A 144,179-nucleotide genomic window follows, 5' to 3' on the forward strand; every position below is an offset into this window, starting at 1 on the left:
AATGCTAAGTGAAACAAAAAAAGTCTTCATCACAGGTGGAAGATGGTAGCAGAGGGGGAAAGGTGAGACTCTCTAGAGAGAGTTCTGGAGTTTTGGTGCCATAACCAAGACGGCCGTCTCCCAGGCTGCCACTTGAATAATCTCAGAAGACAGGGCACCCACAGTAGGACACTAGAAGATAACTGGCCAGGTTCATCAGAGATGGAATGTTGAAAGTAAAGTGACAATCAAAATGGAAAGAGAGAATGGAGAAGGATTCTACCTGTTCGTGCCCCTGACAGCATCTTGGAAGACTTTATACCCCGCCTTTCAGCTTTTATCAGAAAGGGTAGATTTCGTTTAACCTGCTTCTGCACAAATCCTCATATCTGAGTGCTGATCAGTAAGGCAGTGAAAAAAGATCAACCACAAACCAGGCAGGGGTCTCCACTTACTTGGAGAACTCCCCAACTATGCATAAACAGTGACTTTTAACAACATAATTAGGAAAGAAAGAAAGAGCCTGATGTGAACTGAACCTGCTCTCTGGGAAGCCTGGACATTTGGGGGCAATTGTGTGTCATTTAAAAGAAAACAAAGGAGTTATGGAAATGGCCCTGCTCAGATTCAAAGAACTATACAGTACCCTGATGAGAGATATTGGAGACCACAAAACATTTCATTTGCATTGCACAGTTATTTTAATATTAGTTTTATTCTGTTAAAGCAGCAGTACCCCTGGTGAGCCACATTTGCAATTACCATCAATTGAAAGAACCATATGACTACAGCATGCCCTGCATACTACTCAATAAAATACATGCATTAAATTATATAACAATTTCATATTAGATTTATAATTTTCCAGAGGCTGTGCGAAAAAGTAGGTGATGTCTTTAGTGGATTGGCCTATTACTTCTATCCCTGCATGAGGCCCAAAGGGAAAAAAAAGGGCAGCACTTTACATTCTTCAGTCCCTCCAGTGGTAGCTTTTTCAATGTGGGAACAATTTGCCAAACACAAGCCCTATCAGACAATCTCTTGGAACATAGGTCAGGAGCCACATGGGGAAATGGTGCTTTAAAGAGCCATAGGTGGCACATTAAATAACTGCATAAGGCTCCCGAGCCACCATGTAGCAAAGTGTTGAAGCAGAAGTTGAAAAGCCTTAAAATACCTACTGTGACAATTCCCAGGACTTCAGACTGGGGCCTAGCCCAGTGGTGGGATTCAGCAGGTTCGAACCACTTTGACAGAACCAGTTGTTAAAATGGTGCTTGTAAACAACCAGTTGTTAAATTATTTGAATGCCACCCCTGGCCAAGCCCCACTCCTAGGCTGGGCCCCACTAGTTTCACTGGTGCCTGTTTCTATGCTCCTGAGAGTTCCTCAGTGCACATCCACACTGGCCCCTTCTAATATTCCAGACTTGACCCCTGGGTTTGTTGGGTCTACCCTGGCCAGTCCTTGCTTATTTCTTCTGATGCAATCTGTAGCTCTGGCATGGCTGCCTGCTGGGATCTCTTGCCATTGCTTCTCTTGGATTCCAAAATCACTGAGGGCTCAGTGAGCCCAGCTTGTTAGCCATCACTGCATGTGTCTTCTGTTCTGTGTTGAAACACCTTGTCCCACATCACCAGTCTCCCCTTCAAGACCCAGCACACCTTTTCTCTTAAATTGCGTGCAGCTAAGTTCCACACTGCTGCCTCGCACACCTGCTTCACTGCTGGGTTTTAATACCTTAGCAGCCAGGTCTGACTCTTCCCCACCAATCCTCATCACAAGTGTCCCACCTCACCCAGCTGTGTTTACATCTGACTGAGCTGTTAGAGGTATTCTGCTATCAGGCTTCGTGGAACTGCTCAGCTGCCCAAACCAACTATTTTCCATTTTAAGGCAAAGTGTCAGTTATTTTATTTTATTATTAGAATTGTTCAATCATTTACTTTACCTGTGATTCTTTACAGGATGTAACTTGTATCAACTGTAGTCAACTCAGATGTTTTAGGGAAAGAGCTACGTCTCAGTGGTAAAGAACCTGATTTATATGGAGAAGATCCCAGGTCAGAGGCATATTGGGGGGGCGGGGGGGATGGCAGCTGCGGCCTGTCCCTCGATGTTCAATATCATCAATGGCTGTGTCACATCTGTGCTTCATTTGGAATATGAAAAGCAATTTTTAAAAAATATTGGTCATTCCATCTCCTTACATTTCAGTGTTAAACTGATCACATAGTACTTGTTGGGTACTTGTTTTCATGAATGTTTTCATGCAGTATTTATTCCCTAGCTCTACCTTCTGCAACCTACCTTCCAGGGCACCTCCCAATTTCAGCCTAAAAAGGCAGTTCAAAAGAATACCATGATCAATGGTATTGAAAGCTGCTGAGGTCCTGGAGAATCTATACAGTTGATTACCCTCTGTCCGTTTCTGGGTGCAGGTCATCCACCAGGGCTACCAAAGTTGTTTGAATTTCATAACCAGATCTGAAAGCAGACTGGAAAGGAACCAAACAATCTATTTCGTTCAGGAAGACTTTAAGTCATACAGCAATCAGTCATTCAATCACTTCATTCAGTAACTGAGCATTTGAGATAGTATATGTGCTAAGTGTCATCAAGTCAATTCCAACTCATGGTGACTCTATCAATTAACCTGAAAAATGTCCTGTCATTAACAGCCTTGCTCAGGTCTTGCAAACTGAGGGCTGTGGCTTCAATCCATCTCCCGTTGGGTCTTCCTTTTTCCTACTGCCTTCATTTTTTCCTGAGCATTATTGTCTTTTCCAGTGACTTGTCTTCTTGAAATGTGACCAAAGTATAACTTCATTTTATCTACTACGGACAGCTCAGGCTTGATTTGATCTACAACCGACTTATTTGTCTTTTTAGCAGTCCACAATATTCTCCTTCAACACCACATGTCAAAGAAATCTTATTTCTTCCGGCCAATTTTCTTCATTGTCCAACTTTTGCACACAGTAATAAGAAACACTATGGCACAAATTAACTTGATTTTGGCTGCCAGCGACACATCCTTACCTTTAAGAATCTTTTCTAGCTCTTTCATAGCTGCCCTTCCCAATCTCAACCTCCTTCTAATTTCTTGGTTGCAACCTCCCTTTTGGTTTATGATGGAACCAAGGATTAAAAAGTCTTGAACAATGTCAGTTTCCTCATTGTCAACTTTAAGGTTGATAAATTCCCCAGAAGGCGTTACTTTTATCTTCTTGATGCTGGAATTTAAACTAATTAAATTTTAAAATCAATCCATTTCCATTTGTTTCAATGGCAAACACATTTCCTGGTATAACTTGATCATCCACCCAAGTGGGATGACATATTTAAAGAATACATCACTCACCCTGCAATCCTTCTACCCGGATTTCAGGCAGGTATGTCCATCATCTGTGGTGGGAAGACTAGCTGTCAGTCATATCACAGAGAAATCCTGCTGGTTGCAGCCTTCTTCTGCTCAGGAAATAAGAAACCTGCCAGAGATGTACTGGAATAATTGTCAGATTACAAGGTTTCCAATTCATTCTAAATGTTGGAAATAATTAATTTTGGATCTGAAACATTTACTTTAGTAAACTAGTGAAGGTCTTAGGACTGCATAAGTAGAATGTTGATATCCTGACCAATTTAGTATATAAGGATAAGACCCATTTCTCCCCTAACAGTATACTGGGCTTTATATTATCATGTTCTCTAATAAATCTGACATGGATTTTGGGAGCATTAGATCTGATTTGGCAATATATTTTCTATTTGGATATACCTTGGTACCACTTATATTTTAGAGATATATAGAAAGCAATTCCATTGACATATTTATTCACAGCATTCATAAACTATCTTTCTGATACTTGAAAGAAGACAATGTTTCAAATGCTATCGGTTACAGCTAGCCAATTTTAAAAAATGAAGCAGAAGAAAAATTAAATCCAGAAACTCAGTTCTGAAAACACTGACCTCAAAGGTGAGACGGAATAAAATGGGGTAATAGCTTGTCTCTGCAAAAGGGGCAAGTGGAGAGTGGACAACTGGCCAGTGGAGAGAGCATTCTGCAGCCAAGCTGCAGCAGACACGCACATACACACATGAACACACTGATCCAATTAAAGGCTAATGGGAAAAATCTCCATTTAGGGGAGGTTCAGCCCTGAATAGTCTAGCTTAGCCTGAGTTTGGCAGAGTTTAGAAGCAAAGCAGGGTTGGATATAGTTCGTACTTTAATGGGATACCACTAAGGAAGACTGGCGTTGCCACACAGAGGTAGGAAGTGGCAAATTATCTCTGCTCGTCTCTTGCCTGGAGTGCCCCATGGATGGAGGCAATTGTGATTAAGAACATAAGAACATAAGAACAAGCCAGCTGGATCAGACCAGAGTCCATCTAGTCCAGCGCTCTGCTACTTGCAGTGGCCCACCTGGTGCCTTTGGGAACTCACATGCAGGATGTGAAAGCAATGGCCTTCTATGGCTGTTGCCTCGGGCACCTGGACTGTTAAGGCATTTGCAATCTCAGATCAAAGAGGGATCAAGATTGGTAGCCATGAAATCGACCCCTCCTCCATGCATCTTCGTCCAAGCCCTTTTTTAAAGCTATCCAGGTTAGTGGTACCATGCCACCTCCTGTGGCAGCGCCTTCCAAACACCAAATCCTGCGTTAAGTGAAGAAGTGTGTTTCCCACTTTTATTGATCCCTAAGTGTTCCCCCCCCAGCATTTTTCAATGAATGCCCCCCTGGTTCTAGTACATTGTGAGAAAGAGAGAAAAATTCTCTCTGTCAACATTTTCTACCCCATGCATAATTTTATAGACTTCAATCATATCCCCCCCCCCCCTCAGACGTCTCCTCTCCAAACTAAAAAAAGATTCCCAAGCGCTGCAGCCTCTCCTCATAAGGAAGTTGCTCCAATCCCTCAATCATCCTCGCGTTGCCCTTCTGCACTTTTTTCTCTATCTCAATATCCTTTTGAGATGTGGCTGCACCAGAACTAGACCACAGTACTCCAAGTCACGATTCAGCACCACTGCTGCTATATAAAGGGCATGACAATCTTGCAGTTTTATTATCAATTCCCTTTTCCTAATGATCCCCAGCATAGAGTTTTGCCCTTTTCTGGCTACCATGCATTGGATTGGCATTCCCAGCGGAACTATCAACTAAAGGCGCTAAATCCCTTTCCTGGTCTGTGACTGATAGCACTGACCCTTGTAAGCGTCATGTGAAGTTTGGATTTTTTTTGGTTCCCTATGTGCATCACCTCTTACATTTTGCTACACATTGAACTGCATTTTGCCATTTCTGAGGCCACTCACCCCTATCAATTTATCCCAAGATCCGCTGTGGAGCTCTGCGCAATCCTTTACTTGGTTCTCACCTCGCCCTACATAATTTTTTTTTTAATAGCTTTATTGGTTTCCAAAGTAAATTCCAAATTACATTAATATTACAACATCTATTATGTATAAAACTTACCCTTGGCCTGAGAAATTTTTTACACGTAATATTATATTCATCCCGTAACGGTTTAATAATCTACTTAAATACTAACTTAAAATTTTTTTTCGAAACTATAGAAAGGAATTACAAGAAAGAAGAGAAGAAAAACTATAATAAGAGATTAAAAAGGAGAAAGATATGAAGAAAGAGAAAGAAAAGAAAGTTGAAATCAGATTTTGTGAACTTCCACTTTTAGCATCTATTTTATTTGACTTTTTTTTTCTTGAATTTTTTGATTTCAGCTATTATCCATAATCTTTATTCTTATCTGTTATACTTCTTATATTCTTATTTAATTATTATTAACATTGTTACCAAATATATCAATAGAATTCTTATATCTCTTTCTTTTATGCTGTAGAAATAATATTAAAAGGTTTCCATATTTCCTAAAAAAGTTTTCAAGTTTGTCTTTATTTTTAGAATTATATTTGATAATTTGTCATTTATGCTTGCATATTCACGTAAGTTAGCAGTAACCAGTCCCTCTAAAGTTGGTATCGCATGCCTTCTTTTCCAGTTTTTGGCAAATTGTATCCTTGCCGCCACTGTCATATACAATAATAAAGTTTCAGATTTTTTATCCAAATTAATTTCAAAAATATTCAGAAGAAACATTTCTGGGTGTAAATGTCAAATTCTATTTCCATAATTTTTTTTTAATCATCTTATAAATATCCAATTCAAAATTTTTTGAAACTTCTCACATGTAACCACCAGAGATGAATAACAATGTACCTTTTTTTGTATAGCGTTTCCAACATTTGTCTGAACAGTTTTTACATAGAATTTTGGCTTCAGCTTACTAGGGTATAAATACCATCGATGAAGCATCTTGTGATAGTTTTCCTGTAATCCTAACTGCTTTTGTAGAAATTTTATTCTCTTTTCCCATGTTTTTTTCCCCATATTTGATTTATTTCTCTCTTCTTAAGTCCTTAAGCCCATTTTACCATGCGGTGCTTTACCTGTTCAGTCAATTAGCTCCTAGTGGAAGTTGATATGCTTATACAATTTTTTAATTATCCCTTCTGGGATTCTTTTTTAAGATTTTTTGATAAGACCCGATTGTTTTTTGTCTCAAATCCTTCTTTACTCTTATCCAATTTAAATTTCTCCTTAAGTTGGTTGAAATTGGAACCATTGACATTCTTGTCCATCTATTTTTAATTTCTTGTCTTTTTCTTTTTTAGAGTGTATTCCCTTCTCTTGCTTTTTATCAATTCGGTGCTTATCTTAGTATATTATATTTGTTTTTCTATTCTCATTTTGGTAGCTTCAAGTGGTGCTAGCCAGCCTGGTGTTGACTTAATATTTTTTCTTTTATAATCCTCCCATATCTTAAATGTGATCTTCTTATTTGGTGTTCCATAAAATATTTTATATTCTTTTCCTTGTCGTGCAATTTCTCAATATAAAATGCCACTTCAAAAAAATAGGTCCAGTTCCTTCCAGACTGAGTAGTTCTTTATCTTCTAGCAGCATCCTCCTTAGACAGTAACAACCCTTGCTGCTTTTATAATATAATTTCTAAATTTGGTAATCCTAAGCTCCACTTTTTGACATCGCGTCAATAACATAATCTTAAAGCTAATTTCTAGGTCTTCCTTTCTCCCAGATAAAAGTTAGTTGGAGTCTTTTTTTGCATTCTTTGAAGAATTTTTGAAGTGTATTTCGGGATTGGTATTGTTTTGAAATAGAAAGTTGACTTTGCTAGGACAAACCATTTTTTATTAGCATCTTTTTCCCCATCCAGTGATAGGTTTAGTTTAGTCCACTTTTCTAATCTTATCTTTTATTTTTCTTCCCATTCTAATTTCTATAATTATTTTTTGAATGAGTAAAACTTATTATATTTTTGTCAAATTTATCCCACTAAGTATTTTATTTTATTTTAAACCACTCATTGTATATTTTAATTCTTTTTTTCTATCTTTTTATTTTATTTGGTTTTATATTAAAAGGACATCCATCTTTTTGTTTTGGTCTCTCTGCAGTTTACTTTCAATCCTGATCTATCACTAAATTGCTTTATCTGGATTCTTTCAGATTTCTTCTAATGATTTTTTTTTTTGTAGGGTTTAAAAAAAAATAAAGATTAAATCGTCGATCCATAAGCAGTTAAGCTCTAATTTTATATTCAAAACTTTTCTCTTTTATTCAGCTTCAATTTCCTTATTCTTTTTTATCATTTAATAGAAAGGGGTTCTAAAGAAAGGATAAATAATAGTAGGGGATAGGGACAACCTGTGTCTAGTCCCTTTTTTACGGATGTCGAAAGATTTTAGATACAATTCCTCCAATTTTATTTTTATTTTAGCTCTTTGTTTTTTTGATATATTGCGTTAATCCAATCTTGAAATTTTTTCTCGCTGCTTTTTATTTCCTATTAGTGTTTCTTTCATGAATTTCCAACTAAGATTGTCAAACGCCTTTTCTAGGTCTATAAACACCAGCAATGCTTGTTGGTTAATTTTTTTATGTAATAATTCAATCATGTCTATGGCTATTCTTATATTATTTCTTAATTGTCTATTTGGTAGAAACTCCGTTTTGTTAGCTTTTTACTAATTTATCTTATTTAAGTATTAATTTAGAGTCTTTCTCCACGCTTCAAGATCGCTGCGAAGATTTTATAGTCACAATTGAGCAAAGAGATAGGGCGATAATTTTTGACATTAGTAAGGTCATAATCTTCTTTAGGTATCACCGTAATATTCGCTTCCTGCCATGATTCTGGGATTTTTTTTGTATTTTTTATTTCGTTTATAGTTAACATTAAGTTCGGGGCTATTTGTTCTATCAGGGTTTTATATAATTCATTAGTTATTCCATCTGGCCCTGGAGATTTTGCCATCTTAGAGTTTTGTATACTCTTCTGGATTTCTTCAATAGTTATCTCTTGGTTTAGTAAATCTTTCTGTTCCTCATTTAATCTTGGTAAATAGTTGTTATAGTCCCATTGTGTTATTTTTTCCTCTTTTTGTGAATATAGGTCTTCGTAATATTTTGTAAATTGCAATAATATATCTTTCTGATTAGTATATTGTTTTCCTTCGTTTATTATTAAGTTAATTTTCCTATTCTGTATTTGATGTCTGATTTTCCAAGCCATCCATTTACTACACTTATTGGCTTGTTCAAAATTACTTAATTTGGCAATTTTTAGGTTCCGTTCCATATCTGCTGTGTATATCATTGTCAGTTGATTGTTTAATCTGTTCAATTCTTTCATTAGTGTCTTATCATTTGGTGTTGATATTAAATACTTTTCAGTTTCCAAAATTTTTTCTCTTATTTCTTTTTCCATTTTATTTTTGTTTTTTTTCCAATTACTGTTCTCTTTAATTAATATACCTCTTATATATGCTTTATAAGTGTCCCATATAATGTTTGAATCAATTTCTGGGGAGTTATTTATTTCAAAGAATTCTTTTGTTTCTTTTTTTAGTCTTTTTACGATCTCTTCTTTCTTTAATAAATAATTATTCATTTTCCATATTCTTTGTTTATATGGCATCTTTAAGGTCCACGTTATGGGTTTATGATCTGAGTATATCTTTGCTTCTATGTTGATATTTTTTGTTTTTTAAACATAAATCATTTGTAGCCCATATCATATCTATCCTAGAGAAGGAATTATATTTTTTTGAATAGTAGGTGTATTCCTTACTATTACCATTCATCAGCCTCCATACTTCCTTTAATTCTAGAAATTCTGTCAAAGCAAAAAAAGATTTTGGAAGCTTGCCACCTATATATGTTTGCTCCTTTGATGTTTGTTTATCAAATAAAGTCGAAACTACCCCATTCAAATCTCCCATTAAACAAATACTGTTATAATTAAATTCTTTGAGTTTTTCTAAGAGTTTTTTGTAGAAATTTCCTTTATTTTCATTAGGGCCATATACTCCTACTACTAATATTTTTTCATCTTCCCGATTTATTTCCAATCCTAGAAATCTCCCTTCATTGTCTTGGAACAGTAGTTTTGGTTGCAATTTTTCATTAACATAGAATACAATTCCTCTCTTTTTTTTCTTTTTCATTGCTGAAACAAAACATAATCCTAATTTTTTATTCTGAATCAGTTCAATATCCTCCTTCCTGATATGCGTCTCTTGCATACATATCAGATCATAATTATTTTTCTTTAAGTAGTGAAATGTCTTCCTTCTTTTTTCTGGTGAATTTAATCCATTAATATTCCATGAAATAAATTTAGAGTTCATATTTGTTCTGTCTAATTAATAAAATAAATATATAATTTAACAAATAAATTAATTATCACTTACTTAATATTTTCACTGACTAAGTTCGAAGTCTTTCTTAGTTTTCTCAAAAAACGATTGTGCTTGAGGCAATGATTGTAGTCTGATGGGTTTTCCTTTGTACTTTAGTCTCAGTCCTTCCACTTCTTCCCATCTAAATGAGATGTTTTTTTCCTTCAGAAAGTTTGTCAAGAAATTATAATTTTTTCTTCTATTCAGAATCCAAATTGGTACTTCTTTTAGTATTATAATGTCTTTCAGGTCTATGTTCATCTTCTTTTTTGAATTTTTCTTTAATATTTCCTCCCTTGTTTGCATTCTGGAGAAGAAAATTAAAACATCTCCAATCCTCTTATACTCCTCATTTCCTCTTGTATTTATCCGTATAATTCTTTCTATATCTTCTTCTATAATGTCTTCTTCTATCTCCAAAAATTTTGCAAGGTGTATAATCATTTTCTTTTCAATATCTTCATCTTTTTCTTCTGGCACACCTTTAAATCGTAAAATATTTCTTTTTTGACGTAATTCTAGAAGGGCACATTGCTTGGCCATCTTCTCAGATTCTTCTTCCAGCAGATTAATTTTCCCCTCCCATCTTCCGTTTAGGTTTTCTTGTTGATCAACTTTTTGCTCTAATGTTTTCACTGCTGTCTCTAATGTCTTTAATTGTGATAAATCTTTTTTCATTGAGTCCAAATCTTCTTCTATATTTTTCAATTTTGTCTCAAATTTGTGTTCAAGGTTTTTTATTTTATTATCTAAACCGTCAAGTTTGTTAGCAGTTTCTTTCTTCATTTCTGCCATCATTTCTAACAACTGGTCCATTTTGTTTTCCATCTCTGATTTATCTATTTTATCTGGAATGCTGTTCTTTCTTGTATTTGCTTTAGACATTTTTTGTTATTATTTCCTTTCTTTTTCCAGTCTCTTTTGTTTAAAGTTTCTTTTCTCTTCTATTAATTCATAAAATCTTCCTGGTTGTTTTCTTCGCTTTGTTACTACTCCAATCCTCCAATCCTCTATTGCACTTGTTTAGCCAGAATTGTTTATAAATTCTTCTTCTATCTCTCCACCTTTCTTCACTCTCCTCAATAGTTTGACAGATTTTCAATTGCGCATGTGCGCCATTTCTCCGTTGCGTTAACTCGTTCTTTTGTTTGTATTTCACTGCCTACTCCTCGTTTGCGCATGCGCGTCTCCGCAAGTCTCGCGCCTGCTCGCTCCGGCTCCGGCTTTCACCAAGTATCAAGCACCCGGCGCTCGAGTAGATCTCTACGTCTCACGAAACACCCGGTCCCGCTTCACAAGGTACCTGGCTCTCGAGTAAGCCTCCGCATCTCCCTCGTCTCGCCGCACTCGTTCGCCCCAGCCCCTTCCAACTCCTTTATTTGAATACCGGTGCCTGATCTCCAGTCGTGTGTGCGCGTCTCCGCAAGTCTCCCACTCGCTATGTTGCATCCGCTCGCTCCGATTTTAATAAGGCACCCAGCTCTCAAGTAAGTCTCTGCGTCTCTGCGTCTTTAAATTTAACTTAACCGCAAATTATTTTGCAAGTTTCTGTTTTGCCTCTCCTTATTTTCTGTGCCCACTTCAGTCTAAGTTCAAGAACCATACAAATTAGTTTTGCTAAGCTCTTTGATGTTTTAAGAGTGTTCGCGGGCTTTTGGGATTGTGGTTTGCCGCTGTGTGGCTATCTCGTCTCTTTACCTGGAAACTGTAGGTTCTCCCGGCCGTGGGCTCTAGACGGGTACCTTCCCCTCTTTCCAGTGGACGATAGTGAAGTAGTTTCCTTCTTCTTAGGTCCTCCTTTTTTCCAGGAGGAATACCCTTCTCCAAACTCCGTTGGTTGTGGAGTTTGGAAGCTGGTATATTAACTTTTCCACAAAAGTTAGCGGCAGCCTCCGGACGACCCGGCTTCTCCCTTCCCGCTCGCAACCGGAAGTCCACCCTACATAATTTGGTATCATCTGCAAACTTGGCCACCACGCTACCTACCCCTACTTCCAGGTCATTTATGAATAGGTTAAAGAGCACTGGTCCCAAAACGGATCCTTGGGGGACACCACTCCTTGCATCTCTCCATTGTGAGAATTTCCCATTCACACCCACTCTTTGCTTTCTGTTTCTCAACCAGTTTTTAATCCATAGGAGGACTTCCCCTCTTATTTCTTCATTGCTGAGTTTTCTCAATAGTCTCTAGTGAGGAACTTTGTCTATGGCACTTTCTATGGCACTTTCTTTTCTCCCAATTCTAGGCCCCAGTCCTGAACACTAATGATCCTAAAATCAAACTATCAGGGAACCAACCAGTGATGGATCTCGACTCTGACACTAATGGTAACTGGATGATGGTGCAAGTCCTCAATTCCATCATGTAACTAACCACACAGATTTTTTTTTTGACAGCATAAAAAGGGGGGGACACATACTCTGCCCTCAACTCCTTGGAGAAAGGGCAGGATATATATTTATTAGATAGACTTAGCTAAGCAAAACTGGAAAATCTGCAAAAATGTATTTCAGACTTTTACTACAAATCTGAGCTTCCAGCCAGATTATCTACATGGTTCTCTCCCACTGGCTGTGCTTCAATACATTTCTGGCCTGCTTTAAGCGAAAATGGGCTAAGACTCCAATTACAATTCACAAATGTATTAGGTTGGATCCAACTCATGATTTTGAGCAGAACTTAAGTTTGTGTACAACAATTAATTGGAAACTCTTGGACCGGTATTTACATTTATATTTACCACCATGGAGAAAATTTAAATTTTAAACATGTTTCTCCTTAATTTTGTTATGTTGCATCATATAATTTCCTTATTCAGCTGTACAGCACACTGATTTTATCCCATTTGCTTCAGTTTAACACCATCTGTGCAGATTATGAAACATGAACTTTAAAAAGCTGCCATATACCCAGGTTCTAAAAATGCATCATTTATCCAGTTAGGTTTTCTGTCCTTGAACATGTGGCACCACTACATCCAATTCCAAATGGTGCAGCCATAAACATGCACATGTAGGGGATTCACTTTTCATGTCACACTGTCCCAATAACCATTCTAGCACCATTCACTGCCACACATCCCTGCATATTTTATTAAGAAAATTCACATTTTGCACAAAAGCTGAAATTCTTTACTGCATTTCAGGTTTGTTTCAAGAGAATTAAAAAGTTTACCCCATTTTCCCCACCGTAGCTGAAACTGAAAATCAAACCATATACATTGATTCAATGCAGTTTTTTTAAAACCTTCACTGTCTTAGCCTTTATTTAGCCACAGTACTATGTCTGTGGCAATTAATTGGATTTGGTTGGTAATGTATGATTCTCACAGAAAATCAAATTAAACAGTGGTGTGGGCAAATGATGGAAATGAACAGAGAGAGCAAAGAAGGCAAATAATGCTGAAATGTAGCAGCTAAAGGAGTGCCAGTCAGGACTGAAACAGTGTGAATATGTGGCAGTGTGATTTTATTTTGATCATATGCTTATCTGTATTGACAGTGATACGTTCAAAGGCAAGCTGAAGGTAGAAGAATTCATGGCAGTCCTATAACGTTTGTACAACACCCACCAATTCACTGTAATTACTCTATGTTCTTCCTAGATGATGGACACAATTCACAACAGTCAATTTTGAATCATGAGTGCAAATCTATTTTAAGCACCGTTACGTCTGATGATGCCTGGACAACACTGGTATAGGTAGTAGCTGTTATCGTATGTATCCCCAGCAAAGAAACATTCGAATTATACCCTTTAAAAAAAGAGAGAGCATAGCAACAGTCATACAGTTCATAGTGAGACCAAGGATGGTCTTACCACATGGCATCCAGGACACCTTTTCTGGGCTTCAAACTGCCCCTCCAACTATCCACAGCCTTGCCTCCCATGGAGGAGGAAATAATAGGAAGAGCTGGAAGCCAGCCTGTCTGCAACTCCAGGACTCAGGCAGCAGCTGGCCAGCTTGCCAGTCACCACATTTGCCCACCCTCCAGGGCTCAGTTGCTACCATGTCCACCCACATAGTGGGGGGTGAGGACCACTCCTTGCTTGAGCCTGGAGTGGCCTAGGCACGGAGTGGTAGAAGTGATCCAGGGCCTGGGCCTGGATTTTTGCTCAGTGCCCTGGAATCACTAAGATGACCTGAATGGTTATCAAACACAATGTGGCATAACAATAATACCCTTGTGTTAGTTAAACATGGGAAAAGTCACTGTTACCCATCAATGCTCAAGTTGCATCTGCACCTTTTACTATCCTTGGTTGGCCTCCAGTTGGCCCATTCATACATGAAAATTATCCTTCCTCACAAAATTATATATACAAGTGTGTGAGCTTTTCAACCAGGGACTCATCAGAAATTATGCTAGAAAGTAAACTAGTAAACAAATATACGAACAATGCACTTGGAAAATCCTATTCTACTACCTCAGAATTCTCTCACCTCATTCTGCTACATGCACAGGGAATGCTTCAATCTCATGCACTTGAGAGCATTTATCCAATACAGCAAAAGAAACAAACTTTATATGGAAATTAGCAAGATTCTTGTTGCAATGTGTTGTATTAATGTAGAGATTCTCATGTGCGCATCAATTAAACACTTAATGTGGGAATCTTCATGTAATCATAAGTACAATCACATCAAGATTTTTTTTGTAATGTTTTACTTACGCAAATGTTGAGCAGAGGAAGAAAGAGATACAATTGTGCTCAAAACAGTACTCATTCTCTGACAATTTGGGAATTAATTTCAGATTCCTGGTTATACCAAAATTAAACACGAGCAAAGCAAGAACAGGAACAAAGCAGGACAATCTGTTCATCACAAGTCCACACCATATAACATAACCGAGCCAGAGGTGCTCTGTACTCTACCAACTGGAGTATCCAGGAAATCTTTCACAGAGCATGCCTTCGAAAAAAAGGGGTACGTCTTTTAGTCACAGCTTTTAGTCTAATTGTCAGTCTGATGTTCGGGATGCTGAATGATGCCAAGTAGATGTCAGCTGAAGTCCACTGGAAAGGTTTCCAACACACTCCATTGGAGCACAGTTGTGCCAACTCCCATTTAGCAAGAGACACTCCTTATTTGCTTTTGACCTAGTTGTTTTCAGAGTGAGTTGAACTTGATTGCAAACAGAGTAGCCTTAACGTACATTTGCTTGTGCATGGGCTCCAATTACTGAGCCAGATCTTCAGGGACCTTAGATAAAATCAGAGGCAGTTCAATGTTTGCCAAACTAATGTTCGAAAACTGCAATTATCTTGTTTGCAAAATTTGTTCGCTACTGAACTGAGCACTGTGAGTGCCCAGTTATTCACTTGTGATCAGAATGGCTGTTTCCATGCAAGTCACCTAAAACATTTTGAAAATGTTTTACAATTCCTAACTGCCATTTTCTGTTTTCCCCCTGTTTTTCTCCTGTGCTTGTACAAGTCAATGATCCAATGCTTCACAGCCTCATGCTGCAATTCCCTGAGTCTTCTGTAGTCAATGGTGTAAAGATTAAGCCTACCTAAATCTCTAAAACACTTTGAAATGCTCCAAAAACAGGGCAAGGGGCTTCTGCAGGCAAAGAGCAAGCTCACAAAATGGCACCCATAAGTCAGTGCAGGAAAGGCAGAGAGGCTTAGAAACATCTTAGAGGGACAGCGTAGGCAAATGAAGCCTTTTGAAAAATGTTTTAGCCAAAAGAATTGCAAGAAAAGAAGATACATTTAAAATGTTTTGAGGCTGCAAATAAAACATTTTTGGGGAAAAAACAATGCAGAACTCCTCGGAGGAAACATTATATTTCCTGTCCCAAAACAGTTTAAAGTGCTTGTGGAGAAAGGGCCAATGTGCAGTGTTTTGAGAAGTTCCATGTTTATGCAGTTGCAGTATGTGGCCTAATCAACAATTGGAACCCAGGGTGTGTCTCTACAGTTGAATGTAGTTTCAAAAAATAGTAGGTGTTGCTCTGCAGTTGAACAGGTAGATTTGAGTCTAGTAGCACCTTAGAGACCAGCAATATTTCCAGGATATAAATTTTAGAGAGTCTGATGAGGGCAACTTTAACTCTCACAAGCTTATACCCCCAAAATCTTGTTGATTTCTAAGGTGCCGATAGACTGATATCTAGTTGTTCTATAAATGCACAGGTCAGGTAAAAGTTAATCAAATGAGTTGGGCTTGGCTCTCAAAATTGACAACTGACTTTTACAGATCAAAATAAGTGGACTGCAACTTCAATTGTGTCAGAGGGGGCAGCTGGGATTCTTTCCAGAGGTCCTTGAATTAGGTGAAGCTCCTTCTCTTCAATCTGTCATAATTGCTAACCTAGTAGATAGAACCCTTACACCACTGATATTCCATCAGTGCCTGAAGAACCACCTACAGCTCTCTGACAAGAACTTGTGAGTCTGCTGAGCATCATTGTCCAATGTTGCACTTACCCTGTATTTCAGGAAAGCAAGCAACAATCCATTCTCCCCAGCCTCTGTGTTTTCATCCCAGTACCCAGGCAGCTGTCAAGAGAAGAGTGAGCTGGTGCAAAGAAGAGAGAAGAAACCATCTTCACAACATAAGAACATAAGAACATAAGAGCAAGCCAGCTGGATCAGACCATCTAGTCCAGCTCTCTGCTACTCGCAGTGGCCCACCAGGTGCTTTTGGGAGCTCACATGCAGGAGGTGAAAGCAATGGCCTTCTGCAGCTGTTGCTCCCAAGCACCTGGACTGTTAAGAAACATTTAGATCTCAAATCAAAGAGGATCAAGATTGGTAGCCATAAATCGACTTCTCCTCCATAAATCTGTCCAAGCCCCTTTTAAAGCTATCCAGGTTGGTGGCCATCACCACCTCCTGTGGAAGCATATTCCAAACACCAATCACACGTTGCGTGAAGAAGTGTTTCCTTTTATTAGTCCTAATTCTTCCCCCCAGCATTTTCAATGAATGCCCCCTGGTTCTAGCATTGTGAGAAAGAGAGAAAAATTCTCTCTGTCAACATTTTCTACCCCATGGATAATTTTTATAGACTTCAATCATATCCCCCCTCAGACGTCTCCTCTCCAAACTAAAGAGTCCCAAACACTGCAGCCTCTCCTTATAGGGAAGGTGCTCCAGTCCCTCAATCATCCTTGTTGCCCTTCTCTGCCCACTTTTTTCTATCTCCTCAATATCCTTTTTTTGAGATCGTGACCAGAACTAGACACAAGGTACTCAAGTGTGGGTCCCGCACCACTTGCTTTTATATAAAGGGCATGACAATCTGTGCAGTTTTATTCTCCACTCCCTTTTCAATGATCCCCAGCATAGAGTTTGCCCTTTTCACAGCTGCCATGCATTGAGTTAACATTCCCATGGAATTATCAACTAAGACGCCCAAATCCCTTTCCTGGTCTGTGACTGATAGCACTGACCCTTGAAGCTTGCATGTAAAGTTTGGATTTTTTGCCCCTATGTGCATCACTTTGCATTTTGCTACATTGAACTGCATTTGCCATTTCTTAGCCCACTCACCTAATTTATCAAGGTCCGCTTGGAGCTCTTCGCAATCCTTTGCGGTTCTCACCACCCTACATAATTTGGTATCATCTGCAAACTTGGCCACCACGCTACCCACCCCTACTTCCAGGTCATTTATGAATAGGTTAAAGAGCACTGGTCCCAAAACGGATCTCTGGGGACACCACTCCCTACATCTCTCCATTGTGAGAACTTCCCATTTACACCCACTCTTTGCTTCCTGTTTCTTAACCAGCTTTTAATCCATAGGAGGACTTCCCCTCTTATTCCTTGATTGCTGAGTTTTCTCAATAGTCTCTGGTGAGGAACTTTGTCAAAAGCCTTTTGGAAATCCAAGTAGACAATGTCCACTGGTTCCCCCTTATCCACATGCCTGTTTACACCCTCAAAGAACTCTAGTAAGTTTGTAAGACAGGATTTTCCTCTGCAAAAGCCATGCTGACTCTTTCTCAGCAGGTCTTGCTTTTCTACATGTTTAATAATTTTATCTTTAATGATAGATGGCAGCCAGGGTTGCCTACTGGTTAGAGTATTGGACAAGTATCTGGGACACCAAGGTTTTAATTCCTGGTCTGCCATGGGTGATCCTGGGCTATTCACAAACTTGTAGTCTGACCTACCTCATAGGGCTGTTGTAAAAATTAAATGGAGGAGAGGAGAACAGTAGAAGCTGTTTTGGGTCCTCACTTGGAAGAAAGGCAGGCTATACCTTAAGTATACACTTTTTTAAAAATCCAGCCAGGAAAAAAACAGGCTGCCCACAGCAAAGGGGGGGGGGTAGTTTTACTTTCTGTCTTGGAGCCTCCTTTCAGAATACTCATGACCCAACTTCCTTCAGTGGGAAGCCTGAGCACCATTTACTTCAATCAGTAATTCTCTCCCTTGCACGAGACACAGCAATTTCCTACAGCCTCCCACCAGATCTGAGTGCAGAGATAACTTAGGCACTTTGCCCATCCTTTCTCCTGCAGAACACTCAGATGATAGCTGTGTGAACCATTTGGCTGATAGTAAATGCCAGTGTGGCTCTCTGCAAGACATGGAGTGAATACTGCTGCCTTACACATGTAATAGTAACATAAGATAACAACCATGTCAGGTGTGCATCTGTAAGATGCATGCATGTCTTCACAATCTCATTATATTCCAGCAAGTGTTAAAGAAGAAGAATTGGACAGGATAACATTGTTCCTCAAATATAAATGTATTCTTCTACCCATCATCTGGAAGTAATAGACCTATACAGACCTCAATAATATATTTTATAATGATGAGCATAATATAAGTGACTGTTTCTAACCTATATTTTCATGAACATTGCAAGAGCCATAGGCTAGAACTTTAAATGCACTACTGCAAGACCCAAACAGCTTTGGCAGACAAGTTTTTCTTTATATAACTTTTTATTGCTTGTAGCTGGGTTTTAAACTTGTTACAGTTGAATAGAGGGCCTCATTAAATTTTCCTCCAGCCACTACAGAGCATCTTAGGCAAACTTATATTGTTCTCCCCACACACATACACCCCTTACTGCCGACAGCTGTTTTGGGTTTAGGACATTTGCATGTTGTGGGGTGGGGAAAGAAAGCTCCTACAGTACAAAGATGTTCTGCTCTCCAGGTTCATCTCAACATAGGAAAGTCAAGATAAAGAGATGCCAGCTCCCCAGCTTCAAAAGAGAGCAAGAACATGTAACCATAAACTCCGCAGTGCAAAAATAAATGGTCCTGTTTTATAGGCTTGCGTCTATAGTTCTGTTGAGGCAAGACTTGAGCCAGTGCATCTGGGCAATGCTTCAGAGCGCAAAGCTTGCTTTCATTAGCACTGCACAGCCATCTTAATGGGTGGAAGATACAACGGCCCATGCTGAAGCCAGAATTAGATCATATGCTCCAATTGCCCCTTTTTGCCAGGGAAAATCCCTCTTTTCTGGCCCCTGACCAGGTAAATTACACCATGTTCTTTCTTCTTTGAAGAACATCTCATTCAGTCTTTTGTTAGTGTGAATTTCTAGAGGGATCACCATTTCACTATCATTTCAGAGTTCATTAAAATATAGAAAAACACATTTTAATTATCTAATTAGATTTTACCTGTCTTCTAACCTTTAAACATTTATTTGGCATCTGTATTTATTAACTAAGTTCCTCTACTTAGCTGAGGATGTCTTTTGGACTCTGAGAGATGCTGTTTTTAGAGTCCTGTCCTGTTTCAGTAAGTAAGTAAGTAAGATTTATTTACAGTCTTTGACCAAAGCATTTACAATGTCCTGTTTCAGGATGTTATAACTTACTTTTTTTTTATTTGTTCAGTTTTGTTTACTGCAGCAAGTTGAAAACTACACACAAGATGGCTTACAATGAAGCAAAAAAAACCCAATAACAATTAAAACAAAGATTGAAACAGCATACAATAGCTAAAACACATCAAAGATGGCTCATACAAAAAACAGATAAAACAGCAGGTAATAAAAGCTATAATAACAAGCCTTTATTGGCATAAAATAAACATACAAAATAAGCATACAAAATGCGCCCATTATTGCTCACAGTTATAGACACTGGTACTAAAATATATACATGGCCCTTCTGTAACTATAGGACATTCCTTCAGCTAAGTTGACTCACTTAAACGTCATCGGATACTGACAGAAGCTAGAAAAATTACTGCTGGCTATATGTGGTCATAATACATAGACATTGATTGGTATTCATCTAGACTTATCTTTAGCAGAAATTTTGCTACATTCTCGCACACTGTGGGATCCATGTTGTTCAAAAGCATAGGTATCTTAAGAGCATCGGTTAGATTGTTATACAGAATTGGGATAAGTGCAGATTGCGACATTCTGATTTTTGCAAACCTTACACAATGAAAGAGGGTATGATCGAGTGTCTCCACCTGACCCATATTGCATGGACATAGCCTCCTCTGTATATCAATTTGTTGATATCTGCCATAGAGCAGCATAGAAGGCGATTGAATCTGGCCAGTGTTAAGGCTCTTCTTAATTTTGGAAAGCCTTCTGCCTGTCAGTCCCTTCTATACTCATGTCTGTCGCATGGTGCAGCAAATTAAAATCAAAACCGTAACAAGACAATACAAGGGGTAAGGAGGAGACATAAGCTACCATGTGCTTCTGGTACTTCTGCCTTGAGGGTACTATCCAAGACTTTCTCCCTGCTTCCCTAATTTGGAAGTTCATTCTTCCCAAATTTGCATGACAACATCAAATCCATCTGTGGTTGGAGCTGCGCATACTCCATAGTTGAAGTGGTAGTCAGCCAGCCCAGAAACCTGTGTTTAGCACTGAATTAGCATCAAGAGATTTTCTGAGCATTTCCACAAAAGGTTCTTAAAAACCCTCAAGCCTTTGAGAGAAAACAATGCCATGAGCTAATTTTAGGGCCTGTAATGCTCATCATGAGCCTACGAAACATAGGCTTACAATAGTTTTTAAAATAGCAATGTTTATGTTGTGATGTTGAAGAAACAGACAAAAGGAAATACTGATTTTTAAAGATGATTTTTAATGAATGGATTGTTTATAGATAGCCTTTCACTGGGTTCAGGCAATATGTATTCATTTACAATCCACAACTCATTGAAATATAGGTTGTATAAATGTATGTTTCTCAAGTATTGTATTATGTTATGCAAAAACAAACACACAATAAAATAGCAATGTTTCTCTAATGTTTGGAAGTCCAATCTTCCAAGCCCTTGCTTTGCTATGTTTTTAGCATACATGCCAATAAAGGGCTCCTGAAAAGCAATATGATGAATGAAACAGAAGTAGGGAAAAAGGTAAAATGAAGATCCACAGGGATCCTTGAGGATGCCCATGATTTCTGCACCAAGTCACCCCCAAACCACCATCACATCACACCTCAAGCCCTCACACACATGTCTGACCACAGCAATCACGCGGCACATGCTCCATGGCGCACCAGTGGTGCAAAAACTTGTTTGAAAAACAGGGATCCTCGAGGACAACCATGATTTCTGCACCAAGTCACCCCCAAACCATCATCACATCAAACCCCAAGCCCTCACACGCATGTCTGGCCAAAACAATCACGCATCACATGGCCAAAACAATCACGCATCACATGCTCCATGGCGCACCAGTGGCGCAAAAACATGTTTAAAACAGGGATATTTGAGGATGACCATGATTTCTGCACCCAGCCACCCCCAAACCACCATCATATCACAGCTCAAGACCTTAGCCACAGCTCTGATCACAGCAATCATGTATCACAAGCTCCCTGGGGCACCAGTGGCGCAAAAACATGTTAAAAACAGGGATATTCAAGGAGTCACATGATTTCTGCACCAAGCCACCCCAAACCACAATCACAGCACACCTCAAGCCCTTAGCCACAGCTCTGACCACAGAAATCACGCGGCACATGCTCCCCTGTGCATCAGAGGCGCAAAACCCTGTTTGAAAAACAGGGATCCTTGAGGATAACCATGATTTCTGCACCAAACCACCCCAAACCACCATCACATCACACCTCAAGCCCTCACACACATATGTGACCAAAACAATCACGCATCAGATGCTCCCTGGCTTACCGAAGTGGTGCAAAACACCAATGTTTAAAACAGGAATCCTCAAAGGGATGACCATGATTTCCTGCAACCCATGTCACCCCCCCCAAACCACCATCACATCACAGCTCAAGTTTCATCACATAGCTACTATGTCTTCGACCACGGCAATCATTTGCATCACATGCTCCACACTGGGCGCACTTTCAGTAGCAAAAGCATAGTTTAAAACACGGATCCAAGAGGATGACCATCATTTCTGCACCAAGCCACCCCCAAATCACCATCACATCCCACCTCAAGCCCTCACACACATGTCTGACCACAGCAATCACACATCACATGCTCCCTGGCGCACCAGTGGTGCAAAAACATGTTTAAAAGAGGGATCCTCGAGGATGACCATGATTTCTGCACCATGTCACCCCCAACCACCATCACATCACAGCTCAAGCCCTCAGCCACAGCTCTGACCACAGCAATCACGCAGCACATGCTCCCCTGCGCACCAGAGGCACAAAACGTTGTTTGAAAAACATAGATATTCAAGGAGTCCCGTGATTTCTGCACCAAGCCACCTCAAACCACGATCACAGCACACCTCAAGCCCTTAGCCACAGCTCTGACCACAGAAATCACACGGCACATGCTCCCCTGCTCACCAGAGGCGCAAAACCCTGTTTGAAAAACAGGGATATTCAAGGAGTCCCTTGTTTTCTGCACCAAGCAGGGTTCATTTGGGGGTATTTTTAGTGGTTTTCCGTTTTTGACCTGCAGGGGACGCAGTTTTTAGGCTATCAGCACCAAAATTTCAGAGTATTTTCGTGAGACCCTTCTGATGATACCAACCATGGTTGGTGAGGTTTGGTTCAGGGAGTCCAAAGTTATGGACTCCCAAAGGGGGTGCCCCATCCCCATTGTTTCCAATGGGAGCTAATTGGAGATGGGGCTACACCTTTGAGGGTCCATAACTTTGGCCCCTCTGAACCAAACTGCCTCAAACCTGGGGCGTATCATTAGGGCAGTCTCCTGATGAGACCCTGACAGTTTTGAGACTGTGCCTTCATAAATGTGCCCCCCCCAGCCTGCAACCCCCAGTGACAGGAATGCAGAAAACTCAATGCAGAACAAAGATTCTTGGCCAAATTTCTGGGATGTTCCTGCAGGGGGCGCATTTCTGGAAGTATCAAAACCAAAATTTCAGGGTATCATCTGGATACTGTCCTGATGGCACCCCCAAGCTTGGCGCAATTTGGTTCAGGGAGGCCAAAGTTATGGAACCTCAAAAGTGTAGCCCCATCTCCTTAGCAAAGACTGGGGATGGGGCACCCCTTTGAGGGTCCATAACTTTTGTCCCCCTGAACCCCCTGAACCAAACTGCACCAAACGTGGGGGGCATCAGGACCCCCATGCGTGTCCGGACAGGCCCTTTGCGTTTCCGGACACCCCCCTGCGTGTCCGGATGGCCCCCCTGCATGTCCGGACGGCCCCCGTGTGTGTCCGGACACCCTCCTGCGTGTCCGGACAGCCCCCCTGCGTGTCCGGACGGCCCCCTTGTTTGTCCGGATGCCCCCCACGCAAGTCCGGACATCCCCCTGTGTGTCCGGATGCCCCCTATGCATGACCGGACAATTCTCTTCGTGTCCGGACACTTCACGCGATAATGTCTGGACGGCCCCCTTTCCGTGTCCAGACGGCGTCTGCGATGTCCGGATTCCCCCTGCGTGTCCGGACACCCCCCCATGCATGTCCAGTCACCCCCGCTGTGTGCCCGGACATCATGCGTGTCTGGACACCCCCTCTGTGTCCGGACGCCCCCTGCGTGTCCGGACGCCCCCTGCGTGTTTGGACGTCCCCCATGCATGTCCAGACACCCCCTTGTTTCTTCGGACACCTTCCTGCGTGTCCAAACAGGCCATTTGCATGTCCGGACGCCCACTGCATGTCCGGACGCCCCCATGCGTGTCCGGACGCCCCCATGCATGTCCTGACGCCCCCATGCTTGTCTGGACGCCCCCCTGCATGTATGGACACCCCTTGCATGTCCTGACACCTACCATGCATGTCCAGACACCCCCTGCGTGTCTGGACGGCCCCCCTGCATGTCCGGACGCCCCCCTGCGTGCCGGACGCCCCCATGTGTGTCCGGACAGGCCATTTCCATGTCTGGATGGCCCCCTTGTTTTTACGGACGCCCCCTGCGTATCTGGACGGCCCCCTGTGTGTCCAGATGCCCCCCCTGCGTGTCCGGACGGCCCCTTTTTTGTTCGGTGGATAATCTCTTCTGTGTCTTTAAAGTGTCCGGACGCGCAACCGATTGCCCTGCATGTCCACAGACGCCTTTGCGCGTATCCTGACAGTCGATACCAGTGAAAGGCAAGTAAAGGATACAATCTGGAACACAAGGAAAAAGGGAGCCAATCCCCCCCCCAAAAAAAATTACTTGCCAAATTGGCAAGGAAGCACGCAACGTGATCCTAAATTTCTGTTATATTAGTATTTCGTTTAGTAATACAATAATGCATTCATAAACAACCATTAATTCTGCCCGCCATAAAAAATGTGTACTTTGCATCAGATTCATTCATAAGTAATGAACCTTTCTTATGAATGTGATTTTGCCAAACGCCACAAACGGCTAAGCGAAATACAGTTCGCCGGGGACAAGATATAAATGGCAGCTTAAAAGTCCTCCGGTGTGTTGAGCACTTCTTAAGTGGACCGACACATCACATCCAGGAAATACCGCTAAATTGTTCATATTAGATGCTACTTGGTGTCGTAGTCCCAACGCGAACACCTAGTAATGGCATGTCACGCCCACAGGAAATTTTCACAGCAATTCGTCGGGCGCTTGAGCATATAGTTCCAGCTGTTACATTCGCTGCAAACTTTCTATGCAAAGTAATGCATACTTAACAGTAATATGCACTATGTTTTACAAGAGCTCATTTAACGCTCTTGTTTTTGGTGTCTGACCACTTCTTCTAAAACACGCAGTCTTCAGCAAATTACAGCAATCTTCAATGATATGCAAAACCGCACTCTTCAAAGATATGCAAAACGCTATGCGCTATGAGCGTTTTCGGTTCTTCGTCAGTGCTAAAGTGCTCACATGCAATAATTTAACTCAAGTGCATTTTTTGATCACTGTCTATAACAGGAAACCTTCATTAGATGTAACCCTTTTTCGGAGTTGTGCAATATATGTGTGTCCGAACAGGCCATTTGCGTGTCCGGACGGCCCCCCTCCTGCATTTCTGGACTCCCCCCATGCGCAAATGGACACCCCCATGTGCTTCCGGACACCCCCCATGCGTATCCGGACACCCCCCTGCGTGGTCTTTGATGGCCTTCATGCGCGGTCTTTGACGTTTTGCGTCCTCGATTAATTCTATGCATGACCTTAATAACAGGCCCTTTGCGCGGTCCGCCATGGACGGCCCCCCTGCGTGTCCGGATGCCCCCCCCTTCGTGTCCAGATGCCCCCTGCATGTCCAGACAGCCACCTGCGTGTCCGGACACCCTCCTGCATTTCTGGACTCCCCTTACGCGCCAGTCCGGACATCTTCCAACGCGCGTCCAGATAATTCCCTGTGTGTCCGGATACCTTTGGCGCGCGGTTCTGGACACCCCCTCTGTGTCTGGCCCCTGCGTGTCCGGATGGCCCCCAGACTTGTCCGGACGCCCCCTGCATGTTTGGACGTCCCCCCTGCGTGTCTGGACACCCCCTTGTTTCTTCGGACACCGTCCTGCGTGTCCAAACAGGCCATTTGCATGTCCGGACGCCCACTGCATGTCCGGACGCCCCCATGCGTGTCCGGACGCCCCCATGCGTGTCCGGACGGCCCCCTGCATGTATGGATGCCCCTTGCGTGTCCCGACACCTACCATGCATGTCCAGACACCCCCTGCGTGTCTGGACGGCCCCCCTGCGTGTCCGGACACCCCCATGCGTGTCTGGACACCCCCTCTGTGTCCGGCCCCTGTGTGTCCGGACGGCCCCCATACGTGTCTGGACGCCCCCCTGTGTGTTTGGACATCGCCCCTGCGTGTCCGGACACCCCCTTGTTTCTTCGGACACCCTCCTGCGTGTCCGAACAGGCCATTTGCGTGTCCGGATGCCCACTGCATGTCCGGACGCCCCCATGCATGTCCTGACGCCCCATGCATGTCCGGATGGCCCCCCTGCATGTATGGACGCCCCTTGCGTGTCCCAACATCTACCATGCATGTCCAGACCCCCCCTGCGTGCCGTTGATCGCTTCTCGGCGTGTCCGGATACCCCTTTACGCGTCCGGACGCCCCCATTTATAAAACCGGACACGCCATTTCCATGTCCGGACGGCCCCCTTGTTTTTCCGGATGCCCCCCTGCGTGTCTGGATGGCCCCCTGCATGTCCAGACGCTCCCCCTGCATGTCCAGACGGCCCCTTTTTGGTTCGGACACCCTCTTGTGTGTCCGGACACCCCCCTGTGTGTCCGGACGGCCCCCTTGTTTCTTCGGACCTCCTCCTGCGTGTCCGGACAGTCCCCATGTGTGTCCGTACAGGCCATTTGCGTGTCCGGACGGCCCCCTGCATGTCCGGACACCATCCTGCATTTCCGGACTCCCCCATGCGCCTTCGGACACCCCCCATGCGTGTCTGGACAGGCCCTTTGTGCATGTCCGAATTTCATGGGTGTTCCGTGACAATCTACGCGGTTCCGGATAGGCCTTTTTTGCGTGTCCGTGGGATTAACCCCTTACGCATGTCCAGATGCCCCCCATGCATGTCTGGATGCCCCCATGCGAGTCCGGACGGCCCCCCATACGTGTCCGGACACCCCATGCGTGTCCGGATGCCACCTGCGTGTCCAGACGCCCCCTGCGTGTCCAGACACACTCCTGCGTGGCCGGACACCCTCCTGCATGTCCGGACACCCTCCTGCGTTTCGGTACTCCCCCTGCACGTCCGGACACCCCCCTGCGCGTCCGGACACCCCCCTGCGTGTCCGGACACCCCCTGCGTGTCTGGACACCCCCCTGCGTGTCCGGACACCCCCCTTGTTTGTCCAGACACCCCCTGCGTCTCCGGACGGCCCCCTGCATGTCCAGACGCACCCCCTGCGTGTCCGGACGGCCCCACTGTTTGTCCGGACAGCCCCCCTGGGTGTCTGGACGCAACCTGAGCGTCCGGACACCCCCCTGCGTGTCCGGACACCCTCCTGCATGTCCGGATGCCCCCCTGCGTGTCTGGACTCCCCCCATGCGTGTCTGGACACCCCATGCGTGTCTGGACGCCCCCCTGCGTGTCCAGACGCCCCCTTGTTTGTCCAGACGGCCCCCTGGGTGTCCGGATGACCCCATGTGTGTCCGGATGGCCCCTCATACGTGTCTGGACACCCCCATGCGTGTCTGGACGGCCCCCTTGTTTGTCCGAATGCCCCCCTGCATGTCCCAACACCCACCATGCGTGTCCGGACACCCCCCATGCATGTCCAGACAGGCCATTGGCATGTCCGGACGGCCCCCCTGCGTGTCCAGACGCCCCCATGCGTGTCCGGACGGCCCCCTTGTTTCTTCGGACACCCTCCTGCGTATCCGGACAGTCCCCATGCATGTCCGAACAGGCCATTTGCGTGTCCGGACGGCCCCCCTGCATGTCCGGACACCCTCCTGTGTTTCTGGAATCCCCCCATGCGCCTTCGGACACCCCCATGGGCCTTCGGACACCCCCATGCGCCTTTGGACACCCCCCCGCGTGTCCAGACACCCCCCATGCGTGTCCGGACACCCCCCATGCGTGTCCAGACAGGCCATTGGCGTGTCCAGACGGCCCCCCTGCGTGTCCAGACGGCCCCCTTTCCTCTGGACACCCTCCTGCATTTCCGGAAGGCCCCCCTGCGTGTCCAGATAGCCCCCATGCGTGTCCGACCAGGCCATTTGCATGTCCGGACGGCCCCCCTGCGTGCCCAGACACCCTCCTGTGTTTCCGGACTCCCCCCATGTGCGTTCGGACACCCTCCATGAGTGTCCAGACACCCCCTGCGTGTCCCGACACCCCCCATGCATGTCTGGACAGGCCCTTTGTGTGTCCGGACACCCCCCATGCATGTCCAGACGCCCCCTGCATGTCTGGACGCCCCCATGCGAATCTGTACGGCCCCCCCTGCGTGTCCGGACGCCCCCTGCGTGTCTGGACGCCCTCCTGCGTGTCCAGAGGAAAGGGGGACCCCCTGCGTGTCCGGACGCCCTCCTGCGTTTCCGTACTCCCCCCTGCGTGTCCGGACACCCTCCTGCATGTCCGGATAACCCCCCTGCATGTCTGGACTCCCCCCATGTGTGTTCGGACACCCCCCCTCTGTGTCCAGACACCCCTCATTCGTGTCAGGACACCCCCCTCTGTGTCCGGACACCCCCATGCATGTCCGAACAGGTCCTTTGCGTGTCCGGACGGACCCCCTGCGTGTCCGGACACACCCCTTGCGTGTCCAGATGCCCCCTGCATGTCCAGACACCCACCTACGTGTCCGGACACCCTCCTGCGTGTCCAGACACCCTCCAGCATTTCCAGATTCCCCCATGCATGTCCGGGACCCCCCCAATGTGTCTCCAGACGGCCCCCTTGTTTGTCCGGACGCCCCCTGCGTGTCCGGACGCCCCCATGCGTGTCTGGACAGCCAACCTGCATGTCCGGATGCCCCCCTGCGTGTCCCGACACCCACCATGCGTATCCGGACCACCCCCCTGCGTGTCTGGACGGCCCCCCTGCATGTCCGGATGGCCCCCTTGTTTGTCTGGACGGCCCCCCTGGGTGTCCGGATGACTTCTACGCGCAGCCCCGACGGCCTCTTTGCTTGTCCGGTCGCCCCTTGAGTGTTCAGGACAGCCCCCCTGGCGCGCGTCTTGGTGACAGGCGCCATTGGCGTGTCCGGACGGCCCCCTGCGTGTCCAGACGGCCCCCTTTCCTCTGGACACCCTCCTGCATGTCCGAACGCCCCCCTGCATGTCCAGACGCCCCTATGCGTGTCCAGACGGCCCCCTTTCCTCTGGACACCCTCCTGCGTGTCCGGACGGCCCCCCTACGTGTCTAGACAGCCCCCATTCATGTCCGAACAGGCCATTTGCATGTCCGGATGACCCCCCTGCGTGTCCGGTAATTCTCCTGCATGTCCGATAACCCTGCATGTCTGACTCCCTCTATGTGTTCGACACCCTCTGTGTCCAGACAATACCCCTCATTCGCGGTCAGACACTTCTTCTGTGTCCGGACACCCCCATGCATGTCCGAACAGGTCCTTTATGCGTCCGACGGACTTCTGCGGTCCGATAATACCCCTTTATGCAGGTCCAGATGCCCCTGCATGTCCATAGACATCACCTACGGTCCGGATACCCTCTGCGCATATTCAGACAATCTCCAGCATTTCCGGATTCCCCCGTGCACGTCCGGGACTTCAATGTGTCTGTGACGTCTTTGTTTCTTGTCCTCGGATTTCTGGCGCGGTCCGGACGTTCCCGCGCGGTTCCTGGACAGCTAACCTGCATAACCGATGCCCCCCGCGTGTCCCACACCCACCATGCATCCGACCACCCCTGCGCGGTCTGACGCTCCCCTGCATGTCCTATACCCTTGTTTGTCTGACGGCCCTGGTGTCCGGATGACTTTACGCGTAGTCCGGACGCCCCTTTCGTTTGTCCGGAATGCCCCTGAGTGTCTCGTGACAGCTCTACGCACCAGACAGGCCATTGGCGGTCCGACGCCCCGCGTGTCCAGACGGCCCCCTTTCCTCTGGACACCCTCCTGCATGTCAACGTTTCTGCATGTCCAGGTGACGGCCTCTTCTGGAATACCCGCGTCCGACCCCCCTACGTGTCTAGACAGCCCCCATTCATGTCCGAACAGGCCATTTGCATGTCCGGATGACCCCCCTGCGTGTCCGGACACCCTCCTGCGTTTCCGGACTCCCCCATGTGCGTTCGGACACTCCACATGCGCGTCCGGACACCCCCCATGAGTGTCCGGACACCCCCCATGAGTATCCAGACACCCCCTGCGTGTCCAGACACCCCCCATGCATGTGTGGACAGGCCCTTTGTGTGTCCGGACGCCCCCATGCATGTCTGGACGCCCCCATGCGAGTCCGGACGGGCCCCCATACGTGTCCAGACGGCCCCCTTTCCTCTGGACACCCTTTTGCGTGTCCGAACGGCCCCCCTGCATGTCCAGACGCCCCCATGCGTGTCCAGACGCCCCCCTTTCCTCTGGACACCCTCCTGCGTGTCCGGACGGCCCCCCTGCGTGTCCAGATAGCCCCCTTATCTGTGTCCGGAACAGGTGCCATTTGCAGTGCGTCCGGACGGCTCTCATGCAACCGTGACACCCTCCTTGCGCCTTCCGGACTTCCATGTGCGCTCTCGACACTTTACATGAGTATCTGGACACCCCCTGCGTGTCCAGACGCCCCCCATGCATGTCTGGACGCCCCCCATGTGAGTCCGGACGGGCCCCCATACGTGTCCGGACGCCCCCATGCGTGTCCAAACAGGCCATTTGTGTTTCCGGATGCCCCCCCCATGCGTGTCTGAACAGGCTATTTGCGTGTCCGGACGCCCCCCCATGCGTGTCTGAACAGGCCATTTGCGTGTCCAGATGGCCCCCTTGTTTGTCCGGACAACCTCCTGCATTTCTGGACTCCCCCTGCGTGTCTGGACGCCCCCCATGCGTGTCCAGACAGCTCCCTGCATGTCCGGACACCCCCCATGCGTGTCCGGACACCCCCCTGCGTGTCTAGACAGGCTCTTTGCGTGTCCCCCTGCGTGTCCCCCTCCGTCTTTGCGTGTTTCTGTGGTCAGAGCTGTGGCTGAGGACTTGAGGTGTGCTGTGATGGTGGTTTGGGGGTGACTTGGTGCAGAAATTATGATAATCCTCGAGGATCCCTGTTTTTCAAATATGTTTTTGCGCCACTGATGCGCCAGGAAGCATGTGATGCGTGATTGTTTTGGTGCTGCCTGTAAAGTAGGACATGCTTTATAGCTTCATGGTTATTTCATTTCATTTCAATTAAAAATCATATGAAATCAGGAGAATCCCTGTGGATCCTCATTTTTCCCAGGCCCCAAAAGTAGGTAGAACTTGTACCTGCTATTCCAGGGCGGGTCTGATGGATTCTGTTCTTTCCCAGTCAAAACACACAAAGACAGAAATAGCCTTCTTCCATAAACATTTCTTTATCATTAAAATACAAAAAGTCCCCTGTTTTTCTGAATGCAGTCTCCTCCCTTTCCTGTTCTGCCACAAACAACATCCCAGTTCCATTCCCACTTCCTCTTCCTTGTGATTTAAAATTCGACAAGGGATCATTTGTTTCTTTGTATCCACTCATTCCAAAAAGAATATCTATAGAACAGTTACCTAAAAAGTCAACCATTATTGCATTCAGTGACCCAATGTCCAGTTTCACACACAAAGCACTTTTGTATTTTGATTCTCCAATATTAAAAAACCAAAACAAAGCTATTAATTTGACACTGAGATCAAAAAGACCCAAGCTCCATAGTTGTATTAAAAAGCAATGAGATACATTAGACTTTCATTTCAGTTTAATGGAAGAAATGTGATATTATGGATTGTAATTTATGGCACAGGGGTGCAACATTTATGGATTAAGTATTTGAGCGTCCAAAAATAATCCCAGTAAGTATCCAGCACCTACTCAGGACCTACTTTACTTTGTAACTTAAAGCCTCCAGGAAGTATAAATATAAAGTAGATGGAAGGTAATACTTTGGTCCAAAGCAAAATCCAAAAACAAAAGCATTGTAAAGTCTTTCATTTAGATCTACTATTATCCCACCACTCAAACCTTAACTTTGGCAGCAACATGAAATTTAACTCTGCTAAATGAACATTTTAATTATTGAGGTCTTCTAGACATGCCTGCCATCTTGTGTGCTAAATATTTCTATAGATAAACTTCAGCTATGGTCAGGCAGCCCAATCCTGATGGGGGTGGCAAGCAACTTTAGGCACTTACACCAGCAGAGAGAGCAAACTGGAAGGCAGGTGGATACTGTGGAGGTCCATGCCACCAGGCCTGGAAGAGAGTCCAGCCCTCAGAGCTACATCACCGTCCCCCTGAAATCTGGCACAGCTGAGGGTATTCTGGGGATGTTCCTAGGGGTGGAGCCGATGTTAGTCAACTTCCACCTAATTTCATGCCAGGAATGCCTTCGGTGCAGCTGTCTGATTTACCCCGCAAAAATAAGACTGTTTCTGTGATGAGGCTTTTAGGATCTTGAATTTCCCTTCTGCCTGCACTACCCGCTGCACCGCTATTGCCATGCTATCCTCGGGTGCTGCAGCACCACCACCACCCGAATCTGGATTTCTCTGTAAGTGACCCCTTTTAATAACACCTTCAAATAATATGTGTGGATTCAGACAGCCCAGGGTAACTGGGTTTATTTATTCCAGAGGAATACAAATTGTCCTGAAGATTCAGGAATTAGGAAATATGAATAAGGATTTGGGAATTGGGAATGAACTGGGAATGGGGAATGAACTTCACCCTAATCACTTCAACTGTTTTTTCTATTTTCTTTAGAAAAACGCAAGAGGGTAACTAATATTTAACAGAGGTACAGTTTGGGTTAAAACATATACTTGGAAAACTTTTCTCTTAAACAAACTTTGAAGAACTTTTTCAATACAAGCTTTTATCTCTGACTTTGTTCCAAAGATAAAACTGATTCCAGGAAAAAAGTTTGGATAGCCAGTCTATTTTTAAATCCACTGTTTTTAACTGACTCAGAACTGATTCTTAACTGATTCATAAAATGTCTGCCTCACTGGCACACAGGACTCTTTGGAGCTGCAGTTCTGATCCTAGATTTGGATTGCCTGGTAACTGGTGGAGGGTTGGGGCAGGGATATGTTGGGGAGCACAATATCAGCAAAGTTTTTTTTTCAGAAATGATGTAGTGATGGAGCCAACATAGCATTTACGAAAACACAGGGCTTTCCTATACAATTCATTTAAAAATGTTTGAGGCAGGAAATAAAATGTTTCCTCCATGGAGTTTGACGTTGTTTTTACCCGTAAGCATTTTATTTCTAGTGTCAAAATGTTTTAACTGAATCCCCCTTTAAAAGGATTATTTGGCAGAAATGTTTTGAAAACATCTTTGGTTGTTGTGCAATCTATTCACTTCATTTCCCGCACTTTTCTGCTTCTCTGAACTTCCTCCTTGGCGCCATTTTCAGAGCTCAGTCAGTTCCCCCTGGCCTCTTTATTTGCAGCATTTCTTTCTTTTGGAGGGGGCCATCTTGGAAGCATTGAATATATGAGTATAGAATGCAGCATGAGGTTGTGAAACACTGATTCAACACAGAACTAAAAAAAAGGCAGGAGGGATCACATAATGGTAGCCAGGAATCATTTCAAGGGAGTGAATGCAAACAAAAGGAGGAGGACTGAAAATGTTTTACAAATGTTTTAGGGGATTTGTGCAGAAAGGGTTATTTGCAAAAATAAATTTAGGAGGGGAAAGCAGGAGACATTCATCCCACCACTGGGCCCAGAGCCTGCTCTAGTGAAAGACCTGCCTCACCAAGTCTGAGGGCAACATTCTATCTGTGTCCTTTTCCCTCTGAACCTGCCCAAAGTCTTCACTCTTTCTCCATTTCACAGTTTTGTCTTCTATCCTCTCTGCATCGGTAGCACATACTTATTTAAATATTTATTCCCCACTTAATCTTCCTGAAAGCAACTTACACTGATAGAAAAATACAACTTAAACTAAACATTAAAAAAACCAAGCTTTATTTTTGCCAGTCCCCTCTTGTACTGGTTCCATCTCCATCTCTCAGCACCCTGAACATCTATAGCCTGCCTAAGCCTGACAAAAGTGGGGATGGAGAAATCCCTGCATTACTTCTGCCTTGATTCAGAGGTACATGTCAGACTTGACCTCAGGTTTTCCCACTTAAAATCAGCCATTTAGCTACAGTATACAGTTTACCGGTCTCTATGGCAGAATCCCCACTGAAAATTAAATATAGATACAACCAGGTTTCAAAATAAAGTGCACGTTTTTATTGAGGTTTCAACCTCCCCAGTTCCTATTTCGGTTCCAAAGAATGTGACAATCCCCACTTACACACAATCGGCTTGGAGGGTCTATCCTGATTGGCTGTCATGCTGTGTAGGGGCAGGAACTTTTTTGTCACTACAGTACGTGGAGCACATAAAGGTGTACATTCGATATGAAGTTTTTTTTCTGATTGACCCCTCGTGCCCACGTTTGAGCAGTTCCCGTTCTCTCATGCCCACGTTAGAGCGGTTCTCGTTCCCTCGTGAACATGTTTCAACAATAGTCTCAGCTGAGTGAAACAAAAAAAGCCGAGTGAAACAAAAAAAAGGCTGTACGCGCATCGTGCACAGCCCGCCGCGCTCTAATTGGCTGGAAGGCATTTGCGTCACTTTCTATGGTGGGAAATTTGAAACCACATTAGACCCCCCAAACCTCCCCACTGATCTGGATTGGAGACATGTTTTTTCAAAAGGTTCACATTCATGCAGGTTCGGGAAAAACACGGGATAAGGGCGGGAGCACCAGAACCGCAATGAATCTGTTTTCGGTGGTTCAGCTGTGGGGAGTTCTTCATGAAACCTGGATATTTCAGGTGAGTATCCCAGTATTAGTGGGCAGTGGGGATATCACCTATGACTCCACCGGTGTGTGATCAGCTATGAAAACCTTGTATGCCATTGTGATGGATAGCCTCTAGTTCTCTCCAGGCATTGTAAGCAAATTCCTGTCTACAAGGAGAGTAAGCAGCATCAGCCAATGAGAGACCATGGAACCTTTTGGGGGAGACGAGGAGAGCCAAAGAAAAGTCTGCCATTGCCTCCTATAGAGTTTGGGGAAGCAACAGAGATACAGAGAAAGCTACCAGGACATTGGTTAGAAAGTTAGGCTCTGCCCAGTGGGGGGAAAAAAGAACTCATGTACTTTATAAGAGGATACTTGACTTGCAATGTCCAATTTTGTAAATGTCCCAGTACCCCATGGCAGCCATTTTATAATCGTACCCACTACCATCCTCAAAGTTTCAAAAATAACTACAGGGTCATCAAAGAAGGCAACATTGAAGTCCATACTGATGAATATTAGAGAACCATTACAGTTTTCTTGGGCTGATTTTATAAGCTTTCTACATTGAACTGCCTTTAAATGGGGGCAGAGAAAGAGACCGGTTTTGTCTCTTGGTCATTAGTTACTCCTACAGCAGCTGTCAGTGGGAAAATTCCATCATTCCTAGAAGAGGTATTCCAAGTTCACAAAGGGATTCTAGATACAAACAAGGCACTGAGTGACACACACACACACACACACACACACACACACACACACACACACACACAGAGGCTGGTTCTGCATGGGCCAAAAACAACAGTGTGAAAATGGTTTAAAAGGGTTTAAAACGGTGTAAAAGGGTTTATACTCGTTTCGCCACCCATTTTCAATAATCTTCACTGTTTCTGGGCCCGCAAGTAAGAATCAGCCAGAGAGAGAGAGAGAGAGAGAGAGAGAGAGAGAGAGAGAGAGAGAGAGAGAGAGCACAAAATGTAAAGTTTAACAAGCAAGTGTTGGCAGAGAAAAGAGAAAAGTAATGCTTGGGCAATGAAACTGGGATGGGATATCCTTTTCTTTCAGAGAATGGCTGTTGTTGAGATTTCAAACTGCCTGAAACAAAACTGATCAAAGGTCAGACATAAATTTTCTAATGCAGACCACCTGGCTCTCTTATTATGCTAAGTGCACATGGAAAGAAACGTGACAATTAGTTGGGTGAAGGCAGGTTTATACCACACTGAAAACAAGGGACACTGCTAAAAGTATTAACACACTCCTGTGTTTTACTGAAGACAGATACATTTGTTCAGTAGCCCCCTATCATCGAAACAAATTTGACAGTTAAAACTTAAATGATCCATCTTTCCAAGTGATTTAAAAATACACTTTTAGCATTAAGCCATTTTACAAGCATAGTGTATGCAGAGCATTACTAAGTTCAGGCATATTCTGAGTCCTCTGAAACAATTTTTGAAACTTCAAACGTTATTGGGGTTATTATGCAGCAGATGATCAAAAGAGGGGAAAGGAAAACACAAAGACTTTCTCATTTTATATCCACATTGTCTTCTTTTGTATTCACCATTTTCTTCTTAATAATTTGCCTTCCAATTTCATGTGTTTTTAGCACAATGTGGCTGTTTTTAAGCTAAGTGCTCTCAACCAAATGAATAATACAATGATGGACCTTTCCCCACTTACCTTAAGCCCTGCGCTACTCCCCTCAAGTAGCGCGGGGTCCCCCAGCACTCCCCATGACAGAGGCGGCGACAGCGCAGCCGCCCCAACGCTGCCGCTGTCACGCCCCCTCAGCGCGCGGCTTCCCTGGCGCTCTTTTAAACGGCACCTTGTGATGATCCCGCTGAGAGCAGCGCGCGGCATAGGGGGGATTAAGGTAAGTGGGGAAAGGCCCGATGTCTGGGTAACTTCTAAAAGCTAATTTGTCTCCACGGAATCTGGAAAATCCAAGTTATCAGAAGTCCAACAATAACTACATGCATTTTTTTTGTGGGGGGAGGGAATGATTTTTATTTCTGTGCCTAAAATAAAGGAGTCCAGATTTGGAAGTTAGATTGTCTTTCAGTCAATTGTGATAAGTTAACAGCAAAAGCAGGTTGGGGGAAAGTTGCACTTTGCCCTCTTTTGGAAAGTACAGGGCTTTTCTGATCTGTGGTGACATGAATTTGGGAGAGGGGAAAACACATCTTCAACCAGAATTCTGAATTTTTCCAGAAACTGACTAGTGTACCATGTAGTGTACCATGTCTTTAAACACCAGTCTCATATTGTCCCAATAATCTCTCTGCTTCAGTACTAGTGTTAGAAGTCTGGAGTGACATAGAAGGAATCCGCTGTTATACTACTGCCTTCTGTTGGGAATTGGAGAAAGGTCACTGTAGAAAGGAGCAAGAGTAAGACTAACTCTAGTGTAATATTACTAAGAATCACAGGATGGAATCACATTTAATAAGCATAAGCGTTTATTGTCATTGTGCACGCATAACGAAATTTACAATCCTAGTACAATGTAGTGCAATGGCTTCTGTATTGCCAAAGATGACAAATGAAAAGATTTTGAACAGATCTACATGTTAAGCATGTTTTTAATTTGGTGTTTTTTAGTGTTTTATGGGGGAGGGTGGAGGATGTCTGTATATATTTCATAAATTAAAAGTTTAGAATGGGATGGAATCAATCAACAGATTTCATTTGGTGGTGGAAAGGGCCATCCAGTTGCAGCTGACTTATCTCAACTGCGTAGGATATTCAAGGCAGGAGACATGAGATGGTCTGCCATTGCCATTGCCTGTAGCAACCCTGGAATAGTTTGGGGGTCTCCCATTCACATATGTAACCAGAGGTAATTCCACATGTCTTCCAAGATCTCATGAGATCAAGCTTGCCTGGGCTATCAAGGTCAGGATCAATAAAAGTGTGCTGTTGAGCTCCATCCGATTCTTGGTGATCTCCAGACATGAGATTTTTTACTGTTTAAGGATGGGTTGTTTTGTTTGGAATACAAGTAATCTCATCCTTTGGCAGTTTTCCTCACTAAAATGGGCCAATGCAGGATAGCCTCAGTGCAGACAGTCAACACAGTTTCTGTTGTCTTCTGAATAGGCAGTTCCACTCTCCAAAATTAAGGGAGGGCCTCAATTAATGGCTCACCAACTTAGATTCTGCCAAACACCCTTGATACAACTGCTACATGTGCTCAGCAGAACTTAAATTTATCCCTGAGACATTTGTATCATTTCCATTCAACTCAAACATTTCAAATAATGATATCATACAAAATTTTGATAAAATATTTTATTAATAATAATAAAGATACAAAAATACCAACTTTAATGGGTAGTGATGCCCTTAGTTACAGTATTATTGGTAAGTCAAAACTGTTGCATTAAAAGGAGGCATCTGTTTATATAGAAGCATATTGCAGAAAAAGTCAGAGTTGCATTTACAGCAACCTTCAACCAGACTGGCACTGTCAAGAAGAAATTGAGGCTATAAAGACCTTCCAAACAGTAGCAATGTACTAATGAACATGTAAAAGGAAGGATATTTTTAGTATGGCAAGATATGTCCTATAATCAACAGACTCTCCTGCCAGTAACCTTTTCATTTTTTCCCAAGAGGACCACCTGACCTATAATAATTTTTTTTGTAAAAGGTAATATAGTTCTGTACTGACATTTCTCTTGGTTCACATGGTAAAAAACCTAAAACACAAAAAATAAAATGTTAATAACTTAAAATTATTAGAAGTCTACTTTAATAATTTTTTCTAAGTAATAAATGTTTTATTTTTTGTGTTTTATGTTTTTACCATGTGAACTGCTTAGAATATTTAGAATAGAACCACTTCTTACATATTTTGAGTCAAATTCTACACTCAGAGTAGTTCAATGGGTTCCAAGCAATGGGAATTTAATTAAAATTTCACCTTCCACAAAAAAACTTGGTGCTTTCTTTCTCTAATATCTGTTTATCTTAATACAGTTCCATGTTCATTACAAGTGCACAAAAATACTTTGTGCTAAGACAGAACAGGGCTGCCACTAAAAGCAGCAGCTACATGTTGACTTCTCCATCCCATATTAACATATGTACCATTTATTTATGCTGTAGATTTGCCTGCCCAATACATCTCATTGCTAATGCTTGCAGGAACAGCAAATGCAAGATAATGACAATAGCATTTAAGTTACATTGGGAACTCAATATGAGAATGTCATTTTGAGTGGGAACCTCATGTATTTTTTAATGGTGAGAATCAGTGCATATTTGTGCAGAAACGATGGCTTTTTAAAAAAATTATGCTTAATTTATGAAGTCAGGATCTGGCTAGATCCAGAAGTCATTCATAACCAGATTTTATTGCAGGAAATATGCTGGCTTTGTTGAATTCTGGTCTGGCCAGGCATCTTCGTAGTTTGGAAGTGTGTGAGGTCATTGTTGGGGACCAGATTACATTTGAACCAGGATGTCCATGTTCATATTTTATGGAAACCTTCAGTTAAGATAATAATTTAACTTCAAACCATAGTTTCAAGATGCTGGTTTGATGGAGCCCAGGTAACCACACTGGGTTGGATTCCGCTAAAGTAAATGCTAGGAGACCATTTGACCACCCAACAAGGCTCAGTTGGGGATTGTGGAAGCTGAAACATGGAGTGGAGGTAGTAATAAAGGGAGGAACTTGAAACATTTGAGTAAAAAAACTTGCTAGATCCACCCCAATTAGGGGGTGACCCCATGTTCAACTGCATTAATCCTGGCTAGTTAAACCAGTTCCTTATTAAGTGTGAACTAAGCTTTAGTTTTGCCTTTTGCTGTGTATCTCATCCTAAGAAGTCCCACTAGAGAAAAGTTTTAGCACAGCCATAAAATAACATGGACACAATCCAAAAACACACACCATTTTTTTACATATAACGGGATCTCATGTGTATCTGGAATCTGCTCTGTATTTTAAACTACTAAAGCAGCCAGAGCCATAGAAGAAGTGTTTCTTCCATTGATGCACTTTTTAAGGATTACCAGAAAAGCTACCTCAAGTAATGATATCTTGCTTGATAGTGTCCACCTGTGAGAGTGCTGCAATTGTAACCCTTGCAGGTAAAGTACCATTGGTACCAACAAGAAATATTCACAGGAATAAATGAAGCACAAATTCTTTGCCAAATACAATTCATTCTCCCTTTATGTGCTGTTCAAATTCCTTCACTACACAAAGGAGATCAAGGCCAACTCACATATTCATTTTTCTGTCCCCAGCAATCAAAATTTTTTAATTCACATTTACATCCAAAGACATAGGCTAGTTCTGCAATCACAGAGGGACTTTAAAAAACAGCTCACCTTTGAACTCACAGAGCTACATAAAATGTACCGGTAGTTCCACCAATGCCTGACAGGAAACTGTTTTCAAAACACAAGTTCCTGCCATGATCCTAAGTATCCTTTTAGATTCTGGTTCCTAATGTGCAAAAATGCCCCTCCCCCCATTTTTCTTGATGATACTCCTGGGAGTAAACCTAGTCTTCCATTCAAGTAAATAGATGTATTTCATTCTTCTGTGTGAATCAGAACCAGTAGATGATTGGGACAGAAAAGTATTATGTGAAGAAGGCCAGAGACGGCCTAATAGGCAAGCAATTACAGAAGTGTTAATTATAAAGTTCATACAACTCATTCCATTCTGCTCAGAACAAATACTTTAAAAATCCTTACACATTGTCTAACAACCTCCCCTATATATATTTATATATAAACATATATTGTCTTCTGCACAGCAGAAGTTTATAATATTTTACCATCATTTTATTACACTGAACAAAACATCTGCACATATAATACAAAATGCCTGCATATAGTATAGAGAGGGTACATAAATCTTGAGAAAAAAATGCAAACTTTTCTATTCCAGCCTCATTTTAGTCTTCAGTGGTGAACTTCACTGGTACTTTTATGAATCTAGGTAAATAAGTATGTGTGTGTTTAAAGGGAAAGGATAACATTTTCAAAATATCTCACAACTTGAGCCATAACCTTGTTAAATTGAATTCAATTCATGTAGATCCACCCGCATTGGTTATAGTCTCATCAAACTGGTTTAAAACCAAGAGCTTTTTAAACTGAGTGACTGGTTTGGTAGGAATCCACATCTTGCTTATGCACACAATACCATCATGGTGTAAGAGATGGAAAATTTAGTTTCACAAACCCAGAGCTGTAGAGAACTACTATGGATCTCTAGACAAAGATCTGCCCTAATTCAAAACAATGGCCAGAATCCAATGTGGCCACCTAGTAGGATTTCTGACTTGTTTCCTCTGAGCAACAGGCATTCCATGCTGTACCACAATCTCAGTTTCCACAGAGTTTGCCCATGTGCTATTCAAAACAAGCAAAAAAAAAAAGTCTCCTTGAACCTGTACAATGAATGCTTTGGGCCTAGACCCATGTATATGCCAGGAGTAGTCCATCCCATGCTAGTTGAGCCATCCATGAAGTCCTGCAAACTTGCATGCATCAAAAGTGTATTGAATTAAACAAACATGATATTAATAATGACTTCTAAACTGCAATAAGTTTATGTTGGAGATTAAAATGTAATTAATTTAACTTTTAAGTGGGAGATGATAGATTTCCAGTTGAAAAATTCATGCATCAATTAAGAGGCTTAACTTAGGTAAGAGGAACATTTTAAATTAAAATGGCATTTATGTCTCAAGGACAGGGTGAATTAACCAGCAGCATATATAAGAAATCAAACATTCTAAATCCACAGAACACATCATAATCCAGTAATTGTATGTCAGCAATTTTGCTTTTCCATTCAAGTATCTTCAGGAAATAAGTCCCCCTACTTGCTTATAACCACAGCTCAAATCAACATATATATAAAAACACCAAAAGACAAAACGAGGAACATCCATAAATATCAACAAAACTTGACTATCAAGTAGTAGTACTTCTCTTTTTTAAAACTGAGGACTTGTTATTACACATCGATTTCATACTTCCCAAAACGTTCCCACAATTGGAATTCATTTTCTTGGATGAAGCATTCAGCTATGATCTGTATGTCATTAAGATTTTATGTATCCATCTGAAGTAGAAGGCCACCCGGACAAAAACTGAAGGTCGCTTGGCACATCCACGCCCAGGAACAATGACTCCCACAACTATTTTAATCCTGTTTTGTTCACAGACCAATGGACCACCATAATCCCGCTGGAAAAAGAAAATAAAAACAAATAGCACACATAACACAATTCTATGGAGCAACCCCCCCCCCCGTCTTATAAGATGCATCCTGAGGGATGCCATTAGGCAAAACATCCATCAAACCTATTATAATTTCACAGGAACCAGAGGGAGTGTCTGATTGCAACTGAGCCTTACACCATTGAAATCAGATGTGTTTCTCCACCACCACCACTGATTTCAGCATTTTATCTTGCTGGCTGACCTTGAGTCACTTACCAGAACTCAGCCTAGCCTACCTCAATATGTACATAAGAGCTGTCAAGTCTCAACTGACTTATGGTGACTCCAGAAAGTGACTTTCAAACCAAGTGAGAAGTGAGGTTGTTTGCTATTGACTTCTTCTACAGAGACTTCCTTGGCAGTCCCCCATCCAAGTATCAACCCTGCTTAGCTTCTAAGATACAATGAAATTGGACTATACTTTCCGTCCCAGCTTACCTCAATGGTGAGGATAAAAAATCTTGGGAAAATCAATATATGCTGGGGTCTATGAAGAAAGAGTAAGATATAAATCTAGGTTTGAATTCAAATTACTATTAGCAGTAGGCAGAGAACCTTTAGTGGTAATCCACCAATAGCTGTAAGTGGAAGCTGAACACTATATCTTTAGTGAGATGCCTCACCACAACCATTATGGGTGGGGTAGAAATGGGTTGAGAAAAAGCCACTTGCTCATATTGTCAAGTCTCACCTACTTTCCTTCACCTCAGCTAGTGCCTGCTGACCACTCCCAGCAGGGTGGAGAGAATTAGTCAGTCACACTGGACCTGGGAGATGGGGAAGCAATAGTGAAAACTGAAAGCACTAAAGGATGAGCTGATACGTTTGATTATGTGGCCATATTGTCTGATGGCCTGCAGAGCCTGGTAAGTAGGGACACCATGGACGTGCCATCCAGGCAGAGCTCCTGTGAGGGGAATTACACTTGGGATCCCGAGGGAAGGCTTCATTTCATTTGAGACGCATGTGCTTCAGACAGAGGCAGCTGTTTTTTTAATCTCCAGAAGAATGTCAGGTACCAACGCCTTGCAGTAGTGGAAGAACTATGATACATTTGATGCATTTTAAGTACTGCATGCATCTACTAATGAAAGTTTACTTTTCCACAAGTGAAAAAGAAATGCACTTTTGGATCCAATCTCTAAAAAATGTTAAAAACCCAGGCCATCTATGGGATCCTCATTAAGTTGTGTTGAAAATTCAAACTACGATTAGTGTTTTAAACCCACCATTCTTTATCTACTACAGGCCAAAAGTTCCTCCAAGCAGAGCCAACCATAATTTCTTTCAGGCTGGTACAAATTTAAAACATGCCTCTCTCCCAATCTTATACTCTGTATACAATTTAATGACACTCGCAGTTCCATTTGATTTCCAAAATACGACAAACTCGTATCATGGAGCTTACATCTTGGAATAGGCACCCTAAGCCCCAATAAGGCTTATCCATTTTGTTCCCCACCCATGCATTTTTAGACCCTTGGATCTGAAACAGAAAGCCCCCCCATCTTCTTAACCAAGTCATATGTAAATGAACCATGAACAACCCCAATATAAGCTTTCTGCTTATATTGTAAGTTAAGGTTTCTTGTTGGTAATGCTCACTGAAACTGAAATTTTAGATAAAAATAAGTGTTTGTGGAGTTCCATCATCTTTACTTACTTCACAAGTTCCACTGCCAGCACGCTCAGCTCTAGCACACATTTCTGACTCTTTCATGACCACCCTTCCTTTAAAACCCTGATTACATTGTTCGTTTCCCACAATGATCATATTTGCTTCTCGAAGAACCCCATCAAAGAAGGTGTCTAAAAGTGAAAAAAGAAACACATGTCTCACATGCTTAATCAATTCTCTGTCTGTCTGTCATACATTTATATTTATTATTGTATTTTTATTGTATTATATTTATTATTGTATTTTTATTGTATTTTTATTGTATTGTATTTATAAGATTTAGCTTTTACTGTTTTATCGCAGCTTTTAAAGATTTTGCCATTTTATTATGTTTATTGTTGTACACCGCCCGGAGCCCCTCGGGGATAGGGCGGTATAAAAATCTAATTAATAAATAAAAATAAATAAATAAATACACACAATACATTCAACTATTCATCCCTGGAAACAAAGAACATATTGTTCTGGCAACATCCCCCCTCCCCCTATTTCTGAATCTGTATTAATTCACATTAAGTTAAAAAGATGCTTTGATTAAACATCATTATAAACACAAGTAAGTGTAGAATTTAAGAAAAGACAGAGATCGACCAAACTGGCACTTCATCATTAGTACATCTTAATAATTAATTCTCAAAATTGGCAATGCTTTTCCTAACAAGGCTAATAGCAGCCCGGGAAGAGGAGAAAATAGTTTGGAATAACAAAAGTGACAAGTGTTCAGTTCAAATTCAGTTCAGCCCCACTTCCTTCCATTGGCTACTGATAGACTTTTAAAAGGATGGGGAGAGCTGATCACAGATTTCTAGTGTCTTATTTAAGTTGGCTCAAAGTTCTCAGCTTTCAGTGAATATGATTCCTAAAAAAACTTGTGCTGAACATCATGGCACTAATGAACCATCCACAACACCATGGGAGAAAGAATTTTTTTTGCAGGCACTGCAACTCAGGGTGAGTGCATGTAAATTTCATTCTCAACTGCAAACATGTTGATAACATACAAAATACACATTCAAGGCTAGATTTTGTCACCATTAAGTCTTCTTGGTCGGTGAAAGGTAACAGTAGACTGTGGGCATATCCTCATTTGCTGCAAATCCACTGCTGCATCTTGCATACACAATAATTTTGCCTGCCTTGCAATCCTATACTGAGTTGTTCCGGTTTAAGCCTGTTGAAATCACCAAGCTTAGACTGGAATGACTGCATAGGATTGTACCTCTGTTGAATTTTTTCATGAAATTCTGTAGATGTTCTCCCTGAGCAGAAAACACCAAATAGCCACTTCATTTACTTTAGATGATAAAAGTTGATTTAAAAAGCAATTTCTTCACCAGCTCCAAAATTCCAAGACGCCCAAAATCTGCATTAAAGTTTCTGTGAACTCCAGACAGGGAACAGAACCCACACATGTGCATGTGAACACCATCTCCCCCTATTCCACATTTTAATAGTCTTTTGGGAACACTATTTATGATTTCCCTTGGGTTTGTCCAGTTTATCACTATGTGGCAACTTTATCCAAAGCAGTAAATGGCAAGCCTCCCTATGAATCACTCCCACACATAAAATGCATATAAACTGGAAACTCAGAGAATTGCCCACAGACATCTCTGTTTTCCATTTTAAAACCAAACTCTCTTACCTCCCGTGTGTCCCCATCCATACACACTACAAGTGGTCCCTTCTGGAATGGTACATCCAGAAACAGACAATCTGATGATCCCCACTGCCTCACTGCTGACTGCTGGTCTACAAGGGGAAAATATGCATACCAAATAAAGCAGAGACAGGCATATTCTTAAAAATAATTCCCTTTATAAAAATTGAATTCATACCACAAAGGAAGTGACAATTCCCACAATCATATTTCCTGTTTCCTGAAAATTCCTAAATTTGGAAGACTGCATACAGAATCTTATACCACAATACCCATTTATACCATTTACAGATCCATCCTTTTCAATAAAACCTGTGTCTTAAGCCCTTAATCTTCACTCCTAACCCAAATAGATCTTAAAAGTTGTGTTCTTGCATATTCTTGCTATCGTCTTGTTATTTCTTTTTGAGAATAACATTAAGGCCCCTTTGAGTAATCCTTAAAATTCAACCACAAACCTGGAAAGTTTCAGCAATACTAAGTCTGAACCTTCAGGGCCATATACCAGCTGGGATATGTTCAGGACTTGTCTGTGTTTTTCTTCAAGTGCTCTTTCCACATTATGTATTCCAAGCCAGGCTTGATAGTCTTTCAAATTGAACCTAAGGAAAGCAGAACATGTTGGTGCTTTGAATAAGGTAGTCTCAGTTCACATCCTCCTCCTTGGCACTCTTTCCACTGGCTACTCAGTAAGGCTATTATAAGCTAGATGGCTACAGCTCATTGTAAATGAAATATGTAAAAGTCCTGTCAGTGTGAAGAGTGACAGGGGCTGTCACCTTTCCCTCCTGACGGCCCTGGACACCCTCACCAATCCTTACTTTTATTTCCCTCAAAATTAATTGGCATTTCTCTTTGATGGAAACAGCCTCTGTCCTGTACACTTCTCTCAGTGCAATTGACTGATCTGCTCTGATGTCACAGCATTTACACAGGTGCCAACCTCCAGGAGGGGCCTGGAGATCTCCCAGATTTACAACAGACTTCCAAACAAAAGAGACCATTTCCCTTCAGAAAATGGCCTCTTTGGAAGGTGGATCTCTGTCTGTCTGTCTGTCTGTCTGTCTGTCTGTCTGTCTGTCTGTCTGTCTGTCTGTCTGTCTGTCTGTCTGTCTGTCTGTCTGTCTGTCTGTCTGTCTGTCTGTCTGTCTGGATTTGATTTATAGCTTTGCTATATCCTCTAATCTCCAGGAATTTCTTAACCTGGAATTAGCAACCCTACAGGAAGGTCAGTTGCTTGCACTAGGCATTCATGGCCCTCAGAGAGCTGATACAAGCAGTATGTGACACTTCCCTCTCTGCTTCCAGAGGCTCTGATGTCACTCAGATAGAGGCAGAATGGGATGTGAAAACTGCCATGGAATAAGGTAAGGAAGAAGAATAAGAGTTTGAATTTATACTCCCTCCTTTTCTCCTGTAAGGAGTCTCAAAGGGGCTTACAAATTCCTTTCCCTTCCTCTCCCCACAACAGAAACCTTGTGAGGTAGAGGGGCTGAGAGAGTTCTCAGAGAACTGTGACTAGCCCAAGAAGGAATGTAGGAGTATGGAAACAAATCCAGTTCACCAGGTAGGACTCCACCACTCATGTGGAGAAGCAGGGAATCAAACCCAGTTCTCCAGATTAGAGTTGACTTGCTCTTAACCACTACACCACGCTCGCAGAACTAAATGGCCCTTATGGCAGGAGCTATGGCTGAGCTTGATCTTGGGCTTTAATAGAGATCAGCCCACCCAGTGGAAACTGACTTGGTAAATTAAAGAACCAGTCTGCCCCTAAGGCTTTGTAAGGCTGGGACAATCTCCAAAAAACATGAAATGGTTCGGAAACATTAAGAAATCACACTTAGCCATCTGCCCTTTTGCAATCTACAGTTATGAAGGTCTAGAAATTTTTCAAATGAAGTGAAAGCCTCTTATCTGCAGTCAGTCACATGGATTTACTTTGTTAATGTGTTTGACATAACAACATTACTGCAATCATTTCAAATCAAAACTTCCCCCCTTTCTATCAGCTTGAATCTTCTTGATGTTATCTCTAATGAAATGAATACATGCAGGAGATTTTTCTTTCCTGGGAGGAAGGAGGATCATCAACATTAATACCATGGATACAACCATTATATTCTGCTGCATTTCCATTAAAAAGGCATTCCAAAAGTTAAAACATGCTCCAGTAAAGTAGACCATGAAACCAAATGGTATGACAGGAAAGGAAGTCATTTGGATGGAAATATCTTTGAAACTGGTTTGTGTTAACACTTTTCATTTTTTAAAGTATATTTTCAGTTCTCATAATATCCATTTCCTTTCATAATATGCATTTCCTGATTTCATTCACTTCTCAGTGTTATTCGATATTTAATCTGCCTTTTTAAAAACGTGGCATGGCATGATATATGGTTCCCTTCATTCTACTCTGTTCTCTCCTCACAACCAGTGAATAAGGTCAAGCTGAGAGATAATTTACATAGACAGATCACCCAGAGGGCTTCCAGGCTGACTAGAGATTTGAATCCAAGCATCCTGGGTCCTAATTTGACACTGATACAGAAATACTCAGTGGTCTGGAAGGTACATGTGGCTTTTTAATATGCTACATGTGGCTCTTTTGAGCTCCATTCCCCAATAGAACACCTATTTCAAGTTCCAGAAAAGTAAGCAAGGCCAGTGCTCAGTAGAGCTTTTGGTTGGCAGGTGGTTTCTGCCTTGAAACAGCTACCAGAGGATGGATCAGCATCATGAGCTGCAGGTCTCATGCCAGAGGTGGAAGTAAAATGCCACTCACTTCAGCAACCCTGCACCATTCTCTGGAGTCTCCATGCTATCATCCAGCAGGCTGCAGAGAAAAAAACACCACCACCACAGCACCCACCTAAGAAAACAGCAAGCAGGCCACAGTGGGGTGGTGTTGGTTATACTTTCCTTTCTCCATAGCTAGTCTGCTCTCCTCCAGGCACCCTGGTAATCCTCACTGTCTCCTCTGACATTTTGTGACTCGTGCTGAGTAGGAAGTAAGATATGGCAGAGAGGGAAGCCCCCTTTCCCACCACTTTAGATATACAAGGACTGTCAAAAGTGAAGCAGCAGTAGGGAGACAAACTCTGAAAATTACTAAGGTTATAGTTACATATCTAATATTAATAGTTGTCTCTTACATTGTTACATGTCTATGTGTGGTGGGATTGCATACTGAAATCATATGGTTCTTTTAGTTGATGGTACTTGCTCATGTGTCTCTCTGTGAAGTATTTACCGTGGTTCTAATTACTACATCACATAAACGTATTTCTTCCCCAAACTTTTCTTAGGGAGAAGCAGTCTGTGGCCAACTTCTTAGAATATTACTGGGTTGGATTCAGCCAATGTTTTGATTAAACCTCACCCAATTCCTCTACCCTCCCTTACAACATAGCCTATACAGATTTCATTATCCCCATAATTTTTTTTATGGTAAAAGGGACTCCTCCTCCTTTTTCACCAGCTGGTTAAATCCAATCTATTGTTTTGCAGCTAGATTCCTAGCTAAGCAGAAGTTTGGAATTTTCAAAAAAAATTATTCAGTCTTGTGATTGGATCATTTCTGTAAAGGAAACAATTGATGCTGATTACAGATTTGTGGATGCTGTGGATGCAAACTGCACAAGAAGAATATCTATTTTTTGCACACTGTCTCTTCTAACAAACAAATTACTTTACCGAGAAGGAAAACACTGCCTTGCTGTCAAGACCCAGTCCTCCTTTATTAATGAACCTCCACAGATATGTCTGCTTCTGCAAGGAAACAAATTGGGACAGTTTTTACTGCTAGTATGGATTTCACACCAGTTTTGAACTTAACCATTGCATTTTGCTGTAGAATGTAAGAGACTCAAAAGGTAAAATCATCTTCATGGACTTTTGCCCAGGCAAAGCTGGAGAAGAAAATCCCAAGCTTTTGATTGCTCATATTTTTAAGAATTATAGACTTTAGGGCATGAAACAATCCAACTCAGACAGGTGCCTAACAATGCTATGCTGGTTTTCTAGAAATTTTAATTTTGTCTTTGGTCCATACCATGGATAGCAGTGATATGCTCTTTACACTTGAGCAAGAAGGAATTTATTTTCCTTCAGACATGCGATAGTCTCTTGTCTGCAATTCAACACCTCAAGTAGAATATGGAACTAGAGGTCTTTGTTGGGATACTGCAAATATCTAGTCAACCAGAAAAACAAAAGGATCAGGTCAGCAAGACCTAGAATACTGCACATCCAGTTCAAGGGTCAGATGGTGATCTCAACTGGACAGTCACTGCCAAAAGGATCTTGTTGTGGTTCTTCTCTGATGCATCAGGAAGCATACTTCCTGAATGTGATTATATCTACCTGAATGTGACTGTATATAAGCTGGTATCATAATTCATTTTGTGTGTGTTTTATTAATCCCACGAGAGTGTGTTTGCACCAATGAAACAACACACACCCACAAATCCTGATGCAGTCATAGGTATACACCAAAACTGATATTCTGCAATTTTATTGGTGTTCACATAATTATCCATAATGTAGGGAAGAAAATGCAAAATGAAGGAACTGAGCACTCTGCTAAACTTTGCATGCTCCAACTCCAAAACTCATTTTCAAAATCTTCCTGGTCTCTTAGCTGAATTGATAATCTGGAAATGTGGGATGCAATAGTGAAACCCAATGCTGAAAGTTGTCTTCAAGAGGCAAGATTCAGCATAGTGAGAGCTGGGTATACTCAGTTACAAAAAGAAAAAAGGAAGAAAAAAAGAATGCTGCACAATGCAAGACTGAATTAGTAATCAGCTCAAGTGATGCAAATGAAGCAAAACAATATCTTTCTTTCCATAAACAAAATAAAATATGCTAAGTTGGACTCTGATGACTAGTCTCTCTCACACAAACGCACACATTTTCTTGGTTATCTATCTTGGAAAGGTAGCACTGATTGCTTCAAGTTGCAGGTACAGTATTATTTTCTTTCACTTCTGGGCTGATCTCAGGAAAGCTTCTCATTAAAGAGGGGCTCGCTTCCTTGAGCGTGGTCTGCGCAATGTCTGAATTTCCATGACAGATCTGACAGCTGGACTCCCACCCAACAGATCTGCTCAGGAACAAGCATCCTATGCATGCTTGCTCACTATTCATGAGTAAGAGGCCCAGGCTGCCATGAGACATGGCAGAGCTCCTTAGTACGAGTAGAACCCCCATGTGAGAGGGGCCTTCAGCTAAACATTCCAAATCATCCTGAGAAGAATTTCAGGAAGCTGATGAGACATTTTCCTCTTTGTGAATGAGACACTCATTAAGAACAGCAGCAGAATATACCAGTGGAAGTGAAGGACAATAATATGTTCCCCAGTGAGAAAAAGACTAACTGATGAGCAAGCAGTCCCAGACATCAACAGGCATTACCCTCAACCTTTGAGGCCTGTCTAATTGTAGAAGTTTCTTAATTTAAAATTATTTCCAAAAGGAGTCATGATTTACCTGTATGTTAAACTAACCATCCATCCTTTGTCAGGTTGAGTTGGGGTCCCATTAACAACTCTCAGTTGTTTTGTCGAGGCACAAGGAATGACAGGCACTGAAAGATTATGTAAGTAGTTACTTATTTATATGATATTTCTCTGTATACTGAAGGCTTATGTAAACATTTACATGAGCATGTTTTTAAAAAGAAAAAAAAACCCTTTCCTCAAATATTTCATAGATCACTGAAATTGCTACTACATATATATTAACCCAGGGAGTAGATAGCCCTTGTTGGCCAGGGGGGAGGAGATGATCAATCAAGATGTAGGGATAAAGTTCTGCTGTCTTAGGTTGGAACCAGAAGTAGATTCCTCTAAGCAGAGGGGATGCTTTTTTGCCAGTCCCCTCTAATGTAGCAGTTAAGAGTGCTGGACTAGGTTCTTGGAGACCCAGTTTCAAATCCTCATTCTGCCATGAATCCCATTGGTAAAACTAAATGCATTGGTAAAACTAAATCCCATTGGTAAAACTAAATGCAAAATTTCACAGCTATCAACTGGTATGAGACTGTATAGCTTCAATGTACTTGTTAAGCACATTTAATACTATATACAACCAAAGTTTCTCGCAAGCTTCAAATAAAAAATGAATATATGGCACTTTCCTCAGCCCCCAATTTCACCAAACATATCACATTCAATCAAAAGAAACATATAAACTAATAGGAATAACTTCCTCTTATATAGACCTTTAGAAATGTCCTTATATAAACAGTCTAATTTCCTTCAGCATAAACCCATAGAGAATGTCTTTTGGGGTTGCTGAAGATTCTTGAGTCTGTAATTAAATAGATTTGAGCGAGCCGGCTTTCAGGTTGGTCCCTGACCTCACAGTGTCTTCGAAAATACATTTTGCACTTATGGAGCCTCACACATTCAACAAGTTCACAGTATTCATCCCAGGCTGTGATCTTTCACAAAGTCCCTAAGCTGCCACAGTACGGGATGAAACTGTACAGTTGTTGAATGTATGAAGCTTGGGAAGCACAAAATATATTTTGGGTCTTTGCAGACATGATAAAGCTTCTTGGAAGAAGAATAGGAACGTACTAAATAGACCAATAAGGTGCCATATCTGATTTAGGTAAATAATACTCACAGTCTGAGCTGCGCATCAAAGGAACCCCATCACCTTCACCTAGATAAATACAACAGTTTAATCACACAGTGATTATTCTAGTTAAAAGCGCTTTGTTTACAGTTATGAAATATTTGTGAGAACTATAGGCTTAATAAGAATATTTTTAAAAATTGTCCTGCTTTGCCTGTGACATATAGAAAGTTCAGTAAGGCTTCTAGAACAAATATTCTCCCATGTTTCCTGGTACAAATACAGACAAATCTTCATTAGCACTCTCAGACAGCATCTCTTTGTAAAGGGGGTGGAAGGCTTTTCAGCAGTGAAGTCCTATACCTGATGATTCAGAGTGTTGTGCCTGAACTTGGTTAAAGTGAATAGCCTGAACATCAGCATATCTTCAGCTGACCCCTGAGAAATACATTGTAATGTACATCCCCCTCAACTGGGTGCAGAAACCTAGACCTGAATAATCTCCACAGTGATTTTTTTCCACTGAAGATTGCTTGTGGAGTGGCACTACATCATCTTCCTGTACTCAAAATACTTTCTAACTTCCTTCTTTCCCCTTCTGTTCATATCACATTAGTACAGATGTCAGCTTTTAAGATACTATGCATCTGTCATATCCCACCACATACATCTTGGGCTGCACCTTGCAGATCTGTTCTGTTAACAGCAGGACCTTCCTTTGGAACCTCTTGCATCAGGTGAAGGTATCTTGTGTTGGGAAAGGCTCTCTTCGTGGAATGGATCCAAGGGATTTATTCCCCCCCCTTTTTAATCCTTTCACGTAGGCCTTTACCAGTGAACCCCTACATGTACAACTAGAACCAGTGGCATAGCAAGGGAACGCATGGGGCTTGAGCCTCGAGAGCTACTTCCCCATGGGTGCATTGCAGGGCCATACCTCCCCCTCACAACTGTGCCCCTGTGGAGTTTGGTTCAGGGGCACAGTGGAACACAGGTAAGCAGGGCTCACCCTGTCCCTAAACTCCACAAGGAGATCAGGAGTGGGGCTAGGCTGGATTGCCCCACCCCCAATCTCCATGTGAAGTTCAGGAGTGGGGCAGGCCCATTTGATGCTTGAGCCAAACCTCTGTCTGAGGTCAGGATCTGACAGCTGGAGCTTGGGGGAGGGCAGAGTCAACAGTATAAAGCTGGAGCTGGTCAGCCCCCAATGCATTTGATCCTGGCTTCAAAGAGGCTTGGATCAAGCTTTAAACTTTATGCCGGAAGCCGGTAGTTTAAAGCTGGACCTGGGTGAACTGAGGCCCAGCCCAGCCCCGATCTCCACGTGGTGATCTGGGGCAGGGCAAACATATCCCCCCACCCAATATCCACATGGAGTTGGGTGGGCAAACCTGGTTGGCCCTGATCCTGATCTCCATGCGATGTTAGGGGCAAGGCATAGCTGTGGAGGGGGGGCGCAGCACCCAGGCCTCTCTCTGGGCATTGTGTTATAAAGCTGCACTCCGGACTGAAATTACAGTTACAGGTGAGGATATTCTTCATTGTGATAGATAATCACAATTGGATGGCACTCACTGCACTGTAACTATAGTGAGCTGCGCATTTCTTTCTGCAATGTCTAGAATGCTTTTGGTTTTATTCTTAATGTACATGAAAATCATGCATGTGCTAACACAGCCCTTTAAAAAGAAGCATACACACTTTCTTTACAAGTGAAATTGAGGAGACAAGAAACTACTAGTGATCTGGTGTAAGCAATTCACATACACTGAGACTGGATTAAAACCGGTGCTATGATATCAAGGTAGGAAAAAAAATCAGAACTATTCCTTCAGAGCAATACCATATTTACTCAAATGAAAGATGGCAGTGAATGTAGAACAGACTCCTAAGCAAGTCATACACCCAAATAACTTCCATGCAAATGTAAGATCATTCTTCCCACCCCTGAGGAAAAACTGTAGTCTCTGATATCAAAAATCTGGGATCCACAGCTTTCGATCTGGTGGTGGAAAGTGCCATCAAGTCACAGATGATGTATGACAAGAGACAAACAACAGTGGTTTGCCACTGTCTGCCTCTGCATAGCAACCCTAGACTTTCTTGGTGATCACCTGTCCAGGCACTAACCTGAGCCAACCCTGGTTAGCTTCTGATATCTAACAAGCTTGGGCTAAGTTTTGCCTGGAGAAACACCCACGTTTGCATTAAAGTAAATACTGTAAACATCTGGCACACAGCCTAAACTGCAAATACAGTCACTTTCCTGGACTACTTGAACTAGCTGCATTTAGTAGACATGATGTGATGTTAATCCCAGTTATAGCTTTGGTTTGTCTCAAGAGGGGAACAGCTAAACAGAGACTTGACTTCTCTTCACTCTGTCAATATTGAGGCTTATGCAAAGGACTAAACAGCCTTTAATTTGAGCAAGTCTAGTCTGAATTTCCCTTTCCACCAAAAATGAAGCTCTGAGGCTGAACAGTCACATTTATGAATCCAGCACAACACATGCTTGCTACTGACATTTATGCAGTTCCTAGCATCCACTGCTCCTCTGCACAGTACTTACATCTCGATAGAGAGCAGTAGTCCCAGGGAATGTGAGGGTCATTTGTGTAGCACCATGGACCATGGGCATCGTCATCCGGATTGCGGCAGTAATTTCTTTTGAGCTTGCTGACATCTGGCTCTCTATATATCGGCAGATGCCTGTAAAGAAAATATATTCCAAGGACACCACCACACTTTAGACAACAGATACTGCTATATGCAAATTCTGCTGAACATTTACTAAACTTTAATGATCATTTGGGTTCTAAAATTTGGATTCTAAAATTTGGCATGGAATAGTAGATACAGCAGTGTTGGCGAACCTCTGGCACGTGTGCCAGAGGTGACACAGAGCCCTCTCTGTGGGCATGCTCGCACAGATTTCGTCATGTGGGGGGAGCAGAAAATTACCCCCCACCTACACACACACATCTAGGCTGGCCTTGCTTCTGAGTAAATCCTCCTAGGGTCGTGATTCACCTGTTCAAAGCGTTGCATGGTTGCTTCATCAAGCTTACTCCTGAGTAATGCATGCCTCAGAGCAAACCATTTTTTCTAAACTGAAACCTCAGTATTCAGGTTAAGTTGCCATGTTGGCACATTGCGATAAATAAGTGGGTTTTCGGTTGCAATTTGGGCACTCGGTCTCAAAAAGGTTCGCCGTCACTGAGCTAGAGGGTGAGATTAGGATATGGGAATCATGAGTTTGATGCCCTACTCAGACATGAAGTTTACTAGGTGTCCTCGGGCTAGTCACTCTCTCTCAGCCCTGCCTACTTCACAAGATTGTGGCAAAGATAAAGCATGCACTAATCTCAGCTCTTTGGAGAAAGGGGAAGATAAGAAACAGCCACAGATGCCAGAAGATGCCAGCCACAGATGCAGGCGAAACGTCAGGAGAGAATGCTGCTAGAACACGGCCATACAGCCTGGAAACCACACAGCACCCAAGTGATTCCGGCCATGAAAGCCTTCGACAATACAAAGCCAGCTAACGATTCAAACTCCTCAACATATGCTACGAAATCCCTCCAAAGATATAGTTTAGTACTAATGCTAAGTTAGTTCCTAGATCCTCCCCCCCCCCCCTTTCTTGGCCAGCATAATCGCACATGTAATATTCAGCAAGAATAGAAATCACAGTGAGGCTCAAAACCATATTGCCTTGCAAGTTATCTGCTTCAAAACATAGTAGGCAGTTATTCTCATAAGCAGAGTACACGGAAAGGATCACCCTTACACTGAAAGATCTGCACTTAGCCATAATTCAAAGTGCAACTGTGACATTGGAAATTACTGGGATTGCCAACTGTGACATTGGAAATTACTGGAGATTTGGGAATGGTATCTGGGGAGGATGCTCAGCTGGGATGTAATGCTATGGACTCCACCCTCCAAAGCTGCCATTTTCTCTAGGGAAATTTCTGCAGGAAATTTATCAGGACAGTATAATAAAAATAAGAAAGCCAAGCCTTTTTAATTTTTCAAGGCATTAACTGCTTGAAAAGAAAGGGAGGGACCAAGTTGAAGGTGAAGGGACTAAAAACATTCAATTAGTGGAGAACATGGAAGCTACAGAGGATCAGATCCAAAGGTCTCCCTTCCTCCATGACCTGTCCAGGACCAGAAGAGTACTTCATAGCCAACTTCAGATATTTAAATTTTCAATAACGATGGAGAAGGAAAATGCTATTCTTGTTTTAATTATTTTTGTACGTACCTCATTAAATCCTGAATGTTTTCATCCCACATCGAACAAGTTAAGCCAAATCTTGTCTGGGCCAGATTCCCCATGTAATTGGTCCCATTCCCTCGATAGCAATCTATGTAAAGAACATTTGGTTCAAATGTAGTTAAGGAGACAATTACAATGTTAAATTGGGGGCACGGGCAGTCCTAAATTGGCAATTATCAAGTTCTAAAATTTAAAGTAGAGTTTAAAAGATAGTGCAAATAAAAGCTGTGCCAGTAAACACATAAGTGAGAAAAATGTAACCAAACTGAGCATATATGAATGCAAGTACTGTCGGAAACCCACAGACATAAATAAGTAACAGGAGAGTAAATAAGTAACTTAATTTTGCTTCCTGTTGCAGATGTACTGGGAACTGTTCAGACTAAATGGTAATTTGTTGACTACAGACTTGACAAGGTCACCAAATGCATGAGCATGTCTAAGAGCTGCCAGTGTATTATTCGTTCTGCAATTGAAATCCAGATGTTTTCAGCAGGCCAACTTATGGGATAAAACTTCAGTGAGTTACAAAGAGATCCTGGATTTTGGCAAGAATTGAGAAATGAAGTTACAAGAAGCAGAGGAAGGAATACCCTACTATTCTCAATCACTTCCCATTTTTAATCATAAATCGTGGTTTCGTTTAATATGCATCATTGCTTAATGTGGGAAAAAACGTTATGTTTGGCAAGCACTGTGAATCTGTTCCACATTGTCACTTAAATGGTCTAGTGCTTACTGCTCTGTCCTAAAGCACTAAAGTGTTCTTTTAAAAGGAAGCATTAGACAACACTATGGTGCAGTGCAGTCCATCCCAAACATAGAGAAACCAATGGGCTTAAACTGTACTTCTTTATGAGATTGCATTGTTGGTATGACCTTGCAGCCTCAGCCTTGTGTGAGGCACTCAGGTAGACAACCCAGGTGTACAGAGAGTAAAAGTTTGGATTACCTTAAACAGAAATAAAAACCATCTGCTCTTTAAGCTCCAGCAGAAACTAACCAAGCAACTCGACAAAGGCACAGAAGCCATTCCTTCATGCCCTGCCTGTTTTTTTTTCTATTTAAAAAAAATGCATATACACAAAAATGCAATATGGCTCACAAACTGCAAATAGTTAACATTTCCATCACATTCCTACCACTGGAACAGCAAAGCAGGTCTCACAGATATACTTTTCAAGGACAATAAACCACTGACACATCACTTTGGAATATTCTTATCTAACCAGCTCAGAGTTACCTTGCCTACCCGGCAGATCACATTTTGGTATCTGGTAACAGTACCCAATGCGAGTGTTTGGGCTGGTAGTAAAACACCAGGGTGCCTCTGCTCCATCTGGATTTCGGCAGTAGTTCTCTCTTAGGTCCCTATTTAAAAAAAATAAGCATATTAGCATACACCAGATGCACTACTGATGTTTTCCATTGCTTTCAGACTATGCATGACCAAGAATATAAAATGCCTGACATACCCTTGTCACTGCGAGAGATCTGAACAAAACAAAGTATGCATGCACTAATAAAAATTGGCAATTGAAAACTGATGACAATAGGGAATTTATTTTCAATAGACCTTGCTACAGGATTTCACAGGAAGTGCAAGAACGTTTTCAATGCAAACCATGTAGGGACCTTGCAGAGATTGTCACTCCAAATATATTTTGCCTGTTACAAAACATTCTATTCAAGCTGGGATCAGACACATCTGAAACCCATTACCAGTTCTGCTTTCAGACCTACGCCAACAATAAACCAATACCAGCACCACCCTTTTGTACGCTTAATGGATCTATCTGGTTATAAAGAATGGATCCCCTTGGTTTTATCACTGATTTAATTAGGAAACTGAAACCTAAAGGTATGAGAAAGGCAATTAGAAATCCTAGACAGGTGTTCCCATTTGAATCGTGGTCTATCCATCAGGGACTCTGAAAATATCTCTGTTAGTATTAAACTGTCAGCCCCTTCAAATGTAAGTGTTACTCTCCATTCTCCTGAAAACTTCTCTCAGGTGCTGCAGAGTCTTCTATTTCAAAGGGCTTTTTAACCATCTGGAATCATGATGAATAACTGACTGTATAATATGTGTGCACCCAATCTTATAAAAAACAAAATCCGTCAGACAGTCTAACTGGTTTCGTAAGAGAGACTGAGAACTGCTTCTCCATTTGCATTTTTAAAATTCCCATAGAAAAACACCAGATGCCCAACGATGCAGCTTTCTCTTGAGGAATGGTTAATTTGTAACACTCATACCTTCCAAGTATATGTACACTGGGCATTCAAGGTTGGCTTTTGTGACATTTACAAAATCAGGTCTTCAATCACGTTGGCTTGTAAAGATTTATTTTAGGTATGGTCAATTTGTAAAGTCAGGATTCAGTTTGCACATGATCACTCAAATCCTGATATGCATCAACACATTCTGGTTTCATCGCCTTCTCTCGGTAGTCAGGGACATGATAGGTGCATTGCTGGGAACAGGCCAGGATAGCCACATTCACACATGACATGAAACCATAGTTAATTTTTATAGTACAATCTTAAGAAGAATTACGTCCTTCTAGGTCCGCTGAAGCAAATGGGTGTAACTCTGTTTAGGAAGCCATTGTTGCTATGCTTACAGAACAGCTTCCAACTGTAGTTTTCAACCCTGGATAACCACATTCAGACAAATGCACCAAATTAGTTAAAATTAAACCATGGTTTTGAGTCTGAAGTGAATTTTTTGTCTATTTCCTGAACAAAATGAGAGTAGGAAAATGGATGGCAAAAGCAGAACTGAAAATAAGAAAGTTTTAACATATTAGAGCTGACCTCAGCATTCTACTCAAGAGACAGTATTTTTTTTAAAGGGGCCAATTTTCCTAGAAAAATGGGATGAACTTCAAATGCTTCTCTAGCATTTCTAAAGATGTTAATCAAAACTCCCAAAAGATTGAACTGAACATATTATCCAATAAAATGCTACAGCTCTAGTTCCCTCAGTTGCTTCCTATCCAGGTTTAAAAGGTTCTCAAGAAAGGATTTATATACCATATTCCATATTCCTGTTCCTTTAACCCAAATTTATGGAACAAGAATTACTCTTTCGGGGGGAAAGACAAGCTTGGAATGGTCATTCTTTCTTTAAAGCTCATTACACATATCTGCCTGAATTTTAGAATTTACTTATTTCAATTGCAACCCATTGACTGGTTTAGGAATATGCGTAATCCTGAACAATAATACTTTATAATCAGAATCTCACACTGTTTCTTAGTTGCAATGAATTATTTCCTCTGAACATAGAACTTTAATTTCTAATAATGTATTTATTCATTTATTTAATCCATTTATACTCCTCCTTTCTCCCCAATGGAGACCCAAAGCTGCTTACATCTCCTCCAGTTTATTCTCACAACAACCCTTTGAGTAGATTTGCCACGTCTGGATTGGGGAATACTTGGAGATTTGGGGGTGGAGCTTGAGGAGGGAAGGGTTTGTGGCGGTGAGGAACTTCAATGGGATATAATGCCATAGAGTCCATCTTCCAAAGCAGTCATTTTCCCCAGGTGTACTGATCTCTGTTGCCTGCAGTTCAGTTGTAATCCCAGGAGATATCCAGCTACCACCTGGAGATTGGCAATGCTACCAGTGAGACAGATTAGGCTGAGAGCATGTAACTGGCCCAGGTTACCCAGAAAACTTCCATAGCAAATGTGGGGGGTTGGGTCTTCCAGATCCTACTTTCTTCCAGATCCTTGTCAGACATTCTTAGAGCTAATCTAAAGGGGAGAGGGGGGGCTAGTGGGAATGGCGTGCCCTTGCACCAGCGCGTTTGCCGTCCCTGGGGTGCTTAGCCTAGTGGAGGGCCAGACATACTGGCAGTCAACCACCCCACAGTTCCACCACCACAGAATTCAGAAGTTTGGAAAGCAGAAGGAATGTGCTGGCATCCCACACAGATACCAGCATGGGCGGGGTTGGACCAGGGCGTTTCCAGGGGCAAAGTCGGCTTTGGTCAGCTCCCTACTGGGATTGAGGGCCAGTAGCGCAGCACACCAGCCCTTGAACTTACGCCTTCCTTTTGGCAGTGTATGTCCATTCATCCCTATGGGGTTTTCAGTGGTGAGGAGGTCTAGGGTTTTTCCCTGCTCCCTGCACTGCCAAAAAGCCCTTTTGGAAGTTCAAACATTCAAATACACTACAATTAAATATGTTTAGGCAAAAGTCCCATTGCAGAAATGTGTGCATTGAACTTGAAATAGTCTTGCCAATTCACATCAATATTCATTCCCTCATTCCTGCCATTTATGAAACAATTTTGATTACTGGCCAATATTTAAATATATAAGTTCCTGCCCAGCGTTACTATTTTTAGGTGAATTATCTAGTGCTGAGATGGCAGATACAAGCAGGTTTGCCAACCTTCAAGTGGAGCCTGGAGATTTCCGAGAACTACAAATTATCTCCAGATTTGCTTTCTTCACAACTGAACAGCAACTGCAGGGAATGTCATTTTTTTAAAAGTGGCATCCTGATTCAACTCAGAACTGGGGGGGGGGGGGATGATCCCGCCTTCTCTCATGCTGAAGTTCTTAGCTGAATTCGGCTCCCACCATTTTTTAAAATGATGTTACCCCACAGTTGCTGTATGGCTGCAGGGTACGCAAACTGTGTCGGACAAAACCCAGGCCCAATTTCCCTGAAAACATACTGTGCAGTTTGTCCTTGAATATTTTAGTGTGGTGTATCTCTGCTAACACATGTGATTCCAGAAGCAGCCTCTCATACCTCTAAATCAGCTGTTTTTTCCCCACAGAAACTGCTCTTTGTAATCTGGAGATCAGTTGTAATTCTGCAAGGTCTCCATGTCCCAATTGGAGGTAGGCAACCCTATGAATACGGGACATTCTCCGAAGTACCCAGAACAGCACCCTTTGGGCATTAATGCCCCTATTTTTGGTTGGTTCTTCCTCTGCTGGAAACTGGGCATTCAGGATAAGGTTACTGGATGGGGCAAGAATATATCACTACTAGGAAGAGGGATGTCACCCAACACATGAGTCACAGCCTCACACTTAGGTTGTTTCATGTCTTCAAGATGTATAAGTGGCACAAAGAAAGGACACCACCTATCATGCATTCTGAAAGAAATACAGCCATAGAGGAGAAAAGTGAACAGTGACACCTATCCTTCTGACTACTTTTCCTAACATGTAGAGTCACTTTTGGGTTATCTAATAACATTTTTTTTGTCAAGTCACAACTGACTTATGATGACCCCCGATTGGGTTTTCAAGACAGAGGTGGTTTGCTATTGCCTGTCTCTGTGTCATGACCCTGGTATTCTTTGGTGATACTGATGAGGGCAAACCTTAGCTTTCAAGATCTGATGAGATCAGGCTAGTCTGGGCTATCCAGGTCAGGGAGATAATAATTACAGCTACTAAAATGAGACATACCAATTAAAAAGGGACTCTGTCCATTTCTCCTAGCCTCAGAAAGGTTTTTATGTAAATTCTTTTCTTCCAATCATTTCCCATCCTCCTACCACCACTGTATCAGCATTCAGTTCCAGCCTGAGGTGGTTTCTGGGAGCATTCAAGGCATAGACTTGTTACCATTTTTATGCATTATTTTTCCCTAATGGTTTATCACTGAGGATCATTGATCTGGAAGCCAAAATCCAGATAAGTATAGGAAGGGAATATGGAGTGGTGAGCAAACTGAAGCCATGACCATGTATAGGGATTTGCATTAATACTCTGGATCTTTAACTGATTCACAAATGTCTAGCCATCTATAACAGAATCAATAAAGGGAGAACCTCTCCCATCCCTGAAAGCAGTGGGCCGGAGGAATGATTCTGAAGTTTTAATAATAGTTATTGCCATTCTATCTGAACAGTCACACACACTGTTTGCCTTGCCCAATTGGAAAACACTCTCCTCCTTGCTAACATACTTTTAATTCCAAATAGGCAGCTGATGGTCTTGGCTTAAATAGAGACTTCAGCTTCCTAACTCACTATAATTTGGAACAGCTCAACAGAACCCACTTTTAGAAACCTTAACTGGTTCTTCTTAACATGCTGTAACATACTATAACCCTCTACTGATGTCAGTTAATTTTCTTATGTTTCAGATTCCTCACTTAGCTGAGACACACTTCTGTTAATATATGGCTCACCAGAAAGAGGCTGGAACATCAGACTGCACTTATTTGATTTGGTTTGATTTCTATCCCACTTTGATATCAGCATTCAGTTTCAGCCTAGGAATCCATTATTATCATCCATTATATGTAACAACGTAATGAATCCTAGTCCTTTACAAAAAGATTGATACCATGTCTCAACCCCAACCCCTTCCTTTCCCCCTCCTCCCCTTCCATAATTTTCTCTATTAAAAAGTGAAATGTTATTTCCTCTTCATAGCATCAGAAAAACTAAGTTCTGACTCATAAAAGCTCAGACTGGAATAAATATTGTTAGTCTTTCAGGTGCTACTGAACTTCTGTTTTATTTAACAGAATTTTACTTTTAAGCCAGGATCCCTTGTTCTCAGACAAGATTTTTTCTGTCATTTTTATAATTCCGACGGTGCTGCGTATGGGAAGTGGACAGATGAACAAGACTTTCACAGGCCACAGCCAATCAAGTTAAGACCTGAGAAAGAGGCAAGTGCAGGGAATCATAGTTCTATATAGCCAAAGCTTCTAGAGCAGTAACAGTTATTATTAGGGTTAGGAGAATCAGTGCTGGGCGTCACTTGCTTCATCTGCAGTTGAATTTGTTCCCATTATGAGGAAGGGATCCTAAAGACAACTAAGAATTCTAGGTGGGAGGGCAGTGGCATCCACAAATTAAGGATGGATGGAGAAGATGGCCTCCAAAGTCAGATGAAGGCATGGTGAAGGAAGAAGTCTGAAATACCTTTACCTTTTCTCACAGCCCTTGACATACACAAAACATCCCAGTGACAAATACCTTTATCCTGTGTGCCCCCTCCCCCATTTTCTGGAAGTTATGTCTGCTATCCCCCAATATATATAAACTGTGTTCCTATACAAGAGCCACCATACTGTGCTTCCATGAAGGTTCACATTCAATGAACCATCTGTAACTATGTACCATAACCCACACATGTACCAATGTTTCAGTCCAGACACTGATGTCAAAATTCAATTGCTCACAGTCTTCCATGAAATGGGCCTGCCATATCTAGGGCAAGTATGAATCTGACTCCAGTGTGTCCATCACTAGTACTATTAAAAAAATCAACTGCGATTTCTAGAAATACATGGTTTAAGAATGACCGAAAATGATGCTTATGTCATACTGTTAGTCTGAACAAATAAGACCAGTAATGGTTTTGCAACAGAGATAAAAGAGCTCATTTACTAAGCTTTCTAAGATTACTGTCAACACTGCAGTGAGGGGTTGCTACCATGCAAAAAAAACATAGCTATAACCACCACCCACTCTACTCACTTGCATTTATAGTTCTCAGGTGTGAACTGGTGTTGATGAGGAGACTGGGAGTCCCAGCGCTGGCACTCAATCCTATTCCATATGGTGTTCACAGTTCCACGGTAGCCCTCCCCTTGACCTTCGAAGCACTCAGTTGTTTCTACCGCTGCTGTCACATTGGGTACCACATTCTGAGCTAGAAAGACAAAGTGACCATTGGTTAGCCAGATGCAAAGAGAACATTCTCTAGATCATTTGTCTAATTCTGCAGAAAGAAATGTTGGGCCTGTCAGAACATGTGTTTAGATGAGCAAAATCTAAATGACAGCTGGATCCTCCTTCTAACAGGTGCCGTGTGCAGATTAGTGCCGAGTACACAGCTTTTACCATGTGCAAACCTGATAAGGCGAGGGCACCTGATTGGTACCACTTTTGTATATAGTTAGCACAGACAGCAGTGTGATGTGTGCCTGAAAACACCTGTGGTCTGGCGAAGCACTTTGTTAGTAGATAGCAATAAAATAGAACTGCAATGGTGACTGTGTGTCTATCAGTTCTTGTCTACATTGCGTCCTACCAAATGGTCTACTCTGAGTAAATCCGCTGCTTCAACAGGGCCTTAGGAAAGAAGCCAATCCTTAAGAATAAAATAACTGCCTAGTTGGATTAGTTGACAGAATGTATAGTCCAACATTCTTCTCCTTAAAGATAATGCTTGAAGTTTATTTGCAGAACACAGACACCATATTTGTGTCTGCTGGGCCACATTGTTCAGAGCTCAGACTCTCACTCAAGGCCAGATCAATTGTTTCTTAGAAATCAGGTACCATTTCCTCTAATATGATAGTAGTATTAGGGCTTTCTTATAAGTTCTATGTTCCTGTATATTGCCTATTGATGTTTATTGCCTATTATGACACTGGCATTACATGGGTGCGCATCTGCTTGGTAGGATTAGAGTCTACTGTGTAACCTTGTATACAGGTTAGTGTTTAAATTTAGTTAGAATCTACTCTAAAGCAATTGCTCTCCCAAATCTCTAGTTCCACCATAGTCAAGAAGACTACTGTAAGCAAAATTAAACATGGTCATCCGCGCCTGGTGGATGAAGATCCTGGATGTGTCAGATTCAGCTTTATAATTTGAGGAAAAGTCAACTAATTTGAAGAAAGAAAGAAAGAAAAACCTAGTCCCATCAACAACATTTCCAAAGACTTTACACAGTTTATCTTGTAAGAGATCTCAGTTTCTGTAGATCTGGAACGACAAATCAAAGTGGAGTCATATCTTTGGAAAGCCAACAAGCCTCTCAAGCTTGAGACCTTTCACAGATGTCTCTGCAATCTGTACTCAGTTTGGTATGGACTGCTTGCAAAGTAATTCTGGAAAACTACTGATCTTCAGATGAGTCTGACAAATAGAATTTTTTAAAACTACTTATATATTTAAAATAAATGAGTTCCTATTGGCCAAATGCCGAAGCAGACATGTAATCATATGCATATTACTTACATGCTGTTCTATAACATAGAGATCCCATTCCAAGTACGTTGACCACTACCACCACAGCATCCATTTTTTTATTTTGATGTTATACTTATTTTTGAATTGTTGTAAAGTTCATGAATAAATACACAATATTTGCTAACAGCCAAAAGAAAACCACCACAAGCTTTTCAGGAGATGTCTTATATTCTTGTGAGTTATGCTATCTAACTTAACTGGCAACAGTTTCCCTAGAGTATGGGGTTAATAGAAATCCATTATCTGGTAATTCAAGGGATTGAACTTGATCACATGTATAACATGCAGGGAATGAGCTGCAGTCTGTGCCCTGTAAACATCTTTTAAAATTCTAGAAAACTGAATATTCTGTCCATTATTTGAACATATGAGACTGTCTCATACCAATTCAGATTATTTTTCCTAAAGCCTATTATGGCCTATTGTGATTGCCAAGAGACTTCCATGGTCTATGCCAAGCAGTTTTCCAACATTTGCTACATTTGTAGTTTGATATGCCAGAGGTTTAATGTGGAACCTGCTATGTACAAAACATGTACTTTGCTCCTGAGCAGGTCCCTCCATCTTCGCAATATATTAATTATTCCAGGGTTTTCCAGTTCTCCAACATCACCACATCTATATCTCAAAATCTGCAACACAAGGGTTCCATCATAGTCTGGAATGATTCGCATGTTGTTTCTAGGGTCACCACTCTGTGTAATGATCAGATGCGATTTGTGAGTTCTCCTCAATCTCCACACATTGTATTCAATTTGGATTGGGATAAAAGCAGATATGGTGAAGAAACTTCAGCCTTCACCCTCCCTAGACTGATGCTGCTTTCCTGGCATGGAATAGTTTGGGAGCAGTTATTATTTGGCCCACTGGAAAAAAAATCTTTAAGTATCTCAGGACACAAGGAGGTTTCCCCAACAAACAAAACCATTTGGAAGAACAAAGGTGGGGGAGGATGCTAAAGCTCCTTCTGTACACATAGAGAGAAGGAGCCAAACCAGACATCACACATGGAGAAACTGAGGAGAACCCATCATTCATGTGTGACATTTACATCAAGCAGAAGCCCCAGACCCAATTTATATAATCCCTAAGGTAAATGATTTACACAGTGCAGTGTTTTGCCAGAAATACAACAGATTATGTCTCATCCCAAGCATTTGTGTGCTGATACAGTGGATGTGAGGAGCAGGTCATATTGTAGGCAAAGCAAAGTGATGAGGATTACCAAGGGCTATTGCAGAGGAGTTTTACACACACGGCTATCACCTTCAGGGATAGTATTGCATTCTTCAAATACTCTATAGTACATCAATATTTTCCTTTGCTGAAATTGTAAGTTTGCATTGGAATCATATAAAATATTTTTATAACAGCAGCTCAAAGTAATTTCTCGAAATCAGCCTTTGGTAAAGAATGCCTGTTGCAATGAACTGGTGAATTCCAAAATCATTTCTGGAACACAAAGGGCTGCATCTTTCCTCTTAAAATCTCACAAGTTGGCCAGTATTTTCAAAAGGAACATGATTTTCTACTTCTAAATTCTGTTTCATTCTTTATCTTTGACATATCTTTGACTTTATCTTGACATCTTTAACTCTGATTAAAATATTTTATTGATAATTTTGCCATGCCAGGAGCTGGCTCACATGACTAGGCACATATATTATCAATGCACAGCAATGTAGAAGTGAGTCTGTGTGTTCTTCTGCCACACTGGTATAATGTCTAAGCAAGCTACACAATTTATACACTGCCAAGGAGACTCTAAGCCATTTCAGAATTACAGCAGAGAAAGTCAAAATTCAAAATTTTTCACATATGCAGGAAAACATCAGCAAGACCAGGTCTTCCACCTGAACAGCTTAATTCAAAAGTTAAACATTCAGGTGGCATTTAGTCCAAACAGCAATAAATACACAAGATGCTTGTACTTTTTGACTGCCAAAATTCATGTAAAAAACTATACGGAATGTGGATCAGTCATTTCTAACATTTTTGCTATCTTAAATAGCTCACCAGTAGGCCAACTCCTTATAAAACATTATGCAGATTTCAGTTGAATAATTTAGGACTTGCTACATATATATGAACAACCAAGAACAGGGCAACTGTAACTAGGGTTGCCAAGCTTGACTTGGCAACCAGCAGGAGAGTTAGGAAGTGGGAACATGGATTTGATGGCACTGGTAACACTATATCACTTCCAGGTACATCCCAAAAGTAACTGTAGGTAGTTCTAGGAATCACAAGAAACTCTATAGGAAAACTATAGAGTGGTAGATTTTTCAGTGGTAGATTTTTCTCCTTCTGCCTCTTGGAACAGAAATGGACAACAGCAACAAACAGCAGGGCCTTCCACCACTGGAACCCCACCTGTAAACTTCTCTATTACACCAATAACTATATTGAACTCATCAGAACTGTAATAGAATGGGTCTAGTGCCATTGTTTTCAAACTATGTTTCTAAGAATTTTGTGAATTCCTGGAAATAAGCCACAAGATGGAGTTCTTAAACTATGAGACTGGTAACAGCTTGACTACCATTGCTACCTTCTCTGGCAATATGCATCTTCAGGGTAGAGTCCAGGAATTGGATATATCTATATGAAGCATTTCCTAGACTGTCCCCAAGGTAAGTCACAAGCAAATCTCAACCATGGAATCACTTGTCATAGATAAATGAATAGATATTCATATTTGATATGATGGCAAAGGAAGGACCAGGTTATGCAAGGAATCCACATAGTAAATGATATGACCCAAGCCTGCCCAAAACATAACTCTGCTATCATGGAGTTCAGCCATGGGCTTAGATAAATTACTAGCATCTAGCTTTCAGAAAGGAAGAAGGAAGCAAGAAACATTTATTTTAAACTCACCACACCGTTTAATTGCACAAAACTCCCAGATGGTGTTGGGGTCAAGAGTGTAGCACCAGGGCCTCGGCTTATGATCTGGATTGCGGCAGTAATTATCATCAAGGCCTTTGTCAGGATGTCTGCAAACCACACCAACAAGCGTGTCAGTCAAGTCAGCCGGGCAACATTACACATGCACACATGAAAAGAACCAAACAACTTGTAGCTTCAGAAAGTTGAGAGTTGAACCAACTGGCATAAAAGCTCACACATGCGAATACTCAACACACACAGAAGGGGAAGAGTGGAAGTCATCAAAGAGCACCACTCACACCTGGAGGAGTACTGTTCAGATAGATTTCAGGACATCAAACAGGGTTGTTCTGCTAATTGACTAACCTCCCATTAACCTCTGGCCTGACAAAAAAATGACTTACTTTGTCTCCTTCGAAAGGGGCCAATTAAGAAAGGGACAACATAAACACTTCCTGCCATGCCAGACTAATTAAAGATTCCAGTTCAAGGGCCCTGGGTTCAAGCAGGAATGCTATTTCAATAAACTCCTTGCTAATGAGAGCTCTATTTTTAACATTCAGCTTATGTAGGGGCCCTCATTCTTCACTGCAAGTAAGAAAAACGGAGAGAAACTTGTTTTCCCTCTGCTCTCCTTTATCTTGTCAGAACCCCCCCCCCCCCGTCACTGTTTCCATTGCTTTTCCTAAATTAGTAAATGAATTGTAGAGGGAAAAATATAAGACATCCAAGAACATCCTGAATGAATGACATTTTATTGTTGGTTTTTAAATTTATTATATGGGGTAAATTGCAAGTGAATGTTAGATTATATTTAGGAGAGTGCAGATGTCAACCACCTTTGAACCCAAAGTCATTTTGGAACCGCTAGCCGATGTAATCTTTATGAGTCAATTCATAATTGATTTACTGTTGCCAGCTGAAGGATCTCTTAACCCAGAAAGTAAAAAAAGCTAAAATAAAATATCATAATCCCTTTGATTCTGTTGGAAAGGGGGCAAACATGACTTGGAAAAAAATAAGTCAGAGTGTTTGGGGGTTTTCTTGCGGCAGAAATAAAAATTATTGTAGTTAAGCTCTTTGAACCAAGTATTAATTGTCAAACATTTTGTCAACCAAAGAAGCTAAACAATAATAAATTGGTTGAGGCTGGTTGTAACAATGCATTTGATTGCATAACCTGCCACATTTGCTAGTCTACCCCCAGCATTTAGATAAATGTCAATTCATTAATTCCCACTTCTACACTCCAGCATATGCTTCAGTACTTTGATAAATTAAGGTCAACATGACTAGAAAACTAGAGATGAACTAGTATTTGGATAACAAGAGCGATAGATTGGCCTCATGATGAATGAAAGGTATAATATGAATGAGCAAATGAAAGGTATAATATGAATGTTCAAGAAACATTTCAAGCATACTATAAAACACATTGTGAAAAAAGATAATACAGTTATTTGCCACAGTTTCCCCTACATTGCCCACTGCAGACTCATCATTTGCTATTCACTACATTATGTAAACGGAAAAAAATTATGCTTCACTTTTGGCACTTACTAATGAGGTGTCTCCCTATAAACTTTATGACATATTCATTGTTCATCAATGGCTGGTAAACTATTTAGATCAGGATAAATGTGTGTATGTTGTAGCTGCATTGCCTCATGGGATTTGTAGTTATTTATCAGAAGGATTTATCATTTCAGAGCCAGCATGGTGTAGTGATTAAGAGCAGGTGCAGTCTAATCTGGGGAACCAGGTTTGATTCCCCCGCTCTGCCACTTGAGCTGTGGAGACTTATCAGGTGAATCACATTAGCTTGTGCACTTAACACATGCCAGCTGGGTGACCTTGGGCTAGTCACAGCTCTTTGGGGCTCTCTCAGCCTCACCCACCTCACAGGGTGTTTGTTATGAGGGGGGAAGGTAAAGGAGATTGTAAGCCCCTTTGAGTCTCCTACAGGAGAGAAAGGGGTGATATAAATCCAAACTCCTCCTCCTCCTCCTTTTCCTCTTCTTCTTAGGCAACTGTGTGTTTCTCATTTTGAGATATGGCAAACAGCTGCTTTGATTGGTCACTGTGCATGTTAGAAATGTTGTTTATTTACCAAGGCATAATGTGCCTTCTGATTTATGTATGAAAGCACATAGAAGTGACTATTTAGCAAGCATGAAGCTACTCAATGCTGTATTTGAGGTGAACTTCATGCAAAACAGCAATTCAGCAAGAGGCTCAAACTTGCTCATGAACAAGCAATTAAATCATGATCGCTTGAAATAGTGATTAAGTCCACGTTGAAGTTCCCAACATCTTTGCAAATTATATCTTGCATCTGGCTTGGATATTGCTCCCCTTCCTTAGAGGCTGGTATTCTCATTATTGGAAATGAAGTGTAATTTTAAGACTGCAATCATACATGCAAATAATTGGATGGATGCTCCACTGAACCCCCACAGAGCCTCAGAAGTCCAATTCTCTCAATAAACATGTCAGGTTTTGCACTATAGCTATAGTGGGAGACCTCCCTGCAAACCCATTCATTGCCCACTGAATTTGAAAGGCTGTGGGAAAATGGGAGTGCACACCAGCACTGCACCAACATGCTGGCATCACATCTGATGGAAGTGACATCACAGCATTTGGGGTGCACTGTTTTCAAAAACTATTGCAAATCCTAGAGTGCCCCTTTGTTATCATGACATCACCTCTGTTTTTCACCTGTGACATCAGCACACAGGCATCATCATTCTGGCATACTAGACTCCACCCCAAAAATATTCCCAAGAGTTGCAGGCCGACACATTGCAGTTCAGAAAAAAAGGAAGGAATAATTAATAGTGTTTATCTTTCATGTAGAAGCTAGTTCTAGCCCCTTTCAAAAGGTTAATGGTTCTTCTTCCCCTCTGCCCTTTTACAACTGTATTTTTGTTTAAATTCAGTAGCTGTAATACTCTCTATCATTATTATTCCTGGATTCTAGGCAACTGAATTTAATGGTAAACTCAACTTTTCCCGAGATTGCTTTGCATTTATGGGTCATTAATTTCAGACCTCCCCTCTTCTTTTACAACTTAAACTGAGATTTAGGTGGCCACTGTAATAATTCAATCCCAAATCATAACTGACACTGGTGACTGAAATTTAAAACATATGCCGCTAATTGAGGCCAGATTGCCTATCAAAGGTTTTGAGCCGCAAGTGGAAATATTTAAAGGCAAACAATCCACAGCCTATGCAAATTATTTTATTAGAACCCAAAGCATATGTTTATTGTTTGTGCATCCTAGAGATGCAATTTTGTACATGAATTGCTGAGAGATCCCAAAATGTTAGCAACGCTGAATCATAGATCAGTGACACCCCACCCCTCCACCCCACACGATGATCTAATTCGATGGAATGTTTCAAACATTGTCCTGCAATATCAGCTCAGGATCCAATGATGCTCCTCAGTCAGCATACCCCACACCAAGAACTGCTGTAATATTTTTGTGGAAGTACCAAAACTAGCCAAACTTGAGAAGGTATTTTCAGCTAGTGCTACTCCTCTGGTGCCTGATTTGAAAGATGTGGTGACTTTTTCTCAAAGAACTTGGATAAGAAGGATACCATGCAGCTCATGAAGGTATTTTAATAGAGGATCCTAGGGGTAGGGAGGGGCTGTGGCTCAGTGGCAGAGCATCAACTCAGCATATACAAGGTCCCAGCTTCTATCCCCAGCATCTTTAGTTAAACAGACTGAGCAGTGGGTGCTCTAAAAGATCTCAACATGAAACCCTGAAGAACTACTGCCAGTCTGAGAAGACAAGCAATGAACCAAGGCATCTCCATGTGTTTGATTATATTAGCCTTTTGAGGTTCATGGTATAGGAACAGGATGTTCTGATGAACGTGAACAGATCACAATCATGCCATAATGATTTATGGTTAAGGAAACAATATCTCCCTTCCCTCCTTCATAGAGGGGGGTCTGGTTCAGGGTGAACTAGTATCACAATAAAAGCGGTGGCATAATTGCTTACAATACTCCAGAAGGATTAGCAAAGACCTTCCGGCTGGAAGAGAAAAACTGAACTGTGTTCTCCAGCTGGATTTCATTACTTGCAGGATGAAGACCCCTGCTTGCTACAGACCAATCTCCCTCCACATCCCTCTGTGTAGTTCAAGCTCCTTCTCCTTGGTCTGAGTTCCCACCCTTCTCCACCTCCCCCTTGCTGGCACAGAAATGATTGTTCATGCAGGTGGCAGTATGTAGTTTCAGTGATTTCCCACAGGGCTGACTCTCAGCCCCCAGACTTCTCAGATCTGCTTGGGTGTTAATATACACCCATGGAGGTCTACAGAGTCTGGTGACTCCATCACCACAATGCACAATCCAGATGTGCTCACAAAATTAGTTTTCAAGGACCACGGTTCCCTTAGTCATGTGCTCTTCATATCCCTTCCAACAAATCTTCACCTCAACATGATCCAGTCAATATTTCACCCACAAAGTCTTCCTTACCTAGTGCACTGTTCAGCAATGACATTTCCATATTGTTGAGACAAATTCCAAAGAGAGAGAGAGAGCGATGTTAGTCTTTGTCTTGTTACAATAAAAAGAACAAGCCTGTTAAGGCAAACATTTCATGGGCTCGAGCCCACCAAAGCTGTAGACAATGAAGTCCATGAAAGCCTGCTCCTCAGTAAGATGCAACAAGATTCTGAGCTGAGTTTCCATATTAAAATCCCAAGAGCTATGCTATCTGAAGCCTCCATAGCTACATATAAATGATAATTTGTCAAACTTGGAAGGGGAGGGGGGCTGTCAGAACTCATTTTGACAACTTTGAAAGCAGTTTAAACTGTGTGTTAAATGCCATCAAGTAATTTAATCTAACTTATAATGACCCTATGAAATAATGACTTCCCAAATGTCCTATTGTTAACCCATTTGCTCAGGTCTTCCAAACTGAAGGCTATGGCTTCCTTGATTGAGTCAATCGATCTCAGTTTGGGTCTTCCTCTTCTCCTGCTGCCTTCAATTTTTTCCCAGCATTATTGTCTTTTCCAGTGACTCATGTCTTATCATAATGTGACCAAAGTACAACCACCTCAACTACAGCCTGGAACAGCCATCAGAAGCACACCCATTAGAACAGTAGCCCCAGTGTGACTATTGTGGTTATCATGGTCTCACTGATGTTTCTTTCTGCTTCTTGAGCCTTGAAGGTAAATCCAAGGGATCTTGAATAGATCAAAAAAAACAACAACCAAGGATCTTCTAGTCAGATGACTAATTAGCAAAGTGCTAAGAACACCCTGGGCAGACACAGCATAGACTTTCACCTTTGGCAGGTTTGGTCATAGGTACAGACTTTCTTATGAGCAACCCTTTCCTCTTTAGAAACTGAAGTCAAACACCATTTCCCCAAATCAGAAAGACACCCCCACCCCCAAATGCCATTTTGTGATGGGTCCCATTACCAGTTTTTTTCTCATCATACAACACTTCTAAGTGTTCCCTGGGGAGAATGAATCAATGTTAAGCCAGTAAAATCTGTGGTCCAGATAAGCACTCAGAGCATTTGGTGCAACTCAAATGACACAAATGGTGTTTTCTAAGCATATAGAATGCCATTTTGTCTTTTTGACATATTTTTTATACTTTAAGTCATATTGCACTGGCCTTCGGCTTTAAACAATAAATTTATTTACTTCCTTACTTATTAAGTAAATACATATACATCTTAAATACTTTCCCCAAATTATAAATCTATACTTAGAAATTGCAGTTAGCCATATACCCAAATATACATACTTCTTTTGATAATCACATAAGATAAACATTATATAATTTGGTATGGAATCTATTATAGTTTTATAGGCAGAGAACCAAAATGTGAACAGATTAAATAGTTAACTATTTCAGAAGTGGCCTGTTTAAAGAAAAACTATGGCTAAACTCATAAGCAATCTTAAATTATGTGAGTGTTTTTGATGCTTGCTGTCTTTCAAGTTATTGGTAAAGAGATTTCCTGGATATGTCCCATTAAAATCTGTCTATCACACATTAAAACTTAATGGGCCAATAAAATTACCTCATATTTTTAATTTCATGCTTTTAAGGAATCAAATGCAAAATGGCATTATTTCCAGTTATAAAGTCTGAGCACATACAACCAATCTTTAACATGCCAAGATCTGGCATAAATCCATTTACTGTTCTTGCCTAAACTTTACTAACATGAATAAAGATACAACCCATAATAGTTCTGCTGGGTTTTAAGTCGTCACACAATGGCAGGCAACCATCGACTTTGGTTTCAGCTTTGACTCATGGAGTGCTCATGGATTACATGAACACTCCCCCACTGACCAAATCAAAGCTGAGTATATCTACACAAAACTGATATTTTAAAAGAATATTAAAGGCACACCCAACAAAAAATGGAATAAAATCATTATGCAATTTTTTATGCCACAAGAAAACCCCATACATGCAGAGAGTTAGTTTTCAAGTCAGCATGCAAATGCTATTTTAAACCCTTCATAACTGGATTTATAGGCACAAACACCATCAGAGCAGTAGATCCAAAACAGGAAGACTAGCAAATGATAAAATACTAAATCAGATGCTGTATTTTGGGAGTAGGATACTATGGTTAAACAAGAAGAAGGTCACTGTGGTGGTGGATCCATCCAAACCTCTCTTTCCACAGCAGCCCTCTGTGACACTCTCCTTCTCCAAGGAGGGCAGTTGCAAGATTGCACACAGCTGCAAGACTGCCATGGACAAAAAGCCACTAGATATGGGGAAGGGGGATATAGTAAGGAATTGGGTGAAACTGCCCCTCCTCCACTCTTCTGCAGACAAAAACAGTATGCTGGAGCAAGCTGCAGTAAGAGTATGATGGTGGCAATGTTGCCCACATCTTTCTTCTCCTGCAGTCCACCTGGTGGTTTTTTGTGCAGATAGGTCCCATAGCAGTGGATTTCCAGGGTAACATGGGTCATTTGTGGGGAAAGAAAGGTGGGGAAAGAACCACCACCACAGGGACCCTCCATTCATGCATCCATCTGATCCAACCTTTTATCATTACAAAGTAAGATAATACCAAGTACAGTTACCTCTCTGGACGATGGGAGTGCCTATGCGGTCTCTGAAGATCCCAACGCTGACATTCCTTGCCAGTCTCCGTGCGGTCCATGGGACCTCTGTAGCTTTCCCCATTGCATGTCATGCATTCAACTGAAAATTCAGAACAGACATTGTTGGGATAGTGGTGTACATCACAGCATTTCACTCTACAGTTGCTGATAAAATGTATGTAATTCTTGTAATCCTTGTTAGGTTTACATGGTCTCCTAGAACATTAAAAACTGGAGCTGCCCATTCAGTTTTACCTATAGCACACTTTCAAATAATATTACAAGATTCTTCTTAGCAAAAAATTCAAAGGCCAAAAGCATGTTAAGAGTAGTCCAAGAGTTGGAACAGACCTTCTAGGCTATCTAGTCCAACCCTTTGCTCACTACAGGAAATCCAAAGCTAGAGATTTCCTGGCAAATGGCTGGCTAATCTTGACTTAAAGATCTCCATCAAGGGAGATAAAGTCATTGCTTCCATTGTCAAACTGTTCCTTCCATACATATCTATAGGAGGTGAAGGTGTTTCCACAACCCTAGTCAGTTACAAAATTTCACCGAACATGGGTCTGTTCCATACAGCACAAAAAAAGACATCTGTAGTATGTATTAAAACAAAGTGACTGCCTCTTTTCAGTCTGCACACCCAAAATAAGATGTTTGAGGGACATCTTAAAAAGAGGCAACTTCTGGTGTGCTTTCCATCAGAGAAGAAAAGAGGCTGTTTTCCCCCAATTGTTTAGGGCTCTAGTCAGTTTCAGGCTCTGCTTGTGCCTGGCATTTTGTGTGCTGGTGAAGGGATTCTCCCTGCTGCCATTTCCTGAAGGACATTTGCTCTGCAGGCTCAAATCTTGGATGCCTTTTCATCCCAAAAAGTACATAATTCTACTCAGCTGGTCCTGCCAATTTCAGCAATAGTTTCCCTATTGTTTTTATTTTTGAGGAGCTATCTTTGTGCCTACACAGACACACAGAAGAGAATCTTAGCTGCTCAGAAGAAGGGTCTGCCACCCATTGAAAAGTATTGAGTTAATTTTTCCTCTGCCGATCGACAGTTTTTCTGTGCAGTACAAAACAACGGGGAGTGGAGCAGTCCGTGGAGGGCAAGTCAACCCAATGCTTATAATAGGTGGCATACCCATCTTCTGAGCAGCTAAAATTATCTTCTGTGTGTCTTCCCTATTAAAAAGGGAGGGCACATATATTGCTGGAAACAGCATGACCAACTGAGTACAACTATGTACTTTTGGGGCTGAAAAGGCACCCAGGATCAGAGCCTGCAGAGCAAACACCCTGTGGCAATCTTCAGCAAATGGTGGCAGGGAGAATCCCTTCACCTGCAAACAAAAGGTTGGGCATAAGCCAAGCATGAAACTGACCAGAGAGCAAAACAGTTGGGCAGGAAACAACCTCCTGAGCTCTGCATTCTGCACAGCCAGGCAGGAGACATCTTGCAGGCAGTTTAGGAAAAAAAGGTGAACTTTTAAGTATTTTTTAAAGGAAGACATCTTGAGAAGAAATAAGGCATCCTAAGGACATCTTGAGGAAAAGGCTGTGAGGAGTGCCTTCCCAGGATGACTTCTTCTTCTTTTTGGCATCCTCAGGACATCTTATTTCTGCTGTGCAGAACAAACTGTGAAGTTGGAAGTAAAATCCCCTGCTTAAAAAAAAGGTGTTACATTATTTGAAAGGCAAATATAACACATTGCTCTCTGAGACAACACTGCTCTCTGAGACAACCCATGATTATCTAGGATTTAGCCATTCTCAAAAGCAGTGCCACAATGATACTAGATCTGAAAATAGTTTGGAAAATGAGTTTCAAATTCAACTACCTTTGCACGTAGAGGCTAGTGTGAGATATCACAAGTATATTCTAGCCAATGGTGGCACATTGTTGTATGTACAGAAGAGACAGAAATCAGGAAGAAGAAATAAAGCCGGCTACACAGAAAGATGGAGAGAAAATGATAACATCAAGGGATTTGACTGAGAACAGAGCAGCCTGGGAACTGTAACAACCAACATGGGACAAAGGTTTTCGTGGCAATACTCAATACACCTATTAATTCTGAATAGTTTTCTGTTGATGCAGAAAACTGAAAATGGGCTATGATTCGACTGCTGCGCATTCCTTCTGAGTGTTACCTTCTGAACAGAGAGGAACATCACAAACTTCATGACGGATCTTTGGGTTGCTTGTGAAACACCAGGGCCCCCCTTCTTCCCCTCGGGGGTTCCGGCAGTAATTTTCTCGAAGATCTTTACCTCGATAGCTCGAAGGCAAAAAGCTAGTTTTAAAATGACAATCATTACAGTATAAGCACATGCAGACCTTCTTTCAAAACTTACTACCTTTCACACATCTTCATGAACCTGACACTTCCTTCTTCAAGGGCAGTTTGATTCACAATATTTATTTATTTTAGAAGCATCATCCTGCCTATTGCTATACATGAGAAGATGTACAAATCAAAGGTAGCTTTCTAAAACTCTTGAAGACAACAATATAGAAGAAACAGCAGGAAGATATATCAAAGTTATAAGGCTACATTAATTGCCTGTGCTCACAGAATAATGCTTTTTTCTGCAATTATAATTTTGTCCCAGAATTTGTTTTTCATACAAATTCATACAATGGAAAAAGAATCTATTTTTCATACAAATGAGATACTTGAAGGCCTCAAGTCATATTACAGCCAGGAATTTTTAGCAACAAGCAAAATCCCTGGAAATCAAAAACAAGGCCATCTGTATTCCATCCATGCAATGATCAGTTAGGTTCAGTTGGTTTCTAACAAGAAAGGTGCAGCCCACCTCAGTAAATGAGCAGAATCTATCCCTAGGGAAAGTTACATTCTAACATCTAAATTTTCTCTAAGAATTACAGGTAGGACCCTGGAAAATCCAGTCTGCTAGTGATGAGAATGCATTCATCTGGTGAAATGAGCCTTAATCTGACAGTCAAAGAATTTCTTTCATCAGGGGAAGGCTCTCTCTCCTCACCAAATAAAAGCATGCTTGCCAGTAGAATTGATTTGTGCAATCCAACCCCTTGCTCCATTCCTGAATCTGTAAACACATAGTAAAGGGGGAGAGTATAAAATCTAAGCTCCTCGTCCACTATCAAACTCTATTTCTTACAGTATATTTTGTTAAATATTGAAACCAAATCATTTACAGATCAACTGTTTTCACTGCATACTAAAATTCAAAACACTAGCATTTTCAGGAGAAAGTAAGGGCAACTTCTTTTCAAGGGAAGCCCATCAAACTGGCATTCATTTTGCCCTGTGCAATTACCGTGTAATTCTTTCATAACCTCTGAGATAAGGACAACAGCAGGCAAGCTTTACTGATGGGGAATTACATTTCATGTGCATGTTTAACAATTGGTATGCCCTTGCGTATTACAGTATTACAGGAATTCCTCCCCCTCTCCTTCATCACAAAGTCCTAAGCTTGTAAAGATAAGCATTAAATAAAAGCCAGCAACATTCAATCCAGATGGCCCTAAATATATTATTTGCATGCCGAGTGTATTTCAGAAGCTTAGCTGATAGTGGAGAAGCGTTCTAGTTACCCAACAGCAACTGACGACATTCTAGTTACCCAACAGCAACTGACAAAAAGACATAGTCCCTTGTTAGAATTCTGGAAAAGGACACTCAATAAAGGCTGTCAGTTATCCAGAGCTCTCTTGTGGTCCAGGTGCCTATTCATAGGTACTGATGGCCAACCAATTAAATGCTTTGGAAGTGTGCACGAGTGCCAACAGTACTGGGCATGGGCAGAGGTGCCATTTGAGTCCACAGCTGCTGTAATTCAAGCAACCGAGCTGGCTCAATTAAGTGTTCCTCCCCACTTCACACACCGCATGTGAAAAAATGACACACTGAAAGGGTACGCCAAGCTCCTTGGAGGTTCTCAGGCCTCTTTAGAGGTTAGTGAAAGAGGAAAAGAATTCTGCATACTTCTGCATCTTGAAGTATGCCAAACATGTTTAGCTTATAAATTAGTCCCCTTGCCACCCCTGCAATGACCTGATAACCACTAGGTATGCCCAGTGGCTTTCCAGGGGCTTAGAATGCTGAGGGCACTTGAACATCGGTCATTTATTTTATTTATTTATTTTTATTTTATTAAACTACCGTATATACTCGCGTATAAGTCGACCCGCATATAAGTCGAGGCACCTAATTTTACCACAAAAAACTGGGAAAACTTATTGACTCGCGTATAAGTCGGGGGTGGGAAATGCAGCAGCTGCTGGTAAATTTCAAAAATAAAAATAGATGCCAATAAAATTACATCAATTGAGGCATCAGGAGGCTAAATGTTTTTGAATATTTATTTCAAAGAAAAACAGTAAACTGGCTCTGTAAGTGGAAAAGAGGGTCAACAAGAACAATATGGTATCAACAATAACTTTAAAAGTACAAAAACCTTAACTCAACCAGCAACCAAGCTAAAACACAAGAGTTAAAATCCTCCAAAACTGGATTCCTCATCATCATCTGTATGTCCAAATGTAACCCAACTTAGATTTTAAGAGGGATATTATCAGAAATGGAAAATCTACTATTAGCTTCCATTGTAAACAATGGGGGATGTGGCATCCCCTTTGGGGGTCAATAACTTTGGATCCCCTGATGCAAACTTCACCAAACCTGGCTGGTATCATAAAGAGACTCTCCTGGTGAAGTTTGTTTCAGAGGGTCCAAAGTTATGGACCCTCAAAAGGTTAGCCCCATCTACTAATAGCTCCCATTGAAAACAATGGGGAATGGGGGCACCTCATTTGGGGGTTCATAACTTTGGACCCCCTGAACCAAACTTTACCAAACTTGGCTGGTATCATCAGGAGTGTCTTCTGAGGGTACCCTAAAATTTTGGTGCCGCTAGCATAAAAACTGCACCCCCTGCTGGCCGGCAAAATAAAAACACAAAAAAATTTTTAATGACCCGCATATAAGTCGAGGGGAGCTTTTTCAGCATTAAAAATGTGCTGAAAAATTCGACTTATACATGAGTATATACGGTAAGTAACCTGTTCTTCCTGCCCCAACGGTCTGGCTCAGAGCAGCTAACAAATCAAAATATACCAATAAAACAATTTACAAGTTAAAAATAATATCCAAACATTAAAATCCTATCACAAGTGTTGCTTTCTTCCTTAGACGATATAAAATGCCAATACACTTCCAAATATATTCAATTTAAAACCCTTTTAACCCACATTAGTTTTGTGTGTGTGTGTGTGTGCGTGCGTGCGTACACATATATACACACATACACACACACATATACACCAGATTAAAGGGGGAGGGGGATTTGCAAGGCTAGTAAAGCTCAGAAGAAAACTGTCACTACCCTCAACCAAAAGCTCCGTGGAACATCTCTGCCTTGCAGGCCCTATAGAATTGACATACCCGTATATACTCGTGTATAAGTCGACCCGCATATAAGTCAAGGCACCTAATTTTACCACAAAAAAATGGGAAAACTTATTGACTCGGGTATAAGTCGAGGGTGGGAAATGCAGCAGCTACTGGTAAATTTCAAAAATAAAAATAGATAGCAATAAAATTACATTAATTAAGGCATCAGTAGGTTAAATGTTTTTGAATATTTATTTCAAAGAAAAACAGTAAACTCGCTCTGTAAGCCCTGATTCTCCCTTTAAATTCACTCAGAAGGGGGGCGTGATTTAAAGAGAGAATCTGGGGAAAATTTGAGTGTGCCTGTCAGGGGAGGAATGTTTATGTTAGCAGTACCAACATTTCAGAGTATCTTTGGGAGACCCTCCTGATGATAACACCCAGGTTTGGTGAAGTTTGGTTCAGGCGGTCCAAAGTTATGGACCCTCAAAAGGGTAGCCCCATCTACTTCCATTGGAAACAATGAGGGATGGGAGCACCCACTTTGTGGATCCATAACTTTGGATCCCCTGAACCAAACATCACCAAACCTGGCTGGTATCAGCAAGAGAGTATCCTGATGATACCACCCAGGTTTAGTGAAGTTTGGTTTAAGGGGTCCAAAGTTATGGACCCTCAAAATGTAGCCCCATCTCCTATCACCGTGATGGCGAACCTTTGGCACTCCAGATGTTATGGACTACAATTCCCATCAGCCCCTGCCAGCATGGCCAATTGGTCATGCTGGCAAGGGCTGATGGGAAATGTAGTCCATAACATCTGGAGTGCCAAAGGTTCGCCACCACTGTCCTATCAGCTCCCATTGGAAACAATGGGGAATGGGGCACCCCCTTTGGGGGTCCATAACTTTGGACATCCTGAACCAAACTTTACCAAACCCGGTTGGTATCATCAGGAGTGTCACCTGATGATACCCTGAAAATTTGGTACCATTAGCCTAAAAACTGTGCCCCTGGCAGCCAACAAAGTAAAAACCCTAAAATATTTTCTTAAATACACCTCACTCGTGTATAAATCGAGGGGGGCTTTGTCAGGACAAAAAATGTGCTGAAAATTCGACTTATATACGAGTATATACGGTAAGCCTCCAGTGCCCTGGTCTCACCTGATGGAGAGTTCCACCAGGTAGAGGCCAGCCAGACATTCAAGAGATTGCTTCCATCAGAGCTTAATGTTCACCAAGGGTAGTATCGGGAGAGGTGGTACCGGAGATGCTATGGTCCCAGACCACTCAAGGCCTTAATGGTTAAAACCAAGTTCCAAGGGGGAAGGAGGAGGTGGAGGTCAGAGAAGGAAGCAAAATTGGCTGAAGCTCCTAACTTGTAGCATTAACACAGGGACACTTCCTTGCCAGTCTACAACCTTTTTATTTCTATTACCAATACCAGCTGAAGAAGCATAAAGCTCTGAAAGGCTTAAACCCTAGAACGTCTCCTTTTGCAAAGGACCAAAGATTCACTCTGGACCCATTTCACACATTTAAAATAGCAAAAAATAAACACACACACAAACACACAGAGAGAGAACAGAAAAGAGTATCCCCTCTATAAAGAGTATCCCCTCTATAATTTCTGGATATGGGTGTTGTGGAAAGCATCTGCTTTACATGAAAAAGGTTTTGATAAAATTGCTGCCTGTGGGCCTGCCTGCAGGAGAGAGCTTTGTAAGAGTGGGCTCTTGTGATTCCATCAATCTTACCTGTGTTCATGAGGTATTGTAGAATTCCACGCCTGACACCGGACGCCACTCTTTGTGACTGATATAGTTCCTTTGTAAGCTGCTCCTTTACCAATGATACAATTTCTAACATAGTCTGTTGGGGATGAGTCAAAGACAGAGGAGCTTATATTTTGGTTAGCAATCAGAAAGAAATTAAACACATTTCAGGGTTTTGTTGGCATTATGCTCCTTGGGGAAAAAAGTAAAGCCATTTTTCTTTGTTATGATCACTTTTGAGGTTATAAAACATACAACATTTTTGGGAACAGGATCCCAAGAACTGTGCAAGGAGTTCTGTGCCTCAGAGGTGTGTGTGAGTGTGGTGGTGGTAGTTGGGTCTTTGAACTGAAATGTTTGAAAAATATCCTCCCACAATAAATGTGGGGGGGAGCTATTTTTCAAAGAGAGAGTTTCAAAAGCAGCTTGTAGCAATGACATTTATGTGTTTGAAACCAAAGGCCTAGAGTGCAGGTCCTTGGGTTCACATTTATTGAATTCAAAAGGAAATTAATTAATTTATGCTCCACCTTTTCCTCCATTGGGACCCAAAATTTTTTACATCATCCTTCTCCCCACATTTTACCCTCACAACAATCCTGTCAGGTAGATTAGGCACAGAGTTTGTCACCCAGCAGGCTTCCATGGCAGAGAGAGGATGTGTACCTGGGATTCCCAGACCTATACTATACTGATTCTCAATTAAGCTTTTACTTGATTAAATCTGGTTTCTTTTATTTCACCCTTTTAATATACAAGTGACTTCGTAGGGTTTTCAAGGCAAGAGACATTCAGAGTTGCTTTGTCATTGCCTGCCTCTATGCAGCAACCCTGGTATTCCTTGGTGGCCAACTCTGCTTCGCTTCCAAGATCTAATGAGATCAGGCTAGCCTGGGTTATCAGGTCATTGCTTATTTCACCTACACAAATATATTTTCTAATTACAGTTCTTGTCAAAACAACAACAACAAAAACACCAAGGTTGAAAACTGCACATTCTAAGGCAGAGGACTGACAAGGAAACAAAATTCACCATCTCTAATGAGAATACAGTAACAGACTCATACAGATAGCCTTGCCAATAATGTCATGTTTGTATATGGTTGCCAACTCTGGATAGAGAAATTCCTGGTGGGTAAGGTACAGGGATGGCAGAAACCTCAGCAAGGTATAATCCATGGAGTCTATTCTCCAATCAGCCTTTTTTCCTAGAGGAACTGATCTCTGTGCCTGAAGAGCAGTTGTAATTTTCAAAGATCTCTAGGCCCCACCTGGAGACCAGCAACCTTATATTCAAGGGCTAAGCAGCTTACCTTTGTTTTCATAGAGATCAAAAGTGTTGTCTTGTTTGCTCCGCACTCCATTTTCTAGGCTCGTGAAGGATAGCCAATGGCAGCGTTTGACCACTTTATCAAATGCAAAAGCCCTGTGCAGAAAGTAAGACAAATGTGTAGTGAGTCCATAAATTGTTACCATCAGTTTCTATTGGATGTCCAACTCTGTATAAGAAGAAAAGAACCTCAGGTTCTTGTGTATGTGTGTCTCTTCAGGTAATGGAAAGAGCTGTCAATTTACTGCAAACTTATGGCAACCCTGTAGGGTTTTCAAGGAAATAGATGAATGGAAAAAGTTTACCATTGCCTGCCTCTGGCCTTCCTTGGTGGTCTCCCATCAAAGTACTAACCAGGGCCAATCCTGCTTAGGTTTCTGAGATCTAACAAGACTGTGCTAGTCTGAGCCATCCAGGTCAGGATATGTCACTTTTAGGTAGACTAAAGCATAAGGCCCAGATGAATCTTATGTGCAGGACCTCTCTGTGTCTTCTCTCTCATATCATTATTCAACTATGGACAAAGAACTGTGAGTGGCCAGGTCAGATATTATTTCCTGTGCATGCCAACAATAACAAAGCTTTTCAAGGGAGTGAGTGAGCATCAGGCTCACTGCCTTTCAATATTGGCATGAAAACTAATGCTACAGATCATATATGATCTAATGGTATGGTGCTGATTGCAAATTCTACTGAAGCATTTTCCAAAAGACACCCTGAAAGAAGTATGTTGGCAATGTTGTTTTGCCTCAGCAATACAGCCCAGCAATAAAGCAAAGAAACTGTTCAGATTTGTGACAGACTGATTGGTCACCTCAGAAAGAATGCTGAGAAGTCCTTGGGCTCACATGCTTCATTTTCTTCTTTCTCTTCTGTATCAGCTTGGATACTTTCTAGTTTGAGAAAGATCAGTCTTTCTCAAACCAGACTAGTTTGTGAAACCAGACCCTGTGGTTTGTTCTCTTGCCTATGATCTAGGATTACAAATCATGGTTGAATCCTGAGCTTTGTCCACACAGGAATTTTTCCCCACACAGAGAACAGAAAGCTCTGGATTAAAAGGATATATCATCCATATGATGCTAGGTTTATTCCAAGTGTGACTCATGTCATCCCATGAGATTTCTCCTTTGTTCTAGATTAAAAAAATAAAACTTTCCCTCCAATTTAAAGGTGAAGGAGAAGACAGAGGAGGATATATGCCAAAGATTTCTAATATTTCTATATACTAACATTCCCATTCATGGTACATCATTACTGCTGCATTCAGACATTTCATAAATACACAGAGAAATAAACAAGACATTCAAAATCCAAAGAGAGAAGCAGTATTAAAGCGTAGAACCTCTGACTTCTCTTCCTGTAGCCAGTGCTTGTTTTTTATAACACCTTCATCAGCATCTGACAGATCCACATAAAATACATTTTGCAGCCAGCTGCCCTTCAGTGTCCCCTTGCTGAGATGTTTAAAATAAAGTACTCCATTCCAAAATAATGAAACAGAAGTTATTACAAGGAGAAAGGCTTGAAGTAAATTCCATGCACAGATCTTGGAATTTAACCTCATTCGAATTCCAGTAGGAGTCAGAAATATCTCAAAATACTTTGCTTTGTCTGAAATATCTTTGAAATGAATATACAAGGAAAAGGTAATTGAAAGAGAAGCATTTTGCTCTGGGTTTCAAGCTGAAATCAGTGGGAAGTTGCTGAGAACTTGCTGAGAACTTAATTTATGAAGTATGATAGTTCCCACTTATATAATTGACAGTCTTGATTCTGATTTCAGCCAAAATCCATGGGGAGCACCAGTACTGTTCTATGTACAGAAAACAAATTAGGAGTAGGCAGAGGTGGGATCCAGCAGGTTCTCACCAGTTCCCAAGAGTGGGTTACCAATTATTTGTATGTGCCGAGAGGGGGTTACTAATTGGTCGACTTTTTCATCTCCATGCCCTCGCCTCCCCCTCTTCTTTTTTCTCCCTCTTCTTTTTTCTTGTAGCCCGGAGTTTGCCGGCTAGTAAGAGGAGGGGCCCTTTAACTACTGTTGGGTCCAGGGGACTCTTTACTTGCTTGGTAGGCTATTTATTTTGGCACTCTGTTCATTTTATGATGAATTTTGATTTACCATGATGCTTGGCCACTTAAAAGCTCTGTATTCCTGCATGTGAGAATGTTATGCTAATCTGTGTCTCTAATTCTGGATTAATTAATGTGAAATATTTGAAGAATATACAGTATGGATTGCGAATTCTAGTTCACAATGGATGATGTTCTGGTTTATTTTTTACTTTATACAGCAGCAGAAGAAGAAGAGTTTGGATTTATATCCCCCCTTTCTCTTCTGCAGGAGACTCAAAGGGGCTTACAATCTCTTTGCTCTTCCCCCCTCACAACACACACCCTGTGAGGTAGGTGGGGCTGAAAGCTGTGACTAGCCCAAGGTCACCCAGGAATAAAAAGGGAGTGTTAATGACTGATTTTAGTATTTATGGGGCTAAAGGATTACAAAGCATTTTGTATAAGTGAAAGGTATAAAGGTACTAACTACTAATGCTTACTCAATTTTTTTTAAAAAAGTCATGACCCGTGTATCCTGGCAGTAGCCTTGATATCTAGCTGTTGAATATGCCTACCCAGTGGTGGCGAACCTTTGGCACTCCAGATGTTATGGACTACAATTACCATCAGCCCCTGCCAATTGGACATGCTGGCAGGGGCTGATGGGAATTGTAGTCCATAACATCTGGAGTACCAAAGGTTCGCCACCACGGGCCTATGCAGTAGGAATGGTCCATCGGATCCATGTTTTAATGAATTTGTGTCTTAATCTAAAGTGCAAATTATTTTGAGTATTGAATGTATTAGCCCTTCAGAATATAGTTAACAAACAGTGGTGATGGTGAAACTTCACTAAACTGTAGTGACCACTCATGATTTCACAGTTGGCACAAAGTCCTGTTGTTTCCTATATGGCTGGTTAGCGAAGGTAGAAAACGGGATAATTCTCCCTGTTGGGCTGTTTTAAAAACATGTTTTAGAAATATAGTAAAGTTCCTTGTTTAAGGAAAGTATCCTTCTTTTGATTTCTAGAAACAAAATTAAGTATTTGAAAGTATTAAGTATTTGACAGGCAGTCAATTAGAGAAGTAGTTGTTTCTGTTGGCAGTAGACGATAGGACTTGCTATAATGAGTTTAAATTATGGACAGAAAGATACCAGCTGGAAATTAGGAACCTTTTTTTTACAGTAAGAGTTTTTTACAGTAACAGAGAAATTATTAATGCCCCGCCCCTGGAATGCCTGCCGACACCCCTGTCGTGCCCTGCCCGGCCCCATTGGCGCTTCGTCACTGTTTGAATACCACCACCATGGGAACCTGTTACTAAAATTTTGGATCCCACCACTGGGAGTAGGGGTAGAAAAAGTTGCTATAAACTGACAAACTGTGTTACTACTCTGAAGTCAGGTTTCTCTTACAGAATGACCACAGTTCTCAGGATTCAATACTTCCACCTGGAGCCAGCAGAACACACACCTAGATAGATTAGAAACATATTTTGCTGCAATTTAATCACAAAGAATTCTAATTTCTTGTCCAGAAGCCATCACATCCCTAGAAACTCACCTCAAAGCTATCACATTTCTAGAAACCTCCTCCAAAAAAGCCCTTATCCTTTCAGTCTTGCAAAACAAAAGAATGCTTTTCATTTCAGCATGGCAATAGCAAGCACTATCACACACTATGGCCTTTTCTGCAAGGGCCATATACAGCATCCCAGGGATAGCAAAAACGCCGTCCCTGGGAGACCGTTCGCACAGGACGCATTGCTGCTTCACAGCAGCGCCGTTCTGGCTTTCCCCGGGTGGCGTGAAGCCGTCCTGGCTTTCCCCGGGCGAACCGTACCACCGGGAAGACGCTGTTTTCCCCGTTGGCTCCACTCACCATCTTGTGCAGCATCCCTCTGGAGGTCGCAGGGCAGCGTGGGCGGGTCTCTGCAGTCCTCCAGAGCAACACTGTGGGATGGTGAGTGGAAGGGGGCGACCAGAGGCGACTCCATATGGAGCCGCCTCTCCAGCTGAGGGGGAAGTGCCAGCCGCTCGCACACTAGCGTGCAAATGGCCCCCAAGCCTCTGCCGGCATAAATTATGCGGGTGGAGGCTCCGCTCGGCACGTGTGCGGAAAGGGCCTATATATAATTAGCACATATCTTTTGTACCCAATAAAATGTTCCAAAACTGCTCATATTAATGAGGTATCCAAAAGTCATATTAATGAAGTATTCACTCAAATTAATAAAGTATTCAAAAGTCAAAAACCCAAGAGCAGCCATACTGGATGAGACCAATGGTTTATCTAGTCCAGCTTCCTCATTAACACAGTGGCCAACTAAGGCCCTCAGAGTAAAGGCATTAAGTCTCTCCTTGTTGTGGCCCTCAAGGACTCTGAGTGTTACTGCTTCTGTGTCTAGAAGCCACTGGTGAACATCCTCCAAGAATTTTATCTCGTTACCTTTTAAAGCCAACTAAATTAGAGGCGATTGCTCTCTTTCTCTTTTTACCGTTTTCTTAAAAAAAATGAGTTGAGCTGAAATAAAACATCCTGAGGACATTTGGGGGGGAAGCTGTTGGGGCGGGGAGATGTCCCCAGAGCTCTTCTTTTAGCAATCTCAAGTTTTATTTATGCTGTGCAGAATGGGCCATAATATGAATTTACATGAAACTGCTTTATAGAGAATCAGTCCCTCAGTCTTCTCAGGTCAGTATTGTCGGTTCAGGTCAGTATTGTCAATAGCTGCAGCTCTCCAGGGTCTCAGTACAAGGTCCTTTACATCTGATCCTTTTCACTGTGGAGATGCCAGGGACTAAACTTGGGATGTTTTGTATGACAAAATGATGCTCTTCTACTAAGCCACAGCACCCTCCCCCTGGAAAAACATACAAAGAAGATTAGAAGTTTGTATTTAAGTTTACTCTTCACCTGGAAAATCCTGGGAGTTAGAAGGTCCAGACACTGTACTGGAAGTCAAATCTCATTGTTCGTGAACAATAACAGTTCCTTTGGATTTCTAGATGTGCAACAACTCCATCTGCCTAAACTGACTTGATGCCAAAGCTCAACATTTTGAGGATTTCACTGCTTATGGCAACGTCATTGCTATAACGCCACTGCATGATGATCAACCTCAGATTGCCATGGCAACAACCCCCCCCCCCCCATATGTGTATCCTTATTTGCATTTCCTTCTCCTTCTCCTCTAGTTTGATGTCCTGGGATAATGCAAGCCAGGTGTTGTGGGGTAGGGGGAATGGATCAAGTCCAAAATGAAAAATGACTGCTTGATTCCATAGGGGACTATAGGATGATTATGGCTACAGTCAAAAGAACAATCACCAGCCAGATATGTAAGATCAAGACAGCAGAGAACATGCAACCATCAAGGGCATTTTGTATATTACAAAAACAGCCCAACCAAGTTAATAAAAATGCATACACATGGAGCTGGTCAGGATTTCAGGACATTCAAAAGTACTTCTCCCTTAGAAACTCCATATTAATTGCTGCCTCCAACATTATCTTTTCTAAGTGACTATTCACAAGACCTCTCCAGTGGATGTCTGATATTAGCCTCAATAATATATTAGACTCAACACATATTATATTGAGTTACTCCTCTTTGCCAACAATTAAAAATAAGAGATCCAGATTTATAATATTAGTATTGTCACTCTTCTAAGCAAGTTAAAAATAGTGTACACTAAAAGTTAGGAATGTATCACAGAGCAGATGAACTCCATCAAATATCAGCAATTCATTAATTGAACTCTTTAGATATTATTTTCTTCTCAGGGTTGTCTCTGAATCAGTATGATTTGGGGATTATATGATTTGCTTCACCACAACCTCAATGCAGAGGGAACAATAATGCCAGGAAAGGTCCAAAGCCACACAAGCAGTACCACTAATGAAACCAGCTATACTTCCTCCACATTTAGCCAAGCCATGCATCCAAACAAGAGGTCAATTTCCACCTGCTTAAAAATGTTGATTGAGAGGCCACTTAAAGGAAGAGTTCCACAAGAGAGGAGCAGTGACTAAGAATATCCATGCCCTACCTCCTCAAGGCAACCTGCTGCCCACTCCATTGCAGACCACCAGTTGGTGATGACCACTAGCTCTCCAAATGCTCTCTCACATGCTTATGAATAGTGCAAAAATGGTTGCGGGGGTATTAATGCTAGAACTACAAGATTTGAGGGGGAAAAAACATCACACAGAAAAGTTGCTAATCTAAATAGTTGCCAAAGGGGTAGCTAAATTGTTTGTAATTTATTTTATAGTAGAAATATGGAAACACCCTGAGAAAGTTTACTAATATTTCTAACTGCCTCTGAAATTCTTTGAGCTGTTCCTGAAGATCAGAACTTTCAAAATTCACTTCAAATTTCACTCTACACAAAATTTGATGGTTACTCTAACTTTATAGTCTACAGAATCAAATCATGAACATCCAGCCCAACATTTATAGCTCTTGTTAATGGAGGTAGTCAATGTACTTTCCAAGAGTTTTCCAAGAACCATTTGAAGGGGTTCAACATAACAGCCTAACTATAAAGAAAGCCCAGTAACAGCCAACTGTTAGGCCATTTCCGCACGGAGGCGGAAGCGGCTGGGTTGGCGCATTTTGCGCCGACCCAACGACGCTGGGACCGTCCGCATGGACGGTCCCAGAACCGGCTGGGACAACGGCGCTGCGGAGCGCCATCGCCTGGCCGATCCGGCATGTCCCCTGGCCTCCGGCACGTCGCCGAGGCCTGAGGACACGCCCCCCCAACCCTGCGCGCCTGCTCCTGTGTCACAGGGCAGGGGGGCGTGTCCCCAGGCCTCGACAACATGCCGGAGGCCTGGGGACGAGGTAAGTGCAGGGAGGGAGTGGGTTGGAAGCGCTGGGAAGCTGCTGCCGTTCGCACGGCAGCGGCTTCCAGCCGGCGTTTCCAAAAAACCAGGCTGGGGAAGCGTGGTTTGGAAACGTGGTTTGGAAACGCCGGCTCGGCGCCGGTTGGGCGGTGCGAGGGCCGCCGCGAAACAGCTGCGCCCCCTGTGCAAACGGCGGCCTGGGGACGGCATTTTTGCCATCCCCAGGCCGCCATATTCCGCCCGTGCGGAAACGGCCTTAGTTATTTGTGGTCTTCTAATGATCTCCCAGGAGAGGGAAGAAAACATGGCATAGCCTGATCTCAACAGATCTTGTCAGAGCTTGAAGGCTAAGCAGAGCCAGCCATGGTTAGAATTTCAATGGGAGACCACCAAGGAAGATGACCATTGCTATGTAAAAGAAGGCAATGACAAACCACCCCTGCCTTAAAAACTCCATGAAAGGTCATCATAACTTGGTTGTCACTTCATAACAATTATTATTGTTGTTATTATTAATGTTCCCTTAGAGAAAAACAAAGTATCTTCCAGTTCACAAAATCACCTGGAATTAACTGGCTTCCAGGGCTAGCTCTGGCTTCTAGAAGCTTCTTGGCAAAGAGTTCATCTTACCTCACTTGTTTCCTTCCATGCACAGACATAGCCAAGCAGGAATGTATTTACAAGCATGACCACTGAATCTGGTTGAAAACGTCAGAAATGGGATCAAAGGAGATCAGTTTTAAGTACTTTAGCACCACAATCATGTTAATCTAGTTCCCAAACAGGAAGGTCGTGGTGCAGAGGGATAAGCTACGGCAAAGCTCTGCTCACAATCTGAGTCCAATCCCAACAGAAGTCAATTTCAGGTAGCTGTCTCAAGGTTGACTCAGACGTCCATTCTTCTGAGATAGGGTCAGTAAAATGAGAACCCAGCTTGCTGGGGGTAAAGTGTAGACAACTGGGGAAGGCAGTGGCAAACCATCCCACAATTAGTCTCTGTAGTAAGCACCATGATACAATGTTACCCCATGGGTTAGTAATGAACCAGTGCTTTCCCTAGTCCCCAAACCTTTTATTTGAACCTCAAAGAAGCCTAGTCTGATTACCCTAAAGTACTTAGCTGTTTCAGGCCCAGCTATAAAAACACAAAAATAATATTTTGTTGCTGAAAGCAGTCTAACCATAGGCCCTCAAGAACTTAGAGATGCAGTTAAGGTGATAACCCAACAGTTTAATTTTTGAGAAGACAGTTGTAACAAGTCTTGGCCATAGAACTGATTACATGATGCTGAAAAGCCACCAAGTTGCTTACATAAGGAGCCAACAACCTTTCACAAACCTGTGAGTGTGATGATAATGGTGGGATTGGCAATTAAAAGAGTTTCTTTGATGAGAACAATGGGAAAAGTAGGGAGTTTTTGTGGAGGATACTGGCCATGCTGAAATTCCAAAAGAAAGTAATTGTAAAATAATTTAGGCTGCAGCCCTGGGGATACTTTTCCAGGTAGTAAACCCTTTTGAATGACATAGGATTCACTTCAAGATAGACCTGTTTAGGATTACTCCCCTGGAGGGCTTAGTTTAAATGGGCTGGAGGGTGCATGTTTTATCTGCTGGACTTTTGTTAGTCAATCTTTCCCATTGATTTTTTAAAATCTACTAATTAGCCAGTGTTCTGACCTAGATGGCCCAGGCTAGCCCAATTTCATTGGATCAACAGAAATATAGTGTCTAGACTATGCAAAGTGACAGCATTATTACTCAGCTCTAATTAAACCTAATTTGGAGTACTGAGTTCAGTTTTGGGCATCACAGTTTTGGAAGGATGCTGATATGCCGGGACATATCCAGAGGACGGCAACAAAGATGAGGAGGAGGTCTGGAGACTAAGTCCTCTGAGGAAAGGTTGAAGGAGCTGGGTATATTTAGCTTGATGAGTAGATGACTGAGAGGTGATATTACAGCCATCTTCAAGTATTTAAAAGGTTATCATATAGAAGATGAAGCAGAGTTCTTTTTTGTTGCCCCAGAATGTCCGACTGGAACCTAAAGAAATTAAATTAAATCAAAAGAGGTTCAGCTAAACATTAAGGAGAACTTCCGGACAGTGGAACAGGCTTTTTCGATAGGTGGTGGATTCTCCTTCTTTGAAGGTTTTTAAGCAGAGGCTAGATAGACAGGGAGGGCAGGAAAGAGTGAACTGGTGCTCGGCTCTCATGGCTCTGTTTTATATGCCCAGGATATGGAATTTTGCAGGCCAGATTGGCCTATGGATCCTGGCAGTTTCTTTGACTTCCTCTGGGAATACAGTAGGAGTCACAGGGCAGGAGAGGAGGTAGCTTTGAATTTCCTGCATTGGGTTCCCTTCCAGCTGTATGTTTCTAAGTCTCATAAGACCTCTCAGCTGCTAAAACTGAGGCCGTTTCCGCACGGGCAAAATATGACGTCGTCGCAACGGAAAAAGAAGCGTCAGAGCGAGAGCGTTCGCACGCGCAGCGGCGGAGGTGCGCAGTCGCGCCGTCGCGAAAACGCTAAACCAGCGCGAAGACGGTGTATTCAGAAAGCGCTTAAAACCCTCTTTTCCCCATGTGGCGCATCACGCCGCACTGCGTGCGAACAGCCGCCCGGAGCTGTCGTCAAAAATGGTGTCGGGCCTGCACGGCTTCGCAAGTGCGCAGGCGCAACGTCGCGAGACGCCGCTTCCGCAGCGCTTCCGTGCGAACCGTCACATTTCTGCGGGGCTGCGGACGCCCGCAGCTCCGCCTGTCTGTGTGAACGCTTTTTTTGGGATGCGTCGCAATTTGCGACGTCATCGCGTCGCTGCTTTTGGCCGTGCGGAAACGGCCAGAGTCAAACACCACAAATTATGAACATGCACTTGAACTGGAGTATCAATCCCTGTCAGACCATTTTGCTTAGGGCCAGAGCTAGTCCTTTCATAATACTAAAAGTAAATTAAAATACTGCTTACTTGCAAGTGAATGAAAGTCCTCTACCTCTGCTACATCGCTTGGCACACTGTTCAGTGGTGTTTAGCAGCTTGGTCTTCACTTTCAGTATTTTGTCCATCCTCAGTAACATCATGTCAGCTGTTTTTCTGTAGTCATGAAGAGCATTTCTTTTCCCCTTGCCTGCTGTGGAAGGAACCAACAAACAAACAAATGGATTCATTTATCCAAAGAAAAGGAAACTGATGTTGTACAGAATGGACTTGTAAGCAGGCTGAAAGGGCTACCTTGCCTTTGCAGTCTTTTGGAAAGTAAGATCAGGGGATGGAAAGGCACCATGGCAGCAAAGCAAGTTTGCCTCTAGTGAGGCAAACACTGGAGTATACTGTATGCACTGTTGCTACCTGGAAGCTCTGCAAGTCACAGAAAACTTACTTGCAATAAATGAGTTGGCACCTTCCTCTGGTGCAAGGCACACCACCGTTAATGGAATTAGTAACCTTATGAAATAAGTTGAAGATCGGGCAGAATACATAAGTCAAACAAGGAAAAGAAACATCAGAGAAGAGATAGGTGGTAAAGCAGTGAATGAAGAAGAAATTCTGAAAGAAAATGTGATTCTTTGACCACAGGCAGATTTTTACAGGGCACTCTAAGACTGCAACCCTAGGACTATTGGCCTTGGAATAAACACCACTGGGTAATGTATTACTTACTTACAAGAAGACCTGCTTGATTTTCCCCCTTGTCTCATGCTGTATGATTCTACACTAACTTATACCAGATGTGTTAAGAAATCTTAGGGTAAAATCAAATCTCAGCAATGAAGATATAGCCTGCAATGTGGAGCTGCTGCTCTACTCAGTTTCTTTGTGTCCCAATCTTTGGAACAGTCAGGTAAATTAAGTATGTGAAAAGGACACCATCATCAAGCATTGCCCCACATTGCAGGCAATGATGCAGGGATAGTACAACAAACAGTGAATAGTATTGCCAAAATACTACAAGGAAGGAGGGACAAAGAGGCACAGAACAAAGGCTGTTCTCTCATAAAATCTGATTATTAGGATGAGGAAGTCATTAAAAAGGAGTCACATTTGTATATAAGCTACAGTTATATCCAATAATTTTTTTTGGGTATAACATTTTTAAGGAGGCCATTGTACATTCAGGATCATATTCCTTTCAACTACATATGGGACATAACAATATTATCTTTAAGTGTCCCTTCATTAAAGTTAAGATGCGTAATTAGAAAAAAAAATGTTGCTAGCTCAAAAAGAAATTCCAAAATTTGGCAACCAGAATCCATCGAAGCTCTCACATTTTTCCGCATACCTAAACTGGACTTTGGTTTGCAAAGGGTAGCTCTAGGAATTTCTGGAAACTCTTATGGGTTTACCATAGGATTCCAGCAATTCTTAAGCTACCATTTGACATTTCTATGTTGTACCCAGAAGTGATGTCATGATGTCAATGATGTCACTTTTTTCCTGCCATCGCTGCTCAGAACAATGGCAAGCAATGAAGCTTGCCAGAGGGAGGAAGCCAGCAAGGCAAGCCTAGTTTCAAAAGAAGACTGGGATGTAACCCATTGCTCTGATATTTAAACAGAGAGGACCACAGTGTTGTACTAAGCATTTCAGCAAGGATGGATTGTGCATCTGACTTATAAAAGTTTCTGCTGTGCCACTGCCCTGGCAGACCACCAGTAGGCTGGAGCAAAGAGAGCCAAACCTCAATAGCTGTGCTTGCACTGTAGGGGTTGCTTAGCTTAGACTCTTTAGCAACAATAATGACCTGCATCAACTCACATGGAGCTTCTTCTAATACCACTACTGCCTATTGGCAGTGCAAGAAGAGGTAATAGGACAATTGTAAACCCCTCACACAGCTGATGCTGCTGGTCAGATGTATGCAAAGTGCTATGGCTCCTACAGTGGTGGTTTGTAGAGCTAAAGCTGCCACCCTCACGTTATTCAAGTGCAGGGAATGATGCCTGAATAATCAAATCACATGCCAGAATATAACTGCTTCTGTAGGCAGGAGTGCTACTGAAGCTACTGGAAGAGGAATTGTGGGGACTCTGTACTAATGTGACCCTGGATGTCGTGCCAGTGTTCTCTTAGAGGAAGTTGAAAGGAGGTCTTGCTGCCTGTCATCTGTTCCTCTTAAACATGAGCATTTGTAAACAAACCATTTGGACTGAATTGTGAATTCTACCTGATCTCTGTGAAAAAATACCAGGCTGAGAGAGGGCTCCTGAAGCACTTACACTATACAGAGAAGAAAAAACATTGCCAAAGAAAAAAACCCTCCAAACATTTTTAAAGCCAAGGAGGCAAATTGGGTGTACTGGCCTTGGATGTGTGGTTTCTAAATCTACCATTTCACTCTGATGTGAAACTGATTGGGTGGCCTTGGGCAAATTACTCTCTTCCAGCCTAATCTAGATTTCATAGGCAAACAACTCCACTCCAAAGACGGTAGGCATTCACGTGTCACCCACAAACACAACAAACAGCAACCTGCAATGGGGAAGGACCACTAGTTGAAGGGTTCGTTGCTTTTGTTCACCGCTTTGCATTGTGATCTTTCAAGCACAAAAGCAAACTTTGCTTTTACAATGCAGCTATGCAAAAACGTTAATCTGGAAGCAACTTGGAATGTTCAGTGCAAGCAAAATGTCACGTTATTGCCCGTGAGATGTACTCTGGTCTCTCCTGTTGCAAGATTTCCTTCCTTCCTCTAGAGCAGTTATACCAATAATAAACCAAAGGGTGTCAGAATCAATCAGATTACAACAGAGGTTTCCTAAAAGAAAAAAGAATGCAACAAACTTAGATTCACTCCTCCCCCTGCCTCTTCACTACGGGAAGTTTTAATGTCAACACCAACTGAGTGAGTAATGCTGTCAGATCAGTTCAGTTCCAATCTAATAACTATAGAATGGATCTCTAGTGACAGGAGAATGTTCAGTATGTTAGAAGATGTTACTTTTCTGAACCTCCACCCTTATTAAAAACCTAAACACTTGCTGGTGCCAAGGGTCCCACACACATGCATTGACTACATTATCCCTGCAGCCAGCAGCGCTGCAGGAGTTAGGGGATAAATCTCAAAAACTGCTTCTTGCAGCCTGAGCCTAAAGCAGAAGTCCAAAAAATCCCCAGGCATCAGGTCACAATGATTTTACTGTAGTGTCTCTTTACAAACCTCAGTGGAAGTACAAATGTATTTATCATTTCATAGCAGGATATGTTTTGCTACAGGATGTAAACATTATGTGCATAGAGTTCTTGTCATCATTGCTCATTCTTATGTAAACTTAACAGCATTCCACGAGGGTGAATAAATCCATTCCTTGTCACTTTCATTACTGACTCCAATAATCAAATATAAGAAGGGTTTCTTTTAGCAATAATGAAATTATCATGAATTGGAAAAAAGTTGGGGTTAGGAGGTTAGGTCATATCAGTTTTGCTGCATAAAATGACAACTTTGAAGAGTGGATACCATAGAATCTAGGAAAAACTGAAGTATCTCCTCAGGTACCACTTCCAAATATCTAGGAATTTCCCAAGCCAGAGTTTCCAGCTCTGCCACTTCACCATAATGTTGGAAATTGTGGGCTGTATATGAATGACCTAGTCTTGTGGGCAATCTTTCTCATTCAACTATGAGAAGGAGTTTTATGTTGGCATCTTAAAGGCTAACAACCTTTTATTCTAGCATAAACTTTTGTGGGCTTCTTCAGGTAACTATCCACAGAACCTGGGACTCCTCATCGTCTTCAAGGACTAACTACTTTAGCAAAACTAGTTAAAGATCATTGCTTTTTTCTTGACTACATTTAAATTTTATACATTTAAATTTTATACAACTACATTTCACCTGCATTTCATGGTTCTATGACTCTGCTGGGTTTTTGTTAGGATTTTGTAAGTGCCTGCTTCATTCAGTCAAGCAAGAGTTAACTGCTGAAGTCACATCCCTAGAATCTCATGAGTTTCTGGAAAGATCTCTCTGTTTCTTCATCTAGCAAGAGGAGAGGCAGACACACAGGCATAGATCAGCTGCACAGATACCGAGACTGAGCACTTGCATAGCTAGAGTTTGCTGCTCTTATATTTAGTGTAACTTTCTTTTGTTATCCAGTAAAGTTCTACAAAACAACACACTCACATCTCTGCCCTATTATTTACGCTGCTAATTCACTGCAATACAACAGTTTTTCATACCTCTTAGAGAAAGAGTTTGCCCTGATCTGAATAGCCCAAACTAGTCTGATCTCAGATCTCAGAATCTAAGCATGGTGAACCTTGGGAAGTATATGGATGATAAATCTCCAAGGAGGCAGGCAATGGCAAAGACAGGCAAGGGTAAACTACCTCTGAATGTCTCTTGCCTTCAAAATACCACAAGGGTTGCCATAAGTCTGATGTGGCTTGATAGAAGGAAGGAAGGAAGGAAGGAAGGAAGGAAGGAAGGAAGGAAGGAAGGAAGGAAGGAAGGAAGGAAGGAAGGAAGGAAGGAAGGAAGGAAGGAAGGAAGGAAGGAAGGAAGGAAGGAAGGAAGGAAGGAAGGAAGGAAGGAAGGAAGGGAGGGAGGGAGGGAGGGAGGGAGGGAGGGAGGGAAAAGAAAAGAAAGGAAGGAAGGTAGGTAGGTAGGTAGGTAGGTAGGTAGGTAGGTAGGTAGGTAGGTAGGTAGGTAGGTAGGTAGGTAGGTAGGTAGGTAGGTAGGTAGGTAGGTTGTGCCTAATGATGGAACACCCACTGCATCAGAAGAATTGGGCTGTAGCCCACAAAAGTAGCCCACAAGTATACTGGAATTAAAAAGTTCTTAATCTCAAAGGTCCTATCAGAATCTGGTTTATTTTTGCTGCAACAGACTAGCACAGCTATCCCTCTGGAATTATTCTTACCCAGCTCTTTTCCAGGTGGGTGGCAATTGGTCTCAGCAACTGTTCATAGGATCACAAAGCAAGGGATTAGCTCCCGTGCAGCAGAACATAGAGAAGACCCAAGATAAATCAAATGCAACACCAAAGTATAACAAACTGGAACTAGTATAGCTTCACATCATACACAAATAGAACTATACAGTCCCAAGAAAGTGAAGAAATGCAAGATCTCCTACATTCTCTAGCCAGCCTGAAAGGAAATTGAGCAGGGATATATAAAAGAAATTGTATACCATTTCCAGATTTTTCCTCGAGCTCAGTAAAATTGAAGACATGCCAGAGGAAAAGGTTACATCTTTCACATTCGTTGGTGGAGTGCCAAGAGATATTTATCTACAGAGAGAGCTACTGACTAGCCAGTCATCAGCTGAAGTAATTTTTTGATTAAGAAAAGAATTTCACTTGATATTAGGTATCTTATTTCAAATAAACTGTTTGCTATGGTTGTTGTGGGTTTTCTGGGCTGTGTGGCCATGGTCTGGTAGTTCTTGTTCCTAACGTTTCGTTTGCATCTGTGGCTGGCATCTTCAGAAGTGTATCACAGAGGTCTGTTACACACTGTGTTAGGAACAAGATCTACCAGGCCACAGTCACACAGTCCGGAAAACCCAAAACAACCAGTTGAATCTGGCCGTGAAAGCCTTTGACAATACACTATTTGCTATGGGTTTGGTCCTAAATAGTCACACAAATGGGATGTCCACTTATAGACTATTACTAGGTTAAATTGAAAATATTAAATAAAGTGAATAGCTACCCAATAATAAATTACAAAATAAATCCATAGAATCATAGGGTTGGAAGGTCCTGGTAAACCATTGGCTCAATACCAAACCAATGTGGGGTCATCTTCTAAGAACAGCGGAGAACAAGTCAACCTGCATTCTGCCTGTGCCATGTGACAGACCTACAGAAAGTTGAAAAACCCAATCATGTGTCCCTCAATCTTCCCTAACATGCTCAATTCCATAATGTTCCCTCATAGGATCTGCCTTTCAGATCACCAAATATCTTCATCATTCTGCTCAACTAGTAGCACCAAATTTCCCTCTGGAGGAAGACCTCCTGCTCTGTACCCTTGGACTCCCAGTGAAAGAAAAACAAGGGGTAAAATCAGCATTATGCTGACCTTGCAATATCACTTCCTATACAAACCCAGAAATGATGCTACTGTGTCAAGGCTGATGCTCTAGGATCCATCCAAAACTCTATGGTGCATAGTCACCAACTCGAAACACCAATCTTGATCAGTTTACAGTCCCCAGAAGCCTTGCAATAAGTCCTTCTTAATATGGCTTTACCAAAGAGTTTTGAGTGAATCCAAGAGCATTGCCTTGATGTGGTGATTCACTTCTGGGTAATGTTGCAGTGTTGGCATGATGCTGGACATCTGGACTCCACCTGCCCCCTTCCCATATCTCTGAAGGGTTGCCAGAGCTTGGCTACTCTAAACCTGTTGCAGTTAGTGAGTATGCTTTTTAACATATTACACACAGTGCTGGACACAGGGATAGTGTGATACAGAGAGGAACTAGGACTTCTTGGGACTTGAATACTCTTCTAAGTTTACATAATATAATCCAAAACAACCCTAGCACTAACAAAATGCAGTTCAAGGTCAGATTATTCTAATGGAAACCAATGATGAAAAAGATTACCAAGATCTGTTGACTACTTAGAACATTTTTAAAGCTGCTTTTGTGTAATTTTCTTGCTGCTTACCAGCAATGTTTCACTCTGTAAAACCCTAGCTCTGGAGATTAGCCCGAAATGAAGCAAATACTTTATCTAGAGCCTGGCTTTCTCATTTAGAAACATCTGGTTTCAGCAGGGGCTACCAAAGCACCAGGCTGCACCAGATAATGGCAGCAACAGACAACACCAATGAAAAGCCTCTGCCTAAAATGACATCCCCTTTTCTTCTTCTTCCAGGAATGGGTTATGTACTCCACTGCAGGATGAGGATATCCTGCCAGAAAAGTCTGTTCCTCTAATGTGCAGCTAGAGCTTGCAAAACGACAGCCTTTCTGTTCTGAGGTTGGTATTTACAGTGCTTTTGCCTAATATAATCATTCCCATAATCTAGGATACCTTCATAATAATTATTACAGATATTCCCCATGTAGTTGACCCTCCCTTTACAACTGATTCCAATTGTCTGCTAATAAACAAAAACAAGTCATTTCTCCAGAGAATTTAAAAACAGTCTGTATCTAATTTTATCTTTATATCTGTCCCATGACACAGGTTCCACTGAGAATTAGGAGAGAGCTTCATAGGTGAGCTGAGAGTTGAACTTGTATCTCCCCATTCTGAGTCTAGCTTGCTATCTCTTATGTCACATTATTTTTTGCTTGCTCCCACAGTCTTAAGCCCTTTCAAACTGAATTGGAAACCCTTTCCAGGCAAGTTTTCAAGGCAATGTAGCATCCCCATAATTCTCTGCAGCAGAGCTAGCCTTGGAAGCTGGCCTGGTAGGAACCTGTCAAGGGCCACGGGATGGCAGAGGAGCCCCTGATGCCTGAAGACACTGGGTCCATCTCCTGCTTCTTGATGGGTGAAACATCTGAAGGCAGCAGAAGAAGCAGACAGAGCAAGATAACTGTGCACAGCTGCCTCCTAACAGTTGTGGAAGCAACGTTATGGAATACCCTCCTCAGGGAGTTTTATCTCTCCCCCTCTATCATTAGTCCTGTTCACATGCTACAGTGAACTCATATGTCATACATCCTGCATGGATGGATGTACAGCTGTTTGTGAGAAAGAGACAAAGTTGAGCATTATTAAAATATGTAACGAGGCACAAGTTGGGCTGTTCCAGAGAACGTGCATGTCCCCAAAACAATCCTGCTGTCCATTTTTGCTGAGCTCCATCTAATCACCAGACTCTGCCCTCCTCAGGCATTGCCCCCAAATCTCCAAGAATTTCCCAAACCAGAGTTAGTAACCCTAACGCACACACCAGAAAAATGTACAAGAATGTTACATGATACATGTTCTGTGAACAAACGGCATGTCCATACCACTGTTCGATGCTACACTGAAACCATGAAACCAAATTCCTGTCATATCAGCAGATGAGATGGCATGAGAACAGGCAAGAATGGCATTCATTCTAGAGTTGCAAACCTCCAGGGAGAGCCTAGAGATCTCCCAGAATTATGACTGATTTCCAGACGACAGAGACCAGTTCCCCTGGAGACAATGGCAGCTTTTTTTTTGTTTAATTTATTTATAAATGATCCTGCCCTGTCCCTGTGCATGCAAGATGGGTACAGTCTGAGACTCGGTATGTGACACATTTGGCTGCTTCTATATGCAGGCAAAACTGTAGTAGTTTCACACTCATGTATAGGCTTAAAACACTTATTGCTCCGATTTTTGGAGTATTGTGAGAATAATAGCCTTACACTGAATTTTGAGAAGTCAAAGACTGTAGTTTTTGTGACATGGAGACCTTGTAATTGGAAAATTAGAGGAAACGCTGTTGAAGAAGTTAAGTGGTTTAAATATTTAGGCATGTACTTACATTACAATGCTAGCTGGGCAACCCATAGAGAATTTACCTTTAAAACTGCTAAAAGTAGTGCTTTGGCAATTACTTCCTTCTACTGCACTAAGGGCAATCAGTATATTCCTAAAGCCCTCAGGGTGTTTAACACAAAATTAATGCAACTACTTTATGGTATCATCATCTGAATTAATGCCTTTTACCGGGCTGTTGAAAGACAGCAATCATGCTTTCTGTGCAAAATTCTCGGTGTTGCAAAATGCACCACCTATGCAGCTCTATGTCTAGAAACAAATCAAAGACCGTTGGCAACCAAAGCATGGCAGCTAACCATTAAGTTTTGGCTTAGGCTGCACTACAAATCTGAAACTAATAGCCTTACTGCGGATATGCTAGCTATCAGTCACCGGTGTGGCTTAGATGTATTGAAAACGAAATAACATCAGTGTGAATCTCACTAGACTCCCTATAGTGCCTTTTGAAAAAAATGCATTTGATATAAATAAACACAGATTATTAGATATGGAGCTTCAAGAACTCATTCTTCAAGTCAGAAATACTTCCTCCTGGAGTTTAGGGATCTCATTAAGTAGTCAGTCATTGGCAACCTATTTTGGCAACTACCTGACTGAGCCACAACAATGCAGGGCATTGCTACTGAGACTAAATGTGCTACCCTCAGCAATGTTATATGGGAGATTCTAGAAAATTCCACTCAAAGCTAGGCTATGCCCTTGTGGCCAGCGCCACAAAGAATCAGTGGCACGTTTTCCTGTGCTGCTCATTCTACCAGTTTATCCAGTCCAAGCTTATAACCCATTGCTTGGGAGTAAGATATGGTAGCCTGATGAGCATAAGGTATTCTTTCTTATGACTGCCCAAGATAAGAACATAATAGGGTCAGTTGCTAAATTCTTGCAGCAAGCAATAAGAGGCTGGGAATGTAATGCATCACTCCCTTAATGCCTAAACCTCAGATCTTATTGACCTGATTTTATTCTATTAATATTTTAATTTATTGAAGCTTTTTTGTGTGTGCCTATAAAGATCTTAAATTTGAATTTGATTTGGAGAGTAGAGTCTAGGGCATTTTACCTTACTGAAGTCCCTCCCCTCCCCTCCCCACACCCCACCCTTCCAGGCTTCATTCTCAAATCTCTATGAACTTCCCAACCTATTGATGGCAATCCTAACTCCCACACCCACATGCCCCTTCTGCTCACTGCTGTCACGAGGTGTCTGTACTCAAGAACAAAATTTTCATAAAAAGTAGCCCTCATCAACTATCCGAAGCAGAGATGCTTTTCTCTGTAACAGAGTCATGCTTGTTTCTATTCCAACCCTGGCCTGCATTACAGACCAAGAGATAAGTTTCTCCCAATTAAGAGGCTTTCCTTCCTTTGATTTTCAGAGCACGATTTTCCCATTTTTGGACAACATCACCCTCTTGATCCTTCCAGCTCTGAGTTTTTTGTGCTGTGTTTCACCATGAGAATGGCATTAAAAACAAAAAGTGAGGGTACAGAAAACCTGTTAAAGCAAATATAATACTGTGAGCTAAACAGGAGCAGCAGGAGGCAACCACCAAAACAAGCAGCTATTGATAATCTACACTATAGGGATTCCATTAGCCAGAACGAACGCAGCCTTCACACTGGCAAGATAGATTTGGCACCGGTGACAGCAGAATGTCAAATGATTATCCACTGATGAGAGAATAAATCACAGCAAGCCAAGGAAATATCTTCTAACACATGCCCAGAGGATACAAGAATGGCAAGACCTAATACAACTGAATATCATTTGTTTCATACGCAGAAAGTCTCTAGTTTGATCCCAGGCACCATCAATTTAAGGATCTTGGGATGGTGCTATGAAAGACAGAGTAGACAGTATTGTCCCAGAAGAAACAATGGTCTGATTTACTAAAAGGCAATGCAAGCTTGCAAGAAAACTCAGGAGCCCTTTTCAGATATTGGGTTTTGCAGCACCTGTTACATGTAATGGGAAAAAAAGGTTTTGCTCAACCCACTGACCACATGGACATGGACGTGATGCAAAACTGGCCCTTGCATTAGGCGTTCCTAGGGTGTCAGAAGGTGGGGGAAAGGCACCAAAAAGTTCCAATGCCTAACTAACAGTCCTGCTGCTCTGTGTGGGGCCAGGCCAGCCCTTCCATGGTATTGGGATCAGTCACAGCAGACAGCCACCAAAGCACCCAGCTTATCTGCTTTCTCCTGTCACTGGGATTGGTAGCATTGACCTCTGGGCCAACAGCAGGCTCCAGTGTCTTTTCTGTGGGGTGAAGCAAGCAGTAGATTTGCCTGCCTCCAGATTTCTCAGATTTGCAGCTAAAATCCAAAGATCAGTTCCCTTTGGTAAAAATGGCTGCTTTGGAGGGTGAATTCTAAAATATTATACTACCCTATTGAGGACTCTCTTCTCCTCAGATCACTTCCTCTCCAGGCTCCATTCCTAAACTCTTCAGGAATTTCCCAGCCTTGAGCTAGCAACTTTACATTAGTGAGAGTGTAGGAAGATGTTGTAAGGGCTAGAACCAGGGAATTTCTAACCTGGAACATAACTCTTAATCAGTATTTCATGTAACTAACTTGCGGAGCAGGAAAACCCTGGCAATGCAAAAGGATATCCATTTTTTATGTAATTCTGCATGAGGACATTGGTTTCTCACATCATTGCTAGATTTCTCCCAGATATCTTGCCATAGAATTGATGGGGAATTATATTTATACAAGTAGTGGACTTGCAAAGACTTTCAAGGAGCATTTCATGTTGTTCTACAAACCTGAAGTGTTTTCAAGTTTGTAGAAAGATCCATATTCTCTGTTCATGTCTTTGGATTAAGTATGGCCATGTTGGTCATGTTGAGAATGTCCAGTGTTTAAATGTTTATCTTTGCTGGTTTTCCTGATAGTTTTTCATATTCAACTTTCCACTGATAGGTCATATTGACAGCAGACAAACAATAAGGCATAGATTTCTGAAAATAGAAAAACGGTATAAAGGCACTCAAAACATATTCCAGTACTAGTTCAGAACAGTCCCAGAGACAATTTTCTAAAGGTTAATATCCAAAGCAGGCCAAATAGCCCTGATCAGCCTGATCTCATCAGAGTTTGGAAGGTTAAGCAGGGTGAGCCAGTTAGTACTTGGATGGATGACTGATGGACAGGAGGCTGTCCTGCCCCCGAAGGGAAAAATCAGCCACTCAGATGAGCCCATAATAGTACTGCTCCAGCATCCAATAACCTTTGAGGAGGGGGAGGAGATGTTGGAGGGAACACAGGGAAAAAGAGAGTTCTGCCTCAGGGAAAGGGCAGTGACAGTTCACGTCTGGCTCATTAAAAAGAGCAGACAGAGTGAAGGGTAGCTCTGCCTGGTAATGTGGCCGAGCAGTTCAACTCTGTCTCTGGGAGAGAAGGGAGTGTTTGATTGTTAGGCCTGTCTCTGGTGATGAGCAGACTTTGTACAACTTAGTCTTGCTCTAAGGAAAGGGCAGGCTGGTGTGGGTAGAATCCTGTGGGTGAGAGAGGATCCAGCTGAGTGGCTGGTCAATAAAAGTCTGATCCTGAAAGCATTATAGAAAAGTCTAAACTACTCTCTAAACTTCCAAATAATAAATAAATAAATCTTCTCAGTTGTTTATATATTGATCCAGCCTCAGTGATCTCAACAAACTCCTTGTGCATCACAATCGAAATTGCTACCTGTAGAACACCTAGAAACTGAGAGGAAGATGTATAGTTCAAAACAAAACTAGATCCCAAAAATCTTAGGGAGTTGTGTGTTCCCCCTCAGTAGGAAAAAAAGGCTTGTTGCAATGACCACTGAGGAAGATCGGGGTTGTTCTGCACAGGAAGGCAGTAGTTAAAACCCCATGGTCCTGAGGTTATCAGGAGTTAGTTGTGACTTGACAGCATACAATTATTATTAATATCTAAAGACAAAACTAAAATCCATGTATTGTCGAAGGCTTTCACGGCCGGAATCACTTGGGTGCTGTGTGGTTTCCGGGCTGTATGGCCGTGTTCTAGCAGCATTCTCTCCTGACGTTTCACCTGCATCTGTGGCTGGCATCTTCAGAGGAAGATGCCAGCCACAGATGCAGGCGAAACGTCAGGAGAGAATGCTGCTAGAACACGGCCATACAGCCCGGAAACCACACAGCACCCAAATAAAATCCATGTGTTAACCAAAATGGCACAGAATCACTTGCAAGTAGAACTCCTCATCCAGCCAAAACTTGCAACTTAAGCCCAATGAAGAGTTCTGAAGAACTCCAAATCTGATACAACATTTTGTGGCGATCTGTTGCACAGGCCACCATCTCAACAGGGGGGAAACACGAAACTTGTTTCAACTTATGCCACAACTTGCAAAAGCACACAAAGCAAAGCTTGACCTGTTTCTATGAAGTAACGTGCAAAAGGATTCCAACTCAAAAAATGTTAGAAAGCTTTTTTTAATCAATAAAATTTATTTTATGTTATTCATTTCAAATGCCAAGTAAATGAAAGATAACATTTATTTCAAACTTCTCATCCTTTTATCTATTGGAGGCACAATTCTAGTCTCCAGGGGCACAAATAAAAAAGTTTAGACCAGCCGTGCCATGTTTGCTGAAATCCAACTTCTATGTGTTTATTAATCAAATTTTATCAATATCGTAAGGCCAGCCTGATACTGTCCTTTCAAATTTAATTTGTAGACTGGCAAAAAAAATAAGTTACATCCTTTAATTTGGATCGTAGTTGGTGACCAGGTCTCATGGAATAAGATTATATTGAATTGTTTAAGATAGTTGGAAAAATCACAGATACTGGCCTTGTTTCTCCAGCCAGCCACATTCCAGGAAATATGTATTTATATGGGGCACTTTCTTGACCACCTTCCTGCCTTTAAAAATGATCAAGATGAGTACCAGTTAGTTAAATTCACACAAAACTCCTTATAGGGTATGGTAACAATATATAGTGCATGTACTATCCACCTAATTCAAAACAAATTCCTTTTGAAACAGAAATGTTTTTACTCCCACCGCCACCATAAGGTAGTCCCAACTCATCAGCCTATAAAAATCCCAAAGGACTACCACTCCAACATCTAGCTACCTTCTGCTGCTCTCCACTGAATATGTTGAAGGTTTAAGTTATAAATGGCAGGTAAGGGGGCCAAGTGTGGTGGGACACGCAGGACTTAAATTGGCTGAATAATCATTTTCTTTCCCCAGAGACCAGAAAAGAGCTAAGAAGGATCTGTAACAGAATTCTCAACAATCCCCGCCTCCTCCCCAAATTGGGGGAGGCTGGCCGCTGATGCCCCCCCCCCCCCGTTAACATCTGTGGATCCTGCCGTCCCTTCCCTCTTTTAGGGGATTGGTTAGTAGGTCGCCTCTTGTATTACTTATTGTATTGTATTTGTATTGTATTGTATTGTATTTGATATTAACACGCTGCTTTTAATGGGGTTTTAATGATTCAAAGACTATAGAGCCATTTACTATGATTTATTTAACGATTTGAGATTTATTGATTTTATTTGTGCTCTATTTGTATATTCATGTTCACCGCCCTGAGCTTTTCGGGGGAGGGCAGTATATAAATTTAATTAATTAAGTCAGAAGGTTCTCTGAAGGAAACTACGTTATAACATTGGTATAAAATCTATTTAAAGTCAGTAATATAGATCTGATCCATATTTTTGATCTTGAGACACAGAACTGTCACCAGCTTAAAGACAAGTCTTGCTGTGAGAACACCACCTGAATTGTCTCCTTTACAGTGAAAGTTCTTCTGGTACAGATGGAATGATGCTTTTGACAAAAGGTTGTGGATGTAGGACCAATGCCCTGCTCAGCTATTGGGTGGATTTTGCCTCTGCATGTTTTCTCCCAAGTGAAACTATCTTGTAGGGTTTTTGTGAAAATGAAAGTGTGACATCAACCACCCTAAAGGGAGGAGACTATTGAGATTATTTAATAGGTTAAAATACATGATTAAAAATATGGAAGTATTTACAATTAGGCAATTACAAAAAATCTCCTGAAGAGCAATTGTAAATGATCAGCCAGTGTCTCATTAGATAAAGATAGTAGATTTTATATGCACAATCACTTCCATTTTGCTTATCATTTATAATGGTATAAATGGAGGGGGATTCAGCTAAGTTACTCCTCCCCCCACCCCCCAAACAAGTCAATAAACATTCCCATTCCAGGTCTCCCCATTCCCTCCTGAGGCCTCAAGATGACAAAACGATGCAACCATGCTTTGAAATAAAAGCATGAGTGTACATTTTATATGCACAGTGGAGCTCTCATTCTTGGCTGGAGTATGTAGAATTCAACTTGGCAATTGTTATCCCAATTAAAACTGGGCCAGTCAGACACTATTAAATTCAGACTTGGATAGTCCAGGATAGCTTGATCGCCTTTGATCTTGACTGCTAAGCAGGGTCAGCTCTGAGACCACCAAGGAATACCGGGGTCGCTATGCAGAGGCAGACAATAGGAAACCACCTGTAAACGTCTTTTGCCTTGAAAATGCTAAGGGTTCTCCATAAGTCGGCTGTGACTTGATGGCAAAAAAGTCGATCATAAACAGAATAACCACATTATGTCTGTTGGCCAATACATGTCTAGATTGTATAACACTGATCAACTAGTGTAGTTCCCACTGGTAATTTTTAGAGCTGATGTTACGAACATGCCTTTGAGCAGTTATCAAAACAGAACTCCACCAAAAATGGCTCCACCTCCTATGGGAGCCATTTTTGGGTGGCGCTCACACCTTCTCTCAAAATGCCAAATGTTCATGAAAACTCAGAAGAGCTGAGGATCCCTGCTGTAGACAGTCATCTGTGGATTTATTTATTTATTATATGGCTTGTGCTTGTCAAATGCAGATGTTTAAAAAGCATTTATACAACAAATCTTAAAACCAAGTTCTAAAAACCACTACACAGTAAATAAAATAAAATATAATGACACTACACAAACAGCATTGCTGGGCCATGATCTATAAAACAGGGCAGGAAAAGATAAGTTTTACAGTCTCACAGCTAGATTAACTACTATTCACTTAATCAGTTTTGTTGGTACATTTAAAAATTCCCAGACTTCACCTTTACAGTAATGAAGAGAACATTCTTTTGTGGTGTGAATCATAAAATGTGAATATGATGTGAATGCAATCGCATTCTGGGGATTGGAGCACGAGCCATTTATGCAGAAAGTGTGTGCATTAGTGCAAGAATATTAAGGAAAGACACTTAGTATCAGAGCTACACACCTGTACAAATAATCTCTTCTGGGGTGTGGGGGACAACTAGCACTAATTTCATCACATCCTCAACTCAAGCCTATTTACAAGCAAAATGCATTCCTCTCTTTTTGCATTTGTTTCCCCAAACTATACATATTTTTTTAGCTGAGGATGTTTTAATTATTATTGTAAGCTGCCTTGAACCAAGATGAAAGGTGAGATATACATTTTTTGACAAACAAAAGCCTATAGGTTCATAAGTTGATCTATCTATGTAGAATCCATCTATCCTGCCGTACAGCCCTGCTAGGTGATGGTGGGCCTTCACTAATTCCAGAGAAGAGGCAGAGGAAAAAGAAGAGGAAACTTTTTCGAGACCATCTGCCCAGAAAAACAAAAACAAAAACAGAACTGCTAGCAGAGTACGCCCTCATTCCCACTAAAGAATCTTCGAAAATAAAACATCAGCTCAGCAGTTGCCAATTGTTGATTGCTTATTGTTTGTTCTTCCTGCTTGTGGCAACCCCCAGAATATGATTGGCAGTTAATTAACTGGTTCCTGAAATAGACAGTGGGTAGCACTGGGCACCCACAAGGACATGCCCCGTGTCTCAGCATCCGTTCCTGGAAGATCAGTCTTGTGAGCCTGTGGGTGCCAATCCTGCGGTCCCCGTACACCACTGAGCCTGTCAGAAGTTGTCAGGCAGGAAGAGGACAGATGTTTCCTCTTGTCCTGTTCACAGAGGACACCCTGAAGAAACAAGCAACGAAGGGCCGCCCCTTCCAAAAGGCTAATCTACCCAGCCCCTCTAGACTTGCTACATAAGTCTCCACTCTTTTTTTTCTTTTTAAGATGTATAAAAATGCATGATTAAGTTCTATTTACATGGGCAAACTAATGCAAGGGAAGCCGAAGCTTAAGCAATTAATTCTGCCAGTTCAGTGGGACAAAACACACTCTGCCCTACCCCCCCACACGCCTGCCTCCAGCTCCTCACTTGCCTTTAGGAGAGGAATAAGGAGTTTTTCTTTCCTTTCCTGCCCCTGCAAGAAGCTGAGGCTCCCAACCTGAATCTCCTTGCAGTGTCCCCCAGCACCTTTCCAGCTTCCTCTCCAGTTGGCAGGGGGAGCTTTAAAGTGCTGGTAAAGCACGTTTAACCCTTTGGTCGCCGGCCGGTCACCAAGTTACTCATCCAGTCCCTCCACAACCGACCCACTCACCTCTGGGGAAATCGGAACAGGTTGGAGAGGAGCTGGGGGGGCGGTCGGGCGTCCGGCTGCCCTGGAGGCTTGCGGCGCCAGGGCAACCGCCAGCTGGCATCTTTGCCCCAAAGTCCGAGCGCAACTCACCTGCCAAAGAGGCGGCCAGGATGCCATGCAGGAGGAGCCCCAGGGGCAAAAGTGCCTTGGTCCACATGGGGTGGCAAGTTTCGGGCCGCGTCGCCAAAGGTCGCCTCGGGATGGGAAGAGGAGATGCCCAGCGAGGGAGGTCAAGCGAGGGAGGCGAGCTGCTGCGGAGCGCGGCTGGCGGCGTGATCCACTGGCAAGCGCCGGGTCCCAACTCCCTCTGACGGTAAGAAAGGGCTTTAACAACATCGCCCCCCCCCCGCCCCCCGCCTCCGGCTCTGCCTCCTCCCCCGCCTTTCGCCTGAGCCAACCCAGGCAGGGAAGGGGAGACGAAGGGCGCTGCGACCACCGCACACATCCCGGCGCAGAGCAGGGCGCAGCATCCCGCAGGCGCTTGGCCTGGAGCGGCGCCCCAAGAGCCCGAGGAAGTGGGGGGGTGGGGGGTGGTCTTCACTTTAGGCGGAGCAGATGGGGGAAGGCGGCCTTCTGCGCTCCTCTCTTCTGCATCCTTGCATGTAGAAAGCCAGCGCGTCAGGGAGCAAGCAAAGCTCCCCCCACATGCGACGCTCCTGGGGGCAAGAGGCAAAGCTGGTACAGGAGGAGAGTTGCCTCTGGGCCTCTTTGTCCTGGCAGCCACACTCTTTGCATGAAGAAGGTCACCGTGCCCCCCCCCCCCCCCATGTGCGAATTTTCACTATCTTAGAAGCCTTTGCAGAGAGCTCTGGCACATGCAAAATGTGACCGGCAGCCACCTGAAATGCCAAAATACTTAGATTTGCTTCTGTTGAAGGCACAGCCTGCGCTACGGGCCTCTCCTTCGGGCAGTTGAGCTCCTGGGCTTTTTGAAGAGGAGTCGAGCGAGCAGGAACTGTATGTGGGCAGCACTCCCAGCTAGAAAAAAACTGCATCCCTGGAAACCACCAAGTGACTAGCCCTCATCTCCCTGCTCCCCACCCACCCCTGCCCCCATCCCCATCACAACTTTATCCTGGTGGTGATTTGTACCCGTTGGACCTTGGCAAGAAATGAAAAGCCACAGTCTCATCTGCTTCAACACGCAGAACTCTCCTTCTAAGTGGGGTTGCCAGCAAGGCTGGAGAAAAACTCCCTGTCCCTTTAACGGAGACTTAATATGTGGAAATGGGCAGCTAAACATAAAGCCCTGTTATCTTAAATAAATGAACTTTCAGTGCTTCTGTCACTTTACAACCAAATTCTATTTACTGAGAAATTAAACTCAAAGGGACTGATGCTCATGTGCATGAGAATGCAACCCTCAAGTACAGTCTAGGAATAAATATCTGCAAAACAACAGCCGCTCCTGTGTATTGAGCAGCCAGCACTATACATATCCCAGAACTCAACTCCCTTCTTTTCTTGCAATAAGGGATGCAATTAAATGAGACTCGAGCAATCTCAGATCATATTTCTGATTGGGGCACTCACCATAGCTGTCTTTCAAACAAACTTGGCTTCTGGCCTAGTTTGCTTCCCCAAGTGAAGTCTCTGGCCTGCAGTCAACCTGCAGATTCTAGAAGATTCCTTGCAGTTCCACCTCTCTGGCTACCACTGCCAGAGTCTCAGCATCCTCTGTTCAGAGCCTGTGATTCTGCCAGGCCATGAGCCAATAGATACAGCTTGCTTGCGGCAACATGGCCACCATGGCATCTCCCTCTATCCTTGCTTCTTGCTCTCCAATGCTCTGTGCAGTCTACTGATCTCTTTCATACCACCATCTTCCCCATACAAATGCATGGAGCCGACCCAGCATAAATACCCCACTCACACACGCACTCACGCACTCATACAGACCCAAGAGAAAAAAAGTTAAATTGAAATGTAGCATATCTTGTAGTACTAGAGTTGGCTAACCTTCACAATAACATTGATAGCAGTTTCAGATTACTCCCTAGTTCTGTCTTCCATCCTGTTCTCTAGCCAAGAAGCAACTGAACTGCAAGAGGATAGGAAGCCTTGAATTTTTCATGTTTGATTATTTGTTTAGATCATTTGAAAAAAAAGATTTTTTCCGAAAGGTTTGTGGTGATTCCAGTTACAAAACCAAACCCACCCAAATGGGGAAGTAAACAAAACTTCAGCCATGTCTGACATCTCTGAGACCAAGACACCCAACAGAAAGCAATTTAAAATCTCAACTAGAGAATTGTTGATTGTATCTTAAAACTGCATCCATTCTCAGACACACAGCAGTCACAATATACAACTTTGATTGTCAACAAAGAAGGCCACAACCCTATCCAAGTGAGCTCTTTCCCCCTCCCTGGAATATTTTCCTCCCTGCTACTAAGATTCCCCCACCCCCAACCATAAACTATATGTGCATTCTATTGCCAGTTGGCTAGAATTTAGGGTTGGTCAGCCAGGAACAAAATCCCAACTATTCTGTTTTTGCTTTTAGACAGCATACATGAGTTGTAGATGGGTTATCACAGCAATAATCACGTAGGCACATACAGTATATGCTGCAAACCATTCTGGTTGCCTTGTTTGTAATTGGGTGATCTGCCTTGAGATCCAGCGAAAAAGATGGACTACAAACAAAGTAAATTAATAAATCAGTGCATGAACAGAAGCACACTGGTGGTACCACTGCTGACAGACCTGCTCATTAGTAAGACAAAGACTGAAGTAGCTGGCCTTGTTTTGAGCTGTGTTGCCAGCAACATCCATCCACACCATGTTCATGTGCAGAACCAATTCAAGGAAAAGTTCAAATAAGGGTGACCTTATAGTCCCTCTCTTGCGCAGTGTCAGAAATCCAAAGATACAGCATGCCTAGCATATGGCTGTCCAACCTCGGCTGGAACGCCTCTAGCATGGGAGAACTCTTCATCTCCAGGTAACTGGTTTCATTGCTGAACCCCACTAACTGTGAGGAAGCTTTTTGTGATGTTCAACCAAAATCTATATTCCAGTAATTTAAGCTCCTGAGAGCTAATCTCATCTGCTTTTCTCACTCTGCTGATTGAGTAATTTGTATCTCCATGCCAGGAAACACTGCAGGTATTGAATTTCTCATGCAGCTATTATAAAGGTATCTAGCATTGCTGGAAGGGGGGGGGGCAGGGACAGACAAGGACACCATTTCTGTGTTGCAAGAGCCAGTTTGGATGGAGACCACCAAGGAAGCCATGCAAAGGCAGGCAACAACAAACCATCTCTTTTTGTCTCTTGCCTTGAAAACCCCATGGCGATCACCATACGTTGGTTGTGACTTGATGGCACTTTCCACCACCAGAGCTTGCTAGCTTACACACTGAGTTATTTTCAGGATTACATTTATTAGTGTCAGGTTCATGTTTACATTTTTCCTCAGACTTCTTGTAATAAGCTTAGTGTAGTGGATATAGTTCTCCCATGGTCTTATGAGGTAGGACAGTCTGAAAGAATGTGACCTCTTCATAGATACCCAGTTAAACTGTGAAGAATCATAGCTATTAACAATGTCCAATCTAGAAGATTACCAAGGAGCAACAGGGTTTGGGCAAGGGTCAGTGATATTTAAACGATGTGATGTGTGCAGAACAATCTAAGCAAACTGCTTTCAAAAAACAATACAACCCCCCCCCCACACACACACACACACACGTGACTTTGAAAGTTCCAGAGGATGCAACTGTCCAGGAACAATCTGAGGCTTTGGTACCAGCGTTTTCACAACAAGATTTCACTAATGCTTGATAGTAATGTAGCACATAATGTAAGCTCTTTAGTCGTTAGACAGAGAAAGAGAAATATTCCCAGAGTTCAACAGATAGCTCAGGTAGTAAAATATCTTGATTTATTGGCCTCTAATGCATTGCAAACTCATAAAGAGATCCTAAGAGAGATTATCAGTAAAGTTCCCCTCTCTGTTTTTGGAATATAACATCAGCAGGTTCTAATTATCAACAATTCTCCAAGTGGAAAATAGCAGGAAGTGCAGATCACATGAGCCCAACATTAATAGTACCTCACATTTATATAGTGCTTTCAACACCCAAAGTACCTCCCATGCATTTTCATGATGTAATCATTACAATAACCCTGTAAGGTACAGCAGCACTGTCACTTCAGGTAGAGAACTGAATCGAGGGCCTGCCTGGCTGACAGTTCATTCTCTTAGCTACAGCATGCTACAGTACCACGTTCAAAGTAATTGTCAGAAAGCTTCAAGTGTTCTGCTGATTCTTGAGACAATAATGATCTATTTATTCTTTACATTTTTTTCTGTTTGTTTTTTCAGTGCAGTTCCTGGCATATCCAACTCGCCCTGCCCCAGCAATGGCTCTGTTCAGACTCTTAAGTGTCATTTGCGCAGTAATAATCTAAGTGCTGGTTCAAGGCACTATCAGAACTGTCCATTCTGAAGTGCTTTTAACTGTACTCACCTACTACCAAATATTGGTGGAATTGTATAAGAGAAAGAACTTTAGGCCCAGTCAAGTCTTGTGAGATGAGTGGACAAAAGTATTCCATGAATGAAGCAGAAAGAGGCACAACCAATTGCAAAAGAGACAGCAAGTGAGTAAACGAAACAGAGAAGAGGAACGGAAAGACAAAGAGATCTCAGACATTTTCAACATGACGTATAAGAAGTGACAGATGAAAATAGAAATCTTGGAGGACAAAAGAAATACTTTCAGAAACCACTAATTTGGGGGACAATGCTACTTGCACTTTACTTTATTGCAAAGTGACTAAGTGGTGGACTGGCCATTACTATGTTAAAATTGTTATATTGTTATACATTTTGTTATATTTATTTATTTATTTATTTATTTATTTATAATTAGTTTTATATACCGCCCCTCCCCCGAAGGGCTCTGGGCGGTGAACAACACAATAAAACAATAGTTACAATAAAAACCCCATTAAAACAACAATCAATGATATTATATTGGCATCCAATCATAAAAACAGAACTTCATAGATCCACCCTGGAAAATAAAACAGAGAAGCAGAGAACCCAGAATGTAAAGAAAAGGAGGGGGAAAGAGGAGGGGGCATCAGCGGCCGGCCCCTCCAAACGCCCGGTGGAACAATTCGGCCTTACAGGCCCTGCGGAACTCTCCAAGATCCCGCAGGGCCCGGATAGTTGGTGGTAACGTGTTCCACCAGGCAGGGGCCAGGGCTGTAAAAGCCCTGGCCCGGGTAGAGGCCAGCCGCATCATCGAGGGGCCAAGGACCACCAGTAAATTGGCCTCTAACGAACGTAGAGGCCGTGTAGGGACATATGGGGTAAGACGGTCCCGAAGGTACGAAGGTCCCAGGCAGCGTAAGGCCTTAAAGGTAAGCACCCATACCTTATGAATGATTCGGAACTCAACTGGAAGCCAGTGCAGGCGGCGCAGCACAGGTTGGATATGTTCTCTAAAGGCACCACCTGTGAGAACACGCGCCGCCGCATGCTGGATCAGCTTCAGCTTCCGAAGCAGACGTAAGGGGAGGCCCGCATAGAGCGAGTTACAATAGTCTAACCTAGAGGTGACTGTTGCATGGATCACAGTGGCGAGATCCGCCTGGGAGAGGAAAGGGGCCAACCGCCAGGCCTGTCGAAGATGGAAAAACGCAACCCGGGTTATATGGGCCACCTGGGTCTCCATTGAAAGAGACGAATCCAGGTGGACCCCCAGGCTGCGAACGGAGGAGGCCGGTGCCAATAAAGCCCGCTCCCACTCCGGCGGTTGGAAATCCCCCACCTCCCCCCTGCGGCCCAGCCAGAGGATCTCCGTCTTTGATGGATTCAGTTTTAACCTGCTCTGTTGTAACCATCCAGCAACCGCCTCCAAACAGTGCTGTAGAGCTGCTGGGGCGATGACTGCCCCCCCCTCCATCATATTGTTATAATTTTATGCTGTACACCACCTTGAGCCCTTTGGGGGAGGGTTGTCTAAAAATCCAAAATTAGGTGCCCTGAAAACCCTGCCAGGAGTTGCCATTAATCAGATGGGACTTGATGACCAAAAAAGAGAGTGACAGACAGACAGACAGACAGACAGACAGACAGACAGACAGACAGACAGACAGACAAGGCATCTGAAGGCCCAACAAGACCAAGCAGAAAGGAAGGAAGAGATAGAAAGGCTAAGCAGAATAGCTTATGGTAGTCTGGCACCTCCACATGGAATTCTAAATGGTTTTACGGCTTTACAAGAAGCAGACTAGACCACGGATAACCTGGAGGACAGCCAGTAAGTATACTACTGTGTTCATGTGCTTCAACACAATAGCAGAAACATTTCAGTTCTAATCATGGAAAAATGCAAGAGCTGGATATTTTGAGGCAAAGTAGGGTAGAGATGAGGGAACTGGTTTGTTTTCAGTTTGTGGTGGACATTTCCCCCTTCACAGCTGCAGAAAAGGTTGACAAACCCAGGGACAAAAGATCTTGGTTCTTGGTTGGTCAGTGGATAGGCACCTCAAAGCCTTTTGAAGGTGCCACCATGCACATGGTTAAGATTGACATCTGCCCATGCATTCTCTGGGGTGGCCCCCATCCTTGTAGAATGGGCTGCTAGAGGTGGTCAGGAAGGTTTACATGTATCTGGCATTCTGCAAGCAATGTCAAACAGAATTGTTCAGGACATTTCTGTCCAGGTAAGAGGTAAGTACTTCAACAGAGAAGGTACCATGGTATGATCTAGTCTCATCAGATATTGGAAACTAAGCAGGGCCAATAATTGGAAGGGAGACCACAAGAAAGACATTGCAGAGGAAGGATATTGCAAACCATGACTGTTTCTACAGAGTCTTGAAAACTCTGTGGGGTCACCATAAGTTGTCTGTGACTTGATGGCACTGTACACACATGTACAGACACAACAGGATGGATCAGGAAGGTACTTTTATAAAGAAAACAGTACTGTAATCTATGCTACTATGTGTGCTATATACAGGGTTGAAAACTCTTGATTGGGGAATTCCTGGAGATTTTGGAGGTGGAGCCTGATGGGGAAGTGGTTTGAGAAGGGGAGAGACCTCAGCAGGGTACACCCTCCAAAGCAGCCATTTTCTGCAGGGGAACTGATCTCTGTAGTCTGGAAATCAGTTGTAATTCTGGCAGATATCCAAGGCCCCACCTAGAGGCTATGAAAAACAACAAAGCTGTACATCTTTGTTTTTCATAGTTTCTGTACCTTCCAATTTTTTATTTTGATACCTACAATCTCAGCTATATATTATCTATTTTTTGAATATATTATCCTGTTTTTGCCACACTGTTTTAACTTTGTAATTCCATTGTCTGTATAGCTTAGTATATCATGTCCAATACTTTTTGCTTTAGTTTTTTTTATCCAGTACTATTCCCTGGCTTATTAGATGCATCTTTCTGATTGCATTGTCTTAACGTATGTAATTGACCTTGAATCTCAGTTGAAAGGTGGACTACAAATAAGGCAAATAAATAAATAAAGATCATTTAGATTTTATCCTTGAAAGGAAGCAAAAAAACCACCAGGAAATTCATCAACTTGATGACAGCTGCCAAAATATTTTATGGGCCAGAGGTGAAAAGTGTTAGTCTTTACTATACCACAGGCCTTTTTCTTGTTTCAAGGCATCATGTAAAACTGCTTAGGTCGCTATTATGATTCCTGGGAGAGAAAATGCTTTCTGCAATCCACGCTGTGTTCTGTCATTGTTAAACTCAGAATCCAAATCCATGTCATTAGGATGAACAATGTGTTCTTCCCATGCTTATGTCAGATTGTTGTACAAATGAAGTTTTCAGTAATGCAAGTATCAAGCAAACCAAAGTTAAATGTGAATTTGACACTGCCAGTTTTACTGAGAATAGAAAGAAAATGCTAAAACACAGGAAAAAGTCCACAAGCAGTAGAGAAAGGAAACAAAAAAAAGTGAATTATCTGACTGCCAGCTCGACTTTCTCAGTTCTAACTTCACAGGCAGTGCTTAATTTTAAAATGGGGAAAACTCAGGGCCAATCCTTCAGAGCATCTGTGTCCTTTATTATGAAGGCCTTTTAGCAGTGTCAAATGTGTGGAAGCTAGCCACGGTTACTCACTGTCAGGGAAACAGTGAAACCAAAAAACCTTTTTGATGGATCTAAGCAGCATGCAGAGGCAGAAATGCTTCATTGTATGGTGTTAAATCCCTTACAAAGCCTGAATATATGAGTGGGAATGGTGGAGTTAGAAGGTAGTCAGAGCTTCTGACAGGAATGTAAGGGATCTCATATTCTCTGAGATCCAGACTGATCAGGTGTGTACAGTGTCTGGGAGAAAGTACTGGGGGGAAAGAACCATACTCTAGCCATAGAGCGGAATTATTTTCTATGGAGAGAAGAATACCTATCCCAGGTTCAAACAACAGAGCTTGTTCATCTTCTGGACAGAATGGGTAGAACTGAGGGAACTAAGTTTTTTTTAATCAGAGAGGGACCATTTTTAAGTCAAACAAGGCTCTGCACATGGGAGAAGAATTCCCATCCCTAATTTTAAGGAACAATTGCTGTGAAGTGATCCCTAAAGTCTGAGGAAGTTTGAAGAGAAAGGGAGTTGGGTAAATACTTTTCTCCTTATAGTTTACAGGCACCAGAGTTAACATATGAATCTCTGGGTATAAGTCTAAGAAAAAGCTGTGTCACATCTAGGAAGTCTGCCTTGTTTCAAAGTATTAAGACTCTGTGACATATCAAACAGCAAAACTCCATTTGAGTGGTACTTCAAGAACATCTTCATGCCTATATAATAAAACTGATTATTTCCTCATTACTAGGCCCTTTCTGCATGGGCACCAAGAAGGGGTGCATTGGCATAAACAATGGTCCCAGCAGGGCGGCAGGCAGCGGCACAGCCTTCACATAGTCTGCACTGTCGTGGAAAGCCGTACCTCTCCTCCTGGCTTCTAGTGCATTGCAGAGGCCAGGGGACACCCCCCACAGGCTGGAGCGGTGGCTCTGGAGTCGCAGGCCAGGGGTGTGTGTCCCCTGGCCTCTGCGATGAGCCGGAAGCCAGGAGGAGAGGTACAGTGTTCCACGACCGGGGGGGGGGGGGGATGGTGCCTTCCAGCCGCTGCGTTGGAAGACACTGCTTCCGAAAAACTTCGCTCAGGAAGCGAGGTTTGGGAGGAGTGCCTTCATGCCGCTCAGGGGTGGCGAGGCCAGCGCTGCTGCAATGCAGCAGTGTCGGCCGTGCGAACCCCTCCAAAGGGATGCAGTTTTTAGCGTCCATGGGTCGCTGTTATCCGCCCATGCAAAAACAGCCCCAGTAGTGGGATTCAGCAGGTTCGTACCACTTCAGCAGAACTGGTTGTTAAAATGGTGCTTGTAAACAAACAGTTGTTAAATTATTTTAAATTCCACCACTGGAACCGGTTGTTGAATTTGAATCTCACAACTGCTCATTACTAATATTCCCTCTCATCCTTTTCCCCTGAGTTGTTTAATAAAATTCTACTATTTTATTTGTTGAACTTTAAAAAGTGGAAAAAGTCACTAGCATGGTTACCTGAGATAAAACAGAGTGAATGAAAGGAGGGGGATCACCTCAGTTCTCGAAGCTGGTTCAGATTTCTATTCATTTTAAAAAGATATGGGGGAGGAGGGGGGAGGAAACACCTAGAAGGTTGCATACATATAAATAGGAAAGCTGATCAGCAGTGAAAGTCAGAAAAAAGGTTAAAAGAATTAGGGAACATTTCTTGCCCTTGGGCAGAAGGGAGATGCGGAAGATTTCACACCTTGTGATCCCCTGGCTTTGCAGCCTCCTGTTTTCATTCAGAGTTTGAGACAAAACCATTTGGGAAGACCCCAAGTGAGGCCCAAAGACAACTTCCTTCAAATCTATATCCCCAATATATATCCCCAGTCTGCTTATAATTTAGGACTTCATGGGTAAAAGCTGTTGATAAACTTCTCTGTGGCTGATTCCGCATGGGCCAAAAACAGCGGTGTGAAAATGATGTAAAATGGTTTAAAACGGTGTAAAAGGGTTTACATCGTTTTCACACCGTTTTCACACTGCTGTTTTTGGCCCGTGCGGAATCTGCCTGTGAATCTGCCTAACCTTTTTAAAGAGGCAACAAAGTTCATGGCCATCACCATCTACTGTAGCAGTGGATTCTGCTGATGCTCCAAGTCCCTTTTTCTATTGTTCTCTCATATGTTCCAAGACATTTAAAAAGAGGTTAGTTCTCAGACTGAGCCCTGGTTTAAATTAGGTACTTCTCTGTCAGGTACAAATACATCTGGATTTTGATCCCTGGGCTGAAAATAACTAGTAGGTGACCTGCAATTAAGCGGCAACGTGTTTCTAAAGAGGTCTGATATGCGGTCCTGTAGGAAGCTGTGGTGCAGAAAACTGACTCCAGATTTGGAAATCAGCTTATAATGACTAACAGAAGCAGACAAATGACTAATATTATGACTGTTGTATATTGCTTTTCAGACAATGACTGCTGGTGGCAGAGCTAAACCACTTCTGTTCAAGGGCAGCATAGAACTAAGTGGAAAATTAAAGCTAATTTAATATTCCAAAGTTCAATCGAATATTAAATTTTAAAGGCTTGATTTTTATAGAACTGTATTAATGGGAAAATATTATACTTTAATATTTTCCAGATTAAAGAATGCTAATTAACACATAGAACAACAAATTCTAAACATATCTGAATGCAGCTCAGAGAACAGAGATGCTTCCCCCTACACATATACACACACAGTCAACAGTATATTTAGAGTCCAATTTTACACTAGATGGTTCACCATTCTTCCATTTATTCTCAAAACTATCTTCAGAGGGAGATTAGGCTGAGAGAAAATTACCTGCAGTCACCCAGGAAGTTTCTTGGCAAGTATGGAGGGTCTCCTTTGTCCTAGTCCGATGCTACACCAGACAAGTCTACACCAGACCAGCATTAGCCCAAAGGTTCCACAAGCAGACTGTCCAGGTTTTCTAGAAGGGTAGGAGACCTCCTGGCTGGCAATCTGCTTCCCCCATCACTGAGTGGTAGAGGAAGAAAAATAAACCAAAAAAATTCCTATTGGCCAATTGCATGAAGTCACTTCAGGGAAAAAGTCCAGAACTGACATCACACCTCTCTATGGATTTCTTTTTCCTGGAGCTGGTGGTATGCCACCACTGATGGTATTCGTATGACTCCTGCTAATTGCCAGGCTGTACTAGACAACCCTATCCACAAGAGGCCCACCAAATTGAGGGCTTTCAAATAAGGGTTGAATAGGGTTAATAACCTCAAGGTGGGGGCTGGAGTTCTCCCAACTGATCCCAGACTGTAGAGATCAGTTCCCCTGGAGAAAATGGCTGGTTTGAAGGGTACGTTCTGTGGCCTCACATTGCTGCTATTCCCCCACATTCAAGCACCACCCCAAAAATCCTGCAAATTTCCTGAGCCAGAGCTGGTAACTAGACTTGAAAAGGAAAAATTGGGCAATGTATATTACCAGATCTGCAGGATGCTTTAGCCTACCCTGGTTATTGTCAGTCTTGCCAGATCTAGTAACAGACTGCAGCTGAATTCAGATCATGCCAAGGTAACATTAATCCAGAATATGCATGAACCTGGCTCACATGTATAGCTGGGTAATCCCCAATTCCCGTACAGAACTTAATGAAGGATTCATGCTTTAATTTGGTTTAAAAACCACCCTCTGTTTTTCATGACATATTAATGCAAGCTTGCATGTAATTTGGCATTTGTTCTCTTCCAGTGAGCCAGTATTCTAAGTAGGCAGCACAGCCCTGGAAGAGGGGGTACTTACGGCATGGCTGGGGTGGTGTAGCCATGACACAGCCACACCATCTCCAATGAGGCTTGCATCACCACAACCAGCAAGCCAACCATGACGTTCCCCCTCCCACCGCTGGGGAACAGCTCCATGCAGCTCCATGAGCTGTGCCTACCTTTTTGCCAACATAAGTCTGTTTTAGCAAATGAGGGCATTCCCAGACTGAAAGGGCTCAAGAAGCCCACTAATGGCCCAATCCAAAGGAGGGGCTGAATTGCTGCTCAGATGTAGCACGGGCTATTGCCAGTGTCTTTGCCCTCTCATCCAGCATGAAGGGCACCCCCACTGGCAGAAATGGGAAGGATCCATGGTGGTGAAACCTGGAAATGTGGACTGCCACTTCTAGCACAGGGGAGGCAGGACAGGGTGTTCCCGGGAGTGGAGTCAACTTTACTCAGCTTCCATGCAGTTTTTGGTGCCTCAGACTTACACCACCTTTTCAGGTGGCATAACTCCATTTCAGGCAATGGAGGGCTTTTCAGAAAGAGGGGGATTTTTCTCTTTTCCTGCCTCCCCATGCTGCCCAGTGGTGGCACAGTGGCATGACAGCAGCACCGTCCCTGGCCACCTTTGGATGCGGCTGCCCAGTTGGCCTCAACCTGGGAATGCCCCCTTCAGCAGCAGCACAGAGTCTTGTGCTGGAAGAATGCTGGTGCCATGACAAAGCTGGTACCTGTATGTCATGCTGCTGCACAGTTCCCCAACACTCATCACTGACATAAGTGCCCCTTAAGTAGACACAAATGGCATTTATGCTGGAGCTCAGATCATGGCACTTCCTGAGGGGTTTTGCTCTGCTCTCAGGACTGCACTGTTAGAAATTTTTTTTTTAAAAGAACATGGTTATAAGGATCACACAACTACAAAAAGTGTTGCTTTGCCCACATATAACACAAGATGTGAAATCCATCCAAAGTATTATGCAAGCCACTTTGTAATGTATTATTTCCAAAGAACAAGGAAGTGCTCATGAGTTCAAGAGAACCGATGAGAAGAAGTGGTTTTGTTCTGCCTTCCTCTGCAGAGTAACCTGTCTTCTTTGACGGTCTCCCATCCAAGTGCTGATCATGGCCAACCTGCTTAGCTCCTAAGCCCTAAGCCCTAAGCTATATGGGGCTTGACCTGGGGCGTTTCCCCACTTACCTTCTGCCCCGCGCTACTCTCCCCAAGTAGCGCGGGGTCCCCCGGCACTCCCCATTACAGGGGCAGCGACAACGCAGCCCCCCCGACGCTGCTGCTGTCGCCCCCTCAGCGCGTGACATTCCTGGCGCCTTTTGAAACAGCACCTAGTGGGGAAGCCCGAGCGCGTGTCAGAAATGACATGAACTGTGAGTAGCACGCAGCAACCACTCACCCAGGTAAGTGGGGAAACGACCCTGGATAGCCCAAGTTATCTTGATCTCATTCGATCTTGGAAGTTCAGTGGGTCAGCACTGGTTAGTGTTCAGATGGGAGACCACAAAGGAAGTCTAGAGTTGCTATGCAGAAGCAGGCAGCAGCAAACAATCTCTTTTCAAAAACTCTACAGGGTCTCAATAAGTCAGCTGCGACTTGACAGCACTGTTCACCACCATCTCCAAACCTTCATCTCAAACTTAATACAATGTGTGCTGTTTATTGAATACCAAATAGCAGGTATAGCATTTCTAAATTCTGTTGCAGGTGCAACAAGTCAGGAGTAAAGTATGTTCAAATGCTGAGTTTAGTCAAATGCTGAGTTTCAAGACTGAACTGCATTTGTGGGTACTTTAGAGACAGTATTCACATCAACAACAGATCTAATGCTCTGGAGGAATTGTAAGTTGTAGTTCAAAATGAAGGGGGGATATTGCATACCACCACGCCACCCTTCCTTAGTTGCAAACAGAGACAGATTTTCTATCAGCTTGCATTTATGAAACTGGATATTGGTTCACATATGCACTTTTACTCTTTTGAAAATACAAAGGAATTGTACGGAACATTAGAACCATGCTGAAATCCACTACAGAACTTTATTGCCACATTAATATACTAGTAAAATGCTATGTAACAATTGCAACTTATTTTAAAAGCTGGTATCATGTTATAGTTGGTCTGAAACAGAAATGCAGCTGTACCAAGTGTGGTAGAATTGAAACTGCCAGGAAGGCCATTTTACTTAACCCTTGTGGCTCCAGAATAAATCATGGATTTCAGTAGTAATCAGGAAACATGCAAACTCCAGGATATTAAGGAAAAAACCTAAAAAGGGACTTCGTCAATACAATGCAATAATTGTAGTTATCCATTTTTAAGACGAATGTTTCTTTTGCCCTCAAAAGTACATTCAAAACATTGTCTTTAAAAGTGTGAAAAATACTTGCTGGAAAGGGAAAATTAATGTGAAGCTATACTGAGGCTTGTTTTTTTCAATATTGCTGTATTAGATCCATCATTATTTCAATAGATCTAATATAGTACAAATGTTTCAAGTTGAAATAAAGTTTTAAAAAGCCCTCCTGATCACCAGGGAGGGTAGGTGGCCATGGGTGTAGGAAAGATGTCTGGAACAAAGCTGTACTCACTGGCAAATCTGCCCTGCTCTGATGATGTAGCAAATTTAAGTCATGCTGGAAATGGTGTAGTTTGCTGTGGAGAAATGGAAAGTGAAAGTGGGGCTCAAGAAATTTTGCTGCAGCAGAAATTTGCCCCTGCAGCACCACAGACATCTTGTGCATTATCAGCCAAAATGTGCCCCCAAATACTGCTGGATAACAACGGACTCTGGTGACCACGTCAGAAGGAAGATGCAATGAAAGCCCTGTCTGTCACCAGAAACTGGATCCAATCTTGTAATAGTAATTATAACGGAAGAGGACAGCATTAACAACATATAAATATGAAAACGTCAATAAGACAATTCTAACGTAATTTAAATATTACAGACATTTATTGGTATTATTTACTTATTTTATAAAGTGCCTGGTATGTATTAATAGCACAATCTGTGAGTAGGCCCTACTGACAAAACATGAGTAGAATAGACTTGCTCTCAAAACTGGGCTGCCAACCTCCAGTGGGGCCTGGAGTTCTCCCAGAAATTCAAGTGTTCTGCAGGCTACATATATGGCTTTCCTTGGATGAAACAACAACTTTGAAGGGCAGACTCTAAAGTATATTAGAAGTTCAAATTGAAATCCCTCCCCAAATTCTCCCCTCCACAGGTACTGCATCCCCCAGTTGTCTAGGAATTTCCCATTCCAACTGGAAAACCCTGCCTCTCGCAAGATTGCTCTCAATCCTAATCATACCATGTTCACTACTGCAGAAATCTTGCTTACATCTAGACTTTGTCTTGAGTGAGATGTGTTTTGGAGGTAGAACACAACTACCACAAGAGAGCAAAACGTGGCTATGATGGTGGTGCAGGAAGCTGTGATGGTAGGGCTCATAGCCATGCAGCTCCCATTTGCACATAAAAACCTGCAACTAGCCATATACAGCAGAAGCTTTATTGTTTGTACTAAATTACCCAGGATACATCTTGGCAATCCTGGAAGAACTACTCTAGCTTCCAAATACGTCAATAAGTCAAGAAAAAAATTCTTAAGGCTATGCTGTTAAATAGGTAGAGAAAGATTTGTGTGTGTGTGGCGGGGGGGGGGGGCGGTTCTTCACATCCTAGTAACTCACTTCAAGTCATACAACTTTGAATCATCTGAAATCTTTCCTATCTAGCCATATACAGCAGAAGCTTTATTGGTTGTACTAAATTACCCACTTGCCCTATCCTTCAATGTTTACTTGGAATGGGATAACCTGGTTTCCTTCCAGTCAACCTTCATTTTCTTGCCAATTAATTCAAAATGTCTACACTGAAAAACTGTTTCTTTTCCTTAATCTCTTCACTGTATTGTCATATTGCAGGCTCTTATATTCATAATTTTTTCAGTATATGACATTTGAATATGTCTTATTCTCTATATCACTTCCATATTTGCCATACTTAAATTGTCACTATCCATTATTGAACTAAGGTAATCTCATCTTTCATATTCCTTCTTTCAAAATGGCTGCCTTGCAAGACTGGCCCAACCACACAAACATTCCAAGGAGAAATCTTAATTCAACAGGGGGAAACAGATGCAATGCAAATTTTGAGAGGCATGCTCTCAAGCTGTGACTCTTCACTCATGATGCTGCATTGAGAGTGCAACTGTTAGCTCATTATGTGGTGTGATCTTCTGAGGGAACATCATCTGCACCATCACAGGATGAACTTCCATAATCCTAGACAATGGTCTCCAATGTCAGAGCAGTAAGTAATCAGGTCCACCCTGAGAGAACACCTACAACTAGACAGCAGAATGTGGCAATTCCTGGAAGGTGCAGGAAGCTGTCATGAAGGGGATTACAAGATACCACAGTAGTTTCTGAAGCACACCTCATAGATGGTACTTTACAGCCACTTGATACGGTAAATTGTGCATTTATTTATTTAGAAAATCTATATGCTGCCTCCCCAGAGATCTAACGGAGATGGCTCAGAAGATAAAAAAATTACATAACACAAAAACAGCTAAAATTATCAGTATTAAGCTATAAAACCACAATACATTATTATTTATTTTGCATGATCCTCAAACTAGAAGCAAACTGTAAAACCACCTTAAAAACACAAAAGCTTCCAGTTAAAAACTTGGGCAAAGAGGTATGTTTTAGCTTGGTGACGAAAATAGTAGGTGTAAGGCAAGCCTCAAAGAAAAGGAAATTCTAGATACGTTGCCACTACCAAACCCTCCCCCATCTCCCATCATGAATTCACTCAGGGGAGGGCGCAGGTAGGAAGGTGAACATTTATTGTATGAGGCCAAAGGCCATAATAATATAAAAAAACAACTGCAGAGGCAGTAATAAATATAACAATATAACTCAGCAGAAATAAAAAAAATAAAATTGTCAGAACGTGTACATCACATAGATCGCAGTACATTAAAAATCAGACTGAGAGATCTTCCTGGCTTGCAATGAATACAGTGACTTCATATATGTGGCATAATGATGCTTATTGGTTAAAATATAAATAATTTTATCAGCCACTGAATGCAGGAATGGCTGGAGGTGGCGATATAGATAACAGGTTTTGCGAGGAAGGCTTTAACTGGTAGGCTGGGAACAGCACCCTGAACTCAAGTATCCTGAACTCAAACCATTTAGAATCTTAAAAGGAAGAAAGAGGGTGCCACCCCATAAGTTCTTGTAGGTTCTCCACTGTGGAGCTGGGGCCAGCTCAGTGACAAGCCAAAACTAGCAGGCAGCACTGCATGACTGGGACATACTTTTCCTAGATAGAAGCTGCCAAGGAAAGGTGAGGAGGAAAAGCTGAAAACAAGGAGGTAGAAATAGGTGGGTGGGTTGGTAGATGGAAAGGAAAGAAGGAAGGAGGAAACGAGGAGTTTTCAGGAAAGGCAAATAGGAAACAGTGGGAAAGAAAAAAGTAAAATGCTCCAAGCAGGTCCTTTGTAGGCCTTTGTCAGTATACCTAATTGTCAACATGATTCCTCCTGTGGATACTTAAGTCTGGACACTAGAACTTTGATCAGACAAGACAGATATTTCTTTAATCCTGAGAAAAGCCTTAGGTTTGCAAAAATAAACAAAACAAAACAAACAAAAACAAAACTCCTAAACCCTGAAATCTTTTTAAAAAATCATTGGGGGAAGGGGGTTAAATCTACCTATTGCTTTTAGAGAAAAGTTGCCTTTGAAGGGTTATGGTGGACAACAGTATTCCTAGTCTCCAACCTCTGGTTTCTGTCAGTAAAAGGCTGGGGGTGGGGGGTGGGTTGGGGGTGCAGAGGGAGATGCCAGTCTGAGTAGACAATATTGCCTTTGATACAGCAATGGTCAGACTCAGTATAAGGCAGCTTCATAATGCTCGGGTACTTTTTCTAAATTGTACTGTAGTAGATTAAAAAATCCAGTCTGTTTTTTGAATGGTAGTCAAGTGGATCACATGAACATATATACAAATGCAAAAACAAAATAGATAAGTTCTGTAAACATTTAAATAAAACCTCATCTGTATCATTTTTGCCTTTAAGAAATCTGTCTGTAATATTGTTTTTGCTGCAATTGGTTTCTTTCTTGCTACTAAACCTCTGTAATCTATATTACCTTGCTGTACTGCTTTGTTTTATTTGTACTGTGAACCTTTGCATTAGTGATTGGTTTCCTAACTGCATTGATGATTACTTCAGAAGCCTGTATCCATAGTAAGTAAATTTATTTCTATTTATTTTATCAAAGGTAGTTGTATTATTACTGATATTGTATTATTATAACACAAATTCAACCCCCAAACTGTTGCTAATGGGTTTTTTTTAAGTATCAGACCTTTCTAAAGACAAGATTGGAAATAAACAATTATAAACCTGAACAACCCTCAGTAGACACAGCAAACCCGTTTTTCTCAGTTTTCAGACATTTGATGGATAAATTGGCCCGTACAGATCTGTACATTTAAATCAGATGGGTGTGGAGAAGCCAATTTTAAGTATAATCCATATGGCAGACAGCTGTTCCTAACAAGAAGAAACTCTCAAAAACCAGTTTTTTTTAAAACTTAGAAAAAAACTTTCAGCAAGTTTATCAGGGCAAAATATTTCATGGTTGGTCTGACATGGGACAAGTTTAGAACAATAACAGCAGATGACATCTAACTCAAAATCTGCCATTTTCAATTGCATAATAAAAGAGAACCAAGATTTGCAAAGGCAAGGACCATTTTAAAACTATGTTTGGAGAAGTCATGTGTATTTTGGAAAGACTGCATCTTTTTGTTTTAGCACATCCCCCCGCCCCCAAAAAAACACTTTCCACTGCTTTCCAGTACTTCAGTACTCAGTTCTGCTTCTGAGTAAATTGCTCATTGATCTTAATGGGAGAAAATTAGGTGGGTGTGTCTTCCTCAGCTTGTATTAATGGTTGTTTTTCCACTGGCATTTAAAATAATTTCAGCTTATGTTGTCTTTGGGTGAAAGGCAAGGAGTTTACAATCTTGTTAGTGTAAAAGCAAAAACCAAGAACACAATCCCTGTATTGTCTTTATTAGGACCAACACTATGACACATAACAACTTGTAAGCTTTTGAGCTCCCCAGAACTCTTCATCAGGCCAGTTGTTACAAAATAAAAAAGAGGGGAAAGCAAGCTTTTCAGGTCATGTTGCTAAGACAACCTCCTCATGATTTTTAGTAGATTTTTATGATTTTAATAGGCTTGTATGAATTTTAATAAGGTTTTATTATTATAGCTTATCTTTGCTTTCGGTGATTTTTATGCCTTATGTTGTAACCTCCTTAAGATCTTCGAGTATAGGGCAGGATAAAAATGTAAACAAACAAACAAATGGTTGCCCTGACAACTCCAAACAGCAAGTAATATCCTCACTTTGTTCTGGACTTCAGAGAAAGAAGAACTAGACAGGGAATTTCACTGGAATACCTTGGATGACAAAAGATGTGGCCAGAGAAAGAGTCTTCTCAGTAACAGCCCTCTGTACTCCACTTGGGGATCATCTGAATTTTTTGTCTTTAGGTGCCAGGTTCAGACTTTGCAGTTTTATTTTATCTTGGACTGGCTAACAATTGTGGGTGATATATTCTCATTGAATTGTTAACTCCACTCTGGTCTTAGGATGACTGATGTATATTTTGAGTTTCAAGATCTAAATGCTACTGTATAATTCAGGCACTGTGTATTGATTTATTTCTTGATTACTCATAAACTTGTGAAGCTGTCCTAATATATTTATAACCCGGGTGCTGTGTGGTTTCCGGGCTGTATGGCCGTGTTCTAGCAGCATTCTAACATGGCTATGCAGCCCGGAAACCACACAGCACCCAAGTGATTCCGGCTGTGAAAGCCTTCGACAATATATTTATAACCTGCTTTGATTAGTAATAAAAGGGAGATGTAAACATTTTAAATAAACAGTGAATAGAACTTTTTTTGTTGAGGTACACAACAATGGCTGGAAATTATTATTAGAATCATTATCATTTGTAGTTGATTGGTCTCGCTGGGACCCAAGGTGGATTACCAACATGATAAAGCATTTAAAACCCAATCCGGAGCCCTGGGCAGCCAGGGACAGCACCCTAACAGTGCCACCCTGCTGCCTCCAGTGGGCTTTTCAGTGGCACAAGGTGAGTGAAAAATGCAAAAAAAAAACCCTTGCTGCCATAAAGCTTTTCATATGGCTTAATGGATTTAGGCATACGGCCGGTATAAGTCCAAGGGCTGCAGTCACAGTGCAACTGCTGCAATGCCAGGGTAAAAGCCAACTAAGGTCAGCTCTACTCCAAGGAGCACCTCCAACATGTCCCTGTTGGTCTGGCTGTGTTGCTGGTGGTGTAGGAGTGCTGACACAGCACTGGGAGCCATGTCCAGGCTTCTCGTGGGCTGTGGCAGCTTCCCACCAGTGTGATTGCCCTTCTGCCAGGGTAAATGCCCAGGAAGGGCAAATCCACCAATGTGGGCCTGCACTGCCTTCCCAACTTGATTCAGTTTGGAATATGCTGCCACAGGAGGTGGTGATGGCCACTAACCTGGATAGCTTTAAAAGGGGCTTGGACAGATTTATGGAGGAGAAGTCGATTTATGGCTACCAATCTTGATCCTCTTTGATCTGAGATTGCAAATGCTTTAACAGACCAGGTGATCGGGAGCAACAGCCGCAGAAGGCCATTGCGTTCACATCCTACATGTGAGCTCCCAAAGGCACCTGGTGGGCCACTGCGAGTAGCAGAGAGCTGGACTAGATGGACTTTGGTCTGATCCAGCTGGCTTGTTCTTATGTTCTTATGTTCTTATGTTCACTCTGGATTGGGCTGTTAGTCAATCAGTAAGTGCATTACAAAGTTTGTTAACAATTAGTCAATGGAATGGATTACAACCTTTGATAACATTTGAATCTAACAGAAAAGATTCCATGGGCCCCTTCCGCACATGCAAAATAATGCGTTTTCAAACCACTTTCACAACTGTTTGCAAGTGGATTTTGCTATTCCGCACAGCTTCAAAGAACACTGAAAGCAGTTTGAAAGTGCACTATTCTGCATGTGCGGAATGAACCTTAAAAAACAAAATAATGTGTTTGGCCTAGAAACAGGGATAAAAATCCAGAACAATACATCCAAGCAGTAAGACAATCAGTGTAGTACTACACAAACTTGTCTATTTAGGGCAGCAACAGAAGCAGTGTAGAAAAGATTTTATCCTTAATACAAGTTACCTACTGATCTGAACCATTACACCACAGCTTTGTTTCTTCAACAAGAATGTCCTCTGTATAATTTGTATTTTGCACATTTTGTAACATGATATGATTCTCTGGATGCACTAACGCTCCAAATTCAAAACATAAGCGTCTCCTGGTTTTCTTGTCATCTGCACTTCCCACCTTTACCCACGTGTGTTAGGTGAATTAACAATGAGAAAGTCCACATTTAAAAAGATCTTACTTCTTACTACAGTGGCTGGCTAGAACCACATTTGGCTATGTGTTGACATGTCACAAATCTTGTCATCTGCTTCCAGGCTAAAACTAAAATTGAATCTCATAACCACATGCAGTTAGGTTATTCTGGGACAAAAGGACTGCCTTTGCAGATGTCTGGCCATGGTTTGATTTTCCAATTATGTTCCCCCTGTTCGTGCCCCTTCAATTTATATTAGCTTTCCAGTAAGTAGTATGAAGTCGCTGTTTCTTGTTGCTTTTCAAAGTTCATTTCTCATCACAGTAATTATTTGGGCTTGATTTGCACAACTTCTCAGACAAAGCTAAACGAAACAGCCAAATGATGCCACAAATTAATACCTGTGTTAAATACTATCGAGTCTTTCTGTTGTTCTTCCTTCATAACATTTCTTCTCAATTTGTAATTGAGAAATTTACTATAGTTCTGTTTTGTTTGAAGCTATTATTTCTATCTCCCCTCTTTTTAAAAAAAAAAGACTGAACTTTGATACTGAAATTAAGTAACAACCCATAAGAAAAACAAACCCCAAACCAACAAGGCAATCAACAGCACAGCAGCTAGGACTGAAACCATTCAACAAACACAAATGTCTCTTCTGGTCTCCTACATAGCTTGGCTAAGCAGGGCTTCTTAGGGCTTCTTAGGGGGGAAGTTTAGTATGTGTTTATTTAATGCCTAGAACACCTTTCAATAAACACTCCCAAGGCAGTTTATAATTTAAAATTTGAAAAGCATTGAAGTAGCCAGTAGAAATTGTCTTACATTGTTGGCTGTTTTCTCAGGAGTTAACCTATGAAATTCCTGGCTTGGCCAACTCGCTTGCATCCCCCCCCCCCCCACCCAGGGACAGGTCTTAAAGTTGCCCTCAAGAAGAAGGAGAGGGGCTGTCTCAGCTACTTTCTCTCAGGCCCTTGGTAGTTGAGGAGGGGCAAAAATTCAGTGGTAAAGTACATGCTTTATATGCAGAAGGTCCTATATCAGGAATATCCAGATCCCCCCCCCAAAAAAAACTGGGGTCTATTGGATCCAAATCCAAATTTTACCATTCTCATCTCCCCACAATCCCTTCTCCCTCCATTTACCTTCACTTTAGAACTGCAGAGTCTGCCTCTGAGCCCCACATGGAGCCTGGAAGCTATGGGAGTGGCTGCCACAGAACTGCCCTCAAGCCCCATATGGAGCCTGGAAGAGCTGGCTAGCAGACAAATAAAGGAGCAGGGAGAGAGAGAGAGTGGATTACCACTCAGTCTTCCCACCCAAAAAAGTGATGGTGCAGCTGAAGTGGCCTGAATCATGACAAAAAATTCAGCATGATTCGAGATCTACTTTTTGTCTCCCTTTAAAATCCTGCCATTTTTTAGAGGGAAAACCCCCATGAAAAATACTGAACATACCTTATCTTACCAGGGAACAGGAGCAAACAAAGTGAATCTACCTTGACCAGCCTCTGTTTTGAACATCCAGCTTCACTTGTGTTCACTCTTCAAAACAGAATGCCAAAGTAAAACCAGAGACTTGTATAACCTGGTAAGTTTATAGGTTTTGTTTCTTTTGCTTAGCTTCTGTAACTCTCCTGCTAATGTTCTGATATGAGTTTCCTATGTTTATGTGCTCTGAGAAATTAGAACTGTTTGTTAGTGAATAAAGATTTTTTTTCTAATCAGAAAGATCTTGGATGACAACCAGAAATTCTTACCCAAAGTAACTAATCGTTCTTTCAAGCATAAGCTAAAACTCTTGACTGTGCTAGTGTTAGATTAGCATGCAGCTAACACATAAACACATATAGTCACCTCTATCAATGCTTTCAATCCTGTTAGTGAGGGAAGGGCAGCGTTTGAATGGTAGGAGGGAAGATGGCAAGTCAAACTCTCCCTCTCCCACACAAATTCCCTACCATCTCTCCAGGCAAAGGGGGCGGGGTGGATCATTACAGTCCTAAATTTATATTCGAACACAGGATATGAAAATCAACAAAATATTGTTAGTGTTAAGAAATTCTGCTATTGTTTCATAAAGTCATGTGGCTTCCTTCCAAACTGTTCTTATGTTTGCCCAAGTAGGAGTTTGAAATCCCTTTCAGTGGATTCCGTAATTCTCCTCAGAAGCCATTTCACACAAAATCTTAAAACTGTTCCCACAGAGTAAGAGGGAGAAGAGATAAGTGAACAGACCAAACAATGATCATGCTAAAAATTGTATTAATTTATTCTTCAAGGATATGTATTTTAATCTTTGCAGGGATTTGCAGATCACAGGGATTAGAGAAGATATTCTTTATACGTCAGCTCTCATCAAAAGCAATTCTTTTAATGGCTCTTCTTATGAAGTGAATATTCAGTCTTCCTTCTTGTGTGTGCATGTGTGTGTATGTAAATACATTATATATGTTATATAGATTATTTCACTCCAGATACATAATCCCATAGCAGTTTTGGCAACCCTTCAGAACAACACACTGACATGGAATAGGTAAGAATTTGTTATCTTTCTGGAGAGTAAATGAAAAAATGCACCATCTTTAGCACTTGGTGAAGGCCAAATCCCCAAAGGGGATTTGCACAAACAGCAGAATGTAGGCTGCCTTAGAAAGTACTTACAACTTTCTCGATAATGCAAACTCCATATGCAGAGGTATATCAAAAAGAGGGGGGAGTCCAATGGCACTTTAGAGACGAACATAATTTATTCCCACAGTTTATTACCACATAAGCTTTTGTGAGTCAGAGCCCACTTCATCAGTTGTATGAAGAGTGCATTCAAAACACTGGTGATCAGTGGCATACGGGGGGGGGGAGGGGAATGGCGCCTGAGGCAAAATGGAACCCGGGCCTCTCCTCCCATGCCCCCTGTGCCCCCCTGCCCACCCCACTTACCTTAGTTCAGCTGGCTGCTCTTTGTTGCCAACTGAGTTCCAGGCTGCAAAGAGCAGCCTGCTGAACACTTTGCAGCCAGCTGAACTCCTGGCTGCTCCAGGCTGCCCTAACCCATGGGGGTCTTCCTCCCACACAGGCCTACCCCCCACTTACCTTAGTTCAGCTGGCTGCTCTTTGTGGTGCCCCCACCCCATCCCATGGCAGCTACGCCACTGCTGGTGATGAACTTCATGCACCTGATGGAGTAAACTCTAACTTGGAAAAGCTTGTGGGTGCTATGTGCCATCATGTTTCTTCCAACATGGCAATCCTGTGATTTATTGACCTCTGAAACATCCTATCCTTTCAACTTTGTCCAGTTCTTGCAAACTGAAGGCTGTGGCTTCCTTTACTGAGTGAATCCATTTCATGTTTGGTCTTCCTCTTATTATTGTCTTTTCCTGTGAATATTTTCTCATAAAGTGACCAAAGTACAGAAACCTTAGTTTAGTCGTTTTAGGGATGATTCAAGCTTGATTGGATCTGGCATGCAATCTGGGGTGTTGGTCATCCTGCTGGCCAGCCATGTGCCTGGCTGCCAATTCAGGGTGACAGGAGCCTCCCCTTGAAGTTGGCACAGCAGGGGTGGGCATGGCACTGCCTTTCCAAGTAGAATAGAATAACTTCAATGTCATTGTGCACACACATTGTGCCTTGTGTCCACACAACAAAAATATAAAAGTCTCACTTTACTTCTGATTTCTTGGTTGCAGTCTCCTTTGTGGATGATGACTGAATCAAAGATTAGAAAATCTTTAGCAATTTCAATTTCTTCATTGTCATTGTTTAAGTTGTATAATTCCCCAGAAGTCATTACTTTTATCTTCTTGATGTTCAACTATAATCCCACTTTGACACTGTCTGTTTTAACTCTGATCAGTTGTTATTTCAAGTTTTCACTACTTTCTGCCAGTAATGTTGTGTAATCTGTATATCTCAAATAGTTAATGCTCCTCCCACCAATTTTCACTCCACCTTCATTTAAATATAATCCAGATTTCCTTACAAAACATTCTGCATGTAGATTGAACAGATGGGCAGATCTTTGTCTGTCACCTTTGCCAATTGGAAACCATCCTGTTACTCCATATTTTGTCCTAACAGTAGTCTCTTGTCAATAACTTTTTTATTCACCAGTGAAAAGCTTTGCTGTAATCTATAAAACAGAAACTGACTTTATTCTGAAATGCTTTGCAATGTTCTAGTAACCATTGTATATTTGCAATATTATTATTTTTTTCAGGCCTTTGTTTGCATCAAAAATATAATCCAGTATAATAATTAAAAGGAGACACAGTTGATTAAAACAGAATAGAAAACAAAATTATAAAAATACATATTTTATACATTTTAAGATACCTAAAATTAATAATTATTTATTTATTATTTAAAACAATTTATTCCATTTTTCCACCTAATTAGGGTCTATAAGGTGACATATATGAAAAACATTAAAACATTTAAGCAACTAAAAATGCAGTGAAAATTATTTTAAAAATCCATTTAACACATAAACAATACTAGGCTTTTAGAAAGGTCTCTGGTGTCTCTTTTCTGAATCCAACTTAAACATCTTGGGGGTTTTGTGCTGTATTATACAATTTTGTCCAATTTGTATCTTTAAATAAATACAGTGATCTATAAAATTTGTGTGGGAAATTAATGTGATGGTCCAATAGCTGATGCTATCTTTTCTGTCTCCTATTTTTGAATTAGAATGTTTTGTTTTCCATATTTGTTGGCATATTCTTGATAAAATTGTGATGGACTCAGTTTCTGTAGCTTGGAATAGCTCTATTGATAGCCTATCTACTCCTGCTGATGTGCTGCTCTCAGCTTTTACCAGATCCTCTTTGGAATAATAAATGAAAAAAAATCCAGCTTTTAAATCTGTCTACTAATCTGGTGTGCTGTGCGTATGCGCTTACGTGCTCACGTTAGCACGTTTTTTCACACACAAAAAGTTCTCGCCCCAACATGCCATGACAGCCAATCAGGATGAGGAAGGACGAGCCGCTGAGCAGATTGCGCATTCGATCACGCGGTAGTGGGGATTGCTGCACTGTTTGAAAGCGTGATTGAGATGGATGTCCTCATTACACACATGCCGCAGTGGGGAGGGTGAAACCTCGATGAAAAAGTGCCGTTTCTTTTGAAACCTGATTGTATCTAGATTTAATTTTTCAGTAGGGAAACAGCCAGGGTGTTCATTGTAGGAGTGGGGACGGAAAGGAGATTGTCAGCCCTTCTGAGTCTCCTTACAGGAGAGAAAGCGGAGATATAAATCCAACTTTTCCTCTTCTTCAAGTGCAATGCCTTTTTACATAAAACATAGATAAATGCTAATTTAACTAATATAAATGTGTGTGGTAGAACTGTATTTTTGGATACACACATGCCAGTTTTCTTTGCTCCTTTAAATAGTATAAAATGAGGAGTAGAGTGGACTAAGAGATGACAGAAAAAATATTTGTGCAATAAATATGCAGTGCTTGAGGGAACACATCGTTTGAGAGAGAAGGAGGTTGGGGGATCAGGAATCCTGGTGGTATTTAATGAATCCACAATTTAGAGATTTTTTTTTTTTGCTTGAGATTCCACATGAGCTCAGGAAAACACAGGTCATCTTTCAGCTAAAACTATTTTATATGGAATGAGTCCAGGAGTGTAATGACCACTGTTTTCACAGCGTCTTTACAAACTGATTTATACTATTCAACTCCAAACACAAGCGCATCTGTTGACATCAGGCTAAATTGCCCACAGTAATGACTCAGGGCTTTTAAAGGTCACTCTGGCCTGATGTTCAGTAATTAGTCACCATCACCAAAACAGTTGTCTGCAATAAATATAGATTCCATAGCAAAAGACTTCAGACTTTAATAGGACTGATGCACAGGAACAGCACAATCACTAATTTCTTCTCTCCCTTCTAAACTCTCATACAAATGTTCCTTTTGCTCCACAATCTTTTCCGTACTGAGGAGACAACTCTACAAAAATCATTAAGGAATACAGCAAAGTAAATGTACTGTGAATTAGCTGCAAGGATCAATTCTGACATAACTCTTGGTGCTCATGTAGACATCTCATGACAACACTTGAAGAAAAGTATACATTGAAGACGATTGTGCATACATAACTCATATGCAGTATGAGCACCAGACATTGCATTGGAATGGTTCCTTACTGAAGAATAATCCATTACAGTCTGTCTTATAGGCACACTATCAGGACACAAACACCCAATAGGATCCTCTAGTCCTTCACTTTGAGAATCCAAAGCCTCCCACATAGGCAAGCAGATAAAGATGCATTAAAGTTTTATTGCTTGCAAATGTACCCCAGCAAGATGTCATTGCTGTATATTGCATAATCATCCTTCCCCCAGGAACAGTTTCTAGTGGTGCCTTCTTCACAAGGAATGAATGCACAGTGCAGAAGGGGAGGAAGCATGGCTTGAAGATGTGTCAGTACACCTTCACCACAATGTGAAGCTGGTATAAATTAGGGCCGTTTCCGCACGGCCAATTAACGACGGCCTGAGAGTGGTAAAAACGCCGCCCCCAGGCCGCCGTTCGCACAGGCGCCGCTGCTGCAACGCAGCAGCGGCGACCTGGATGCGCTTCCCTCCCCCCAGGGCGGCCTCAGGCCGCCCTAAACAACAACCCTTTAAAGGGTTGTTGTTGGGGAGGAAGCGCATCTTCCCAGCGGCGCTTGGTCGCGAACCAAGCGCAGCTGGGAAAGACGCTGTCTCCCGATCTCCGCCCCACTCAACGGTGTCCTGAAGTCGTCAGCCTGCTGAAGCGTCACAGCCCCGCCCATACACTGTCCTCCGACCTCCAGGGGTCCGGAGGGCAGCGATGAAAGCGGGGCTGGGCGACGCCCACGCATGGCGATGACGAGGACACCGTGAGTGGGGCGGGGAAGGGGGAAGCGGCGGCTCCATGCGGAGCCGCCTGCCGTCTGCCGGTCTCCGCTTCGCCCGTTCATGCGAACGGGCTTGCGCCCTCACGCCGCCCGCACTCTTGGCGGCGTGGGGGCGCAAGGAGGCCTTGCGGAAACGGCCTAGCATGAAGGTGTGGGAAACAGGAAGCAAAACCTTTTTCCTAGGTGATCATTAGCCATCACTGGCCAAACAATTATGGCCCCTTTCATCTTTCAGGAGCAGAATTAGGTACATTTGAACACCTGCTATTGCAGATCACAGGCTGCTCTCTAGTCACAAGCAGAAATCCAGTTTTTTGTCAGTCAATTCAACTGTTGCAGATTGTTTGAGCCAGTTTGTCAGGTTACTTTTCAAATATTGAAACATTGCAAAAATCTTTCATCAACCATTTGAGAAAGATGATATCCAGGCAAACAGACTTCAATTCATGGGTGATCATGGACCTTAAGCATGATATGTTTATCTATTGAATATGTTCACCACGGAGTTTGTAGCATCTCTAAGAAAATTTTGCCCCATGGAGCAGTTGAAACTGAAACAGCAGAGTTCCCATGTAACTCCTTCAGAAGTTGAGTGAGCACTGATCCGGTGATTACACCATTTCTTTCAACAGGTAAATCTTAAAGTGTGGGTAGTATTAGAAGGAAACCTAGGTGGTGTTTCTATCTGTCATTCACTGTGTGCAGTGTGTCCCTGTCTATGCTTGTGTGATAAATCATTCAGTATACTTAATGTAGCAAGCAGGGCCAGAAAGACCACGCTCATTTCTCACTAGGTGCATGCAGCCTTCTGCACTTTCACCGAACATATATTTTCCAACTATTTTCTACTTTCTACTGTACTTTTAGAAAGCTACAAGTGACAATATATTAATCACTGTTCATTTCCTGAACTTGCACAAGAACCATTATTTTATCCTTGTGAATCATTATTTTTGCAGAATTTTCACTATACTCTATGCTGAAATAGACTGTCCCATTAGATTTATAAATAAAAATATAAAATGCAATATGTAGTTAGTGGTGAGAGTGCTGGACTAGGATCTGGAAACTAGAGGTTTGAATCCTCATTCTTCCATGGAAGCTTGCTACCTGGCCTTGGACCAGTCACACACTTTCAGCTTAACCTACCTCACGGAAATGTTGTAAGGATAAAATGGATGAGAAACATGGGGGTATAAATGAAGCAAGTAAATAAATACATACATAATTAGCTTGTTGTAAACAAAGTAATCGACAAGTAAAACCCCATGCATAATAATGAAATTCATATTTCTTAAAAAGTTTTTCAAAACAAGTTTGCTGACCACTCTAAAAGCTATAGTCACAGTAGTAGATATGTGTGGTAGTAAGGCACCAAACTGGGATTTGGGAGAGCCAAGTTTCAATCCTTATTCTGCCAAGGAAGCTTGCTGAGTGACCTTGAGTTACTCATCCTCATCCTAATCTACCTCACCTGACTGAGCAGGGGAAAATGATGTCACCAGGTTCATTGGTTCCTCACCAAGGGAGATAAGCAGAGTATAAATCAATTTAAACAAACAACATCCTGGTGTAAATCTCAGCTGCAATCTTCCAAACATTCACTTTCAATTGACAGTTGTGAAATGTTCCGTTAATCAGCTGACCTTGCTGTCTCCATTATACCCTTTCTCTCCCACTGATTACCAAAACAAGCAACAACTAAATTTCTTGAGAAAAGAGCCTTCTGGGAACTGAAAAGTAAAATGCTGAAAATAAAAGCCTACAAGAAACATATCTTAATGCCCTTCAGGAGTTTCTCAAAAACATTTCCAATTCCCTGAAGATGATATAATTTTAAAAAGACAGCATGGCCATTTGCTTTTTTATCTTGAGCAATTAAGACAATTTCCTTTTGGGCTGACAATTAAGTTCCTGAACATAAACACTGTAAACACAGAGAAGTGATTTGTTTAGATCCAGTTATTTGCATTTTGCCAAGACACCACCACCACCACCACTGGATCCTACTTAGCAGAAAGGATTGGCTTGGAACCTATTGGACTTGTTCCTTTCCTGTCTTTCCTTTTCCATGATAGCTTCCTAAGACCTCCAGAAATCTGTGGAAAACATCAATAAAAAGGCCCCATAAAAGACCTGTGAGACTTTGTTGACTGTTTAACCTAATATACTTAGCAGAGTAGCAGAAAAGAGACCAATATGCAGTTGCTGGTTTTATATAAAAGAATTACCAACTATTAGGGAGGGTTACATGGAAGAAAATAAAGAACAACTTTCTATTCTAGCATGAACTTGGTTACATAGTTCTGCACCATGTGGTCCCACATGGTGCCTATCTAGCAAAACAAAAGTTTTCCATCTTGTGTGTAACAAACAAATAAACATACTTTACTTTGTAACTTTTTGTCTACGTGACTAGTCTCACATAGGCAATGCTGGGGCTAGCTGACCAATAGCTTAATCAATGGACTGGCCGTAAAACTCTGACCTCAGTAGCTAATTAGCATGCACACAGTTAACCTCTTCATGACTGAATTGTGACAGACACTTGCAAATACCAACAGACCTCCTCTCCAAATACCCAGCAAAGTGGGGGTGTATCAGCAGGAAACAACTTATTGGTGGCCCCCGAAAACCATCTGGCTGTCCTCAATCAGAGCTACGGCTTTCTCAACTCTGGCCCTCTGTCTTGTGAGACCCAGCCCTGTGAGATCTATTGCAGTTCTGCAGGGCTTGTAAGACTGAGATGTTCCACCAGGCCTATGGCTGAGGACAGCAGTGGTCCCCATCTAGCTGGCCTCCCTCTCTTCCCTTTCCCTCTTCTCTTTTCCCTTATCTAATTATTATTAAATTCATTTGTTTATTTCCGTTTTCCTCTATTGAGTTTAGTTGCTCTTGTTCCCTTTTCATTCTTCCTTAGATGTTCCCGTTATAGTACGTTTCATGGTCCCATTGGAATTTTTAGCACTGAGTAATATTGAGGATTTTAATTATAACTGTATAATTTTAATTGCTGTTGTAAACCACTCTGAGCCCGACTTGGTCAGGAAAGGGAGGGTTAAAATAGAATAAACAAATAGACAAACAAGCTGGGTTCATGGGCTACATTCATTGGGGCACATACCAAAGCAAATTTTTTTAAATTCTCAAGCAACCTTTGAACATTTCACCCTAAACCAGATTGATTGCATATGCCAATACAGCATCTTTTTTCTCACAACCCCTCCTCCACCACTTTTAGATTCATTTGGTTGATCCAAGAAAATTCATTCATGCCAAAATGCAATTAGTACCAGCTCATCAATATGATCTCTGCAAATGCTCTTTGCATATCATTAACATTATTGCAATACAGGCAATACCCACTGAAACATTATTTGGGCAGAAGGTGAAACTGAAAAAAAGGATACCAACTACCCCTGCATAGCAACAAAATTGTTAAAGAAAACCTGTTAAATTTAATTGGATGTTTATGAAGTAGCAAGTCTCTTTATTCCTAAGAAACAGATGAATCTCCCATAGACTTTGCTTGTATGTCTTTAGCACATCGACAACCAACTGCCCATGCCCCTCGGTGTCTGGTTTTCCTAATGAGATAAATGGCATTCCTTGAAGGAGAGACTGCCATATTTTAGAGTAAAAGTTATTTGCTGGAGTGATGAATTTAGAGTGGAGCTCTCCAGTGCCTGAATACTGTCCCATTTAATCTGGGAGGATTGTCACAATTTATGCAATATGCTGCTCTAAAGGTTAACAGGAAAGCGTCCAATCTCTTTCCCAAATGTCAGCCAAATGCTTTATAGATTTCTTCACATCCCCCTTCCGCAGCCCCTTTCATTAAATTAGTTCATCTGTCTCTGCTATCAAATGTAAAACCTTGGTTGTAAAGTATACGTTTCACAGATAAGGTAAAGGAAATAAGTGTGTGTATATGTATGAGATAAACAATACTGGGTGGGGGAGGGGGGATCAATGAAGCCCTGTCTCTGAACAAATGTCCACAGGCTGAACAGTTTTAACCCAAAGGATGCAATTATACAAGACTGAGAAATGACTGGGTTTGTTGAAATTTATCTACATATATTTTGATACCCCATTTTTCTCTCCAAAGTAGCTTGCAATATCATTCCTCCATTTTATCATCACAACAATAACACCATGAAATAGGTTAGTCTAAGAAAGAGAGACAGGCCGAGGTCATCCTGAGAGATTCTGTAGCACAATGGACCTTTAAACCTGGGTATTCAGAGCCCTGGCTGACCCTCTAGCTCATACAGCCTAATCAATAAATGGCTAGGGGATGGAATGTCGCAAGGATGAACCCTCCAACAATTGGTGAGCTGGACTCACGAAGTTTGTGTCAGACACACATTTTTGGCCAGATCTACCTCACAAGGTTGTTGTGAGGATAACATGGAGGACAGAAGAATCATGTAGGCTGCTTTGAGTCCCTACTGGGGAGACAAGCAGTATAAGACATCCTTATAAATCTGAATTCACCTACAGTTCGCAAAAAAAAGATGATCACTGTTTCGTCATCTGGTATTATTTAAACTCTTTAGCAGGAGGCAAAACTGTTTATTCAGTTACTCAAACATCCATTAATTAACACAAGTGCAGTGAGCGGGCACATCTGTAGTAATAAATAAATAAAGAAGTCATGCATTTCACATTGCATCTTGCACATTGCACATATCTGAATGTATCAATTGTGGCTACATAGGACTCTACGAAAATAAAAGCAAAAAAAAGCAGGCAACAGAAATCACTGGCAAATATAAACAAGTGTATAAAGAAATGAAATAAGAAAGATTTGCTTATCCCAAAATTTCAGAAAGGAATAGCTGGAGCCTGGAGGTATGTTTCACAGATACTCTGGACCACTGAACAGCTTGTCCACATTCTAGTGTTAATACCACTCAATTTGAATGAGCATAAGTTGGTTACATAACTATAGATGATTCATTCTTAATGAACTGCACACACTGGAAAGTATTATGTTCAAGATGCTATGAAATCAGCTGCCTGGTATTTGCTCTATATAGGCTCCTTCACACACTAAAGCCATCACTTCATATTGTACTTTCTGAAAGAATTAATGTTTGAACAGGGCTTAAGACCTGAAACAGGTTTGCGGGGGTGGATTCTGCTGTGGGTTTTCTGGATTGTGTGGCTGTGATCTGGTAGTTTTTCCTGCATCTATAACTGGCATCTTCAGAGGCACGTCACAGTAAAGATGCCAGCCATAGATGCGGGCAAATATTAGGAGCAGAAACTATCAGATCATGGCCAAACCGCCCAGAAAACCCACATCAGCCAGCTGATTTCAGCCATGAAAGCCTTCAACAATAGGTTTTTTTTTACTAAAATCAAAGACCCAACCAAGATCTCCTGTTGTACATCAAAGTAATCTGTTTCTTTTAAAATAGCAACTTTTGAATATTTTTCTTTCGTCATCGGAAGTCATTCTCACCTAAATAACCAAGAATTGTTCATTCTAGAACTGTTTCAATTGTTTGTAGCATGAAGCCAGCAATTGTACTGTCTGAAAGTTCTGTGAAGCTATTTCACTACATCTTCGGAGTTTGAGTCTGGTGAAATACTTGGGGCTTTTTAAATTAATCCAATGTGC

The 144,179-nt window shown here is 42.1% G+C and overlaps 1 protein-coding gene across 2 annotated transcripts; it reads right to left on the reverse strand.

Moving 5' to 3' along the window:
• Window positions 1-37,768: 37,768 nt before the first annotated feature.
• On the reverse strand, window positions 37,769-110,643 carry HGF (hepatocyte growth factor). 2 transcript variants are annotated; one of them, XM_048501210.1, is made up of 18 exons: window positions 110,428-110,643; window positions 93,344-93,506; window positions 83,440-83,552; window positions 82,109-82,223; window positions 77,118-77,245; window positions 74,952-75,072; window positions 67,827-67,945; window positions 63,444-63,618; window positions 57,207-57,334; window positions 55,949-56,051; window positions 54,248-54,387; window positions 51,724-51,762; window positions 50,581-50,677; window positions 48,784-48,858; window positions 45,546-45,689; window positions 45,073-45,179; window positions 43,413-43,558; window positions 37,769-41,713 (listed from the first exon to the last, which is right to left on the reverse strand). In XM_048501210.1, exons 1-18 carry the CDS (start codon window positions 110,492-110,494, stop codon window positions 41,552-41,554), a joined length of 2,142 nt encoding a protein of 713 aa, XP_048357167.1. In that variant the 5' UTR covers window positions 110,495-110,643; the 3' UTR covers window positions 37,769-41,551. The 2 variants fall into 2 exon arrangements, with proteins under 2 accessions (XP_048357167.1, XP_048357166.1); XM_048501209.1 differs by having other exon boundaries at window positions 77,118-77,260.
• Between the last annotated feature and the right edge of the window lie 33,536 nt (window positions 110,644-144,179).

This window comes from Sphaerodactylus townsendi, linkage group LG06, assembly GCF_021028975.2.
Source record: "Sphaerodactylus townsendi isolate TG3544 linkage group LG06, MPM_Stown_v2.3, whole genome shotgun sequence".
Taxonomy (NCBI): domain Eukaryota; kingdom Metazoa; phylum Chordata; class Lepidosauria; order Squamata; family Sphaerodactylidae; genus Sphaerodactylus; species Sphaerodactylus townsendi.

Coding starts and splice junctions, on each gene's coding strand:
- HGF (XM_048501209.1), bottom strand. CDS start 110,494: ATGTGGACCAAGGCACTTTTGCCCCTGGGGCTCCTCCTGCATGGCATC. Junction 83,553..93,343: donor GGACTTTCATTCACTTGCAA/GTAAGCAGTATT, acceptor CTTTCTGCACAG/GGCTTTTGCATTTGATAAAG. Junction 57,335..63,443: donor CCTGAGAACTATAAATGCAA/GTGAGTAGAGTG, acceptor TTTTTTAAATAG/GGACCTAAGAGAGAACTACT.